This window comes from Ptychodera flava, chromosome 17, assembly GCF_041260155.1.
Source record: "Ptychodera flava strain L36383 chromosome 17, AS_Pfla_20210202, whole genome shotgun sequence".
In the NCBI taxonomy this organism is placed as follows: domain Eukaryota; kingdom Metazoa; phylum Hemichordata; class Enteropneusta; family Ptychoderidae; genus Ptychodera; species Ptychodera flava.
The window spans coordinates 33,665,615-33,809,793 of NC_091944.1; the positions used below are offsets into that span (position 1 = coordinate 33,665,615).

Consider the following 144,179-nt stretch of genomic DNA (forward strand, 5'->3'; position numbering starts at 1 on the left):
GATCAGTGGCATAGTTATCTCGATCATCGATTGGAACTACCTGACTTATTGCACGGGCTCCTAGATCTATGAAACTTTGAGTGATGGTATCACTTATAAGAGAACTGTATTTCGCTTCGTACATTTTGAAGGCTTTAACCACCGTTTCATCTTTCCATTTTTCTACGTCAGCAACTGTAATCTCCTTACCAAAAATAACTTGCTTTGACCACTTGCGATGACACAGAGTATTTTTTCACGTTTTGTCTCTATTATGGATTGATTATTGTCCGAAGGCGCCGAAGGTGCCGAAGCCCCTTCGGAATGCGCTGCCATATTTGCCGCTGCCGATGACTTTATTAAATTCTCCATTGTTTGCAGTATGTTATCTATTCTTAGTAAAAAATAAAAAATTCGTTTAAACCTGAATCCGAAATAAAGTATTAACATAGTCTGGAATGTTAGTACCCCTAACAGAACCGTACCGACAGGGATTCCGACAGGGATTTCGGGAAAATTCTCCTCCATTTAAATCTATATGTATATAGAAACACGAATAATGAGTACAGACTTATTCCCAGTTGCTTTTCAATTGAATAAGACGAGCGTACCGACAGTACAGCATTCTGATATTCCTTCCAAACCGGACGGGGGAATAAAACCTATTCTCATGGACTTAGAAATATATGTAACGCCGACAGATAAATTTACTTTTCATCCACGGGATATATTTAAAGATAACGTAATCACTCATAGAACAGCAAAAGAAAGTAATGTCTGGCTGAGCGGTCCAAACATGAAATACTGGGACCAGCAATTAAATTTCGCCGTATGGTGCAGCACTACTGGTTGTGGTATATCATTCGCCCATCTCTTCGATAAGAAATTTCCGCCGCAAATACGATCATTCTGCCGTTTCCATGTATACTTTACAATACGTCGGATCCTTCACGAAATGGGCGTTGCACTTCCAGACGATACCCCCACCTTCAAAGCGGGCGACAATCCGTACAATCTCGTCCAATATGAACTTCTATGTACAGAATTTGGAAATATAAGTCCAACGAAGTCCGACTTTCGTTATCGAAAAGGTCAAAATAAAGGTCTTGGTTATGGTTATGAATATTACACTAATCGTGGTCCCGTTCGACAGCCAAAAGCGATATACAACGGTCGGGACTTTTTCCTCTCCTCCGACGGAGGCGTTTTCTATACACATACCATTTTTGGAAAGAAAAAACATGTACTGTCCGACAAAGACCGACCGCACTACTATTTCTTCCGAAATGATGGATCGGAGGGACAATATAATAGTTTCATTCCTCTGAAGGGAGACTCGGGACTAACAAAGGCCGGTCTCGCTCGCCTCAATGAAAGCCTTGAAGCCTACGTATATTGCATACTCGGCGCACAAGCAAATATTCGCAGTACCATAGTAGGTGATACTGGCAGCGCAGAGCAAGTAAGAAAAGAATTCGGCGTTCTCCTCGAAGATGAAATTCGTAATACAGACAAAGTAATTAGTTATAGGCGATATCAAGACACAATAATGAATACTGGTGTCAAACTTGATATGGCAGTCTCACCCAATTTACTTCTATTACCGTCTGAGATGGTCATTCTTTCGGGCCCGGCAATCTCGGGTTATAATAATGAATTGCAATACGCAACAGAATCTATGTCCTTCGGGGTGAACGGTGATATAAACACGGAAGTTCGAGAAAGTGCTGTACACGAGATGGAAGGAGGAGGGGAGGAGGGGGGAGATCCTGTGAAGTGGCAAGACGAGCCCGGAGAGTCACCTCACAATGACACGACTCGGGGCCTCCCCTCCCCTCCCCGGAACGGCAGCATCTGCAGACCCTATTCACGAATATGGTAAAATTGGTTTGTTATCTTTAGCAATATTCATTACTATTGTAGGTACTGGAATAAAGTCACTAACTATATAGTTCATTCAGATGCTGTTGATGTGACTGGGTTTCATCTAACTCGAACCAGTAACTTAAAAGAACTAGAAGAGATTCATTAATTTACAGTATATAGATCCAGAGGAAATGTCAATATACGTAACCCCACCATTCAACATGATTATAACTGGACCGACATATTCTGGCAAAACAGAATTTATGTTGGACCTCCTCACCGGTCCGTACTTAAGGAAATTCGAATATGTGATATTCATTTGCCCAACATTCATGAATAATAAAGCGTATAATAGAAGATTCATTTTCACCGATGATAATGTGTTTATATTTCCAGTCGGACTCGATGCAGTGGATGATACATTAACCTACGTGCATAAAGAATGGGCCGGCACGAACACTTTAATAATCCTCGATGACTGCGCCTCGTCCAAAGATATGAAGAAGCGCAGTAACGTTTTAGTCCAACTTGGTTTCAGCGCAAGGCACGACGGATTATCTGTCTGGGTTCTGACTCAACAATATACTAGTATTAGTAAACCATTCAGGGAAAACATACAGATGTTAGTACTATTTTACACACCGAACAAGATAGACAACAAAACTATATAAAAGAATATGGAATGGAGGTGTCAGAACAGGAAGCCGTGGGCCTAATCAAGCAATTGAAAAGTAGACCATTCAGTAAACTAGTATTTCGTTTACGGCAACCGTACGACATAAAATTATTCGTATAATATAACAATTATGGAAGCTGAAGGTACTCTTAGAGAATTATATTACAACCCGAAAACTGGTTTTGGAGGTGTACAAAAATTGTATGACGCAGCACGGGCCAGTGGACTCCACGTCACTAAGAAAGAGGTGAAGGACTGGTTAAAAACTCAGCTAACTTATAATCTACATAAACCGGTACCTCGTTCTCATGGGGGTGGTTCGGGCGGCCGACACGTTTTTGTAACATCGATAGACTCACAGTGGCAAGCAGACCTTGTGGAATTCCCTGCAGCATTCGCAAAAGAGAATCATAACATTCGATACATGCTAACAGTAATCGATGTACTCAGTAAATATGCCTGGGCTAGGCCAATACAGTCAAAAACGGCCGATGACACTCTGAAGGCACTACAAGATGTGATTAAGAAATCTGGAGAAGACCCGACAAACTTCAGACAGATGAGGGACGGGAATTTACAAACCGAAAAATGCAGGGTGGCTCCAGGAGTCAGGCATTCATTGGTTTCACACCTACAGTGATAAAAAAGCTAGCGTTGTTGAACGTTTTAATCGAACCCTCAAGACGATGATGTGGAAATACTTTACATATAAACAGACACGAGAATGGCTTTCTATTCTACCACAACTTCTTGAGAATTACAATAACACCGTACACGGAAGTATCAAAATGAAACCCAGGGACGTAACAGAGGAGAACGATTGGCAGGCATTTTATACACTATTCGGTCCTGAGTTGGCAGCCGGGGAGCCAACCCTGAATTCAAGCCGGGAGAACGTGTCCGAATTACAAAATACAAGACCACTTTTAAGAAAGGATATTTGCCAAATTGGACAGAGGAGATTTTCGTAGTTTCAAAAGTTGTGTACGCAGCTGGCTTGGGAACTCCACCAGTTTACAAAATAAAAGATCTGAATGGAGAGGAAATACTCGGCACTTTCTATTCTGATGAACTTCAGAGCGCCCTTTCGGACGAGCTGTACAGAGTAGAACGAATTTTGAAGACGAAAAAAATTAGAGGAAAGAAATATTATCTGATAAAATGGAAAGGTTATCCAGAAAGTTTCAATAGTTGGGAGCCGGAGGAAAATGTTATTAGTACTACGTAAGTACTTCGTAAGTTCCTGTGCTGGTACTACGTAAGTACTTCGTAAGTTCCTGTCCATGGTACTTGTCAAGTACTACGTAAGTACTAACGTAAGTATTTACGAAAGTTATTCAATAAGTACCATGGAAAAAGTCTTAATTTCTTGAAAGCCGAAAGTGTCAGTTTACCACCCCACTTCCACCCCCCACCTGGCCAAGTATTTATCATGTACTGTCGTAAGTAATGTTCATTACTGCATCTCGTCTGGCCGTATGTGGATGAGGTGGTACCCCCTCAGTTCCTCCGGAGGCACATATTAAGTTTGCAAGATCTTCAAAACGACTTCTCATGTTACCACAGTCCGTTCTTTCGAGTCCCCCTTGTTCAGCTTTATCGATAAGTTCTGGTTGAAGTATAATGTACACAACTGACATAAGCCATAGACAAGTAACTTCAAAGTCCGGTGTTACAGAACCGTAGGGTTTCATAATGTCAAGTGCTCGTAGGTCAAACGAAGCATTATAAGCACACACAGATTCACAAGCGTTAAGAAGTTTGTGTAGGTTCTTTAGTGAGACTCGAGGTTGTTCTAGTTGTTCTTGACCAGGTGGGAAGTACGCTTTTTCAAGTTCCTCCTCCTTGAAACCGTCTATTAAAAATCCCTGGCTGCCGCTATCGCGTGAGCTGCCCCATGCAATTCCAAAGTCAAAAGCTCGTGGATATTCTACTGGTCCGACTGTCTCGGTATCAATTGTTGGATTAAGTATATTCTTGAGAACGAGGGGGGTAAGAGCGTTCCGAATTACCAAACATGGAAGTCTGTAGTCGTGGCAAATTTCTAAGAAAGTCTGTTTGAACTTATTGTGAATCTCTTCTAGTTCTTCTAAGCGGCTATTTCGTACGACCTGGCTCGAGTCAACACATTCCGCCTGCAATAATCCCAAGGCATATCTTTGAATATGATAATGAAACTGGGTAAATGGTCAAATGCTCTAGAAACAATCTTTTTTTCTTCCGTTGCCACGCCCCGGATTCGAGAAAAAGTCAGATGTTGAATTATGGAAGAGTCACAAATAATGTATTGTTCTGAAGGGAGGGGGGTTTCCTCCCTCCTCCTCCCAGCCTGACATTGTAAACTAAGAGTATGTTCTATAAACTGATTCTGAAAATCGGCAATCGAAACGTGGCGCCCATTATAAAAGTCGGCAATGTTGCTGGAAAAACTAGTGTCAAATTCTGGTACGTGATACGGATCCAAATTTACTGCATCGTAACTCTTACCACTTCCAGTTGGTCCATTTATGAATATGTATGACATTTTAGGATACTATATCATAGAAAAATTTTTTAAATTATTTTTTATTAAGATATATACGATAAGACAATGACAATCCTTTCTATTTCAACTGCAATAAAAATACTTGAAACCGGAGAAGAGAATATTCAAATCAGTGACGGCAAACTCATATTTGGTGAATCATTGGTAGATCCTTTCATATACGTAGACAGTGAGCTAGAAGTGGTTTTCCCCATCGGACCTAAGTACGGTTCTAGAGATCCTGCTACATGCGATGGGGTGTGTGTCCGTTGGCAACCGAGTCTTCAAAAGTTTACCGATTTAATAATATTCCGTACCCTAGGTGAAAGTTTCGATGCATCTACTGCTAAAAGTTATGCTCTAAGCCTGGCCGCTCACTCCAAGAATACTATCGGAACCGAAGGGAATCCTATCGGAACGACCTGCAGATTTTACAATCCATCTAAAGTGTATCAGAAGCGAGGGAGCGGGGCGCAGCCAGTTGCGTATTTTAAATTTCAGTTTAAAAGAGGGAGAGGGAGAGGGGCTCACGATTTCGCTACATGTATTGATATGGTTCAAGAAATTGACTGCGGTTTTAAAACAGTGAGTCCGTTACTACCAGTCCGAGAAAATCCTGCTATTGTACCTCGTAATATCCGAAAAGGTAGTAAGATAGAATTCTTAGCATTTAAACCGCGCTTAAGTAAGCGTGCTCTTTCTTTCACTGTTGAGAGATTAATATTTTGTGCTGCGCCTAATAAACCAGAAATTCAAGATGTGGAAGAACTAGTCGACTTAGAAAGATTAGGCGAGATATATAAACAAATAAATGCTGCCAAAAATATTATAGTGGATTTTGATGACCTATCATAGAATAATTATTTTTTCATTTTAAAAAATTTTTAGGATAGTATATATCATAAAGATTATTATGGCCCGTCGATTACATACAGCATTCAAGGGAGCAGTTTTACGAAAAGAATTTCCTGAAGTCAAGCGAGTCAAGGATATCGGGGAGCTGGTGGATATTGAAGGTATGGTCAAAGGGGGAAAGATGTACTCTGTTTATACTGAAATGGAAGTCAAATTATCGGATCCGAAAACTGGTAATACACAAAATCGTCACATTGCCTGTTAAATTAAAAGATACATACACAAAAGATGTAAGAGGATCGGGATTGGATGTGGGGCAACAATTAATAGATCGCTACGATCGTATGCTTGATACAATTGAAAATGTTGAGGGTTCTGGTCTCGTTCTCGAGGAGATACTTAATTTTGAAGTAATTCTAGTAGAAGTTTTACTCGGGGCTGCCCGGGGCTGGCAGTCAACTTCCCAGATGGTTAAAAAATAAGCATTGTGTTAGCGATCTGGTGCTACCTTCGGGCAGCGAGAACTGTTTTCATACGCCATCGTAGCAAGTTTAAAGTTGGCCGACCCCGAGTTTCGTGAAAAGAAATGTGGTCAGGTAAGGAGAAAATGGAATACGTACGCCCCATTTATGGCTGACTACTGTGGGAGGGAATACCCACGCCCACGCCCGCCGATATGACTGTATTCAGGCGCTTCGAGCAGCAAAATCCAGGGTCAAACTTCAAGTATTTCAGATCTACGAGAATGATCCCGATCCGTCCGGCATAAATGTGTTATATAGTAGCTGTAGCGGAGCCCCTGACGGAACGGAAGGCGGAGCCCGTTCCGAAGGTGATAGGAATCAAATAGCAAATATCTTACTGATAGTTGGCGAAGCCCGAAGGTGCCACTTCATACCAATTACTGCGTTAAATCGCCTTCGTAATTCTCGTACTAATCGAAAGAATGAGCGCAGAAGGAAGTGTATTTGCCTGGTTTGTAAAAGAGGTTTTAAGTCAACAGAAGAATTAGAAATACATCAGGTGTACTGTGGAACAGACGACGCCCAGCCAGTTTTTCCTAAGGAAGTGTGTCAATTCGAAGGACATCGGAAGAAGGTCCCCGCCCCCTACGTCGTCTATGCAGATACTGAGGCAATTATTGAGAAGGGGACCGGCCGGCACATTCCAATTTGTCTTTCGTATGTTATGGTGGAACGGGGGTGGGGACCTTCGGAACGAGGCCCGGGCCGACCCACTGTTTATGGTAAAAGAACATTCACAGGTCTCTCCTGTGTTACAGACTTTCTAAAGGATATGAAAGAACGGGCCGAGTATTATTCTAAATCGTATTATTGGAAAATAATACCGATGAGGGATCCTTCTAATTACCGGCGCGACGGATGTGATCCAGTCTGTATTGCATGTGGAGAGCCGGCAGGATACCGAGTAGTGAAGGAGGGGCGACTTTTTATTGCGAGGGATGTCGCCCGTCGAGAACCATTCCTATCTACTTTCACAACCTCAAGGGATACGATGGTTCTTTTATTTTGAAAAAGTTACATGAAATAGATGATGGTCCCGGACAAGAGCCAAATTTAATAGCTAAGACGAGCAATGGTGGATTATGGGTCTCTCGAAAACATTTATTTTTAGTGGCTCAATTGTTGTTGATGGGAAGAGGGAGATAAAGAGACGTTTATTTTCTATAAAGTTTATGGACAGTGCTCAGTTGATGATGGGGTCATTGGCGAAGTTGGCAAAAACTGTGCCGGAGACCCACGGGTGGACGGCGGCGCCACTTTCATACCCGGACATTCAAAGGGCGAAAGGTTTCTTCCCCTACGAATATTTAGACTCGGTTGACAGATTAGAAGAGTGAGCTCCCGGAGAGGGGGGAATTTTATAGCGAATTGACGGAAGAGGGGATTTCAGAGTCTGATTACGAACATGCATTAAGAGTATGGGACGAAGTTGGATGTAAGACGATTCGTGATTATATGGAATTCTATTGTGAGACTGACGTTCTACTTCTTGCAAATATATTCGAAAATTTCCGTGACACATGTTTAGAAGCATATAGTTAGATCCAGCCCACTATATGTCAGCGCCCGGCTTGACATGGGATGCTATGTTACTTTACACAGGTAATAAGTTTGGGCTCATTCAAGATGCTGAGCAGATGAATTTCGTACAGAGGGGGATTCGAGGCGGTATCAGCCAGTGTAATATTCATTATTTACAGACAAATCATCCTGCTTACGCTGGCCCCGCCGGCGCGAATTACGATCCAGAGAACCGGTGACCGAAATAAAATATCTCGATGCAAACAATCTCTACGGCTGGGCAATGAGTCAGGCAATGCCTACGGGCGGACTTCATTGGATGACGATGGAAGAGTGGGAGGAATGGTATGCCCGAGACGGTGGAGCTGGCGGAGCGTGGGGACCTGGCGCCACCTTTCCACCAAGTTTTCTAGAAGTAGATCTAGAATATCCAGCCGAATTACATGAAGAACACAGCGATTTGCCATTAGCACCGCATCACTATGAATTTCCGAGGCAGGGCGGTCGACTGATTACAAGTGTGATGGATAGAGAGTCCTATGTCTTACACTACAAGTTGCTGGAATTCTATCTTCGGATGGGAATGAGATTGAAAAAGATTTATCGGGTGCTTGCTTTCGATGAAGCTCCATGTCTCGCGAAATATATTGACTTTAACACTAAAATGAGGGCAAAGGGGAGGACAGATTTTGAAAAGAATTTCTATAAGCTGATGAATAATGCAATGTTCGGTAAGACAATAGAAGATGTTCGAAAGTACAGAGACTTTAAATTTGTTTCGGACTGGAACGGCACGGATAGTGGACGTAAAAAGATTCAGAAGTATAATCCAAAGATGAAACATATAACTTTCATAACTTCCGAAGAGGATGGCGATTCCTGCGACAGTGCCCTACTGGAACTGAAAACGGATGAGCATAGATATGTAAAACCAGTTTTCATCGGCGCCGCAGTACTGGAACTTTCTAAGCTGCTTATGTATGAGACGCATTACAATTACTTTCGGGCCCAGTTCCCTGGAATACGATTAGCCTACATGGATACTGACAGTTTTGTTTACAGTGTACCGATACCGGACCGGACGTAACTTTCAATGATATAGTCCGAGAAGATGTTGAAAAGAATGGTGAGAAGTCTATATTGATACTAGTGGGATGAGCTCCGGCCCCAACTTTCCGAAGATTAATAAAAAAGTGATAGGTAAATTTAAAGATGAGTTGAATGGTGAACCTATTCTTGATTTTGTCGGCATACGCTCGAAAGTGTATGCTTTTCGAACTCCCACTTCCGAGACGAAAAAAATAAAGGGTGAAAGATGTTTGTGTTAGAAACATTTGAACTTTGAAGATTATAAAGATCTGTTTGAAACTGGGAAGAAGCCGGAGCCGGCACAGTTTGTACAGTTTGTACGGAAAAGGCTGGAGAAATCCGTAGTGAAAAGCGCAGTAAAATCATGATGGCGCCAAATGATATCAAACGTGTGCAGTTATACAATCCAGACACGGGCGAATGGCTGGCAGAAACATGGCCGATAGGACGGACGACGGGTCATGGTTAATATTGTAAAGACATTAATCTACTATTTTCAATAGAGACCAGGGCATCACTGATAACATAAATGTGGGCAAATATATTGACATCGCGAGTGTCATCGCCAACCTTAATTGAGGTGTCTTTCTTCAGAATTTCAAGTTGAATTCCGTCCTTTGTGTTCATTACTTTTAAACCATTTCCATGAAACTCAATATCTTTAAAACTACGCAGATCGATAAACAGACAGAATTTATTCTTCAAATAATCGACCTCATCTATATCAATTTCACACCAATCTTTATCTTCAGCAAAATACCGTCGCACCTCTCGCCAAAATTGTCTTGGTATCATCTTCTGAGCGTACACTTTATTTGCAATGCCTTCGATTGATACAGACACAGATTCAATGGATGGGTTAAAGAAAAGTTCACTGTTCAGTTCTGTCTGATTCTGATTTTTAGTGAAGAGTATAGCGATACCTCTAATGCTACGTCGTGGTACATTTATATTTTCATTGATAACCGTGTCCGATTCTTTGAATGGGATTGTTCTAAAATAATGTATATGCTCGTAAAGGTAACTTTTTCCACCGTTGTAATAACCAGCAGTTGACCTCGCGAGATCGAGGTCAGAAATTGTCTCGTATTCCATTTGAATGTTTTTTAATTTATAATTGGTTGTAACAACCTGATTACTGACAAGTAATTGGGGGGCGGGTGCCAACGTAATTTCCCATTCGATATGACTCCCTAACGCTTTTGGATATGCAACTCCATGGCCTGTCACGAGGGGATGAGTGAGACGAATAGCATATTTTGTTTTATATGTGTCGAAAAGTAACTTATCGCCCACGACGTTTTGATCTCCATCGGTCGAACCGCTTCTTAATTTTCTTAGATTTTCGTTCTGAATTCCGTACAGTGTCATGTTCGTTCTCTCCTTTTTATGTTTGAATAGATCGCGATAACATTCAATAAGGTTATATTTATTCAAATCGAAAAGTGTCTGACCCTCAAATGTGAGTTTCATACGCTCCACCAAATTTTTTGCAACATTTTGTACTACTCGGTTATATTCATCTCCCATTACTTCGAGATCAAAAACCAGGTCGAAAGTATCTGGAACTAAGAGTACTCCGCTTTCTAACTTCGGACATCGTATGATAAGTGTCTGGCCTGGATCTGCCTCACTTGGATTATGAGCAATCACATGATGAGTTCTTTCTGACTTCGTTCCATTCGGTATTCGGTTGTGAAAGTCGGTGATAATGTTCTATCGTACCCCATTTTCGTGTAATGTATATAGTAGAAGAAAAAAAGAAATTACATGTTAAAAGAAAATTAATCACATCTAAGTTTCACTTCGTGTATATAATAACTTAGAAGAAAAAATCACATCTTTACGTAAATATTTCCGTCTGACTGAAAGATAAATCGATTGCCTGTGTCGCGAATCAATCGAAGAACCCAATATTCTTGGAGATGATGAGCCTCTTGGTCATCCTCAGTATCCTGGAATACAGCTATGAATTCTAGTCGCTTAAAGAAGTTAGTCTTTTGACATTCCTTCACGAAAGCTAAAATGTTATGATATAGATTATCATCTTTGAGTCGGACACCTGGATTTGCTCGAAGGATATGTCGATTTACCCGCCGGAGTTTGCACCATTCCAATTCGACAGAGAAACCAAACAGGTCTTTATTTTTAGAAAGAAACTTTGCAATATTCTTTTCACCAAACATGTTGATGCCGTAGGGAGTGTGATATATAATACATAATTTTATTTATAATGACTAATGTTAATCCAGTTAAAAATATCCATAGCTGTTCTCCAACAAATCCAACCACCGATCCTGCTGTTTTAATAGAAAACTGACAAGGGAGCCGATTAAACCTGGTATTGCAGCAGCACTTTTTGCGGCCAGGTTTTTAACCATTCACCAAATTGCTTTACAATTTCTTTCGCTTTTGTATATACTTTGGGTGGACCTGAACCTCCTGCGTTTGCTCCTCCTCCCCCTGCTCCCGCTCCTCCCCTCCTCCTCCTCTAGTCACAGCCAGGGCAATTGTTGATATTGTCATTCCAAGGGCAGTCAGTATTGCAGCGATTGTTATACCATTTCGTTTAAATAACTCTGTCAGCTTCAGTCTCAGTGATAATTCTGGATCAGAAATTACATCACGAAGAGACCTAGTCGTAGCGAGACTTTCACGTGCCCCGCTAATCTTACCATGTTCGTATTCAATTCGATCAACAATTTTAGCTTCTCTTGTTATGAGTTCAGCTAGTAGTTTTTCAGCTTTTACTTTTGCTTGGGTGTGTTCTACAGGAATTTCCTCTAACTGTTTTTCAACTTCTCTTTTCTCTAGCCTTATTTTAACTTTTTCATTGTTAAGCTCGCCAAGACGCATATTCGCAATCCTTAATTCATCATTAATAGCTCTATATTCGGGGTTTAGATCGTTCCATTGTTCGATTTTATTTTCAAAAGCTTGTATTTTATCTGCATTACCAGAAGCATCTTGTCGTAAGAATGTCAGTTTATCTTTGTATATACCCATGTCTTTTGGTGTCATCTTTTCAGCCGGTATTTTATCGTTTTCCACATCTAAAGAATGCAATTCACGACTCACATTTTCGGGCTCACTATAATTATATACTTTCCTTACAAATTCAGATCCTCCTTCTACTCTTTTTACTGTCTCGAGTGATCTAAATCCACGTCCTGTAGTTTTGATAGCCTGAGGTTTTTATAATACAGCTTTCCATACCTAATCTTTGCATTCAAAAATAATTCGTTTCGTGCTGCTTCATCAGTAATATTATTCTCATTTAAGAATTTTTCAGCCACTTGTATTTCGATTGTTACTCTCTGTCTAGTCGAAGGATCTACCTGCGGACTCTTCGCGCTTGAGCTATCCCGGTAAGGATCGACTTCTGCAAGGGCATTATCATCGTCTATAAAGAATGTTTCAGCAGTAGCGTCATCATCATCATTTACATTTGCATCATCTAAACCCTGGAGTGGTATATCTTCTCCTCCTTCTGCCATATTGTATTTCTATATTACTACAATTATTTTTTATCATCCCTTACATATACAGTAAAAAAAAATGCACATCTCAGTTGTTGAAAGCGTTGAACAATTGGCCGACTATATCGAAAGAACAAGTGCTGCATATCGACGAAGTTATAAATTAATGGGTCGAATTGATATGGCTCTCAATATTACTAAGGGAATTCTTGTAAGCTCTGCTGTCATAGCAGCAATTCCAACAGTTCCGGTACTGTTAGCCTTAACTCCTATACCAGGTGTTGTTATTGATGTGATACAAGGGAAAACTGGTGTAGCAAAGAGACGAGAGAAGTATAAACATTATTACGTTCAATATAAACAGCTGCTTACACAAATACAAGAAAAAGGTGCAACAACAGAGGCCCCGGGATCAGAACTTATTCAGGACATATTTCATCAGGCGCTAGAAATTCAAAAACAAGAAGGATTTAGTCCCCTCTGGAAAGATACTTAAGACATTATGGATTGAATGGATATGAAATTAGTTCGTACCGATAGGAACTTCGTGTTCAACATCAGCTAGACTCCGCGACTGACTGACAACGTGGGGTAAAAAAAGCTCCTTTATATAGGCTAGTTTGATGGTGATGACTCACACGGAATTTCCCGTACATGTATAAACATGTTGTGTGTGACTCAGCAGGGAATTTCCCCGCTTAGTTCAGGACAATGCACTGTTGCGCGTGCGTGAGTTCGTATATAGGTCAGGGTCATACTTTAGTTACATGGATGGTTAATTTTTCCTTCGCTTCATGTAGATAAATGAATAAAATGGGTGTAAAATTCTTACTTAATCCCAGTTGTCCACGTTTACTTTACTACTGTTATCTTCATCAGTCGCTTGATTTAGTCACAGTCCCTAAACCACGGAGCAACTGTGATTTAGTATATTATCGATCTCTGTTTTTAATGATATTGTTCTTCTGGAGAAGATGGTTCGATGTAATTATGTTTGCTCTCGCGATTTTCCTGTATAATAAGTGAACTGACTTTTAAATGTGTTGAGTTAGTTTTCAGTGATTATTTCGTTTTTCTTAATCAGTGATTATTTCGTTTTTCTTAATCCTGTTTTTGAGTCTATAATGACTCTTTCGTTGTGTTCATTTTGTCGTCAAATCCATGTCGACACGGGGTTCTTGGAAGATATTGGGATATGTCTGTTGTCTTTGTTCTTGTATTCTTTCATTCTGTTACCTTTGACAACTAACAAGAACGAGGTCCTATGTAAACTGACAGTCCGCATTTGCCTGTTTAATGGTTTTATCTGTCGTGTTAAACGTTACAGTTCCCCGTCATTCTTTGCCGAAAGTTTAATTATGATCTCATGTCAGGTTTGGTTGGATGGCTTCTAGTTTCGTTCTCAGAAATTAAATTTCAGAGTCAGCCTGTAGATTGTTGGTTGTTGAATTCCAGTGTGTTTTTGCTTTGAATGGATACGATTGTTGTGGTGTTTCCGTGTCTTCCATGATCGAGTTTATAGGGCAACTCTGCTTCAAGCCTTTGTGTAGTGCTATTATTTCGGGGATCGATCGTGTGTGTTTTGAGAGATTACTGATCAACTTTAAATAACAGATCTTGTGTTTCTGAGGTTTAGTTTTATTGATTTACTATCGACTCATTTTGTGTTTTTCGCTTCTTTTGTTTGTGTAGCGTTTACCATCGTGGATAGCACCCTTCTATAGTTGACACATCAAACTTTCAAGGCCAGAAAATCATGACCTGTTCAGACAAAAATGTCCCGATCACAGACGTTGAACCGCAATATCACCGGTTTGCAAGATGGTACAGGTAAAAGTAATAGCCCAAAGTAGATCGGCAATGTCACATTACCAGTGCCTGTCACTACCGCGGGGTCACTACACTTTTTGATTGATCGATCGGTTGTAAAAAGGTCGTGATTTTCTTGCCTTGAAAGTTTGATGTGTGAACTGGAAGGGTGCCAGGCATATGACCCTTGATACCTGTAACAGGAATGTAGGAATGTAACGGTCGACCAGTGTACTCTGTAGGCCTACTTATTGGGTACTTACAAACCATAGGCGTTATGTGGACTGGGTAGTTTGTAAAAGTGTAGTTTATGCTATGAGTTTATGCTACAATCCGGCGTTCTGAATGTTGGAATGTAACATAAACCTCATAGGATAAAATACCCTTACACAAACTACCCGGTCCACGTAACGCCTGTGTTACAAACATTGTATACACAGCACGTCTCCGGTACTCACGGCAATAGAATCTTCTTGATTATCACGGTGTTCCCTTACATGTTTTGCAACGATATCAATGTGATTGAGACGTATGTGACAGAAACTTATTTTTCTTTTATTTTATGACCAAATAACATAAATTAGACGAACAACAACAACAACAACAACAACAACAACGACGACGACGACGACGACAACAACAACAACAAGATTGTAAGTTCCCTGTACTTCAGGTCAACATGTACTGTATGGTGTATTAGCATATAAAAATGGATTCAATTAACTGAACAGTTAGTTTAGAGTTCAACTAGAAACAGATGTGACATTATCTCGCGACGATGCATATACTGCTAGTCCCGTCTCACAAGCATCACGTCAAATCGATTCAACTTGAAATCCACAGCGAATCCTTGTAGGCTAAACCCAGAGACAAGTTTTAAGTGACGTCACCAATTTTTTCCTACCTTATGCGTAAATAATAACGGCTACCTGTTTAATCCCCTAAAGAAAGAGCTGAAGGTGTAACCGTTTATCTCACTGAGCTTGAAAATTCGTCGCTCAGGTAGATCATCAACTTTGTTTTTATATTAATTATGACTGAAACTTCAATTATTTATCGCAGTGGCGAAGTGACTGTTTTTTATCCCTCCGTTTGCATTACACAGGATTGAAGGTTGACCTTGATCTCACTGAGAACAACTTTTGGTCTAATTTGTAAAATTGCATGTTTCCCCACACCGTATGATCTCCCAAGTGCGCCGCAGTCGACGGAACAGTGAACTTCTGGGCGCAGGCATATGTATATATACTGCATGTACTGTCATCTCAGTAGGTCAGCAGCTACGTCATCACTCGACCTGCAGCAGACAGCCGGCCGTATCCGACCTACACGCTGATTTGGGTTGAATCGGATCGAGTTGTTTGGATTTGCGTGCACGAATGATCCCTGTTCTCACGACATCGGCCTGTTTGTGAATCCAAGATGCCCGTAGAAGTTGTAGTCGAAAACTTCATAGATGGAAAGTATGTCTCCTGCGATGCACACATCGACAGTTACGACCCATCCACCGGGGAGGTGTGGGCAAAAATTCCGGACAGCGGGGAACGAGAGGTCGAAATCGCTGTTGGCGTCGCAAAGAGAGCTTTCGCATCGTGAGTATTTGTGTTTGAATTTCGTTCTGTAGTGGAGTGTAGTGTAGTACCTAAACTCTGTCATGTGCAACGAGTGAAGCAACGGTAAATACGATGTTACATTATCTCAAAGCAGGCTATCGTTGGTTGGCTGTCTGCACCCTCCTCGGTTCGCTGAGCAGCACATACACATCTCAGCGAGAAGGCGATCGAGCAGACCCAGCTACATGTCGCCCCATTCGCATGTGGTTATGTACACGGTAAAGGCCACAGGCGTGCTGTTTTCTGGGTAGTTTCTATAAGTGTAGTTTATTCTACGTTTCGACGTTCTCTTCCGTAGCCTACGGAAGAGAACGTCGAAACGTAGAATAAACTACACTTATAGAAACTACCCAGAAAACAGCACGCCTGTGGTAAAGGCCCCCGTGACTTGTAACGAGGGGCATTCGCCATCCATGCCATGTGACCGCAAGCGACTCTGTACCCACTTTCTTGCTACCTCTATGGTACTCATAATCATTGCACAAACCGATGAGCGCCTGTGATTTGTCTTGGGCAGTAGGAAGAAACATTGGACCAATGATCTGCCAAAATCGATGAAAACTTTACCTTATATGCGACCCGGACCACCCACAGGTACAGGCGCTCGCAGTGTTGCTTTGTCTATTTTTTACATCCATGCTTTGTCGATCGAAGGCCAGCCAAAACTGTGAGGCATGGCTTCAAAAATTCGACCTTCGATGAACTATCCAACCGAACCACACTTGTGAGCACCAGCTGTGGTGGCGACCAGATAGCCCTCGATTTATAATGAGTTTTTCACGGCTCATAGTTAGCTTAATATTATTTCTAATCTCTACCCGGTACAGATATGCAGGGGGGGGGGGGGGGGGGGCTGTTATGGCGAAACACCCATTTATAGCAACACATCATTACATAAAGGTGGCTTTGCATAGTGAATCCCACGGTTCTAAAGCCTAAGGTGAAACCAGCAAAATGAAATTCAAAGTGACAATAAAAGCTCATGCTATAACCAGTATCCAACCATATAGTATTGTTTAATTTGGATGGGTATCATGGTTTTCACTAGGATATCTGACTGGGCAGAATTTGAAAGTACATAGGGGCGAACACAGACAAGAGGCTGAGGAGGAAAGTGTTAGAGGGGGTGTCTCCTATCTTGTGTGGAAAATTTTAAGAAATTGATGTGTGCAATGGTGTAGTCTGGTGCAATCTGAGACTGTGAGAGGTGTTTCAATTTATTTTGCCCTCGGTAAAATTGTTTGAAAATGACATTGAACACTGATATTTTTATTGTCAGTTTGGTTGTTGAATATTGTTACTGAGTAAAAAACAGTTCTCAGTTTGCCAGAGATTGAAGACCAAAGAATATGCAGGAATGGATAATCTGTGACCTCCTTGTGTCATTTCTCTAGCTGCCAGCTTCTAATGAAAAGCCTGAATACAGTATGGAGTCAATTAAAGTATATGTTTCTGTGATAATAAAGGATGAATTTTACAACAGTTCACTTTTATCCTAGATCCCGTGAAAAATTTGAGAAATGGATGAGTGCAATGGTGCAATCTGGTGCAACCTGAGAGGTGTTTTCAATTTACTAGTAAAACTTACAACGCCCTAAGGGGGGTGGATAGCACGACAGGGGGTGTGCCCCTCTCGCATCGAAAATTTTGAGAAATTGATGGTGCAATATTGCAATCTGAGAGGTGTTTCAATTTATTTTGCACCAAACATTGAGTAATCCCCCTTTTCCTCTACACATTTTGAGCAACCCCCCCTGAAGTTTTCAATGTTTCGAGTGACCCCCCCCCCCCCAACGCCGTAAATAATGATGGCTCCCTAAAGTGGTTGGAGGGGACTGGCGGTAGACTATGGCATGTTTAAGCCATAAATCCCACCCAGGGACGGTATACCACAGATTTTGACCAGTTCACGACATATATGCATGAGCCATAGTGATTGCATACTGGTATATGAAGAAAATCTTTCTAATTGTAGAAAGTGGTACATCCCTGAGTTTTTCATGGCCCATGGTTAGTTTAATCGCTACCCAGTACAGATAAGCACTCAACAATGTGGTTAGGTAGTACCTGGCAAAAGAAAATGTTAAGCACCTGCAATATTGGTGCATGGCAAATAGCCAGCTAACTGAATGGGAGGGGGTGGGGTTGTTGCACCAGGGGGACGGGCAGGAGAGGTCCATTGTGCTTAATTAGTCAATGATGGGCTTTGAGAGAAGCGAAATGTACATTGCTACCCTAAGAGTCAGTACAGTTCAACCTGCATTGTTTAAATGGAGGAACAGGGGGTACTGTAACAGATTAATTGCTGTAGGCATAATTATAAAATCAAAGTAATGATTTACCGTGGCACATTTATCTGGAAGAGACCGGCTTTCCTTACACATTTCAATTTTCAAACTACAAAGTACCTGATACCTGCAAAGGAATGATTGTGTAACTCGGAGCATAGCTCCATTCATATTCTTTACAGAGAGACACTCAAGGTAATTGTTGAAAGAAGTAATTACTTTAGAGTCTTACGTAATGTCTTGATTGTGTCTCTTACAGTCCTAGATAAACCATGGACATGGTACGTCCATGGATAAACTAGTACAATGGACACATTCTCAATAGGCAATGCTACAATACCATTGTGAGTGATATCCCCTGTAATAACCACTGCAAACCAGTGAGTAAGCAGTGATTTATCAAGGATGAAGCATTTTGTTTCCAAGGAGTTCTGATGATTTCATAGTGTGATGTTAAGTGATACAAATTAAGTATTAAGCTTAACAATATTAATATAATATTTCTAATCAACTGTCTCTTTCCTTGAAATTGCGGCAAAGATTTAGCAAGATTTTGCCAAGTGATTTTATACCCCATTATATAACAGTTACTGCAGTTCTTGTACATCAAAAATTCATTAAATTCTTGATTGGAGTCAAACTCACCGTGAGTTATTTGCCAGTTGAGCATATAGCTCCAGTAAGTTGTGACAACTTACTGTACGTGAGCTATGCTCACCTGGCAAATAAGTCTGCACTCAAAATTACTCAACTGCATCCCCAGTGAAGGATTTATTTCATGATAAAAACAAACTTATCAGAACAGTTTGATAATTCTGTACAGTAGGTCTATGACAGACAATGACGGATTGAAATATGTACCAAGGACATTTATCACCTTACCGGGTATGAAAATGTACACAAGATATGTTTGTATGATAAAATTGTATTGCTTTGATGCTGTTTTAAGGCTTTTTCTACCACCTCTATTACTGTCCCTTCTGCCAAGCAGGGTCCATACACTCCACGAAAAGTCCTTGAATTTTAAAACGTCCCGATAAGTCCTGGAAAGGCCCTTGAAAATGAAATTGAGTCTTGGAAGATCCTGGAAAATTGATAATCCATCCCGATTTTCAAAAATAAGATAATCAGTCATGGCATTGTGGTAACGACATGTAAAATGATATAAATAATGATATATATTAAAATAGATATTTTGAAAATGGTATTTTGTACCTAAGAATTCAAAGGTCCTTGAAAATTCTTGAAAAGTCATAGTCCTCAAACTTTATGTGAGTTTGAGTGTATAGACCCTGGCCAAACCAATAAAAATCATTAATTATTAAGCCCAAAACTTTGTATTTTCACCCTTTTGGCATGGACATGTTATGGAGGGTTAAGGCAGAAAAACTTGTGTTTATACAGAATCTCTGTTTTCAGGGGCATTCAAATGTTGAAGTCTTTTTTAAAATGCCATACATGGGACATGTTGTGCCTCACCGATGTTAGCCAAGGTGACCTGATTGGATGTAAGAGTTGGCAATATGATATTAGGTTAATACACAGTCCCTCCACAAAAGGAACTAATGGTTGAAACCACACTATAGTTCATGACCAAAGAACTCTCACAGTCGAGAAGCGCCAGTTAGTGCAGTTCAGTTCACAGAAACCCATTCCACAGTGTCATAATTCATAATAAACCAAGACAGATGGACAAGCAAAGCCCAGGGCCAGTGTTTGACTGTGAACATATAACATGTGAGGTTGTTGTTCTCTATTGCTTATCTAACACATGATTTGTGAATGACCAGATGACGAAAAACAGATAAGCATGTCTTTTGTTTACTTGTTTAGGTGCTGCTGATACCCTATGCATAATATAATAGTAAGGTCATTCCCAGGTCATTGACCATACATTACAGTGGCACTGCTTTCTGTCAATGTGAATTTTTGAACTGATAACATTGTCATGTCCTCCAATGTACATTCACACATATCATGGACATAATTTGTTGATATATTTTCCTGTGTACAGACGCATTTGATCATTTTGCATGATATGGCATTAAAGGAGGTCAATCAAAAGTTCATCTTAGGTCATTCACTGTGAGTTTGTAAGTGTAGGGTGTCATACAATTCCGATAGTATGAATGGTGTATTTCACTAAAAACACCATGAGTGAACACCCGCTTCAAGTTCACTGAATGTGTGAGTTGGAAAAATGAATGTTTTAGGAGTTTTATTTTGAGTGGGTCATCGCTGTTGTAGGTTTCCAGGCCTTCCCTTATTTACAAGGAAAAAGAGGTCAGTGTGGATGGTATTAAATGTAGTTTACATGATATTGTGTACAAGTCTATATGTTGCATTAGCTAGAAAGATGTCATAGAAAGTAAGAATAAAATTCATAATTCCAGATACTTGTACTGCTATCCTAACTATGATAATGGTGAAATTGCTCCCATTATCCTCCCTCTTACTCAAATGGTTGAACCCTTAACCCCTATGATGATGATGCTGGTATATTATGCTGGTATCTAGATACATCTATACCTGTATAGATATGCAAAATATTGCTGCCATGTCAACTCCCCCTCTTTATGGAATAACTGTGACTCTAACCCTTTCACCAAGTCCACTTTCTCCCATAGAAGACACGGTCCACTTCCAATTCTTTTTCAGAGATAGACCTTATGAAACTTTACAAACAAATATGTCACTGACAATGACAGGCCTGGACACTGTAAGGAGTTGGTACAAAAAAGTAATAAGATATGGTAATTCTAGAAAACTGTAAATCATGATATTTTGTCATCTGAGTCTGAAAACAATTCTTTGATAAGATTGTGTACATGTACATCATGCTGTTGATATATTGATGTCATATTTCATTGATAAGTGATAACCTAGGCTATGGTGGTCTATAGCCAACAGAGAACAGCATTTATAAATGCAAAATTATCATGCGTACATGTTTGGAATATTATACATCTTCTTTTTTGATGTCATTAATGTGTGTAGTGGTGTGTGAGGCAGGTATGATGTGCCATTGATGTACACTTCTGTATCAAAAGTTTTCTAATTTTAAATGTGTTGATGTGAAGCTAATAAATTAAAATGATCTAAAGTTGAATGTGCCTCGGGGATAGATATTCAGATTATCAAACTTTTGCAATACTATTTTGATATATGTAAATCTTTTCTCTTTGAATTTTATGTATCATATTATACAGGAGTAGAAATTTTTATGTTATTCATACACAATTATTTATTTATTTAAAGGCCTGTGCCAAGAGTTAGATTATCTCGCCAGGAAATTTACTAGACTGAAAGATCTGTTGCTTGAGGGCGCTCTATACGCTTCCGAGTGACAGAGCTTTCAGTCTAGAAATTTACTTACTAGATGACAATTTCAATGGAAAACAAAATGCTATGACACCTCCATAATCTTCTTACAGGCTTGAACAAATGCAAAAAAGTACAGAAAAATTCACAAAAACTGGTAAAATATTGCATCAAAATTTTAGTGGGAAAATTACAGCAGTCAAAGGGTTAATGATAGTGAACCTCATGATCTTCTTACAGGCTAGAACAAACTTGATGCTTTGGATCGAGTCGCCAGCATTTAAAGGTCTGGTGAAATGGTCCCGTTCGTGTGACTGAATATCTTCCAGGGGGTCAATACTATTACACTCGCAACAGAATTGCAACCTAAAAGTACGCGCAAGTGTTAATTTTTTTGATATTTCTATGCGCGGCTTTCATGGGGTCATTTTGCGACACTCAGGTCACGCCCATAGCGGGGATATAGTTGGCCCTCTGTGACGTCACAGGTGTGTTCATTTACATCGAATAGCGGTCCAACGCCGCCTTATCTCTGCCCGGTATCCGCTAACAAAACAGGCTCCAGTCTTCGCGCTGCCCATTTGCCACGTTCGCCAATGCGAATCGAAATCCGAAGTGGCGAAAAAAAATCGATCGTAATTCGCCACAGCGGCGAAACTGATTTTGTTTAAAAAATATGGTAAAATAAAGAAAAAACGTTGGTTTTTTAGTCTTTTGTTTAATCTGCGCTTCTCTCTCGGCGATTCGCAAAAACTGTGTCTACTTCCGTATTATTGCGTTCTTTCCGTCGTACGTATTTGCAATCGAGCCAAGTCTCGCGAGAGATTTGACGTCATTTAGTCTAGTGTGCAGCATGCATAAATGGCTCTCGCGAGAATTGAAACTTAGACACACGCAATCGAGCCCTCGCGATAAATTTGACGTCATTTTGTCTAGTGTACAGCGGGCATAGGAACGCTCGCTCGCGAGAATTGAAACTTTTGCTATACATAGCAGACATACGCATTTTAATCGAGGCAACAAGGATCGGTGTTGCAGTTGATTTACATTGCGGTCTCGATGTTCTGTGTTGTGCATTTTAATCACAGTCTTCAACATTCCATGTTGCGGCCGATTTGCATCGCGGTCCTCGTGGCCCGGTATTCCCCGTTGTTCTTCAATTGCCGTCCTACGACGCGTTCCGTGTTGCTGTCGATTTGTATCATGAAGGACTCTACCTCCATGATTTGTATCGCGATCTCTACGTACGTATTTGTGTTCGTTTTAATGGTAGTCTATTCAGTGTTGCTGTTCATGCAGCTGATTTGTAGTTATAGTGCATTTTAATCACGGTCCCATTTACGTTTTAAGTTACTGTCGATTTGCATTGCGTTCCCGACGTTCCGTGTTGAAGACAAGTGCATTTTAATGGCAGTCACAACGTTCAGTGTTGGTGTTCATGCTGTTGATTTGCATTGCGGTCCCAACCTTCTGTGTAGCGAGTAGCGAGGCAGGCTCAGCCGAGGGACCGTGGCCGATCGTACGAACCAGCAGAGACAAGCACATTATGGTTCAAACACTCAACACTTGACGGGAACTTGAAAAAGTTTACAGTTGAGCCGTTCATGTTCTTGCCGCTGTCACAGGCACCAAAAGAACAACGTTCTCCCATAGTGAAGGAGGACACTGTCCTGATCATGTAAGCGGAACCCTAGAAGTTACCCCCCGTAGGGAGCTTACGGAGGTGTGAAATACTTAATTCCCGTTATGAGATACGGCGTCGGGCAAACTTCGGAAAGCCGAAAAAAAGTCGACTGGAGAGGCTCGGGGACACGCCCACATTGCATTTTTCTTTTGCCATATTTCATAATCACGCGCGCTAAACGAAAAAAGAAACGAATGTAACTGTTTTATAGACCATCAACTGTATTTCTGTGATTTGCAACATGGGCATTTCACCAGACCTTTAAGGCCATTGGAAAAAGACTACTTCTGTTGAACTAGATTTCATAGACCCCAACACTGTGTATATAAATTGTTCTGTAAAATGTATATTATTTAATGTGGTGAACTTAAACTTTGTAAAACAATCCAAGGAGGGTTCACTATCATTAACCCTTTGACTGCTGTAATTTTCCCACCAAAATTTTAATGCAATATTTTACCAATTTTTGTGAACTTTTCTGTACTTTTTTTCATAATTTTGGACCAAATGGATATCACATTTCATCGGCTACAGTTTTTTACCAAAATTTTGGCAAAAATCAGAAAAAAGTTGACTCTGGTATATCTTATAAAGGTGACAAAAATTGACTTTGGCGCTCAAAGGGTTAAGCAATGGAGAATGCTTGCTTTTATGAAACTGCAGCTGCCACAAATTTTCTACACTTATGGAGTATACTAGCTAACTGACAAACTATCTCTTAATTCACTTGTCAAGATGGTCAACTACACCAGCTCCAGAGAGGTCAAGAATCTTGAATAAAATAGCAGACGTATTGGAATCCCGTCTTGAGGAGTTTGCCAAGATGGAGTCTAAAGATCAAGGAAAACCTGTCTCACTGGCCAGAAGTGTGGATATTCCAAGAGCTGTCTACAACTTCCGCATGTTTGCCTCAACCATTCTGCATGTCACAAATCTGTAAGTGAATAACACTTTACTGGTGGTGTTTTACTGTTTAGCTTTCAATCCTAGTACAACTGGGATTTGGGCCAATCAAAGTCTTGTCTACAGTTAGTTTGGACCTCTGCACAGTGAAATGTTGGTGAAATTGTTAAAACATGTTTAAATTCATTATATGATGTAGAATTTTGAAGTTTGTGCAATATTCATGTATCGTACCAGAACTTCAGTGAATATCACTGTGTGTACCATGCTTGTTATTAATACCTGTTTCATACTTTACAAGCCATGTACTGGTATAATGACTCAAGCATCAATGCACAGACTGTACATGTGCTCATCTCACGACCACTTTTGATTTGACCTATCATTAAATACGCAGGTAGTAAAATTTGACATTACAATACGGAAAATGGGGTGAGCAGGTAAGAAGAGCATGTACCTAGAAACAGCGCCCTCTGCCAAATGAATACAGCTTCTTTCTTTGTCATCACTGATACTTTTAGGTCAACTGTCATGGAGGACCGAGGGCTATCAATTACACAACTCGTTCTCCGGTTGGCGTTGCTGGCTTGATCAGTCCGTGGAATTTACCTCTGTATTTGTTAACCTTCAAGATAGCACCGTGCATAGCTACAGGGAATACGTGTGTCTGTAAGCCCAGTGAAATGACATCAGTGACAGCGTGGATGCTGGGTAAAGTCTTCAATGATGCTGGTAAGTCAAAGTCAAAGTCAACCAGCACGTAGATTAAAGGTATACTGTCACCTGTTCCAATTTTGCCGCAGTTACCATGGAAAGAGAAAATCTAACCAATCACAGATTTTAAGCGGGTGGCCGCTTTTTAAAAACAGCGCCCTCACATGGGCATTTGATTACCAAGGAACGCCGCTGTGACCATATATGGGTATATTTAGATTAGATGTGACTGTATACCTTTAAGGTAGAATATTGCTCCTTGGGGACAGATATTCTGACTGTCAAACTTTACAATTCTTTTCTAATCTGCCACTTGTGGGGGCTCATTTTAAAGCTCTTGGTGTAAGAAAAATTTTCACCGTCATAGTTTTTTTTGAAAATCGATCCTCCATACAAGTTTACACAGGGATGAGGGCCATTTTGAATTCAAATATTGTTAAATCTTGGGTAATTTGTTTCACTAGTACAATCTGATCTGAGGAGCAATAATTTTTTTTATCAGGCTTTATGTGCAGCAAATACCCTTAGGTTGATGACCTTGATAATGTAAGAAAAAGGTATTGATATCATGGCTGATGTCTTGATAAATTGGTCCTACATTAAATGTACCGTTACCTTGGTATACACTAAATCACCTAGCACTAAAATCAGAATCCAGTGCATACATGTAAGATATAATATAAGGACAAACTATTTTGACATTGTGGAGAATTTCCGTCATGATATACCCGGTACAAGTGAGTTTAGATGACTATAGCATGTATTGGTATTACTGTACAGGATTGCCAGCTGGTGTTGTCAACATAGTGTTTGGAACTGGACCAAAAGCTGGCAGTGCCCTGGTCAAACATCCGGACGTCTCCTTTGTCTCCTTCACTGGGAGTACTGCCACGGCTGAAAAGATACGACAAGACAGCGCGCCATACTGTAAGAAGTTATCTTTAGAGGTGGGTCAGCTGGCAGCTCCCAAAACACGGAAATATATTCAGAGCATTATTTGGAGTGTCTAGTTACTTTTGTTCAGGCCAGGTTCATCTGATGATATCAGGTCAGGTTGGTGAAAACCAGGAAAAGATAACTTGACCTTCATAACATATTTCATGTATGATATTGACTGCAGACTTAAATCATGCAAAGACATACAGTACATGTACATGAGCAAATGTATTTTACTGACTTGATGCAATGCATGTCTTGATCAGTGGTCTGTGTCACAGAGATCTTCCGGGAATATTAATGTTCATTTTGGAAGACTGTGACTTGAAAATGAAAAGGGTTAGCTTCTACAAGATATTATCACAATATGTCATGTTGCTGTTGTAAAATTCCACTGCTTTGCATCTGTGTTGTGGTTAAAAAGTATATTGTGATTGTTTGACGAGACTAGTTGTAAATCATAGAAACCTTTCCATATCAGTTTACACTTGTGTACGCAGACATTCAAACACGAGATGATAATTCATTGACATTTTATACGACATTTGTCGTCATACAGCTTGGTGGAAAGAACCCTAGTATAGTGTTTGATGATGTTAATTTAGAAGAGTGTATTCCTACCAGTGTCAAGTCAAGTTTTGCCAACCAGGGTGAGATCTGTCTCTGCATGAGTAGAATATTTGTACAGAAGGGCATCTACCAGACCTTCCTGGAGAAATTCGTAGAAGCAGCAAGGTGGGTTGTATCAACAGTCCTTTGGCTAATATGGGCTAGAGTGAAGATTGGTACAGAAATTGCTTTAATCACTAGTAAGCTAGGGGAGCCATTAGTGTTAAAGATTACAGTAAATACATGTACGTGTATCTAAAAATGTCTACATGTAGGCCAGGAAGACATGATCAGCATCCCTATGTGTGTGTATGCATTAATCCTCACATACCTTATGGCCTCTTCATTTATTAGTTTGTGTAAGTATGATATCCACCTAGAAAGTCCAAATTGGTTTCCAGAATATCAGAGATATCGACAAATGTATGACAAGAACATTGCTGTTTTATGGGCAAGTGATCCATGCCTAAAATCATAGATTGCAGCTTCTATCGTCTATACTAAAATGTTGTCTGACCAGTTGACACTCATGCTTATGAATTCTAAAATATTAGTAAATTTTTGAAATGAGGAATTGACTACAATAAGTCAATGTTTCCACGTGAAAAACAAGAGATATTATTCTTTGACTTATTTTCAGGGCATACAGTAGTCGACTTTCAGTATCTGTGACAAGAATTTTGTCTTTCTTTCAGAAAAATCAAAGTTGGTGTGCCTTATGAAGATACAACAAATATGGGAGCATTGGTCAGTAAAGAACACTTAGCCAAGGTCAAGGGTTATGTTGCCCTTGCCAGGAAAGATGGTGGAATGATCCACTGTGGAGATGGGGTAGATCAAGAACCAGACTTACCAGAAAAACATAAACAGGTATTCATTGTCAGAAGTCATGACATCGGTGATTAAGTCAGCTGTTCCAAATGTAAGATATCAAGGTGCATCAGATCAAAACCATTACAATTGTAGTGTTAGTCTGATGCTTAATGTCAAACAGGTACATATACGTGCAACTGAAATTAAACTATACCTCAAATTTATATGTTGTTGAGCTCTGAGATTAAGTTGTCTTATGCAATCATTTTTATATATTTCTCTCTCCCTGCTAGGGTTATTTTATGAAACCAACAATTGTGACGATACTTTAAATTTTTATTTTGTTGAGCTCTGTGATCAAGTTGTCTTATGCAATTGTTTTGTTATTATTCTCTGTTCCTGCTAGGGTTATTATATGAAACCAACAGTTGTAACTGGACTGACTGACAACTCTCAGTGTATGCAGGAAGAAATCTTTGGACCAGTTGTCTGCATCACACCCTTTGAAACTGAAGAAGAAGTGAGTCTTTCCATTCTAATGTGATATCCATGAAAGGATATTGTAAATACCATATTCATTTCTTCGCAATGTAATGTTGTCGGGGAAAGCGCCCTCATACTTGTACAGAATTTTTCCTTATCACACACTGGCCAAGTAGCTGATGAGCCAATGAGCTCACAAGTGGAGATCTGTTTGCATATTGCATAGTGTATGTGTTGTGCATGTTCTACTGTACTTTTGTATGCTGGTGAACAATATCTATTTACGCAGAAGGTTTCATGTCTTGAAGCAGCTTGCAATGTCAGCAATAAGATGGATACAATTTTGAAGTGATGGTTAGTGAAGCCTTGTTGTAAGTGTGTGAAGTGTGACATGCAGAATGTGCAAATGACGTCATAGAATTATCAGTCTGTAAGGACATGTGTTCAGCTGCATGGCTAGAGATCATATCCTAATGGCAAAAGAAATTATTATGTCAGTGTCGGATCCTGAAATCTGTCCAAGATTGTGCCATTCAGTTTTAGTTATGCAGATGGTAAAACCATAGAGGTACATGTACTGTTATGCCCTTGGTCATATGGAGGATGGTCCCTCCATGGTTCAGGCACTAGTTTCTCGGTCACATCAATGTGTATCAGGGGCCAGATAGATTATCATTACATCTTTTTTAGCTCCCATAGCCATATGTATATATGGCAATGGAAGCTATTCTTATAGGCTAGGGAAATGTCTGTATGTATGTATGTCTGTATGTCTGTATGTCTGTATGTCTGTACGTCTGTATGTCTGTATGTCTGTATGTCTGTCCGTCAACATCAAAAACTCCAAAACCGCTGTACATTTCATCTTGATATTTGGTGTGTACATGGATGATGGGCTGTAGATGGAGATGGGCTGTAGATGAGATTTTGTTCAAATGAAGTTGTCATTGCCAAAAATATGCAAATTAAGTGAAAAAATGTAAAAACAGTCAAAATTGAAAAAACTCAATAACCACTGAGCAGATTACATGAAAAATTAGCATGTAAGTACTTTGGGCTGACATGAAATGATTGTGCACATCTTGGGTCAGTATCTTGGACTTGCTATTTTTCATGAATTTTTTTGTAATTTTCTCCCATTTTTGGTCAAAAAATCTCCTGCTCTGAAACCACAAGTCCGATGATTTGAAACTTGGTATGGAAGTGCATAGGAGTGACCTTTGCCAAATTTGGGCAAATCGAGGTGAAATTTGCATATTTTTAGTTTACACGTCCATAGACTCCCATGTATAAGGCAGATCTCCATAGACTCCCATGTATAAGGCCACGAAAAATAAAAATTTAGTTTCTCATCGTATTCATATTGCAAAAAGGATGCAGTGACACAATTTTTAGTCCCCACAGATGAAGTCCAGTGAGCTTATAGATTGGGTCATGTCCGTCTGTTCGTCCATCCATAAGTCCATCCGTTCACGCATATATCTCGGATATTTTGACAAAATGTCATGTGACCTTGATGACCTTTGATCTCAAATATACATATTTGTCCATAACTCAGTAACCACAAGTGCTACAGCCTTCATGTATGGTATGATGGGACACCTTATGACGCAACATATTGTACCTCATTAATTATGTGCATATCTAATTTTGAGCGAGCCAATAGAGCTAGAGGTCTGATTTTTGGTATATAGGGATAACTTAGCAAAACAATTTTTTTGACAAAATGTCACGTGACCTCGGTGACCTTTGACCTCAAATATACCTATTTGTCCATAACTCAGTAACCACAAGTGCTACAGCCTTCATGTATGGTATGATGGGACACCTTATGACGCCACATATTGTACCTCATTAATTATGCGCATATCTAATTTTGAGCGAGCCAATAGAGCTAGAGGTCTGATTTTTGGTATATACCGTACTCGTCCGAGTATAAGCCCCTGCTCGTGTATAAACCCCCCTACTGATTTTAGAGGATTTTAGAAAATGCATTACATCCGTGTATAAGCCCCTACCCTAGTGTAACTCAAATACAGAAAGGTTAGGAGAGTATATTTGGTCATTTAACGTGGTAAAATTAATTTTAGATAATAAAGAAACTATTAAAAGATGTTAAAACAATGGGAAACTGGAGTTCCCTTGACAATATCGTAAGGAAAATGACACGTTTTTCCAGTACTATCTCGATTCTTTGACCCTACTCACCCCGTCGCCTAAATAGAATAGTCTCACTCACGTCCGCCATTGTTTATTTTCATTCACGGCCACGATGTTTTCAAGCTTGAAACATGCAGTTTCTTTTGTTTGAAGCAATTATCCTTTCATTTGTGAAGACTTTTCCTGGTGACTATTACAATTTTCACTGCTATGTTGTTGTTTTCACAAGATGTAGACAGTTTGATATTGGAATATTGAGTTGCCTTTCGATGTGGGCAATGCATGCCTGTTCACATTACTACTGTTGATCAGCAGCATACATGACGTCTTTGTTTCAAGTTTGGGGTTTTTTCGACGCTGAAATTTCACCAAAATGTCACTTCTGTATTCAGAGATTGTACAATCAATTTCTTTGGATGTGTAAGTCGATTTTGAAAGCGATAGAAAGATCGAGTGGTGTTGAAAAAATCGTGCATAAATTAGCATAAATTAAGCGTCCATGCCAGATAACATGGGGTTGCTCGAGTATAAGCCCCTCCCCTAGTTTTACCGCTGTTTAGTGTTGCCGAACCGGGGGCTTATACTCGGACGAGTACGGTAGGGATAACTTAGCAATACAATTTTTTGACAAAATGTCACGTGACCTTGGTGACCTTTGACCTCAAATATACATATTTGTCCATAACTCAGTAACCACAAGTGCTACACCCTTCATGTATGGTATGATGGGACAGCTTATGACGCCACATATTGTACCTCATTAATTATGCACATATCTAATTTTGAGCGAGCCAATAGAGCTAGAGGTCTGATTTTGGTATATAGGGATAACTTAGCAAAACAATTTTTTGACAAAATGTCACGTGACCTCGGTGACCTTTGACCTCAAATATACATATTTTTCCATAACTCGGTAACCACAAGTGCTACACCCTTCATGTTTGGTATTTGGACACCTTATGACGCAACATACTGTACCTTAATAATTATGCGCATATCTCATTCTGAGCGAGCCAATAGAGCTGGATGTCTGATTTTTGGTATATAGGGATAACTATAGAGAGAAATTTTTGACCAAATGTCATGTGACCTCGATGACCTTTTACCTAAAATATATGTTTATGTCAATAAATAAGTAACCACAAGTGCTATGTCCTTTGTATTTAGTAGGATGGGAGACCTTATGACAACACACGCTTTACCTCATTAATTATGTACACATCTAATTCTGGGCAAGCGAATAGAGCTAGAGATCTGATTTTTTGGCATATAGGGATTAATTAGCATATAATTTTTTTTTTTCAAAATGTCATATGACCTCGATGACCTTTGACCTTGATTATACATATATATGCATATTTCAGTAACCACAAGTTCTATACCCTCCAATTTTGATAGGATATTAGACCTTAAGATGTCACATCTTGTACCTCATTTATAATGCGCATATGTATTTCTTGGCTGGCCAATACTGCTAGAGGTCTGATCTTTTTTCCCGATTTAGAACCATAACTTAGACATGCCTCATGTGTTTCAAATTGGGAACAACGACATAGACCTATGTGCCCATAGATCTCAACATATACACTCCAGTGATACTTCTTAATGACCATATTTTCCTGCCCCATCAAGACTTATACTCCTATTACAAGTGGGGACTATGTCATTGTAAATGACTTGTTGAGTTAATGGTTGTATCACAGTATTCGATATATCTAATTCTGTATTTTTCCATTTTATATTCTGAATAATTACATTAAACATATTTCACTGTCTCCAGTACATTTCATTTAAGTATTTTCACTTCATGCACTTTATCCCTTTCACACATGTTCAATATCTGACCAGAGAACAAACACTAAATAGTCCAGGATGGGAGCTACAGTGTCATTGACGCTATTTTTGTAGTAGTAGCTAGTCACATTGTAAACTCTTCAAGAACATGTTTGGGTGCCAGAAATGATTTAGGTCAGTTAGCATGTGCTGATCATGTATTTTATATGTGGTTGTTCTGATCTTTTGACCTCATCACCTCGTTTGACGTTTTGCCCAGGTGATTCAAAGGGCCAATGGTGTCAAGTATGGTCTGTCAGCTTGTGTTTGGACAAAGGACGTCGGCAAAACTCACAGAGTGGCACAAAAACTACATGTAAGTTTATCTAATGGTAATTGATTCTCATTACCTTGTCACCCCTAATTTTGTGTGCAAAAGTCTGGTTATCTCACAGGAAACAAAGAGATTTGACCAATATGTGGAGTGACTGGGTTTAATGAAGGGATAATTGCTGTATTTTATAATAATATTTCCTTAATTATTGTTCTATACAATGAGTTTGTTTCTTTATTCCTCTCTCCTGAGTATACATAAAATTACAAGGCATTAGTGGCCCGTACCGGCTACAGTACAATTTGACACCATCCTAAGGGGTATGTTTGCATTTATCCATCACAAAGGGCCCCTCAGGCAAAGCAATGATTAACACCATGAGGAGGATGAGCCCTGCATCCTTCAGATGTGCTGTATCAGCTTTTCCAAAGCAATACATTGTGTACAGTATGGAATCTTATTGTTGACAGATGAATTCAAGTCTGGCCTAGAATTCAGTCGTCAACAATAATTGTTTACTGTACACATATACAGGATTTGTCAACACTATGAATTTGGAAATGATTAAGGAAATAGAACAGGACACTCTGCGTTGGAGAAACTATAACAATATTTGAAATACATCAAAAGTTACATCTTATGGAGCTTTAAGGTTCCAAGACAAGAAATTTGACCTTTTTAATCTAACAATTCTCTAACGGTTAATAAGCTCAGAACCCCTGTAAAGTATACATTTTCTGAAAGCCTAGATATACGGGAACATTTTGGTAACCACAGTGTCTCCATTGTTTACATAACTATCACGTGACACGGTAATTTGCATAACCTTTCAAAAAACGGTTTTCCCTATGTTTTGTCTCAATACTTCAAAATATCTGACTCAAACTTGCTGGAATGCAAGCTGTCACAACGCTCTTCCAAATTGTGTCTCAGATTTTTTATATCTTGCTTAGTTTTTTTGGAGCACAATTTTAAAGAAATCAACTACGCTTAAATTCACTGCTCTGGAAGTTTTTCTAGCAGAAAAACTGTTGTAGAAGGCTTAAAAAAATTCTAAGACATACTTTTGAAGACCCTTTGGACAGCTTGCACTCACACAAACTTCAGCCACATATCTCAAAGCATTGAAACAAAACATAGGGAAAACCGATTTTTGAAAGGTTATGCAAATTACCTGTCACATGATAGTTATGTAAACAATGGTGACACTATGGTAACCAAACTGTTCCCCTATATCTAGGCTTTCCGAAAATATACAATTTACGGGGGTTCTGAGCTTCTTAAACACTAGAGAATTGTTGGTTTTAAAATGGTCAATTTCTTGTCTTGGAACCTTAAAACAATTATTCATCAAATATCCTCTAATTACTTTTGTTATATTCATAATTAGCTTGTATCAACTATCGCAGTTTTTCTGTATGCATAGTTGGCAGTCTTGAGGGATTAGGTCGGTAGAGATGTAACTCACAGGGGACACTCTATCAAGAAACAAGATTTGGTATTTTTCACTTTAACATTGTTTTTGCAACAAGTATAGGCATTTAATGCTATAAAATTATTGGGAAAGAATTTAAAAAAAAAATTAGCTCTGTTTTTCCGCTGTCATGCCAAAATATATAAGGATTAAGTTTTATCGTTAGCAGTAAGCAGTAATGCTTGGTTTATTCAGAATTTGAGACCTCAGAACTTTATACAATACATGAAAAGAAACATTGATACAGACACAATAAAGCATTATTGGACACTATGAGAGGTTTGCTTTCTTAATCTAGAAGCATACAAAATACGAATTTAGCTAAGTTTTATCTTTAACTCACTGATGCATTAAGACCATTCAAGATTTTGTTGCTGTATTTGAAGTTAACCCTCAGCCGCAGTATTAACAAATTACTTACTCTGCAGGGTGCTGACACACAGTCAGGTATTTTTCAAAATTTCAGAAACGTCCCTCTCCTTAAACTTCATATTTATGTACAATTGGTGTAGTATCATGTTGAAAGGATGCAAGAATTAGGTGTTAGAGAACACATGCAGGTTATTTAATCAACTAATTAGTGTTTGTACACCCTCTATAATAGGCTGTCAAACATATTTATTTGATGAATTTTTTATGAGTCTCATTGTGACAGTTATATTGAGAAAAATAAATACAAGAAAATGATTATTTAATTTATTTCACATGTATATTGCTAGAAGCCTGACAACGGTGCATACTTAGCTGTCTGTGTTATCATTTTAGAGTTAAACATTTTTGTGTGATATCTTATTTATCATTGGTCAGTATTGTGTCAGAGTAAATTGTTAATTTCAGTTCATGTATTAGCCAAGATGTTTTCTCTCCAATGAAGGTTGGAATGGTGTGGGCTAACTGCTGGTTTGTCCGGGATCTCAATATGCCATTTGGTGGAATGAAGTCATCCGGTCTTGGAAGGGAAGGCTGCAAAGATTCCATAGAGTTCTACACGGAAGAGAAGGTTGTCTGCATTAAGACATAATGGAAAAATACTGACACAGAAAATGAGAACACAAAATCATGGAAATATTATATATATTGTTGAATTTGGATGTGTATTTTAATCTGTATATTCTAAATATCTTCAAGCAAGTAATGTGGTGTATCTTCATTTCTGAGAAGACAATTCTGCCTTGGTGTGCCTCACTGAAATGAGCATGCTTTGTTTGCTAGAGGGCGCTATTTCATGACAACAATTATGAATAATATTTTATCACATCTCAAGGCCTCTGATCATACTAAGGGGCCTTAAAACTAAAAATATGATCATCATGAGCAGACTTTCTTTCACATTGCTGATAGAGGGCGCTGTCAGTGAAATATTACCTCGATAAGTTCAAGTGAAAAACAACTCATGCATACTTGATATGAAAAAATAATATGATAACACAAATTGAAAGTTATGATATATGTCATTTTTCTGTCTTTAAACTCATATTTGTGGAATCATGTAAGTACAATATGTTAAAAACATTGTTTGTGAAATGTTGCAATCTGCTCTGTTGAAAAATTAAGGAAATTATTCCGCAGTTTTAAAAAGATAAACTTTTAAGAATTTGAAAACCATCAAATGGTTGATTTTTCATTGAAAGACTTTTTAATATGCTTCATGATGGTGCTCTTGTGCATAGCTTGACCAGCATTTGGTGAGGCACGCCTGATTTTTTAAACATGACCCGACCTGTCATGACCTGGCATATGGACACTGTAACACACCTGCAGTTTTTGTTGAGAGTAAACATCGTCAGCTTTTAACCTGTTCACCCCCAATTCCCTGTAGACAGGTCCACAATTGCCATTGATAACAATGGGTTTGGGCCAAACCATGGTGGTGAAAGGGTTAAGCCATAGACAGTGGCCACTGTCTATGTTTGAGCAAACAACAGTGCAATACAGAAATGTTATAGAGCATAACAGAGATGGAACTGTGCATCTAATAGCAGTGTTAGCAATCATTCCTGTTGTTGACATTTTTGAAGTTCAGTTTCCTCAAACCTTCAGACATCCTTTTCATCTAAAACTTTGACGTCTTTCAACTCACAACATGGTGGTTTTGATGACCCCTTTAGAGCACTAGTATGAGAAGTATTGCAAACAACTTAATGCATAATCCCAAGAAACAAATGACTTGTCTGCACTTGTTCAGTCTACTCAGGAATTAATTTATTTACTGTAAGTAAAAGTATGCTAGGTTGTATGCTAGTGTGCATAAATTAACTCCCCTGCAGACTGAAAAGGTGCAAATAATTCTCATTTTACAATAAATCAACAAGCCCTACAGTTTGGAATAAGTTTTCAAACATGTCATATGAGAATGTTGTGACATTGTCATTTTAACTTCACTGTACTTGAACTTTGCAACATCAACCCTGCATACTATGCAGCATGAAGAGAACTTGCTAACTTGTTATTTTGGATGCAATGTTATGATGTGGAGTTTTGGTAAACCCCAGCCTTACAGACACAATGATTGCTGCTCAAAGCCACTCTTCTGTGATCTAAGACTACCATGGTTTTGTATTCATAAATGGATATCTCATTCCTCTGATTAATAATTCTCAAGAAATTCTGAACTCAGTAAATCTATGCTAATAAAGAAGGCTTTATTGAGATGACACAAATTATCTTGACATTTCATTTCCGAAACAGAACAACAGTAACTGTAACTTCTAAAGATTTTATTTTTTCAGTATTTTTGATCGATGCACCAACTATAATTTCTCGATCTTCTTCCTACAATATGTTGAAACAACCCAGTATTGGTCTTCTCAGTGCAGCAAGTGTGAGTGATTTGCTGTGTTCCTCGTGAAAATTCAATTCAATGATCTGTCCTGACCTTTATATTATCAATAACTGCACTGTAAGTCACATGTATACAATCCATGTGTATAAGCTTAGTACTAGGTATTTCAACATGTTGTGGGAAGTAGACCTAGAATAGTATATGATACATTAACCCTTTGAGTGCTGTAATTTGTCGCACAATAATTTCAGTGTAACATTTTACCAATTGTTATGAATTTTCTGTACTTTTTTGATAATTTTGGAACAAATGGACATAATCTTTCAATGACAACAATTTTTGACCAAAATTTCAGGAAATATCTGAAAAAAATTGTCTAGATCTGAAAAAAATTTGCTGGCTATGTTTTATTCTTTAAAGGCAACAAAAGTTGACTTTGGCACTTAACGGGTAAAAAATACTCCTGAAAGGACTTTGTCAGAGGGTGCTTATCTTTTAACACAGTGCTATCCAAATTTTACACAACTCTTGCTTTTTAGCAGTTTTAAAAAAATAGTTGTAGAAATCCTGTCATATTTTAACAAATAAAATACATAAATGAATATATTTTTATAAAATGTGTGATATGATGAATGTTAAAGGGATACAGTCATGGGAACTGTGCTCAAATGTTGTATGGGACCCATACGACGAATGTAAACACTGTATCCAAGGTATGGTTGATGAAAGTTGAAACATGTCTGTCGTAATGTACCGGTACATTGTATAATTTAAATGTTGCAGCTATGTTTATGAGATGCATCTAGATACCGTGCATGAAATGCATTGTTTGTAAACAAGAAACTCGCAGTTCCGACAATGGTTTCCCTTTAACCATGAAAAGAACTTAGTCAGCCAAACTCCCTGGAAAAAGTTTTTGTCAAAATTGGTCAAAGTTACTGTTTTAGTGGCAAATGTGAGTGACCGCTGCAAAAATATGAAATCATAAACAATATTCCTTTTTTTGACTACTGACTGTAAAATGTGATTTTTCTGATTTTAGCAGTATTGTCAAATTCTATAACTTTCCACATGTCAAATCAATAGAAATGATTCGAAAGATTGACAAAGAGGCTGACAGGTTTCGCACTGTGACAATGATTAGCAAGTATGACATCATCAAGTTGTTATGCAAAATAGGAGAGATGACATCAAGAGCTGTTGATGATTGACATCGTGTCATTATGGTTATAATTGGCAGTGCACTTCAAAATGGTTGTACACAGCATGTTGTTGGACAATCTGATGTCATCATAGCCAATGCTGTCAGTACACTTCATGTCTTCTGTTATGCTATTTTGCCATATTTTTGTCAAACTTTTGAATAGTATTGCAGAAACAGGAAAAATGGGAAATCACTGTGGTTTTGTCAGTCTTCCATTTCAACACCAAAGTGCTTTATCGGGTACGTAGTGGTGCCAATACCACCATTAGGATATGTATGTCCGGGTCTGTGTCTTTGAGAATGCACAGACCATAGGTCTGCATACAGTGTACAATTTGATATGTGTGTTGGTGGGAAGTCCGTAATATGCTTAAAGAAGTTTGCACCTTGAAAGTAAAAGACTTAAACGTTTGCTGAAACTTTCCTTAACGAAACTTCCAACCATTCTCTTACCAAATCAAGAACAAAAATCAGGTGCCACGGAACAAATGTTTGATCCAGAAATATGACCTAACATTTACTGAGATTTGGAATTCAATAAGGCAGCCATACTTGTGTTAACTTTTGTTGGGAAAAAAAAAATTAATTTTCGATTTCATACTCAAAGCACTTCCAACTGAACCCCACATGTGATAGACCAGAAAAGTATTGTAAATATTTTAGAATTTGACAAGCTGTCCCCAAGACACATTCGACTTTAATGGATTTGTCACAACTTTGCGTGCACAGTTTTTCTTTTGGGGGGCAGAGCTGAGGGTGTCCTTGAATATTGCTTTACCCAAGGAGCAGCCTCACAGAAAGGAAAAGAAAACGAAGACACATGGATATGCACTTCAAACAAATTGGTAGTGAACATGTTTATTCCCAATGTATTATGGACGTCCATGTAATATCTGGTCATGTGACCGAAAATGTCGGAGCTTTAAGCGAATCAGAATGCTTCCTCGGTTGGAATGGCGGAATTTATAAAGAAGACATTGTATCAAGTGGCTACCTGTTGCCGTTCATCTATTTGGACACTTGGTTTGAATGCTTTCCAGCCTGGTTTTGGTGTCGTACGGATTTCAGAAAGTTTTCACAATAATCATCAAATATGGCTTTACTGGTGATTTTAACTGTGCTATCATAAAGGATTAACTTAACACCGTTAGAGGAACATTATCTGTAACCGAGTATGAGTTTTTTTTATGTGTTCATGGCGATGCTTGTTTTTGTGTTTAATCAGACTGTTTACAATCAGTATAAAAATACCTGAAAATACAAGAAATTTCAATAAGTCAGATAAAAGAACAAAGATTTGCAATTGTGTTGTGAGTTTTCCATTTCAAAGAAGTGACATATTTCTAATGCAACGTTGCTGGAATCAGAAAGCTGAGAACATGATGGCTTTTGCTGCTTGTGATGGCGATATCTTATGTTACTAGAGAATACGATACAGATACGTATTAAGATCTGTAAATATGTGTTCGTTATATGCAAAGAAATGGTAGTGTCAAGCTGAGGGGAGGGTTGTAGGCAGCCTGCGTTATTGGGGAGACGGTTAAGACATCATGGGGGAGGGGGAAATGGTAAGGTTGGTGCAGATTCTTTGCAAAGCGCAGTTAGGGAACCTTAATTTACGAATAACTTTCTCTTTCGCCCAATGTTTACATTGTACACAAAATATCTTGTAATCACGTATTTATGTGTATAAAACTCAGGTGAATCTCTGAACACGAGCTTGCTGACAGCCTCCTGCTGGTTGCATGATCACTATCTTCAGTATGAGGTTTCTTAAAATCAGTCGCTGTATGATTTAAAGGTAGAATGCGCCTTGAGGACAGTCATTTGGACTCTCAAACTTTTCCAGTTCTTTTCTGATTTACCACTTGTGGGGGCTCATTTAGGAAGCGTTTGGAGTAATAAAGACTTTAACTGTTTTTTTTTTTTTTAATTGTAAAATTTTACTTTTCTCCATAGAGTTAGCACAGGGATGGCGGCCATTTTGAATTTCAAATATCGGTAAATCTTGGGTAATTTGTTTCTTTGGTACCAAAATTTGCACGGTGAGCCCCGATTTTATTCTTGGTTTTGAAAGAGCATGGCTGAAAGATTCCTCGAGGAAAGTTTGAGCAAAAGTAAGCGTTTCATTTTCAAGGCGTATACTACCTTAACGAGGTCCAGGTGTTAATCAAGGCGTGTGTCATACAAAGCATGCTGGGTGAGAATCTCACTCCACCCCTAAAATCGTTGGTGTCTTCGAGCATTAATTAAAAGAAGTATTAAGAAAATGGAAATATTTTATTAATATGCTTGACACATCCCGACATATCAAAACCAGCTGTGAAAGTTTACAGCTCGTTGTTTACTATTAAAGGCAACAGGTGTTAACAGTCTGCCATTATGGCAGCTGTTACCCTGGGAATATAATTTGTATTATATGATGAAGTACCGTATAAATTTAGAATCTTGAGTCCAGGGTTTAAATTGCCATTTTTCCAGCAGGGCGTTGCAAAACCAAACCATACATATATTAATAGCCCTCTTTATTTGAATTCAAAATGGCCGCCATCCCTGTAATAACGCTGTCAAGAAAAATGAAATTACACACAACTGAGACAGTGAAAACCTTGAGGCGTTAGGCACCGCCCCCGTCAGATTCTGCCTGTCCGTTTCTTTAAGATTGCATGACTAACTTACAGTACTAATACAAGAATTTGATTTACAGGTAACTAATTCTAGTTTGGTCATTCAAACATTCAAGTAATTATATGTGCTTGGTGATCAATCAGTATTTTCTAAACTTGACAGATGCGCAACGATTCAAAACAGAAACTATAGTTTATCGTCGATGTTATTTTACATTTTTACCCCTAGCTGTTGAGAAAGAATAATCGGGCGTTTTATAACAATAATTTGTAAAAATTGCTTTAAAATCACAGGGTTAATTCAATAAAATCTGAAACATTTTCATAGTGACATTGACTTGTAACGATTAGAGTTCGGAATTGAATTTTATTTGTAAATATGGATACAGGATTTACAATGTGATTGATATGACTTTTCCTTGGAGCTTCCACTGGTTTTGCTGTGTTATTACAGAGATATAATAAACCTGGTGAAACACCAGAGACCCAAGTGACTAACTTGTACATCTTTGCAAGGATTTTGGTGGTTTTATTCCTGTACAAACCACAGTTTCTTGGTCTACTCGCAAGAGAATGGTTCATGCCCGATGGTTGATTTGTGAGTACAGTACGTGCAAAATAGGCTAGAATGCGCCTCTGGGACAGATATTCACTCCCAAACAATTTACAGCATTCTTTCTGGTGTACCACTTGTGGAGATTCATCTTGAAGCTCGCGCCGAGAATAAACTTTCACCGAGAAAATTTTAAATTGTCCCCATAGAGTTAATACAGGGATGGCGGCCATCTTGATTTTCAAATGTCAGTTAATTTTTGTATAATCAATTTGTTTCTCTAGTACTAAACTTTGCACGGTGACCGCCGATCTTAATTCTTGATTTCTAACGGGAATTGTTTAAACTTTTCTGACGGAGAGTTGATCAATAGCGTACGACATAAGCTTAATTTCGTTAACTACATTTAGGTCTTAATATGTCGCCCATAAGAGTGTCACCCTTTTCTCTGTTGTCTTTATTGAATCGTTAGACGGGCATGCTATTACCGAATCAAATGTACTTAGTTGTTTGGCGATACAACCTTATATAACCCTCTATGTGACTACTTTTTGTATTAAATAATTTTATTGGGTTTTCTTAAAAGTGTATAACATGTTTTGATAAAGCAATGTCTTTGATCCACATAATTTTAAAGCTCCATTAGCCGCAACCTTCGGCCAGTTCAACAGCCAAAAGTCACAGCCAATGTCCCTTTAAGGTAGTATACGCCTAGAAAGTAGAAGAATTAACTTTCGCTGGAATCATTCAATCAGTCACTTTCAAAATCAAGAATAAAAATCGGGGGTGGCCTCGCAAATTTTGGTGCTAGAGAAACAAATTACCCAAGATTTACCAATATGTGAAATTCAAAATGGCCGCCATCCCCGTGTTAGCTCTATTGAGAAAAATAACATTTTCGATTTTTGAAAAACTAAGCTGGTAAAGAGTTTTCTTACACTAAGAGCTTTAAAAATGAACCTCAACAAGTGGTCGATAACAAAAGAATTATAAAAGTTTTAGAGTCGAAATATCTGTTCCCCAGGCACGTTCCACCTCAGTCATGGTGTAACAGGTAAGGATCTGAGTTTCAAGCACAGTCAGTGTTAAAAAGTTGTCAAGTTACAAGCTTCAAAACCTGTCCCCATTTTCTGGTATATAAATTCAGCTTACTTTTTCTTACAGCTATGTGAAATTCATTTTTTTTAATATTTTCAAGAATTTTTTTGTAAAGCAACAGATCTGGGTTTTGTTTCCTACAACGTGATATGTCGTTTTGCCACAAGTATAACAAAGTTTAACAGTACTGAAAAGTGTCCAGCACCAAGAAGAATTTGTCTTGCATATGGAATATTTGATAATCCTAATTTTCTCCCGCATAGCATGTATAATCCATCCCAAAATTCCAATACAGTTTCACAATCATGGTAAAGATGAGTTAAAGTTTCATCAGTTTTCTCACAGAATGTACATTTCTCAGAATCAACTCTTGGTGGTGTTGTTTTTGACAGGATAACATTAGTTGGTAGAATATCATGCATTATTTTAAACTGGGAGGCTCTCATCTTATTATCTATTATTATTTTGTAAGGTAACTGGTATAAAGTATCTAAATTATCGATAAACTCATTTAATATTACTGTGAAAAACAATTCTGACCTTGGGGGATGAAGAAAAGATTTACAATGTCTTTATACACATTCCTAGTGAAGCAACTGTTTATATCCCTTGATACATTACCACACTTCAAAGTAATGTCTCTTTCAGGAACAGTAAAATTGGTAATTTTTGCAGTATCTATGTTGTTTTTAAATCATTTAGAAGTGATTTGATGAGACCAAACAAGCGTAAGATAATGACTGTGGTACTCCCATTTCACATATCTCACTCCATGATAGTATTTGACCGTTTTCTCTAACTGTCCAATGTACATTATGTCAACTGTTATTAATTCTTTGAAAATTATTGATTTCCCTGCAAGCAAAATGTTTTGATTATTCCAAATATTTGTTCTAATAAGTCTTTCTTATTGTCAACTGATTATTTAATTTCTGACCAAACTTGTAACATGTTTCTGAAGAAACTAGAAAATTTAATCGAAAGCTCATTGACTATAAAATTACAGTTTTGTAATATCTCTATGCCACCTACTCTTTCCAATTCGAAAAAAAACCGAACAATTTCCAAGGGTGTTTGATGGTGATGCCAAAATATTATTTTCTGGTCCAATTTTTACTTTTGGCTTTATATATGGAGCTGATACCTGGCATTGAAATTCCACCTTGTCGTATGTCACCTATCATAGTCTTTCTATAGCTATTTTGTCAGGACCTTTACACAGAAATTTCTATAACAATCTATTAATTTCTGTCAATCTATTAAGTGATATATCAACCACATTCATAACATACTGGATTCTGGAAATAGCTAAACTCTTAATAATTTGAATTTTACCCAACACGGTCAGATCTCTGCATTCCATTTCTGCATTGAATTTTTCTATTGTGTTATGTAGGTCATTTACCCCACACTCATCATGACCTGAGTTCAATTAGTCTAGAACATTCTCAAGGTCACTGCCCTTGATGACCTCACAACCTTGAATTCAATTAGTCATGTTTGGAATGTTCTGGAAAGTTGATTAGTTGTGTAAGGGAGATAATTTTAGAACAGTAATTAGCATGTCATAAAAGTTCTAGATTGTTCTTATATGCCTTTATAAAAGGACGTGCACAGCTTCCAGTCAGACTTTTGGGATCGTGTCTCTTGTGTGTTACTAAACTCCAGCAGTAGTCATTCTCAAGACTTTTCAAGACCTTCACTGTCAACGCTGGATTTATACTGTGGACTTTGTGCAGCTTCAAGCCTGCAAGCCAAAGGACTGTTCATTCATCCGACTGACTGTTACAACTCTGAGACTGGAGCTTTGCCGTCCCAGCTGAGATAAGTAGTCTGTACACTTTTAAAGCTTGTACTCTATCCCTGACTTAGCAATTAGTTTTATTTTCGTAATAAATTTTGTTTAAACGTTAACTGCTGAGTTCACCCTTTTGTTCGTCTTCTCTGCACGTAACAATTGGCTCTGCAAGTTCATGTTCAGTGTCTTCTTTTATCACATGATATGTAAATACCAGCTATTTCAATTGGGTCATCTGGCCACCTTAGACCCAATGGTGTTTCTTTCCTCCAATTGTTCTTTCCAAGCCACATTGCGTCACTTTGTTTACGTTTTACTTTGAGCCCTGATATATCTTTAAAATCATATGGTAAATTAAATAGATTTTCTGCAGATTCTATATCTTGTACGAAACATGTGATGTGACTACTTTTACTAGTACGGAGCCACTTTACTGTATGATAAAGCGAATGTTATTCAAACCTGCACTTAGTTTTGCAGTTCGATCCAATGTAGTCGCCTGTTGGTAATTTTACCCTGAAATATTCTATCCTGAATCAATACTCAGACGTATCCAGCCGATTAACCTAAGGCTTGTCACAAGATCGATGTATATCTTGCTATTATCGCACCTCTTATTTGCTTAGAATTGTGTGACAATTCATTACCATGTTGCAACAAGAACAACGTTTCTCTTTCTCACCAGTCAATATACACTCAAGAAAAGTTTGATAAGGATAATTTATTTATTTTTATAGACATTCAAAAGCAGTTTCTTAAGAAACAAAGAATGTACATTTCCATTGATATTCGTAAATTCAACATTCTTAGCCATTATTGTTGGAAACTATTCATCGGTAAATGTCATCATTTCACATCGGTAAACTAAATAGTAGCTATGATGTCGAAGCAATATAACATCTAAATTTATGCTTTGTTTGGTCGTTTTCCTTTTGATGTTCAAATAATCGTTAACAGTAACTAAAATCATCTGTATTCACGCTTGAATGGATTTTAATAGTGGCCTGCGGTTGTATCGAAGGATCGACAGAAACCTTGTAGCATACAAATTGACAGCCCATGAGTCAAAACAGCATACATTTGTTTGCCCGATGGCTTACAACTATACAGTCGCCCAAAATTGCGTGTTTCACAAGCCGATGGAAACAGACTGTTGTGGGCGACTCTCAGGCCCGAGGGAAAGCAAACTATGCTGCTTACTGAATAAGACCAAGCAGTATGTCCATTACAACACACTTCATCCAATTTTCTCACTGAAAATTTGAAAATTTCTGCTGTCATTGATCTCAGTCGAAGTGAGACGCCGTAACCATCTTCCTTTAGGTGTTCTAGAATGTGAGCATGCGTAGACGGCACTTTCTATTTCACCCAGTCAACAGTTGTTCGAACTGTTAAACGGTTAACAGTTTTCAAAACGGTCAACCTTTTCGGCAATCAACTATTTACATGTATCAGCACCAACATGATACATACCAAGATATTAAAAACAAACTAAAGAATCACGACAGAGATTGGTTGAGGTGTATTGTAATGAAAAAGTCACAGATGCCATTGTACCATTCTTCGTCCAAACTTTGTTGTGATTCGTTAATTAACTGACAAGTAGAATGCATCATTTTCACGCTGATATATGCAAAGAGCATGTTACCCGATAACAGTTTCCAAAACTGTTAACCATTAAACAGTTCGGAACTGACTAGGGAAATTTGACTGTGACATCAACGCATGCGCACATTCTAACGTGTGAAGATCTGTGTCGTCTGCGGCCTTGACGAGCGAATTCGAAGAATATTGAGGAACTTCTCGACTTTTCGGCGAGAACATTGGATGAGGTGTGTTAAATAACACGTATTGACTAGTCATATTCGAGTAATGACATACGTTTGTGTTCCTCTGGCATGCATGGTTGCCCAAAATAGTTAGTTTCCCCGACCTACGGCCTCATGAAACAAACTGTTATGGACGTTTCTCAGGTAAACAAACGTAAGCTGTTACCCTCATGGCAGGTCAATATGTGTATAATGTTTTTTGTCTAAAATTGCACAGCACTTAGTCATATCATACAAATAATTCATCTGCCAGCAAATACTAACGAATTCATCTGCCAGCAAATACTAACGAATTTGAAAAACAATATCTCTTGAAACATAGCAAGGCGTCAAAGTGAGCGATATAAGCGAGTGCCGAAGTTGAAGCATAATTTCGGCTAATCTTTGAACATAATTATACTAAAAGTTAAAATTAAGTGTTGTTCAATCACAAAATTTGTACTCTTTGTTCGTATTTCATACATTTCTAAGTGCATTCTGAACTCGACATCTGCAGAAGGTCATGCAGTCGGGCTAAAACTTTTTGTCATGGCAAAGTTCGCTGTAAACCCAATCTACGTGGCAGGAACGCCTTCCTTCCTAAGTTATCATAGCATGGGATCCATCAATCAGATCTGCCTGGTGAGGTAGTCCAGGAATTCATAAAATCGCGCGTGGATAACATCTTTGTAAAGAAAGTATGACTGCTATAAGGGCCCTGAACTGATGATGTTGAATAACACAAAAGCTTCTATCAGTCTAAGCTTTAGTAAGCCCTCACCATTGACTTTTCTTGTGTTGATAAGCACTCAGCCAAGTGTAAGGTTAGCGCGTTTAAAACCTTAATTTTTTGAAGTATTTTCCTGTAACTTTACTGTTTATAAAGATGTTTTTACGGCGTAATCCCAAAATCATCTCAAATACCTGTTGTTCAATTTATCAACACAGCATGTATGGTTTCAACGTCCAATCTTATAGTTGAAAACGGATAATTAGCACAGGTCAGAGTTCATTTTCAACAGTAACGTTGTATTATATTGCACGCAATGTATTTTGTTTTCAAGGCAAATACTTAGTATTTTAACATGCGTAAGGCATAAAAATAAAAATATAACATTTGTTTTCTAGAATCAAAACAGAAAATATTGTCAAAAGTTTATTGACACTTTTGAGATACCATGGCAAGTTTCCCTCGCTCTTCAAACCATAGACAAGGTTGGCCATATTGCCACATTGCTGGGGGTGGGGGCAAACTTTCAAACTTTCGACAACATTTAAAGTAAGTATAAATGTTTCACACGTAAATAAATGTTGTTAATGTATTATATATTCTTGAAGATAAAAAAGCCTCTTTGTCATGTATTTAACTGCAATTATTTTTATTCCAGGGCATGACCAGACCCCTGTTTCCGTCCCAATATGCGAAGGTCAATAGTAATACATCATATTAAAATGGCATTGTATTCTTTTTATCAAGACGCTGTTTTTCAACTAAGGTAGAATGTGACTCGGGGACAAATATTCGGATTCTTGAACTCTCACATTACTTTTATCCCCCACTCGTGGGGCTCATTTTGAAGCTTTTGGAGTAATTAAATTTTTACCGACTTTTTTCTTTGGGGGGGGGGAGGGGAGGGGAGAATCGAAAATGTTATTTTTCTTTCGATATAGTTTATTCAAGGTTGGCGGCCATTTTGTATTTAAAGTTTCCGTAAATATTGGGCATTTTTTCTCTCTTTTAAACGGCAACACCCCCACTTTTTATTCCTGATTTCGAAAAAGAACGGTTTTTGAGGCAAGTATGTCTTAGATTTCGATGCGCAAACTAACATAATTCTATAGGGTATTACAATGGAAGTAACAGCAAGAAGTGTGCAAGTCGGGATTAATTTTGCTTCTTTGAGAAATAATTTCGTACATTTAAATATTAGGACATCAGCTTAGATATTGCACTTTCAACTGTGTTACATACCTTCGCACAATAGCTGACCGAATACAACGAAAGAGCAAAACGAATATTACTGTATGTAATCTGTTGATAAGGCGCTTAAATAAAATTATTTGTTTGCCGTCAGCGTGCTGGTAGGTTTTCAGAAAAAATAAGAAAGCAAATACAATGTTAACACTATTACAAATAAAAATATCATTTAAAAAAAAAAACAAGTAAATAATGAGCTTATGTTAATACACTTGTGTTTTTTGTCTGTGTTTGTTTTCCTGGCTGGCTGGTAGGTTTCAAAAATCAAGGAACGGCAAACAAAGAATTTTCTTTAAATGGCCTAAAAACGAAACATTTGGAAAAGATATACATTACAAATAGTTCATACAGATCCGGAAGAAAGGATTTCTATTAAATGTGATGAAATCTTCAGGCAGATTATGAGATGAAGCCATAAAACATATACTTTTAGTCATATACACATTTACATATTACACAGGCATGTATTGCCATTGCTAGTTATATCATACAGTACGTGAGCCTATGAGAAAATTGATTCGGAGGTTTAAAAAGCTACTGTTGTTGTGTGTATACATATTAATGATGACATCATAATGCAAGTGATGACATCATACGTGTGACAAACCGTTTTTAATACCTGATCCAAAAGATGTTCAACCTGGCAGAATGTTGATCCGGTTGTCTGAGTTGATATTTCCTGTACATGCAGGAGAGTTTGGTGAACTGAAATGTATTCTTCTCATTTTGAATAATTATACATATTTTTCGCTTCACATTTCCTATTCTCATCGTCAAGTTCAACTTGAAACCAAAGAGGGACTATTGGAGACGGGCAAGGCGCAATGTAATTTGCGTAACTGCTAAAGGCATACGTAATATAAATTTCTGTGATATTCTAGAAATGTGAATATAATTTCATATTAAGATTTTTTAGAACATCACTAACTCAAAAGGAACTCTCTTCGTGAATAAAGCAAACTCCCTTACTTGAAACTCACAGAGGGTGTCATATTTTGACATGTTTTAATCATTCGAGAGATATTATGCACAAGACAAATACGATGATTATACATATGAGCTTCTGGAAACCTTTTAGGTTCTACGTTGCTCCCCTTCACTTCAATTGTGGTTCCAACACACATGTGACGCTTGGCAAAATAACACATTTTAGTAAATTTTGACATTACACTATGACATAGATCGTTCGTTCGTTCTCCCCTGTAAATGTGCCGAGAGGTTTAACATAAATCGACATTTCGTATTTCAGAACATCCATATTTACATCGTTGCTTTGGATTCTCAGTGATATGTAAACAGATTTATCTTCAAAAGTCAAAACATATTTCTTGTATATACATGTGCATGCGGATATGTAAATACAATTATAGACAAGTATTGAGTTACAAGTATCCCACTATTTACAATTAAATATAGTCAACACCATGCAAACTGCATAGATAGATACTTTAATCAGAAGCTACGATAGAATTTCCATTTAATTTTGGAATTTATTCACCAGCTGGCTAAAGATTCACAGTCCGAATAGTTGCTGCAGATCGTGGGATCGGCCATGTTCGTGGAAGCTCGCGTATATAGAACATAAATATTTGATTATGATATCAGTGCTCCCCTCCAACGATAACACGCACTCCCTGAAGATATACTGGCGTTAAACGCGACGTGGTTCATCAAGAAATCACAAAATATGTAACAATAAACAAGAATTGACAATTTTTCTACAGTATTGCCCTCCCTTCAGTATGTTCCTTTTGAGGACTCATATCAAAACATATTAAATAAATGAAGTTTTGCTTTTTTACTTTTGCTGAAATAAAGGCAGATTTTCCCTCCTAGCGTTAACGCGTATGTAGCGATCATTACTTAAATTTCAGACGTTGATGAATTGAAGGTATTTTGGTTCTCTGACCCTAAATTTGCATAGCGACGCGTTATTTTTATTCTCGATTGTGACAGCCAATGGTTAAAAATATTACAAATTGAGCAAAAACTTGACTATGGAGACGTGTATTACCTTTAGGGCAAATAAGGAGAGAAACAATCAAATATGTCGACAGCTGCCGTACAGTTGTATTGAGTCCGTACCGAAATCTAATATACAATTGATACATCTGACAACAAAACACTGATTTGTATTCATTGACTTTCCACAGGGGCCTTCACGTGTTTAATCCAGCCAGCTGTTTGGTAATAAACTATTCGAAATATTTGAAAAGAAGCCTGAATGACTAACGCAACACTACTTTGTATTTATTCATCAAGCGTACATTCTGGAACTTCAATTCTTAAGTTCATGCAATTTTACTGACAGAGTCAAAACACTTTTCCTGCAAACAAACCTTTGCATAATTTGGTATGCCACATGGCCATATGTTGTATATGTATGCAAACAATTTTTAAAAAAATGAAAATGAAAAATATCGTTTTTCATAGCGATTGGGTCACTTGTTTCGCTCAATAAAGGACGTAGATCGTCATCACTCGCGCATGCTCTCCGCATTTTTCTGTGTCACTAACTAATGCTGATACTTTTTAAGAAGCAGTTTCTACTGATCAGTCTGCTGAATTAAAGTTACCACCTTCATTTTAATGAACGTATTTAACAGCCCAGGTCTTCGCAACCGCACGGCAGTTTGTGCGCGAAAACAGACACACTGTACGGTACGTCTCGCTGTGCCGCTCTTTTCTTATGACAATGTTGGAACAAAATAAATAGCTTAAATAGTTATTTGTATTTGTTCGGACCAAACATTCACGTGCGCGTATTCTGTTCACATCACAAATGAAATAATGCAAACATGCGTACATTTTTACTAAATTGAATCCCTTGTAAAATACAGTGTTGTGAGCTATGCCACGGTATATACCAAGCGTTGCGTAGGTGTCACATTTCGCGAATGCTCAAGAGACGATCCACGCCCTTTAAAGTGACACTGCATTTTTATGATAGGAGTCACGGTGGAATCAATAGCGGCTTATGCACGGAATGTAATGTGACGTTAACCCACGAAGAAGACCGGTTCCACTGAATTTGTCCGTTGTAATTGTAATAATCATGTGTAAATATTTGAATATTATCAATTTGTCAATCGTCAGTACCCGCTGCTACTTATAATAAACTGTCCTTCGGGTCATTTTCAATCATGGACTATGTGGCTTTGTGTAATCCGTTGAAAGAAAGATTTATCTACGGCAACTAAGCTTCGTTTTCAACACATATATTGCATTTTACTCTGTTAACACATTAACATATGCTTTAAGTCACCCCCCCCCCCAAAAAAAAAACCCCAATCCGCACGTTGATAGTATGATGACATACGGTAGGATAAACACGAATATTGACAATAACATAGCCAGCTGGCTAAAAGAGATCATAAATCTATTCTATAAATTTACAAAAGTACATCTTTTCTCTTATTATTTGCTAGCTGTCGTCTAATCCAGGGGTGCTCTACACTGAGAACATGTCTCCATGCCTTCGCTATAGTTTTCTATCTGTATAGTTGTGTCGTGAAGGTTGTACCGTGCTTCAAGTATCCTGGCAGCTTCTGATAACACGCTTTGTGGGTCCACCTCTTTGCCCTCTGTCGGTGATTCTATGATGGCAGAAAACAAGATTAAATCAGTCACAGTGCTTTCCCGGTCTTTGTTAATCACCTCTGTGTCGTCTTCGCTCGGAGGTTTTACAGTTTGGGCTGATTATAAAAATAAGTTTTGGTCGATCTTATTGGTGAGTTGCTGGTCTCGATCCACGTTATGTCTTCCCGCTAAACATAAATTCCGAACAAATATCGCTCGTAAAGATTGTAATTTTCAATTATAGCGGAATTCCAACATGCAACAGTTCATTTAAGTCATATAAATATTAAACTGTATTGTTTTTCGAACAGTCGTCTTGGTCAACAACTGATGAATATTTTTATATTAACAAGCCGAGTAAGAAGCATCATTGCCTACTTACAAATGGAGACTATTGAGTCTGCAATATGTGCAGCGAACAGATAGAAAGAAATCAATATGTTGTGAACTCAACTCAATACCAGAGACCAAAATCGATGAATGACTCACCTATGGCTAAATGTACTGCTAGTGCGTTCCTACCCATTGTCAATGACCATATATGTAATGAATGGATAGATTTCACACCATCTATTTCACTTAATGTACTCTGCACTTCAGTAAAATCGAACCCCTTTGGTGTGGCTGAAAGTGGAAGCAAAAAAGCAAATCATATTTATAGGTCATGACAACGGCGCAGATTTTGTGAACTGTAGATCTACAGTGTGTCGCATTAAGGTTGAGGTCCATTTATCAATTCACTGTAGTACTCTTCACGCATGCAGACTACTTACGTTGGCCGTCTGAGGTTGCATCGGTTTTCGTTCGGGTTTCTTTCGAATTAATGTACTACGACATATTCAAAAATCGGAAGATTATGAACTCCGTGAATGTGTCACAAACAGAACTTTCCTGTGCCTTCCTTTTCCTTTCGAAAGTAAAATCTCGACACCGAGTCAACGCATTTTATAACTTTTTCCAGTGATGTGATTTCTTAGTTTTTATTTAGCAATAAAGCACACTCAGCGACGATATACCACGAGATTTTTATCAGTTCACGACCTATATTCACGAGCGATAGCGAGTGCATATATGTCGTGAACTGGTCAAACGGAGTGATATACCGTCACTGGGTATGATTTATTGTTATTATACCTCACTCATTCAGGGTGCACTGCCATTGGTTAACACGACTCACGTGACATGTAAAGAACGTGGTGATGCCCTCTGCGAACTTGATGATGCCCTCTGCATTTGATATTACATGGATGACGTCATTTTACTTACTGCGCATCCTTTCTGCGCACAACAAATTGTCGTTCGCTTGTACTTGCTACTATCGCTGCGAAACGTCATGCAGAGCTGTCACCGGCACAGTTAGACGATATTTTGATGCAAGTAAACAGCAAACGAACGAAAATGGCAACAAGGAATGCAATTTCTGTGTTCAGCGACTATGCAAGCAACAAATTTGGATACGCGACCGAGGAGATCGGCAAACTTTCAGCGGCAACCGTAGACTTGGCACTGACAACATTTTACGCTGAGGTCCGGACTCATGCAGAAAGGCGAACTGTACTCGAAGAAGTTTGTTCGGTGTAATAAAAATAATAACACATGAGAGCTAGGGCAAGATCACGATTTTTTGCCTGCCCTCGGGCTGGTGGTCATGATCGAAATATTGATGATGCCCGAGCCGTAGGCGAGGGCATCATCAATATTTCGATCATGACCACCATCCCTTGGGCAGGCAATAAATCGTGATCTTGCCCTCGCTCTCATGTGTTATTATTTAACTATTATATCATAACAGTATATTGTAATTCTGGAATGGAACGTCAAAAGCGGATTTTGCTTAAGCCGAGAGCTTGCGCGTGTGTCAGCCATGGTATGTATACCACGAATATACGCCGGTTCCTTTCATGTCTCGACCAATCAGATCGCTGTATTTGCTTGATGGTGCAAATACAGCGATCTGACTGGTCGAGACGCGAAAAGAACAGTGGTATATTGGCGATATACCATGGCTGCATATTCGCGAGCTCTCAGCTTGAGCAAAAATCCGTTTTTCACGTTCCGCGCCAGAATTTCAATATACTGTTATGATATAATAGCAATAAATCACACCCAGCGACGGTATACACTCGATTTTGACCAGTTCACTTCATATATGCACTCGCTATCGCTGGTGCCTCGTGCTGTATGTCGTGAATGGTCAAAATCTCGAGGTATACCGTCGCTGGGTGTGCTTTCTTTGTAAATAAAATCGGTACCTATACCAACACCAAAAAAATAGATGTTTGCACTAATTTAACCCATGGTATTTTAAAATAAATCGCTACAGTCATTTCCTGCGGCTGAGAAAATGAAGTTAAACATAACTTTGCTGACTTTTGTCGTTTTCGCTGGGTCATCGTATCAATGGACGAGAGTAAATGAAAACTCAAAATTAATCGAAAGTCACATAAAGCTCCTAACAACCCTACCCAATATTCCTGAGGCAGGTTGGAGAAACAATATCGTTCCTGAATTCACTGCTTAAAGTATAATTATTTACTCACTTTTTGTCTGAATATAGAACTCACCTTCCATAAGTACGACAATTGCATCTTTGAGTATACTGACTGTTGTTGACAACACTATCGCGGAAAATATAAATGTACATATCGGATCTGCTATGGCGTACTCTGGCTGTATATGGAATAAAAATAAAATTATTTGCGCTAGTTACAATTCTTTCTTCATAATTATGATACCATTTACTTGTGAATCACACTGATGATTGTCTGTTAGTGACCTCAAGATGTATACTTTTTGGATCGTCTTAAACCTTTTTGCAATTATGTTGCAGATATGCCATGCTTGGAGGCAAAAATACTTTTGCTTTCTCATTATGCGTAGCCAGTCAGTGCAAACAAACTGTAACTTCTAATTTTGCGCTCCCGTCACTATTTTTGGTGCTGTTCAAATGCTGTCACTGAGGTACCGTGACCCACTTTTACTTTTCTGATAACTAGTCAAAAAGAGGATTATCAAAGATTTTTGCAAATCTACGCATGCGTAGAAGCTTCGCTGGCGCAGGCTTTCGATTATGGCAATTCTCTACCCACCTTGAAATAAATAATCACGGCTGCCGTGAGGACACCCACACTCTGTAAAATGTCACCGAGAACATGAATGAGCGCCGCCCTGACATTGACGTTTTGTTCCCGATGTCCAGACCCGTCTTCATGGCTGTGAGAGTGCGCAGTAAAGGTACTGCCGTGTGTATGTCCATGCCCACAGTCGTGAAGCGTTATACCAATGCTGAAACATAGGGTGTACAATTTCAACGATTGTAGCAGGCAGTATGCTCTACAAACACTAATCACTTATTCCAGTTATATTGTTACAAGAACAGGAGCTGTGAGTTTTGATGATATTATAAAACAATTACAGACGACACAATACATTGTTTACTACATGCGATTAATTCCGGTCTAAAATTCTACTTCAACAATAAAATTGGATGTCCCCCTTTTATAGGCTCTATCAACAAGTTGTCTTTGAAGACAACAAATTGACATGGTTTTGTCGATAGAACATGAAACGCTGTCTGACAAACTGAAGAGAAATAATAGAAAACATACATTCTTAGTAAATTACATCGTAAAGTATCAGTGTGTTTAATGTACATGCCTGCACACATACTTTGAAGACACGTTAAAGGACCGTTTACTGTTAGGCCTATAAAAACAATATGTATGATTTCCAGTAACCTGAAATACTCAATGTGAAGCTCTCCAACCCTAAACTTTTTTCTCATTTTCAAAAATTACGCATAACTTGCCGTTTTTTGATGAGTCCCACCGTCAATAAAAAAAAAAAAACAAGTTTCCGACCAACCTACTACAATTTCCCATGAGCTTGTTAACGGAAACACATTTTTCCTTTACGCCCAATTATAGGCATTGTGAAACAACCTTCGCATGAAATGTTAAATAAAGACTGACAATTAAATGGCAAAATGACAACTTGTCCGTAAAATATTATTGTAAGTTCGATTCAATATTTGTTTTTAATGTTTCCGAGAATAGGTAGGTTTTCGTGACAGTCCCTGTGTGGATAGAGGAACTGCGGTAGGAGCAAGGTGTAACGACTCAATGTTCCATAAAGCTAAGAAAATACGTTTCCGATAAAGAAATGTATTAAGGTAAGTCAGTTGAAAATGACATGCAAGCACCCGATCAATATCCTTGACTATATTTCCTTATTGAGACAGATTTTCCATATTTTAGTCTCATATTGTCACTTTGTTTATAAAAGTGTATAATAATTCTAATGTGTGATATAACGCGTTATTCACAAAAAAAACGGCGTACTAATTATCCATTCCTGGCACAGACCTTCGCACTTTTGGTACACCAAACAACAATTCTTTCGTGATGATAAGTCAATACTTAGTCGAGAAAGCATGTTTTTGCCCGATATCAATATTCACGTAGCCTTTAATATCACGTTAGTGTATCTTGCTTGGCATATACAAATCAAATAGAATTGGTATCTGAGTCCAGGTACGACGTCCGATGTGATAGATATTTTGACTTTGAGGAGATGGGCTGATTTATTGATCACGTGATTCGTATCTTGACTTCACATGATAATACAGAGTAACAAACACTAGGCCCCCAAAGCAGAGCAACGTGAAATCTTTCGTGTGAATGACGCTTCTGCTGGTAATAGGGCTTGCAATCATACTTAATAGACAACACAAGTGTTTGTACTGAGTTCATGACGGAGAAAAAGAGCGATTTCTTGATGAAATAATTACGATGTGGATATCAGGTGTGAAAGCAATTTAGGTAGGCCTATTATATGTAAATTTCACATCGTGACATGAAGTGCCGGAAATATCGATGGTATATTACATTAAACTGTCCGAATACTATGATCAATTCTGAATTTGCTATCATATTTAGATCTGACGTAAATGTGCATTTGTTGGTCATCGGCAGATGACGTCATGAATGGCTGGATTACCGCCTCATTGTGGCTTAATCGCCCCCACCGCGTGAAGATTTTTCACTGGCGAGTATTTTTTACGCCAATGTAAATAGTTTTGATAAAAGCATTGGAATACATTTATTGCAAGGCCGCGTATTGTAACATTTGAAAAAAGAGAAAATCTGACAAATCCCCTTGAATACTTGTGTCGTGGCAATTCTATTTTCTATGACTCTACTCACATTAAATTGACCGCTACACCACAGCCAGCTGTTATCAGCATTATGTCAGCACCAATTTCATAATCCTTGGCGATGACTCGGTGAATGGCTAGGTACACTAACACACCGGTCACAAGCCATATTAGTATGACCGATACTAGAGCACCGAGGATTTCTGAAAAAGGAGAGATGGAACGGTACATTGTCAAAAATCCTAAAATGTGTCAAAACAACGAAACTTACAGTGTGACATCATCATGGTGCAAGGACTGAGGTATATTCCGCTCTGCTTCTAATATTGCTATTTTGTAATTTATACTATGAAAAGATCTTGAAGACAGTTAGAGACCTTTTTCTATCTCATCGTCACAAATATATTGAATACGTGTGCATATGATACTTTGCGTGTATTCATGTTCTCTTATTAGTCACTTTATTACTCAACAACACACTCAGGGAGTGTGGTAAGGCAAAAATTTCAAAACTCAAAAATGCAAACTTCAACAAACACTTGATGAAGCTGCTGCTGGGGGAGGAACTAAAGTACAAGAAATAAATTTCACAAGAGGTAGTTTATCTTTGTGAGTAAAGATATAAATGAACTTTTCTCTGTCATTCAAATCAAGAAAACCAGGATTATACAAACTTATGGATGAAAATAATATGTCTCGATAAGTGCTGTATTTTGGGCATTCTATGACAAAGTGAAATTCATCCTCAACTTAAGACTATTTGCAGGAAATTGGACCTTTGGATCAAAACCTAGACAATGGGTTACGTCAGTTAAATTATGGTCAACTTCATAGTGCTTCCTTGCAATGGGGTAATAGAATTAATAATCCACTGGGTTGGCCTACTCAAAACACAATGTTGTCAATATTCTGACAACTTTTGATGACTTTACTTCTTGGATGTGTCTTTTCGCTCGATGTTTTTTTTTTCAAACTTGACCAACATAGCGTCGATTTCGGACAAATAAGGCAAATGTATTTTACGATCGCTGTGAATAAAGAGACATTTCAATTCATTAACGCGATATTGTATAAAAGTGCAAAAGTGACCATGTTCGTAAATTTAGCTCCTAATGAGATGCACGATTTTACCAGGACATTGCGACACACGTATTGAGAAAACTGCGTCACAGTCTCCTTAGGGTAGAAAAAATTGCTTGTTATAGAGGGACTCTCAGATGATATATGGCCCCTTAGGATAATGGTAAATGTACTGCAGAATGGCATTAACCCACGTATTTTCCAGTCTTTTCATATGCAATGGATAAGGTGATGCTGGTGCTGTCATATAGGAAAAGTTAGTTGAACAACTTGTCCTTTGATATCGCTTGTCCACCATTGTTTGTTTTATCATGAACCATAGTTATGTGATTGAGGGACCGGCTATAGTTGATCATAAAGGCAGGGTGTGGGGATAAGAAAAATGACCTTTTTGGTTACTGAATACTTAAAAGCAACAGGTAAGGTCTAGCTCTTGAGATCGTCAAGTTTGTCAAATAATCATTTTGTTTTGCCGACTGACTGTCAGATTTTACTACACGGGCATTTGCAGCTGTGTAGGTTCGAAACTCAAGGGCATACCGTCGCAGCTGACAGTAAATTCTTTTTGGTCGGTTTTGTCCTTCGACGTCATCCGCTTCGTGACTTGATTAATCATCACTGCATGAATGTATATGAGGGCTGTTCTATCGATGATATTTTCATTATTTAGGGATGGACCATTAGGTTTAGGGAGGGGGTAGCAAATAATGAATAGAAAACCGAGCAAACAACGCGAACTCCACATTTCTGCAGACATGCTTAATTTGACAAAAATATTCAAGGTCGACAGAAAAAAGTGTGTAAATTTGCAAGCTGTGCAAAATCCTAAAATGTCTGTTTTCTTATATTTTGGAATACTGAACACAATGACATGTCCATATCCCCATCCCCTTCCAATGATCTAATCGTTTATCCCTTATTAAAGCAAAGAATGTCTGGTATATACATCAATCAAGCTAAAGAGAAAGACAGCTATAATTTGTTGTTCTGATTAATCCCTTGCGATTTAATCAGAAAAGCTGCACTAGAATGTATTTGTATAGAGTATTAGAATTTTGATTGGGAAAGGCAGGCGGTAGATTGCCAGCCGTAAACGTTTTGTTTATGTACACAGAGACACATACAGACTAGGAACGTCTAAAATAGAAACCATACACTGCTGCAGATACCCGTATTTTCTGTATCACTTGTACTGATGATACTTTTAAGCCGCTAAATTCCATTACCTTGTTTTAAAAATCAAATTGAACCATTTTATTTTACGATTGTGTTGTTGTACGAACCGAAATATTGCCCAGGTGCTTACAGTGCTCATTAACGCGATGACTATCCCTGCAAATAGCGTGATTAAGCTAATACGACAGGAAACAAGTCTTATTTACGGAGGTTATTTTTCGCAAAACAGACGGCAATTCACTGACGATCTATTAGTCAGTCCATACAGGCACTTATCTACCGTGCTAAACAATTTAAAATTAAGTACTGGGCAAGATTCATCAGAAAGAATGTGTATACTGTGTAGGAGTTTAGTAGACGATGATTATTCCCAGAATAGGCAGTCATGTTACCACGGTATCCATATCATTATTAATTAGGTAATTTTAAACATTTAACTGCCTGTAATTTCTGACTGCTAGTTCATGTATGTGGGTGAGGGCTTTCTATGTTATCATTAACCACAGTCCCTCCTCCTCGGGGGGAGAGGGTGTTCACAAAGACGCTACTTTTCTGGCATTTCTCGTGTTTACACATGAAATACCGTCTGAAGACTGACCACGAGTTTCAATAACATCGATATATCATGTGACGACTGCCGGGTAGAGTCTTGCTGTACTTCAGTACAAGGTTTGTGATTCGCTAGATAAGTGTTGGCTCATTTGCATAAGGTTTTGGTAAACGCCACCATTGACGTCAACACGTTCTCTATCCGCTGTGTTTGTAAACGCTGTTGAAGGTGCAATTCACCGATAACTCTTTTGTGTGGTGTTCAAAAATGCCGATGTGAATGATTGAAATTGTCAGAAATAGTTTGGCGCTCTAAAATTGAAATGGGGACCATTTTGAGTATGTGGTATCATGGTACCATGCAGCCACGGACAAGGACACGTTCAAAAAATCCGAAACAAGATGTTTTGCAGTCTACCTCGATCAAATAGAATGTGTTACGGTATTACGTTTCGAAATTGTTTGGTAAAAATTATCCACAGTTTATAATTCAATGGTCAGGAGACCACATGGTTTCGGTTTCTTAATCTGAAATTTCATGGGAGGATTTTGACAAAACGGATAGAACGCCTTCAGAATCTATAATTTTACACCTGGTACTACCGAAAACGCACGTGATAAATGCACATGAAAACAAAAGTGCAGCGAAAGATATCATATCATATACTAGTATTATTCGATGTAACGTAATATATAATTACTTGACATACCCAGCTCTAATTTTATCCAAAATGTAACAAAAACAAAATAAAAGGACAAAAACTGGTTTACCTTTGGGAAATGACAAATAAGCATGTTACCTTGCGGGAATTTGTGAACTCTGTGTCAGAAAATTTGCTTGAAATAATGACTGCAGAATATTGTGGAAAAAATAATTGACTTTTATCTTTAGTTATGCTTGACTAACCATTTTAATTATGAAAAGTACTTTGTAGTAATATTGTATATTTTCCGCCGGTGTTCAGGGAAGATTGTCAATTTACGATCTGTTTTGTAATTAATGGGGTACATCAAATGTTTTTTTTTGTTTCTGTGTCCATGAAGACACGACTCTGTGAATCCTCTGTAAGTGACAGTCAATAAAATATACATGGATAAGCGGTATCTCTTAAAAAAGACACAACTCTCCGATCTAATCTCGCTTGTCTTTTGTGACGGAACACCGAAATTTTAATTGGCAGAAGCTATAGCACTGCGTGGACAGACAAAAGCCTGCACCGAATTAAGGTAGAACGCGCCTCGGGGACAGATATTCGGACTGTGACAGTTTTCCATTTGTTTTCTGGTTTTCTGATCTGCCAATTGTGGGGCTCATTTCAAAGCTCTTGGTGTAAGATAAAACTTTTCGCCGTCTTAGTTTTTCGAATATCGAAAATTTTTTTTTTCCCATAGAGTTAACTCAGGGATGGCAGCCATTTTGAATTTCAAATATCGGGAAATCTCAGGTAATGTGTCTCTCTAGTACCAGGTTTTGAACGATGACCCCTGACTTTTATTTATGATCTGGTAAGAGAATTGTTGAAAGCTTCATTGAGGAAAGTTTGAGCAAAGTTTGAGTTTTTATCTTTCATTTTCGAGGTGCATACTACCTTACTTTAATATTTATGTGAAAATGAATAGCTCTTCTAAAACTGAAGTATCCGTGTCATTTGATCAGTCAATTATGCATTTCCTTCCTCTCAGCGGATTGTGAAGATATCGATCTGGGACTGTTGCATTGATATATGTTACCTGGCACTATGTAATTTCATTAAACTTTAATGCGAACAGTCTCCGAGAAATGGTGAATTTTTTAACGAGAATATAGTAAACTGTTAATCGAGGGGCGTATGAACTGACCAGAACATTGACTGCAAATTGCTAGTGCTATAGAAAAACACAGGGATACTTTTAATTACTCAACATGACTCTACAGAGTTATGTATTTTACACAGAAGTCATAAAATCTTTATGAGAGCGTCGCTTCGTCTTGAGACGCTATATCTCTAATGGGATATTTATCACATTGCGACGCTTTTAAGGGCCAGTAGCTTTCGAAGATTTTCCCCTGTTTTGTTTTAATATAAACTAAATTTTCTTGTTCTACTCATATGTTGAAATACACAGTATTCAGCTTGTCAACTAAGCTTGTACATGTTAGACTACATTGTTATTGTTGATAAGTGAATTCCCGCCGGACCCGAATTCAAATGTAAACAATAATAATGCATTTTACACGTGTGGACATTGTGTTGACAAGCTATACAGAGGGTGTTCCGACATGTTTTGGCAGTATAACAAGAATTATACAATTTACATTTTGTAATATAAAAACAGTGAAAAAAGTGGCAATTCTACCGCTGTCTCGTCACCATGAACATTTTATCGGTACGAAGCAAATCGAGTTTATCGTTACTTTCATAACACTCAAATACAATGAAGTGGTCAGGCTCCACTCAAAGCTTTAAAGTTCCTGAGAAAGCATTTCCCTCAAAAAAAGCTCTATTTATGTCTTGTCATTTCCATTTTATATCAACAAGGATGACGAAAGCAAAGATATGACCAACAACGATGGAAATGTCACTTGAAATTCAAATACGGATGTTTTTTCGCGTTTTGTGTGTGTAAGAAGATCAACAGAAAATATGCCGTTTTAGCCCAGCTCGTTTATCGCTCTGCTTTCTGTTGTCAACACTTATAGTTACTGAAAATGCGAATTAATATACTTGCTTATGTCTATATGCATAGAAAGACAATCGCTATTTTGATCTATTTTTCAATTTACGAATTCACATCCACGGTCCGTTAAACCTTTGTTGTCAACAATATGGAGATATAACTTTAAATTCAACTGTCTCGTTCTTAAACAATACTTTGAAGGATTTGCAGGCAACATCACTCTGCACTATAACGGGGATCTTTTTCTCACCGCAGCGTTGCCGTCAACGTTCCGTGCCGTGTTCATCCGGGACTCCTAAGGAGACTATCAACTACAGGGACTACGTCGTTGGGTGTTTTGAAATATATATCTTGGAAAAAATTCGAGTACAACAACAGTTGGAACATTTTGTTCGGGCTTTTACCGTCTAGCAGACTTAAAATTTAGTCAAAATGAAGAAAAAACCGCGATTGGGGTATGAAATGAAAAGGAACTGCTATAGTTAAATGTATGTCAACTGAATTCTAGAACATTTCTGTTTACATTTAACTTCATGGTTGGTGACCAGCGACTGAGAAATCTTTATTTTTAGTTCTGGAGCGTTATCTGTATGGCCTGTTCTAATCCTTTTTCGTACTTCAGTAAAGTATTTCAGCCTTTTTTGCCTCCATGCAGCGATTTTGAAAATCTTTGTTTTTGCTGATGTTATTTCAGACTTCTGCGTTTTAAGACGCCGTTTCAAAACTGTCTTTGACAGGTGACGAAAGATTCTAGATGAAATATGACTTGAATCTATTTGTATTCATGATCATAGGTATGCTTTTCCCCCTGTACTATTTTCATCTGATAAGTTATCTTGAAAACAACGAGAGTCGTCGAAATGCACTATGGGATTTTTTACGACTTATCCGGCGAGTCAGTAGCATAAACCACGTGACCCAAATCGAAGATGAGCTCTACTTACCTGCCCTGTGCCATCCGAAGTTCATCCGTTTCGTCGGGGTCTAGAAGCTACCCACAAGGAGAAAAGGCTTATGAGAAAACTGGCGAAGTCGGTTAACATGTGGGCTGCGTCAGTCATAATAGCCAGACTCCCTGAGAAATAGCCACCTGCAAGAATATAAGATGCAAATAAAACAATGTCAAGGACGTTCCAGACAGTTATAATGGACTGAATGTTCGTCTGACATAATACAAATGTCAGTTTCAAAATCGAGTAGAACTTTTAAGTATCTAGCATTGTATATTTAAGCAATAAACAGCTGAATAAACCACAACCAGCGACGGTATACATATAAACCACGAGGTTGTGACCAGTTCATGACATAATGTTCGTCGAGCGATTGTAAGTGAACCAGTCAAAACAGAGTTGTAGACCCATTGCTGAAAAAAAATTATGGTTTATTGCTATCATAACATTAAATTGAAATTATAGCATGAAACGTCAAAAAGGAACTTTTTTTCCAAGTTGAGAGCTGGTGCCTGTTCCAGCCGTACTATATTGCTAATACAGCATGGTTATTTCATGTCTCGACCAATCAGATTGCAGTATTTGCGCCATCAATATACTGGCATGATACAATTCTGATTTTGTACTTCGGTGTTGAGATTCCCTTTCTCTATAAGAGAAGTACAACAGCATCAATGCCAGTAAATGTGAGGGTCTAGAAAGTGCAGAGATCATAAAACTCAATGTCGACCATAATCATAACATAAATTTACCACAGATCATATCTTCGCTTTTCTTTATGAATATCGGTAGTATGTATTGAGGGCTGTCCTGGAAGTTATAATTCATCTTGCAAATCAGGCTACCCTCGTCAAATAATAAATAAATAAATAAATAAATAAATAAATAATAATAATAATAATAATAATAATAATAATAATATAATAATAATAATAATAACAAGGCAGTATTGCTGAAGGCAATGAGTACTTGGGCCGAGATAGAGTAATTTTGAGGAAATATATACTACTATTCAAATATGGTCTTGAATTTCCTCCTGTCAATTAGGCATTTGATTAACTGGTTATTAAACGAAGCAATGGCATGACAACGGCAAAATATGTCTAGCAACTTTTGTGGAGTTTGAGGCAGGGGTTCTTTATTTATAGTGAAATTGCTTAAACTCCTTAAATATTCAAATTACAGCAAATTTCTTTTGTTCTCGATGGTAGATGTCTAATATTTAGATGGGCATATTTAGATTTCTACCCTATAGTTATCCCTATATACCAAAAATCGGACATCCAGCTCTATTGGCTTGCTCAGAATTAGATATGCGAATAATTAATGAGGTACAATATGTGGTGTCATAAGGTGTCCATCACCATCACAAATATGAAGGGTGTAGCACTTGTGGTTACTGAGTTGTGGACAAATATATATATTTGATGTCAAAGGTCATTGAGGTCACGTGACATTTTGTCAAAATAATTGTATTGCTAAGTTATTCCTATATACCAAAAATCAGACCTCTAGCTCTATTGGCTCGCTCAAAATAAGATATGCGCATAATTAATGAGGTACATATGTGGTGTCGTTAGGTGTCTTATCATACCAAATATGAAGGATGTAGCACTTGTGGTTACTGAGTTGTGGACAAATATATATATTTGAGGTCAAAGGTCATTGAGGTCACGTCACATTTTGTCATAATAATTGTATGCTAAGTTATTCCTATATACCAAAAATCAGACCTCTAGCTCTATTGGCTCGCTCAAAATAAGATATGCGCATAATTAATGAGGTACAATATATGGTGTCATAAGGTGTCCTATCATACCAAATATGAAGGTTTAGCACTTGTGGTTACTGAGTTGTGGACAAATATGTATATTTGATGTCAAAGGTCATTGAGGTCACGTGACGTTTTGTCAAACAAATTATATTGTTAACTTATCCCTATATACCAAAAATCAGACCTCTAGCTCTATTGGCTCGCTCAAAATTAGATATGCGCATAATTAATGAGGTACAATATGTGGCGTCATAAGGTGTCCCATCATACCAAATATGAAAGGTTTAGCACTTGTGGTTACTGAGTTATGGACAATAATGTATATTTGAGGTCAAAGGTCACCAAGGTCACATGATATTTTGTCAAAATGTCTGAGATATCTGCGTGAACCGATGGACTCACTGATGGACTCACGGACGGATATGACCCAATCTATAAGCCCCCTGGACTTTATCCGTGGGGACAAAAAACTGTGTCACTGCATCCTTTAGGCAATATGAATACGATGAGAAACTAAATTTTTATTTTTCTTGGCCTTATACATGAAAGTCTAAGGAGAACTGCCTTATACATGGGAGTCTATGGAGGTGTAAACTAAAAAGTCCTCTAACACGGCCAAATTCGATCGCATTGTGAAACAAATCGACGTGCATCTGTATGGGGTTGGGTACTATTCTTGTGCAAAGTTTGAAAGAAATTGACCAGGGCATGTCTGAGATATCTGCGTGAACGGACGGACGGACGGACTGACATGACCAAACCTATAACTCCCCCAGGACTTCGTCCGTGGGCACTAAAAACAACGCAACAGTTATTACAGCTACACCGGCGGTAGGTTCATATCCAGAGCCCCGTACGGTCTGCCGCCGTCGCTTGAAAACAATCTCATAAACCTGGCCATATGGGCAACTGTGTATGAGCAGCTGGATACTTGACTTCCCGGAGAAGGCGAGCTGTCACGTTCAAGCTCAGGATTATTTGTCGATCAAATTTCAGTAAATTTACTTACCTAGATGAAATTTTGTCTATATGCTGAAATTTCGCCGAAGTTTGACAAAATTGCATCGATTTTTCAGGTTCATATCCGACATTTTGAGTTTTGAGTGCAGACAGAAATAAGTTTTGAGGCAACATGGCTGCGACCCCATGTTGACCCCTAGCCCTGCGTACGATGCTATGTGCTACAGCTAACACACAGCATCGTACGCAGGGCTAGCGAGAGAGTTGCCGACATCGACGGTTATTTACGAGAAGTGAATAAAAGACTGTCATTTTTGGAAGCGATCGAGTAGCTGAGGTAGGCTGGGATACGACTTGGGCCCAAAACGCTGAATTTCGGCAGTAATTTGGCTTTTTACGTCAAGTCCCAAAATGGATTTGAAGTCACCGACCCTACGTACGCGTACGGGTCTTTGCAGGGCTGTGGTGAGCGGGGCGATTAGCTGTAGCGGAACACACAGCATCGTACGCAGAGCTAGTTGACCCCAAGTGAAAATGTGTTCGCGATCAAATCTTCCTATATTTTTTTCAGAATTTTCGACAAAATCATTGCTTCTTACATCTTTTGTAAAATATAAAATACTAAAATAAAAATGCGATGTGCCATGTCTCCAGATTTCTAAAATATCGTTCGTTGACCGTTCGACGGAATACTCATTTCGCAAACTTGTGACGCAGTTGAAATTCAATACTGACCGCCAAATAATCTTAATGAGACGAGATCATTCTAGACATCCTCCAAATTATCCAACCATTCGCGTTAGAGTTCAGCTCGCTTAGAGGATCATAACATTCTTCGGCCTTCGTTTAGATCGACCCTAATCTCTCCCATTTAGGAAATAAATACACAAGCTACCTTGACAAAACTTCGTGCACCATCCAGGACCAAACACACTACAAATCTGTCTTGACGTCATCATCTCCTTACATGGTAATCGGCATACCGTATTTTTAGCAAAGGAGACACAGAATACGTCGGAGTATTCAGTTTCAAAACGTATTACATTGTGTGATGTTGTCAAAAAAAGGTAATGTTACTGCAGTGGTATATTACAGAACACAAAAGTTCAAATCAGTTTATTTTGGACTGGCTTTACCCAACATTTCATATTGTTTCTTATGCCAGATTTGACCACGTGCTTACTGGCGACCCCTTTACATGCAAATTTTGTGTCAAATGGTGTGTTCTCCTGGAAAACAAACGTACGATTTCTATATGAAGGAGGCGAAATTTGCCCTAAAACTAAAAACTCATTTGCCCTCAAAACTCGAAACCACCCCTTTGGGGTGTACCTAGCTATTTTGAACGAGCTTCTCGAATCTGCAGCTCTATTTCGAAATGATGGTCTGGTTTTCTCAGCTCAAGGATAAGTGTTCTCCATCGCTGTGGGCATTACTATTCTCAACTGGGGGTACAGTTTCCAGTCGTAATGTTTTTCATTGTGTCCGGGATATAAAACTTTCCTTTTCACAATTTTACTTCGGTTAACACTAGTCCACATCTTGTCAGCGATTAAACATGTTTCAAGTTTAAATGTTAAATTCTGGTCTCGAGCCCTCTTGTTCGACCAAACTGAAATTACCCCTCCCACTTTGGCTCGTCCAGTGGGTGTAGCAAGGGTCGTGCCATCGCCTAGGAAACGGAGGGTGCATTAATTGTTGCATTTCGATGCACATTTTGATTATATTCAGAAGATTTTGTGGCAAAAACTCAGATAGAGAAGCATTAATATTCACATCTCACTTATTCAAGACTGGCTGAGAGCAGCACTTCCATTCAGTTAACATCATTACGCCATTTATTATGCCAAGAAAGATGAAGCCAAGACATTTTGCCCTCCCTGGTCTCAGCCAGAAATGGTTATACCTTACAGAGTTTTTTCCCACGGAATGAAAACAAATGTACTTGGGCTGAGGCCCAAGTTACATAATATAATAATAATAATAATATTTATTATTATTTTGCCTGTCAATATACTTGCTGCTTTTTAAGGACGACTTATGAGATCTGTAGGCGTACGAGAGACAACCAAATCAATGGGCAGATGAAGTAATCGCTATTTGTTTATAATTCACTGGTTCACACCAAATCCCTGTCATCTAGTATTCATATATCATTAGCTGAGAAGCACAAAGTTTATCAGTTAAGATGCAATTGACAATGACACATTCGGTAGGGACATACGAAATGTTTTACACACTGCCTGGGGCTGTTAATTCTGGCCGATTTGACTGTTTTATGTCACGACAAATGAACAATCTTGCATGTATAAGGCTGTAAATTTTAACATTTCCCTCTGTTCTCTAAAGTATATACAGAACTACAAAAAATATCAGCCTTACAAACATCAAATATCGGTTCAAATGCTGCAATATGGAATGTTATCATTGTCAAATGAGTTTTGGTCCGGAATAGAATTCTGTCGTCAACGATAACATATGACATTGTACAGATACGTAGACTTTGTTAAAAGGTTAAACACTTGATTTCCACAGATTTAAGAGAGCAATAAACTGTATTTAACATAGAGACAACAGCCATGAAGGTGTAAGTATGGAGATGCATCGGAAAGCGTCGTCACAGTGACTGTAACCGGACTTGATAGTCACTTTTCAGCTACCAGCAATCTAACTGCTTTATCAAATTATTCAAAATTCATGAAGTTGACGTCAAAATTCAGCGACTGTGCCCGTTGAACCGAATGCTGATAAAAGTCGGTAAGTTGAACCTGGGATAAGTCGGAGGAATTCCGTTTTCGCCTTACTGCCCCTTATCTCTTGTTGTATAACGCCAGGTACGCCATGGTACGCTTTGCTGATATCAATACCATGTGCATGCATGCATAGACCCTCGAGGGTCTATGATGCATGTATGTGTTTTAGGGAGTCTCAGTAATTACATAGGGTGGGGCCGGGGAAATTCCGTGTGCACCCGGACTGTAAAATGGGACCCTCCCCATCCTTGTGTCTAAAGTGTGACCCTCCCCCTGTCCAACATTCTAAAACGTGACCCTCCCCAGCCACTGCAGTATTGTCCAGCGGAATTTCTGAAACAGTATCTGCTAATTTATATAAATCGGTGTAATTGTTATGTAAATGAGGGATGGAAATTACAAGGGGGATTGCTTGCGTTTCGGCAGGAAGGGTCGCAATTTATCAAGCCAGCATTTTTGGAGCGACATGGTATTTCATGCATTTGTGGGAGGGTCACCGTATTTTGTGCAACTGTAAGAAGGCAAGATGTGGCTGATATAGTGCTTTACCCAAAAATATCAAATCATAATACATGGAAGTCTATCAGGCAAACAATTGACAATTTCCCCCACAAAATAAGGTATATCTGAACATTTACATGTCTGATAATATATGTAAATGAACTTTGCATGACATGGGAAGTAAAACATGAATGTGTGTATAGAAATTGGCTTTTTGGATTTTATAGAAATGTTGATTCACTCTACATGGTAGTCTATGAGAGAACTATGAACAATTTTTGTCCAATATAAAACTAACAATATCTGTGCATTTATAGACATTTCATAATTGATATACACTTTGCCACGTGTCTCATATGTTTTTGTCTCTTGTCTTTCATCAGTTTTAACGATTCAAGGTGTTTAATGTTGGATACCACGGCATCTCCTTTGCTTGTGAAGCTTGTGGATAATGTTTATGTATTTCATCGGTGATTTCCTATTCAGGAAATTGAAGGTTAGGCTGTAAAACCCTCCCCAAGATAGGCTTATAGGTTTATAAAAAGTGACCTCCCTGGACAGTTTTCTAAAAAGTGACCCTTCCCCAAATTCCCCCTGTACATGTATGCATGCATGAATGAATGGATTGATTGATGGATGCGATGAGTGTCTGTATTGATGATATATGCATACATATATGGTTATGTACATGCGTACGTATGTTTGTATATGTGCTGTGTAAACAGGCATGTACGTTTCTTCCTGGTAGGTAATGACGTCACAACATGCATGTAGTTTCACATTGCCCTTGAGCTAGACACGGCGCGGGCCCGGGCACCATTGCACACATTTCGTTCTATGTCCGACATATTTATTGTGCAAATTTGCCTATTTCCCGCTCATTTCAGAGTTAAAACAGAAAAGTATTTATCTGTATCTGACACGACGCCAAATGACAAAACATGTAATGAAGTCTTATAGAAAGCCATTAATATCCAACCTATATACTAGTAAACCATTTAATTTCCCTGTAATGGAGTTCAACAATAACATCAATTATATTCAGTTCATCCGTTTGCCAAGACCTAGTTAATTAGCACTCAATTTGCATAGAACAGGTGACAGAAAGGGCAGAAGATGTTAGAATTCTATATTTAATCCATCTTATTAATCGAAGTAATGTTTTCGTTTAATATATATTCTCCTTTTATGAACACGCGACATTTTGCTTTGGGTCAACTAGTTTGTATAGCGACAGTACTTTCAATTGCTCATAAAATGGGTTCTGCGACGACTGTCAATACGGCAACAGACAACCTGAGACACTTTTGCCGTAACACAATTTTTGCTAAAGTCCGACATAAATCTATATGAGAATTTATGAGAAAACATGGCATTAATAAAATATTGACAAACGACGTGTGACATTAGTATTATAATTATCCTGGGAAGAAGAAAAGGGCCACTGGCAAAAAGTATGCATGTGCCAAACCGAAGATAGCTTCTTCGTTATTTCCCCGATGGTTTTTGCATATTAAGTTAATTCACCTTGATAGAGATTAGACTCTAGTTATGGCCACCTCGGATTATAAATCATATTATCTATGTAGCCTTTCTGTGGCAGTATAAAGTTCAAGTTGACCACGTCGAAGGTATTATCTAGAATATTGGTATCGGTATCTTGGCCTTTGGAGTATATGTACGTCTTTATGATGGAAAGCTATAAGGAGAGAGAGAGAGAGAGAGAGAGAGAGAGAGAGAGAGAGAGAGAGAGAGAGAGAGAGAGAGAGAGAGAGAGAGAGAGAGAGAGAGAGAGAGAGAGAGAGAGAGAGATTGGTACGATAGTCGACTCGGGTTTGAAGAGACGGAACAGGCAGGTGGAATGAGAGACGGACAGGCAGAAAGGGGTCAAGAAATCGAGATAGGCACATACAGACGAGGGAGGGAGGGCTTCACGTTCGCGTTATTACGATGTAGTGTGTTTGTTGATCGTAGCCAATGAAGCATTGCATTCAAGTTCGTTTCATTATATTTATCTGTAATGGAAGACCGACTTAACATGCGTGCACCGTACATGTACATAAAAGAGCACATGTTCAACACAGACAATACCTTAAACACAAGCGTCTATGTGTAATTTACACTAAATTTAACAGGTAAATGCTGGGAATTGAGCCCTTCGCCCACAGTTATTTACTTATGTCCTCACAATATCACTTGATAATAATTCACCCGTTAATTCTTTTCAGATGTGAATAGTATAAGTTGCGTCTGAGCAAATAAGAAAAAATCATCTTTAATGACACGAATGTCAAAATTCAAACACCAGAAATGCAGACAACAGCTGCGAGAGTAAATTTAACAAATATTAACAAATATTTAACAAATATTTGCTCTGCCTGCAAGGCAAGTAGATGATTTCCCTGATGACAAAGTCGATATTTTATGACGTACATCTGTCTAGTTTTGCATGTAAAATTCACAGACACAACTGATGTTGCAGCATGTCGTATATTTAGCCATAACTGCATCAAACTGATTGGTGACAATAAAAAAACAGTTGCCTTTTCGCTTTGATATTAACGATAACGGTTGTAAGCGACTCGAATCTGGAAGACTTAAACTTTTGATCATAGTGCCTCAGGCAAACTTTCAGCAATTCTGATTCAACATCAAACCAGTGAGGTAAATTTTGGTGCTAGAGGAACAAGTTACCCAAGATTTACCTATGTTTGAAATAAAAAATGCCTGTAATCCCTGTGTTCGCTCTATGAGAAAAAAAAATCGATTTTTACTAACATAAAACGGTATTATAAAAAATTGAAAGTCCGAATATATGTCCCCGAGGCGCAGTTTGGTTGGTCGCGAGAAACGATTACTTCTAAATTGGCCGAGAGTACAACGTTGAAAAATTTAAAAATAGTTCACTGTTGGCGCATCTTGTGGAACAGCCCTGTGACCTGAGTGTTCATTTAATCTCGATTAGTAAATGAAGCAGCATATGGTACAACAAACAGAGAGTGTTCACAGAGGGATCTCTCAGAGCCCAGAGACTTTGTTCTAGAGACTTCAAACTATTCATTACATATCCCGAGAATTAAAGCGTCAAATATTTACCCAGGCTTTAGACGAGAGCACATTGAAAAAAAAATGTTAGAATGTTGGGTCTGGACGGTAATCAAGGGATTGTGTCGCTTTGCAAATAACCTATTAATACAGCTGATATTCAAAGTAACCGCCATTTTCTGTGTTAACTCAAAGGCAAAAAATCGGTCTTACAGGATAGCACTGGCAAAACACAGTTTTCTTCATAAGTTTAAACACGGTCCCGCTACTTCGTGGTCTATGGTTTAAATAGTATGAGAGCCCCCACCCCAGTGTCACGTGATCATTGAGGAACACCTTGCATTGAATTCTGTTGGAAACCTGCAATATACATTGTATATTCACTCCTCCCCGGGGCCGATGGATCGTTCCCTAAAATAATCTGCATGACTAATGGCAATGATAAACGGGCGCTAGTCTCCAATGATAAGGGATCATTAAAAGGACAACATTGTATATAATAAAGCTAATGGGGCAAGCATCCACATAGCAATTGTCTCTCCAAAAGGTCACGTCACGAAGTTACATCTGTGAAACTTTCATTTTCCTTTGTTACGATGAACTTACTGCAGCAATGTTCAAGTGCAGCCAAAGGAGCTATTCATCGAAAAAGCTATTCCAGGAGCAATATTTGAGGGCAGGGGAAATTATAATATAGCTTGGGCAGGGGACATATATTTAGGTGGCAGGGGAGCAAATTTTAGTTTTTTTTGTCGGGCAGGCAGATATCGGTTGGTTGTCCCGGGGACAGAGCTTTGCGAACAACGAGGAGAGGGGGAGCTTCTTTTAAAACGGTTCGGGGGAAGTTGAGCTATGGTGTTTTCAAGGGAATTTTTTTTCACAGGGCAGGAAAAAATCGACAGGTTTTGTCATCACAGGGTAGGGTAGCTCCATGTCTGCAGGGGAAATGGAATGACAAATTTTGGGGGGAATTTTTTCCAGGGCAGGGGAAATCGGCAAGATTTTTTTTTCGCCACAGGGCAGGGGAGCTTCAAAAATTGACAGCGGGAAGGGGAAACAGGCGAAAATAAGTGGGGAGAGGGTAAAAATGAAGTTTGAGTGCGGGAGAGTAAGTCGAAAAATTTTCAGTGGGAGGGCAAATTATGAACAGCAAATTAATTACCCTCTTGACTTAAAATTGATCAGTTCACATTACTTGTCATGCATGATATATGTTGTCATAGTAAAGACCCCTTTAAAAGTGCATTGTTCGTTGGCTGCACCTGAATGTTAATCGATGCTACCATGAACATCTTCTGAATAATTTGTCAAGTTTTGTTCTGCAAAAATAATGAAAATTACACTTCCCATTGGCTTATTAATGGTAAAACATCTGGCCTGTGGTGATCTTTAGCGATTTCAAGCTTTTGTCATCATCAAGCTGTGCGAACAAAACACAAAGGGAGAATTTATTTAAGCTAAACTCCGCCGCAGGCAGGAACAGACACAATATTTGTATATAGAGTACTCGGCCACGGCATATACAGCGGGAGAGATTTACACCAAAGTCGAGTATATACCCGCCTTCTGGTGACGTTATTTTATTGTATTTTATCAACATCTATTTCTGGTGCTTTTAGCTGTTTTATCAGTACTTTGAGTTTCTGAAATGGAGAGCATAGATTTATAAATTTGGCAAACGTCGATTAACGGAAAGTCAAACTGGAACCAAGCGTGCAAACATGAGGCACATACATCGCGCGTTTACCCGGCCATGAAGGCGTCAGAGAGAGAGAGAGAGAGAGAGAGAGAGAGAGAGAGAGAGAGAGAGAGAGGAGAGAGAGAGAGAGAGAGAGAGAGAGAGAGAGAGAGGGAGAGAGAGAGAGAGAGAGAGGACATAGCTTGGGCGTGGATTAGGTCAGGCAATCAGAATGTTTGCACTATCATAATATCAGACGTCAACTATTATTCTGAGTAAATAAAACTCAAAAATAATCAGCGATATGCCTTAGAGAAAACCGAAAATTCAGCCGGTAGTGTGTTGTGAACAAACAGAATAGAATACAAACGGTTGTCAGACCGCGATTCCTATATTCTCCTAGCAAACGAAGTAATTGTATAATGCATATGTTACATTGCATGTTTCCCCGAGAGACACTAACTTTGTCATGCCTCGCCAACATCTATGATTTTCCATTCATGTAAATGAATGAATGAATGAATGAATGAATGAATGAACGAACGAACGAACGAATGAATGAATGAATGAATGAATGAATGAATGAATGAATGAACGAACGAACGAACGAACGAACGAACGAACGAACGAACGAACGAATGAATGAATGAATGAATGAATGAATGAATGAATGAATGAATGAATGAATGAATGAATGAATGAATGAATGAATGAAGTACAAAGTTTTCCACTCACCGATAACTTCTCCTACCATGAATGCTAGACACAGTACACTAGCCATAATAAGTTTCCTGCGGGCTTTCTTATCAACTTTAAATACGCCATTTTTCCGGTGGCAGTGATCGTCGCTCCCTGGCTCGTCGTCAATCGTTCCGTAAGACATTTCATCTCCCCGTAGGAGCTCAGGTGAGCTAAAACGCCGCGTTTTCCATTTGCTGTAGCTCTTACCGCCGAAGGATACAACTCTGGAAGTGATAATGAGAGATAAGACTTAGTTATCAAGACATGGACATTTGTAGATCTACTGATGTACAAACTAAAAAAGTTGCCCAAATTAAGCCATGACCCCCCTGCATAAAATGGTACAATCCTGAGCTGCAGCTTTCGCTTTCTGAGACTTTGTTAATTGCTCTCCGAGCATTCTTAATTTGTCATCTCCCAAATGTCCCTACTGGACTGATAGTCTCAAGGAGTTTCCTTCTTCTGATAAGTGTATACAGGCTGTTATTTATCTTCATGGCATATTTTTGAATAAATGATGCTTGTCTCCCGGAGGAGACAGCACCACTGTCAAAGTTTCAAGAACTTTTGTGCAAACAGGACAGCGATTTAGATAATAGTTCGAACGAAACTAAGGATAACGATTACCCTTTTTATCATGTGCAAAACTATAAATATTATGGAATGAACATAATTTAAATTTAGGAAAATTGTTAATCTACGTAGTAGCCCCTTTAGAGTATGGCTTATCAAGTTGTTCATCGTGAACTTTCAACATCAAAATTTTCTCACTGTCATTGAACACCCTCTGATCAAAAGTTATTAATGACGTCAAACAACGATATGACTCTATAAGGTCTAGTCGGAAAGGTGGAACGGAAGTGTCAATTGGTACACATCAAGGAGACTTGTGGGTAATTTATAACACCGTGAGGCATGTGGGACATCCTTCCCGCCCTCTTGTCTACAATGTCTAAAATTGGGTCCGAGTTTGCGCACGCCGACGACGGCAACGATGGGTTTACTTCAGGGGAGGAAAAGATAACGTGTGCTTTACGTTAAATATTTAATGACAGGAGGTCTCTATAATGCTTTAAGTCTCCCGTGTCGATGTAAATCGTACTTTATCGTACTTTATACCCGAAGTTCCCGCGGGCACAGTTTCAGTATTTCGTCGTGTTGCATCGGATTGCCCGATGTCAGCGTTTTCGCATGTATGCCAGTCATTTGTATTGCAAGAAGGTAAACACAGCTTCTTAGAGATGAAGAAATATTTCATCGATTTTTCAAGAAGGCTGAGAGGTGATTTGTGAAACACTCTCTGTTGTAGATATTCTATTTCACAGAAATATTCAACTCTTTACCATGATTGGAACTAATTTGGGATAATTGGATCTTACTATTCTTTTTTCAAATTTTCAAAAGTGTTCGCTGCCCTACAGCTGAATGTTGCAATATTACAAATTACTCATAAAAACAAGTGTATAACTCAAAAGAAAAGCAGATGAGCTTACATTTGCAGATTAAACCGACATTACACCACAATCTAATTATCCTAAATTAGTTCCAATCGTGTTCTTTGCTTTTTTCAACAATGATATACACGTACGTCTGTGATACCATCGATAACAAAGACACACACATTTCATTGTCCTCTGTCACAAAAATTGTAATCAATGTCAATTAAAATGCTAAACTGTAAAATATTTTGATAAAAGTCCTATGATCTTAAAATGAAAATAGAGTACAAAGCTATTATCCGAAACAAAAGCGAATAAATGATGATTCGAGTAATGAGGTAGAGTCTGTGTTGACAATGTTTTATGAGTTAATGGCAATGTAAAATGATAAATGAATACTAGAACAAATTGGACAAAAACATTTGAAGATACAGCCTATCCCATTATAGGCGATACGGATTATTCTTTTCATCATGTCTGTCAGCTTTGGCTCACTGTCATCCCAGCTATTGCACTTGATCGGCCTGTGGTCTACTTCAAGATTTACAATTGTCGCGGCATCCGCTGTATGTATTCATAAAGCGGTATTTTACTCGCTTGCAGGAAGATAGGTCCAACTTCATTGCTACGAGTAGACTGCCAATGTCAATGAAAAACTCTCGCAACAAAGGAAAACAGTGTAGGCTTGTCGCTAGTTTTATCCAGGGAAACATTTATTTTCTCACAGTAACATGTAATTAAGTTGTTAATAAAACCACCTTCTATTTGAACCAAACACCTGACATCATCTGTCGTGGAAAAGTTTACACTACAGAATGGACTTGATATCAAAAGTCAAACGTTAAAAGTACATAAAATCTGTTCACTTCGTCTTTTGAATATAAACAATAGAATAAAGCTATCAATTCGCAGAAACATATAGCATGCACAGATTGCGTGGTAAGAATAGTTCTTCTGAAACTGCGCCAAAATTGTACACGATTGATTTCAAGTAACAAAGCGATAATGTGTTACAACAATGCTATCAGTGTTAAAAATAGGAAAAGAAAAACAAACTATTTTTTCCACCGAAAGAACAATTCAGAAAATAATATGTGTTATATTTCTATTGTTACTTTGTTTGCTTTGTAACAAAGCATAGGTCGTCACTCTAGTTTATTTCATGAAGATGCATGACATGTAATGTTTACATAGGGATAAACTATGTATGTATGTATGTATGTATGTATGTATGTATGTATGTATGTATGTATGTATGTATGTATGTATGTATGTATGTATGTATGTGTATGTATGTGTGTGTGTGTGTATGTATGTATGTATGTATGTATGTATGTATGTATGTATGTATGTATGTATGTATGTATGTATGTATGTATGTATGTATGTATGTATGTATGTATGTATGTTTGTTTGTTTGTTTGTTTTTACGGCCAGACATAGCCCTAATGTTGGTAAGCTGTACGTATGGCATTCGCAGTTGTATAAAATACCAACATTTTCAGGACTTCATTTCAAAAACCATCACCTTAAAACATTTTCTGCTCATCACCATAATCCCGAAGTGACCATATTTTTCGCCTGTAGGAGCAGAGACCGCCCAATAACAAACTTGACTTATGAGGCACTATCGGACCAGACTTTGACAACAGAAAACCGATAATGTCCAGCTCGTAATCAACGAAGCTAGTCAAGCATGTCGTAAGGACATATGACCATACAAGACGAAGGTAGGGAAACGACACCGCCGTGTACCAGATCTTCACTTGAAATAGTCATTGCTTCAACTATAGTATATTGCCATTTACTGCCAAATACAACGAACGAAGAAATGCCCACCACTCCCATTAACAAAATACCGCAGATGCAGTGATCTCCGTGACATTCTCGACCACAAATAAAGAGAAACTTCAAGCACTTCAAGCTTTGGCTTTCTCATTCGATGCCACATCACAGTTATAGTGTTATAGTGGCCACATATTGTGTTATTGGCACTTTTGTGCAATTTATGCATACAACAGGAGTTGTTTGTGGCGGTAACAGTCACACGATCGTTTCTACCACTTGCTCACAGAGCTCTGACCACTCCGTTTTTGATCCACGTTAAGAACAGCACACTTGGTCCCCCAGACGATGTTTGCAGTCTACAAGAATAAAACTCACCTTGACAAATACACTGTCCTTGAGTTTGGATAATTTTCGCCCATCTCACATCTACCGATTTCCAACAGCTACTATGTTTATCTCGAAGCCAAACGCACATAGAATTATGTACACTGAGCTAAAATTGGACCGAGTGCCACGAATGATATATACAGTGTGTTGTGCACAACACTTCTAAAATAGCGACAGCGAAAAGCACGCTCTATGCCTTCCAGTGAATAATGGATTGCCAGCAGATTCGTAACAATTCTGTTCAATTCGCACACTTTGCACACTTTGCGTTTTCGCAATTGTAAATATCGATCATTAGCCGAGAAAAATACAGCAAATATCCAGCATTTAAAAGCGATAATAATTTTGCCAATGACAGTCCTACATTGTTAGTCCTGGGCTTGCGACAGATGGGATACAGTCACTGCCCGGAAAATGTGTGAGTCAGGGAGTGTTTAAGCTCAATTATTGTAGGGAAGGTGGGCAGGCATATTCTTCTTGCGCCTTTGTTAAATTCTAGAACCCTACACCCACTCAAAATAGATGATGACTCTAAGGGGATAAACATTTGATGACCCCGCCGCACGCTTTTGTGATATTTTGATATTTCAATATTTCATTCTTTGTGTAAAAGCTACAGTACCTGTAATTTTTTGACAATTCTTTTGGAGTTTTTGTTCAATGCATCAATTTTAGTTTCTCAATACCTACTTCTTAAAGTACTCAACTACCCAGTATTTTATTCGGCAATTCAATTCTTCAGTGTGTAACATTCGTTGTTAAGTCTTGATATCGATTTAATTCAAGTCCGGATCTGAATTTGGTTATCGACACCAACAATGCAGAAGACAAAAGACAGATATACAGTCAATGATAACAATACAAGCTGAGTACTCTGTATTTCAACACGTTGCTGGAAGTACACCATAAACTGTTGATGACACTGCAACAAACCCTGAAAAGCAATTGTCAGAGCTATTGTCGCTGGGTCTTTATTGCCATAATGGACACAGAGGTTAAATTTAGCAGTATTCTGTTTGGCATCACAGACTGTATACATATTCATTTATGCTTTTGCATCATATGAGACAACGGTGTAAAAATAAACTGTGTGGAGTATCAGACTGTTAAATGGACGCATATAAACGTAACAGAATACACCACATATATCAGTACTTGTGGTTTGCCTAACCTCAGCTGAGTGAGATTCGTCGTCCCAGTCTGGCACTTCACACCAATGGGTCTGTAAGACCGCTGACCCTAACCTCGAAGTTTACATAAATATAATATATCTAAATAACTATGCGTTTTCGATGAAATTTGATTGAGAGTGCTATGTTGTCGTGGTTTGTCTTTGAGAAGCACGGGTATACTCCAACGACCGCAAGTCTAACTTTTTGTTCACGGAATAGACCGGCAGTAAGAAAGGAGAGTATTTGTGGAAGCGTCAGAAAACGCTAAACTTTTTGTGTTCCTTAGCTAGCTAGTTTGCGGGTTGGTCTCCGTTCGATATTGTATGTGTGTTGGTACCTTTATCATACATTGTCACTACATGATGGCGCCCAGGGGAAAAATGCACAATATGACACGATGCAAATGTACAATGTTCGTAAAAATGTCAGCTACTTTCTCTCATGTACTTGCTCTCCCTTATACTTGTTCCAAGTGTGCGGGCATAGAACTAACAAATATCAGAAGTCCACACAGTAAAATGAACGAATAAACTGCAGCAGACTGTCGTGTTAGTGGTAGGCTGTTCAGTGGATCGTGGGCTGACGCAATGACTCACACTCGGCCAGCAATGCAGTACCTACTGCCAAGAAAAACCAAGGACGAGGACCAGTCCAACTCCCATTATTACCAAAACAAACATATCGCATTGCTTGTTAGTGTTCCGCGCAAACTCCGATGGCTCAAATGGCGAACCAAATTCTCAGATCGATATTTTCTTAAGAAAGGAAATTAAAACATTATTTACTTTTTCAAAACCCTTTCACATAAACATTTACATTTCAGTAATGGAATAATATCAGTAATGAAAGTTTATAAAAGACCTTGATTGCATACCTACAGTCCGGTGAAAATAATCAACATAAATTTGATAAATTTGACTGAATGTTTCCATCACAGAGTACAACCAGAAATCGCTTATTTTGAATTCAAATAATCCCGATAGAAATCTGTCTTTAATTGGTTTAGAGTTCAGCACAGTTAAATGAGCTATGCGCCTCGAAACTAAAAGACTTAAACTTTCGCTTAAATTTTCCTCATTTCAACCTATACACTTTGAAAATCAATAATAACATCGGGGCCACCTTGCAAATTATAATACAAGAGAAACAAATTACCCAAGATTTACCGATATTTGAAATTCAAAATGGCCGACATCCCTGTGTTAACTCTACGGAGTAAAAATAAACTTTTCGATTTTCAAAAAACTAAGACAGTAAAAGTTTTCTAACTCAAAGGGCTTCAAAATGAACGCCCACATGTGGTAGATCAGAAAAGAATTGACAAAGTTTGAGAGTCTCACTATCTCTCCCCAAGGTGCATGCATTCAGTTCTACCATAAAGGGACAGTACCTCTAACTAATAATATTTTTTTCATTATTATACAATGGGCGGAGGGACGTTTTTGCAATCTTTTCCCTAAAGTATTTTGAAGTAAAAATGGACTATCCTTGCTGATACAATATTTAGTGTACAGCATACAATGTTAATGTCGACACATGAATTCTGGACAAGACTAATATTCACGTGTTAACAAAACCAGTAACAATAATTATACGCACATACAGACTGTGTTGAAAGTTTTAATAATGAGCATTTCAACACGATTTTAGGAGTAGTACAATAAATTTGTATTTCACAAACAGGATAAAATACTGGCAAATACTATAAAATCTATTTTTAGCTAGAATCCTTTTCTGCAAATTTGGCTGAGTCTGTCAATTCACTATTTTAAGGTGCCACTAAGTTTAAATTGTACCTATATTTATTAAAGTTATGATTTCTTTATAGCTAAATTAAAAAACCCGCTGATTGCAATGAAAATCCAAAACCCTGAAAAAGCATGCAGCTAATTCAAAGTGCGTTCCAGTACGTCAAAATTCACTGCTAAAGTTAATTGTATGTTTTAAGCGTACAGCAGCGTTTAACATTTTCAACAAATCAATTATCCATACAGTGAAGAATTTAGTTTTCAAGTCGCCTCGCTTATGCAACAGTTAACACGCTATATATGTCATAAAAATAGCATTTACATCGATATTATAAGTATATGTCATAGATATATTTAAGAGTGCTTTTTGTTTGTAACCCGAATCATTCATTTGAAAAAGGTCCATTCTCCTCTTGCAAATCATCATTTCATTTAGGATGTAATTATCTTCAAGTGTACGACTCTGCCAAAACATAATTTGACATTTGAGCTTGTATTCGGCTCTCTAAGTTAACACCTTTATACATCCCGGATGTCAAACACGTCAGATATTAAAGACGGACAGAGATTTACGATCAGATTGAATTACCTGTCTAAATCTTTTATACTCTCCCGAGTCCCGACGATTGCGCCGCGTTGTCTCACATTCCGTTCGTGTGTGAATAGCGGAGACAAGCTGTCCAGCGGTCAGTTATGACAGATTGGAAGTCGTGATGGTGAGAGCTATCGACTTGTGAGCTTTGGGAAGCTCTGAAAAAATGCCATCTCAACAAGAAAAAATTACCGGCAATTATCCAAGCAAGGCTGTCGCTCTTTAGAATGTCACTTGGTCCAGAAAATTGTTCAAGACGCCTCTTATCCAAGCGGTTTTTTTTGAAAAATTTGAAAAAAGTGTGACACAAAGTTTCCTAGGTAGAGCCTGTGAAATGATATTCTATGACAGAATTAGTGATGTAATTAGGATTGTCAAAAGGGTCAGTAAGAACACTACATTGCATACAGCTGTTGCTGAGCAATGTGTTATGTTAACAAATGATTTGATTCAAAAAATAGACTCTTTCAATCATAAAAATATAAATATAACTTAAGAGGTCATTAGTGGAACAAATTAGGCACAGATTATTTTAATACGGAAAATGTCCATTTATTTGGTAAAATTCAATTTATTTGATTTAGAATAACCTTGACGACATCAACGTGGACAGATTTGAAACACTATTAAGGAAAACTTACGACTACATTTGCTAATTTCGAGTAATTTTTATGTCCGAAAATCGTTAATAATTAAAGCAGAAAAGAGAATTTCAGGAAGACTATTTCCAATTCGTTGTTGCCTCAGCGAATAATGTAACACATGCAAATAAATTAAACCACGACACCAGAAGGAAGATCGAACACCACTATATATTATATATATATATATATATATATATATATATATATATATATATATATATATATATATATATATATATATATATATATATATATATATATATATATATTATAGTCTGAGAGCGTCGAAAGATCGTATGGTCAATCGATACACTCGTTGTACTAACACTGCAGTTACGTGGTAACATTAAGAGAATACGATAATCATTGTGTATTTGTAGGTCATTTTCACACACTCATCATGACCTGAGTTTAATTAGTCTAGAACATTCTCAAGGTCACTGCCCTTTATAATGACCTCACAACCTTGAATTCAATTAGTCATGTTTGGAATGGTCTGGAAATTTACTGAGTTGTGCAAGAGAGATAATTTTAGAACAGCAATTAGCATGTCAATAAAAGTTCTAGATTGTTCTTATGCTCTTATGTAAGTACATGTGTATAAATAGGGACGTGCACAGCTTGCAGGCAGACATTTTGGGATCGTGTCTCTTGTGTGTTACTTCAAGTCTCGAAAGACTTGAAGTAACTCCGGCAGTATTAATTTTCAAGACTTTTCAAGACCTTCGATGCCAACACTGGATTTAATACTGTAGACTTTGTGCAACTTCAAGCCTGCAAGCCAAAGGACTGTTCATTCATCCGACTGACTGTTAAAACTTTGAGATTTGAGCTTTGCCGTCCCAGCTGAGATAAGTAGTCTGTATTAATCTTTTACAGTTTGCATTCTATCCCTGACTTAGCAATTATTTTCGTAATAAATTTCGTTTTACACGTAAACTGCTGAGTTCACCCTTTTGTTCGTTTTCTCTGCAATTGTTAACTAAAGTGGCCCTGAACAATGCGGGATCTTACTAAGTATATATATATATATATATATATATATATATATATATATATATATATATATATATATATATATATATATATATATATATATATATATATATATATATATCAGAAAATGAATATCTGTTAATCTAATAGTTGTGCATCTGTTTCGCTTTACTGCAGAATAGATCTATGAATATGAAAGAAGGTTATGCAAAGATGACCGTATAGATCGGCTTGATGAGGTGTAATATTTGAAAATGACAGAAACGATGAAGGATTTGAGAAAGACGAGTAATTCTCGCGAGACTTGGCATGTAAAAGCGTTCCAAGTGATACTACACATCTGAATTGGCAGGCCACTGGGAGAAAACACTCAATAAATTGCAAAAATTGCGGTCGTTCGCCAGCTGGTATCAATTATGAATGATTCAGTGTAGACATTAGGGTTTTGTTTTTTGTTTACCAAGTTATTATTAAGTACTTTATATCACCATGAAACGAATTTATGATGAGGCATATTGCAACGCTTGATGAGTCTTTCCTGCGTGCGTTATGTTCAGTAACTCCAAGGAGGATAAGGGTTGTTGTTTGTTCTAAATGAAAAGCAATACATTATATAATGAACAATTCTCGGTGGAAATGTTCAGCCAGAATTGACCAATATAAGTAAAGTAAAATCAGAACTGGACAGGAAACAAAGTCATCTTACTCATTCATTCCGAGTCGTCCTCAAATATTCTACACCGGACGGAGGATAGAAATTTGCATATATATATATATATACTCCTCTTTGATCTTGTGTATGTTTCAGTAAGGGTATGTCACGTGTTATTAATGATCTGATTTCATCATTACCTGCTGGCTAAAATTGTGCCAGAAACAGATCATAAGGGCATCCTGGATCAAGAACAAATGATCGACGCCTGATAATAGTTGCGTCGTGTATATGTATATGGTGTTGATACTTGTTCACATTCGACGGGCACTCAATTATTGTTTCTCTCGTAGAGGCACAATATGATAAATAATTTTTTCTGTTGTATTTAATTTGACGCGAGCTAATTCCACCCAAGGTGCCAAAACGAAATAACTGTGACAATTTCGTACTACATCAACTACTGGGACGATTGTTCATCTGATCACTCAAGCAAACTTATCGAATTAAACGTTTTCTGAATTGTTAGTTACATCTGTATATCCGGATATTACAATGGACTGTGTAACAGTTTGTTGAGTGTAATATTTTGGTTGAAGACAAAAAGCTTCCTGCCTTTTTGAGGGCCATATCTTTAATTTTACGTAAAATTTCATTGAGCGGAACACTCTTCTGACTTCTTCTTTACCTTTCGATGTTTTCTCTGCAAAACGTGTTCTAGTAAGTACATCATCATTCAATCGTTCACCTGAAACTTTTCTGAGACTTTTGGGAATGAGTTCCACGACCCTTTCTGATTAGTATGTGAGATGGACGTCGATGTGGTTTTAGATGATAGAGGACAATACGACAAGTATGGTACGAAAGAGAAAATCTTGACCGTGATGAACGCATACTATTATGGTTACAGAATACTATTTGAAGACTTGAACATGAAGATTTGAAAGGGGTGTAGATTTTTAACGTAGAGGGTCATTTTGAATATGGATCTGTTTCATCAGAAAAAAGATAAACAGATGAATAATTCCAGTGAAACTGTTCAATAGAAAGATAATTAAGAAGTGCCTTATGAATGCTAGAAATTCGATCTGCTAATTTAGCTGAGCACAGCAGAAGCGGTTCAAGTTTTTGTTCATTGTTAATGTTGTTACGCGTCAATTGAGATGATAGAATCTTGAGTGAAACGAGCAAGCGGAGGCCAATAATGATTGCATCATAGTTGAAAACAAATACTGTATGTGAAAAAGTGACAAAGGTTTCAGCAATGTTGATATGCAATGCGTCATTTGACTCGAACCTCACAAGTCACATGTATTCCATTTCAAATTTTGTGCAACAGCGTAACAGGTACAATGTTTACAATCATTCATCTACACAAATGATGTTTTCTCTGTGAAACAAAAATGTCGCCCACGAGTCTGTAACTCTACATCAGAACTCCCTAACCAGGCACGCAATCAACAGTCATTTTTTTCTGTATGTTCCCCATCCTGCCACGAGATACTATCGATTTCAGAAGACGCGCTGGAACGCATTTCAGTTTGATCGGTTTCCACCTCGACGACAGTGAATCTATTTTACCATAAATCTACAAACACACATTGCGTCGATTCGTTCCACGGTATATCTTCGAGCTCGCTTCATAAGTCAAACACCGTGTATACGCACCATTGTAATGTTTCTCCTGTCTCCTGTCATCACTATGGAGACCCATTCGAGCTCCGATCCGCTTGGGCTGTGCGTTACATATGCAATGATCTGTCAATTGCCTTCTAGGGGAAGGAAAATGCTCGCTGAAAAGCTGTGTACCATAGTCCGTGACTCAAATGTTCCGAATGGCAGCCACAATAAGATCATCCGCTATCTCATGTGTTCCCTGTCTACATTCGAATTGATATTTATGATTCCTTTGATATTGAACTCTTAAGCATCTTCAAGACAAATGATAACATCTTTTGATGATAAAACAGATGCCACAGCAAGCTACTAAGAAATGCAAACAAATCACGGTTTATAATCGTGTAGCCTAATTTACAATTGCAAGAAAGGTTTCTTATTTCAATTCACATATGACAATAATTTTACTCGTAATGAATAACTTGAAACACACGTACACAGCCTGTTTAAGAGTTACATTTCCTGCTCAACATGTTTGATGAGATGTTGAAGTAAACTTCCACACTTTTAAAATTGGCAATTGCATTCTTCATTCGACATCCACTGATCAGGCACACTCTACGACGCCGTGCATGTATATTTAGTTTGCAGATAAGGAAGTACAGATAATTTAAAGCCTAAATATCTGCGACTTTTTTACGACAATTGCATGATAATTCAAACTTTATTTTATGTCATGTTATTTACTTATCGAGAGATGCGTCTCTGCTGTTTACTACACTAATGTCCTGTAAAAGTAATGTATTGCCAAATTTGAATGAATAAATAATACTCTACGGCGCATCCCGTGCAGAGTGATGGCTAACACTATATGTCTACTCTGGGAAATAACACAAAAGCAATATAATACTCTGGCTTTTCTACATTCACCGACTACAGCGATTCAGTGTATAGTTTTAGGCAGCTATTACGTATTTATATTATACCAGTGTGTTGATGGCGCAATTACTGCGATCTGATTGGTCGAGAATTGGACGTGAAAATAACAGTGCGACATTCACAATATAGCGCGGTTGGAGCAAGCACTAGCTCTCAGCCTACGAAAAAAATCCCTTTTTGACGTTTCACGCCAAGATTTCAATTTAATATTATGATATAATAGCAAGAAACCACTCCAGCAACGGGTATGCCACTCGATTTTGACCAGTTCACTCCATATATGCACTGACTGTCTCTCGAGCATGCAGATATACCGTGAAGTGATCAAAATCTCGTAGTATACTGGACATGGATTATTTCTAATAATATGCAGTAGTTCTGATTGGAGCAACGTAAAATGTTCCCTTGAATTTGAAGTTGGCAAATGTGATCATGTTACACCTGTAGGTTGGCATGGGCTGATATGTCAACACTTACGCAGCTTACAATGCTTAAAGAGAGGGTCATCGGTACTGTGCTCAAAGGTCCTATGGGACCCACACTACCGATGTAAACACTGTATCCAAGGTACGTTGGCGATTGATGAAAGTTTTAGCATGTATTTCGTGTACATCGTTAAATTGAAATGTGACAGCTATGTTGACATGATGCATCGAGACAAAGCATGAAAATACATTGTTTGTAAACGATAAAATATCGCACGGCGACACCCTTCCTTTCAGAACCAGTAAAAGTAAAATTGATATGGTGTGACGCTAAACATGATAAAGACACAGAAACGGGAGTTTCGATTTGTATTAATTTGAAGAAAATAGCGTCTCTCACATTTGATGCGTCACCACGTGTTACATTTGATGCGTCACTGAAGTAAGATTATCTGTAAGCATTCGATGAGATGATGTAATTATGTAACAATTCCACTGAGCTATATCGGGGAAACAATTCTACAACAATACTAAAGATATGCATGGGCGGATGCAATTATTATTTTAGACATTGTATTAATAGCCATACCGATTACTTGTAATTTGAAACTTTTTATGATGACAGAAAAGAGATTAATACATATGAGAAGTTTTGAACTTGAAGAAGACGATCTAGATGAAGAAAAATTGTCTTCCCGCGGTTGTTTCAGTGAAATGATAAACAAATTTGTTTCATTCAATTATTGATTTAACAGAGGGAATAATATAGCTTGCAAGATCAACGAGTATTTGAACACACTTCTTTCGTTAACTATGCAAAGTATACCCAATAGTTCATTTAATAATTATTTTACAAAAGCCCTCATCACCAGTCATATATACAAAGCTGCTTTTGAATATATAACTTAAGGTCATATACGAGACAATCAATCGCGATTTGACCAAGAGGGACATATTTCTCCAATCGGGTGATCCATTACAATAAAGTATGCGACATGTTGAGGAGACTTAAAAATTGACTTGATATACCTCATGGCTTTTAATGCATGTTTTGTCACCCACTCGTGCCACGTGTGCTGTCACTCCAGGCAATGTCATTTAATCTTGTGTCATTTGAATTCGACACCGTTCAAAGTGCGACAGACACGGTACAAGGTACGATTTCTATTCTTGAGTGTCCGTATTTGGGGGCGTGATCGTTCACGGAAATGATGAAAAACGACCATCTTTCTACAATCGGTGAATCACACTGTGAGTGGTCAGTCCAATAAATGCAGCTACTCACTTCATCAATGTACACTTTCTTCATCCCTGAGTGGGTGGTGGGACTACGAACCATATAGTTTTGCATCACACTGCGCAAAATACCATGGAGTACACGCACTGCATTCAAAGCGAACGCCATCTGTATATGATTTTAAATAAATGACATATTTCTCGGCCAAACATTGTAAGGATTATTTCAAATTAGTTGCAGTGGTTTCAGACACGCAAATCCCTTATCGGACGCTATATGAAGTCATTCAGTGCATGTCTGACTGGCAGGCGGTAACCTCAATTATTGACACACCAAATATCATTGTACATGTACCTATAATATTGACAATATTGTTGAGCAAATAATGGATCGGCGTTATATTACATCCATCCTGATTGTCTATACATCTATATACTTTCACGTCGTGATAAGTGAGTCATCCTTCATGACAGATATTTTGATAAATCGAGGGAGTATGCTCAATTCGACCGGCGAGCGTCTTGTTTTATTGATAGCCTGTCTTCCATTCTTTTTACTTATCGCTATACACCTTTTAATTCAGACTCTGTTCAATGACTATTTGCCATTGTTCGGAATGACACATATCAGCCAGTTACCTGACTAATGTACCGTTATAGCTCACACGGGAACACAACGCATTTTATGCTTTCCCTCCCGCGAGTGTTGACGAAGTCATTAACTCAGTTTTGAGTGCTTTCTGGATGTTAGGTTAGTGGTCCCAGAGAAGCAATGCTGTAATGCTGAGCTGACAGATATTGAAGTGGTAACTTGGCCACGTAATCATAATGACTAAACCATGCTGCAGATTCTTGCCAAGAACTGTCACAATAATGAACGCAGTTAGGAATTACGAAAAACGTAAACTGTATGAGCTTCCGGCTTCACATTACTAGACCAACCTAGGCCTATTTCAAACACGCTCATCTTCAAAATGTTTGTGCACTTTGAAACCAATGGGTGGACTAAACAAATTTGCCGTTTTTACAGAGAGAACCCTAACCCCAAAACCAACCACAAAACCCAAACACGTTTCCCGCAAATGTACATTATTCCCGGAGGTATTTTGGTCACAAGAAACTAATTTTTCATCTTAGCCTAGAGACTTAATTGTAGTTGCTGCGTGTTGCTTGAACTGCGACCCTTAGTGGATATTGACCTAGTTTGTTTCCTATACTCCAACATGTGACAAAATACAACTTTCACAGCAAAGTCCTTCTCCATGCATGCCTATCACTATCTATTCAAGATGAGACGACTTCGATCAATAGAGAGATTTTGATTTACAATGTCAACTTCGCATATTTAACTTTTCGGGGTTCTCTTCACAAGTGATGGAAGTAGCAGCCGGTTTGCTACACACGACACTGTATTTTGAATGAAAATTCATGGGGGAGGGGTTCAGGGAATAACGGTAGACGTTCAGCTACAGTTCTTGTGAGAGAGGGGACAGTAAGGTCTGCAACCATCTGCAAACATTTAAATAATTAAGCCGAAAGAAATGTTCCCCATTGCAATTATTTCAGTATTCGTTTTGCCAAGGGTAAACGACGTATGTGTCATCATCACGGTGATGCGAAAACTGATGATCTTTTGATAAGTTTTTTTTAAGTTATTTGAAGCATTGATGGGTAAATATGTTTCGGCAAAATACAGTGTACAATAGTCAGACAGAGAGAGCTAATCATCGGTAGTCATGGTGGGGCTACATAAAGAGATTGTAACTCTCAAGTTTTGTGCCGATGCAAACTGTTATGTAAAATCTGACAAGTTCGATTTTGTGAGATCCGGGAAGTTAATTTATCAAGAAAAGAAGAAAGTGACAGACGAGAAATTAGAGAAAAACTGAAGGCCATTAAATGTATTGGACTTATGATGTCAACGAATGACGTCAGTGATGACGTAAACTGTCGCACTGTCCTATTTGTTCAAGTAGGAATGGAATAAGTCACCTTAAAAAGACAATTGTAGAATCTGGCAAAATGTTGAAGCCGTGGGCATCGACCTTCACACGCTGTGTAAAGCTAAGTTTGCTTTTGCAACAGACAAAAACAACAATGTCTAGGTCTTTTTTTTATCGATGACGAAAAATCCATCTGCTGCAATATAAATCCATGGAAAATCAAAGGCCAGCAATCAGGAGACCTAACCCTTATCTCCTGGTAAATATTTTCGAAGCTCGTCGGATGACAAGATTTATCACAGAGTGGTGAGCATATCCCAACGGCAGGAAATGTACCTTGACTTAGTTGTCAAGAGAAGCTGAAGATAAAAATTTAATTGTGACGATTTATCAAGACCAATAAAGATTTGGAGTTGCTTGATTTACGAGAGACGAAAAACAAACAGTAAGAAACCCAAGGGGTCATTAAGAGGTTTAATAATCAGTTACACAGTATACACAACCTCAAAGGATATTTTAGTATTAGTTTTCCTATACCAAGCTAATGATCCGCCTTTCCCACTGAGAATGTGTCGCGTATTGTACTTACCGCGCAGGTTGTAGATTGGTTGAAAACCCATGCATTGAAACGTGTGTCTTCTAACGCAATATTCCTGTGCTTTGCAAGTACACATGTATTGGGCCATTGCAATAGTGATTATTATCGATGCTTGTCTGAGGGTCCCTTTGATGGTGGATGAATGCAAACATACCCCTTAAGATAATGTTGAATTGTACCACAGATTGGCGTGCACCAGTGTTATTCAGTCTTGCAATCAATAGTACCTGCCGAGTGGAAAAGTTGCCTGTTCGAGCCATCAATAAGAAACTGTACCCCAATCATAAGTTATCATTGGCATCTCATTTTAGAAACGCAAAGCGCTACTCAAGTAACCATTGACACCATGGTCATGATATGATATGCAAAGTCGACATGCCAATCGATCACGATGGACAAGAATAGTCGTCCTTTGCAGACACGTCTCTTCAACCTTACTGGTTCTGTTTCGTTAGATAATGAAAATATATTAAGTTTATGGTTAATAATCTTATAGATGTCCGCTGTATTGTTTACTTCATTGATGGAAAAAAAATATTTTTTTTACCAATTTTCTTTTATACTAGTTGCAGCCTAGCTAAATCCCAGTTCCCATTTTGGCATATGCCAATATGAACATTTGGCATGATCATCGCTACTCAAGCAATCATTCATCTCTGTCAAATGACAGATGTTTGGAAGTTTTCTATTTCCGTTTTCGGCATATTCGAAGTGGTCTTGTCGACTACATGTTGTCACAACTATTTGCGGGGGAGTGAATGCCTATACTGAAACGAATTAGAGCTAAGTTTTTTTCCTCAACTGTCCCTTGCGGGGCGGAGAGAGAGAGAGAGAGAGAGAGAGAGAGAGAGAGAGAGAGAGAGAGAGAGAGAGAGAGAGAGAGAGAGAGAGAGAGAGAGAGAGAGAGAGAGAGAGAGAGAGAGAGAGAGAGAGAGAGAGAGAGAGAGAAAAGTTAGATAGATAGATAGACAGATGTTCGTATATAATTTAATAGAAACAGCTAAAGACACTTTTGGACAAACTAAGGCCAAAAATAAAAGATTTGTTTCTGGTCCTTGACATTCCGCAAAAGTGATGTGGCGACGCCATTTTCTTGTTTCCCTTTTTTCCAGTAACAATGCTGACCATGGTTTGGTACTATTGATGCAGCAGTTATTGTCGTTATCATTTGCTGCAAAATACTTCCGTTTTCTTTTTAGCATTTTAGACATGCAAAACAGGGATATCAAGGATAGCTGTATTCATGATCATGTAAAAAAAAGACATGACGCATAGGTCCTGAAATGACGCTCGCGCTGACCAGAAACAAATCTTTTTTGGCCTAAAAGAGTGGGAGATATAACAAGTGTTAACATTTCATGCAATTTTATCTTCGACGTTAAACGTTATTAATTATCTATAAATACATATATATTATCTATGTATTCATACATTACTTATATATTAAAGCAAGCACCCCTGCGTAATGGGCATCTATTAGGAAAAATTGCAAAATTAATGAAAGTAAGACGATATTAAATTGACTGAATTACTGTAATTGAAAATTAATAACAAAAGTAGGGAATAGCTCGGAATAAAAGTTAATAACGGTATTACTATCTTCACTGATCACACATTCACCTATGGACAGACTCTAGCTGACACGTACGTACACAAAGTCTTGGCTTATGCCATTCCATTCTTTCATCGTTGACAAGTTTGGTGTGGCTGAGAGTCAAGAAGTCAACTTGCAACACGTACACTGGTCGTTCAAACTCGTGCCAGCATCCAAATTCAAGGAGTGTTTATTGCTTTCGGTAATTGAAGCTGCATAAATATATTTCCATTGGAAATTTATAACCGGGTATAGGTATGGTGAAAAATAGATAATTTGTTGAATTCAGCGAAGAATATTATGAACAAGCGTTAGCGAAAGACAAAGGACGTTGCTATGAGTAACATGAGTCCAAGAGTCCCGACAGTGTGTCCGTATATCATCGTGATAATTGACAAACGTGTACTACACATAAACCAGGTGTCTCGTTTGACAAAAACGTCCCATAAATACGTGCTAAAGTTTTTAAACTGCTCATCTGATCCTCCCATAAACAATTTTTGCACCAAAATAACTTCTTTCTGGTCAAACATCTGGTGCGACAATTATAGCACATGGAAGAAATTACGGTTGAGGGCGTTCCGATCCATTCACCCTTCTGCAAACATTCATGGCGCACGTCTTCAAATATGTTTATAAGATCAAATCACTGAGCGATCACGGTCAGAGATGGAACACGTTGTAGATCAAGTTTAATAGTTTAATGGTACTACCCTGTAGTCATCGAGTAAATTACCTGATAGTTTGCGATGCAAATTCGAATAACAGCCGTAGGTGAGCAGTACTTTAAGATGAAGTCTCAAAATCACAAATAAATACCCGTAAAACTTGTATAAAATGAACGCACATGATACATGAAACCCTTTGTACACATCACTTATCACCCACAGTATGTATTTACATTGTAGATATATCACATCTTCAGTGCAAAAGGAGCACACTTACACGCTCTGACTTTACAACCTTGATGAATTGCCTCCAAGGAAAGGACACTTAAAAATATCGACAAACTAGCCTTACATAATATGCAGAGCTTACCTACAGATATGGGTGATGGGTTTGACCACCGAGTCGTGTTCAGCGCGATATGGTTGTAATAATAAAAGTTGTATGTCTTGCTCTTACCATGTCTACCTGTCTACTTGGAATCAGATCTTGTAATAAGACTTCTCATTGGCCTATAGCTCATCATTTGTGACTTTTAAACAACCAGCGCTACTTGCAGTGGTCGTTTGCCACGTACAGATTAATGCTGTACATTAAACTGCACCTTAGCATATGGCTGTATCACCGAAACGAAAGATGCCGAAGCGAGGGCGAATGACCCGATTGCCACGTAAAATTCTAATGATTTGGGGATACAAATGAATAATCTGCATTTGAATATTTCGGGCTTAAAGCTTTCCAAACATTAATTTATAGATTATAATCTGACATAACTTTCATATGTTGCAACAGTTGCATTTGCTAAGTCGGTGATGTCAGGTAAAGGTTAAAGATATATCGAAGTCCATAGATTACCAGTATTTTTATTGAAAAAACCTTGATATATCTGTTCAGAATCGGTGTCCCTATTTACATATTTGAAATCATGTACGTTAGCCCAATTTGTGTCTCACAGTGGCAAAGAATGCTTTGCAATGAACTGTTGTCTAAAGTTCATTAAAATGTCCGTACATACCCCGTCAAGTTAGGTGACGTCATGCTACACGACGTCATATCTGATCAGATCAGATCATACCTCATCATATTATTAAATCATATCATATCATATCATATCATATCATATCATATCATATCATATCATATCATATCATATCATATCATATCATATCATGACATGCCCTTCGAAAAGACGACTTTGGCATGTATTGGGTGCAGCATTTGTTCTTGAACATTTAAATTGATTATTGAAGGGAAGCAGTCGTCAGAAGTCTGCTCAAAGGTTGCCAGGGACCCCTACGACCGATATTATGCATGAAACACATTGTTTGTAAACAAGAAAGTCGCATACGCGCAGTTCCGACGACCGCACCCTTTAAGTAAACTACGTTTGACGGTCAGTGTCATGTAGTCTAATATTCAACCATGGACGATATGAACTGAATATGCTCACGTGTTTTACAACAGGTTCATCAATAGTAGTACGCTTCACAGAACAATGAGATATATGTTATCACTATATGTAGCAGGTTTTTTTTCAACTTCGCACAGTACTCTCAGAGTTTAATCACTAATTACAAAACTTTATTTAATATGCAAATGAGCTTTTAATTAACTTGACACTGCTCAATGCTTTATGGGACAATTAGATATCCATCAGATCAACATTTGTAGCACGTTTTATTTAATTTAATGCTGTAATTTTAGAGTAATGTCACTAATTACAAAGTTCATTAAATATGCAAATAAACCCTAAATTAACTTGACACTGTTCAATGATTCATAGCACAATTAAATATTTATCAAATCAATATCTGTAGCACGTTTCACAAATTTTGGTGCCGAAATTTCAGAGTTATATATCTAATTACAAAGTTTGTTAAATATGCAAATGAACCCTTAATTAACTTTACACTACTAAATGCTTTACAACACAGTTAGATATCTGTCGTATCAGTTTGTGCAGCAGTTTTCATCACATTTGATGCAGTTATTTCGGAGTTATATGACTAATTATAAGACTTCATGAAATATGCAAATGAGCTAATTATTAACTTGACACTGCTCAATGCTTCTCAGTACAATTGGATATTTATCAGATCAACATCTGTAGCAAGTTTCATGAAATTTAACTCTGTAATTTTGGAGTAATATCACTAATTACAAAGTTCATTAAATATGGAAATGAAACCTTAATTAACTTCACACAACTAAATGCTCTACACCACAATTAGATATCTGTCGGACCAGTCTCTGCAGCAAATTTTATCACATTTGGTGCAGTTATTTTGGAGTTATATCACTAATTACAAAACTTCATAAAATATGCAAATTACCGATTTGTTAACTTGACACTGCCAAATGCTTCTCAGTACAATTAGATATTTATCAAATCAATATCTGTAACTAATTTCACTGACTTGGGTGCCGTAATTTCAAAGTTATATACATAATTACAAAGTTCATTAAATATGTAAATGAACCCTTAATTAATTTCACACTACTAAGTGCTTTGCACTACAGTTAGATATTAGTTGGATCATTATCTGCAGCAGATTTCATCACATTTGGTGAAGTTATAACGGAGTTATATGACTAATTACAGAACTTCATTAAATATGCAAATGAGAAGATAATTGACATGACACTCACAGTATCATCATAATGTTCTGAGATTGTCATCTGTGAAAAGTTTCATGAAATTTTGTGCAGTATGTCTTGATATATGTCTACACTGTCATTACCGTCTTCATAGGGAAACCATTGTACGGAAAAAACGATATTGCATAACTTCATTAATATGCAAGCCACACTAACCAAAATCTAATCAGTTCTTGCAAGTAGCATATGGTACCTGTGTACCAAATCTGATTTGAATCCGTTCAGGCGTTTTTGAGTTATCGTGTAAACAGACAGACAGACAGACAGACAGACACACACACACACACACACCACACACACACACACACACACACACACACACACCACTAACACACACACACACACACGGACAGACAGACAGACATCGCTATGACAATAGCCCACGTGTTTACACACGTGAGCTAAAAATGGACGCTTTGTGCGTGGCTAGTATAATACACGGAAATGTTGATTATTACAAATCACTTATCCGATCTAGATATCATCAAAATAAACGTTTCTTATTATGCAAGATATTTTAATATTGAGTGGCAATGTTTCACATCCTTTCCCGAACGGATCCTCTGGCCGACTGGCTATCTAGTGGCAGAAGAACTGCTACGCATCTTCACAGGTCGATGACCTTTTGCCACCAGATGACCAGCTGGCCATGAAGATGCATTCAGGGGAGGACGTTTATATTACCGAGTCTATTACTCCAGATTTGTAAATCCTACTATATAGTTACGACCCAGATGAGAGACAATCTTCAAAACTATGTCCGAGTCTGACGTTATCGTTTGACTTTTTATTAACGAGAATTCATTTGTCAACAATAACATTGCTTATCGTGTACGATACACTGTGCTTGCAAGGCTAGTTTCAACACAGTACAGGAAGATATTCTTTAACAACAATAGTGAAAATATTTTGAAAGTTTTACACACCTACTGTCCCCGAAAATGCAAGTCAGCATTATAGGGGATCATATTTTCCAAGACGGCCGATTATAAATGCTGCTCATAGCTTTTGTATGTGCGTAAAGAAGCAACAGATAATCTGTACATAATAACAGAACTAGTTGTCGTCTGCAATTTTTAGTAAGTAATCTGTGAACAATGATTTTGTTGCATCGCTATGGGTAATAAACCACTTGTCATTCACTTGTCAACTCTAGTAGTGTTCTGTAAGCTTCGGTACCTCAAATATCCGTGTTATCGGGACAAGGAATACTTAAGGGCTTCAGAGATTAAACATCAATCAAGCTGATTTGAAGCTGAAATTTCAAATATTTAAATTCATGAAAATGAGTACATTAAGGCACCATATTGTATCAGGATTTTCCTATTTAAAAAATGAAACAGCTGCACTTGTTCATTATTACACTAACATCGTTCGAACAAACATATGCACGCCTTGTGCAATCGCGGTATTTTATGATTAACAATATGAAAATGTATAATTATTTAATCACTAAAAATGGAACAATGTACATTAATAAATGAACTATTTCATCAGTCCTTGATTATATATTCAAGGGTATCATAAAAATAAGATAAAACACAACCTGGGTAATTACGGGAATATAATTCATTCGATTAAAATGAATATTATGCATTCATTTTGTCAATCAGAAGTACAATATTTTGAGGTATATCAACGGTCTGAAGGTTCTAAAAGACATAAATTTCGAGTTTGAGAATTTTGACTCGTCCCATGGAATGGATGACACGAACGAGTATTAAGATTCACTGTAACGATAGAGTGCGAACTGCAGTTGTCTGTTGTGGTGTCGAAATGTGTCAAAACATAGACCCTCGAGAGTTTTTCTCGAGGGTCTATGGTCAAACACACTTGTAACTTCATAAAAGCACATCCCGCCAAGTTAAGCCGACATTCTCGATCAAAGAATTCATACTTTTCCATCGTAGTCTTGTGAACGAGTGTCGCACTTACCTTTTCAGCTCACAATTTTCAGATTTACATTTCAGCGATGGTGTCGAGATGCTGCGATGATATTTAGTCAGTTTTCTCATGCCAGCATCGGAAAGCGGTGTTTCAGGGCTGATATAAAACTCATCTAGCAGACGATAAAACTACGCACAACGTAGGTGAAAAATTAAAAACTGTACTTGTATTATTTTATCGTATGTCTAATAAAACTCTCCTGACAATTAAATGGTTTGAAGCGTCGTGTGCTTATCCTGTCTTTACGGGCCACTAAGCAATCCAATTTACCTCAGAAACACTTCAGCAAACAAACATTTCTATTGAAAGCTGTATGTAAATGATATTCAGTGTCCTGGGATCCTTGCGTGACGAGGCCAATGGGCTTCCAATCATTTTGATATCAACGTCGGCAGAAATTCTTCCCCCTGAAGTAGGACACGCAATTTGGATTAGGGTAACGAACTTAGCAGGAATAGTGCAGGCAGAATTTGAGTCCTATAGATCGTTCACATTTCTTCGGTTCTATCCAATCGGCTTCACTCGTTGCTTCTCGTGTTGTTCCCTCGGCACGATCGACACCCCTGCCCCTCCTATGTATACACCCACATTGTACCTGCGGCAGCGAACAAATAGTTGCATCGCTGGGGGTTCTGACGTAGAACTATGAGTATTTAGCCGGGGGAGTGCTACCTCCATACAACCACATGCTGTGAAAAAGGATCGTTTGACACCCCGAACCACATTTTAGTATTCACGGAGAACGTCGCCGTAAATTTGAATAATAGCGTGTTCCTATATCTCAACGGGACTTCGTACACTTTCATCCAGTCTCTCCTCGTTGACAGAGCAATATTTCAAAGTTAATGTTTGATTCACTGGTCTATAATATCAACTATACGTCGCGAATGTCTCCCTGGATTCATATAATCATAGTTATTTTTATGGATTACCCTTGTCAAGCTACTCCAACAAAATGGTACGATTATGACAGAATTATTACCCGAAAAATTGAAGATATTTTACGTATAATGATTACATTATAAATAATTATTTATTGGTTGTATTATCCATGATAATACAACCAATTACCATATCATACCAAGAGGTGGCGCTTTCGTTGCCTCTCATAGGATGTATCCATCCGTTCATTCCCTTTCCTCTATCCACAAATGTACCTTGAATTCGGATGCTTATTATCCTTGGCTAAGCAATATAAGACAATGTTTCTCCTAGTCTGGTATTTTTGCTTACATGAGGGATAATTAATTATACATAGTTAGCTCGGAATGGCAGCTTACGTTTTAACTGTTATAGTTTCTACGGATGGCGTAGACTTAGAAATATTTATGTGACTTTCTATTCAAGATGGGCACTCCATGCTTTCATTTCAGTTGATATCCCAGATTTACACGGCCGCCTGTTTTGCTCCCCGCCCCCACATGAGTTTTCCCAACTTGTCAATTCCGACTTGCCATAATTATCAGGGATGTAGTACGAACGTCTACTGTTTAAAAAGTCCGGCTGATTGCGAAGGAGGTGTAATGAATGGATAGGTGCACCTGACGGCACGTATTGAAGATACTAACTGTCATGTTGTCCCCGATCTTCTCACTGGAGACACGGTAACATCCACAACCTTTGAGAGATAGAGTCGGCGCGCTAGATACAAACACATTCTACCGATAATCAACGTGCAATGTTACTTCTTCATATCATTAATCATTTCAGGGAGGAGTGAAAAATCTTGAATGTGAGTTTGTCAGTGAAAAAGAGCTTGTCTCTTCAATGTAGTTACCGGGCAGATAAGGATATCCATGTACTCATTTGTCTATGCAAATTTAATATGATATGCAATAGATACAGCGTGTATGTTCATAATGTCGAAACGATTTATCTTAATAGATAAAGGTGTAAATTGTATATTCAAACTCCAACCCAAAACTGTTTAGACATTTGTACATTATCACTGACAGAGGAAAAGTAGATTAAACAACCATGACAATCATATCATCACATTACAACTCTATGAAGATGTGTGGGACGTTTTAATGCTTCCTCGGCTAATTTGTGTATCAGCGCGTGCGCAGGAGCTCTGACGTGAGCTTGGTGTTTGGTCGTATGTACCCACATCACTCGATTACACAAAGCTTACATTTTCCAATTGAATTTAATCTAAAAAAGCAGTGAAGATACCTTCCGACCATTGTAATTCAAGTAGTACTATAGTACCGAAGAGCAATAGCAATGAATGCGTCTCTTTGTATATTGAAGGTTTTTGGAATACACACTTATATCAAACGGATGATGTTCACAGAGAAATTATTGACAATATATGAAGTATTTTGATATTTTTCATGGCATCTTTCAACATTGGCTGGTTGTCAAATATTGTCCGCCCACATTTTGCACTTCTCACACTGAAAGATGCGCTTTCATTTGTTCATACTTATAATTTATGAATGAAATATCAACGCTATACATTTTCACGAAGCTTTCTGATTCCGCGTGAAAAGCGCATGCGTTGTTCAGAAGTCACCATCTGTACTTTACAAGGACACGGAAGCGTCGTAGATGTGGAATATGCAGCTTATGTACAAGTGGGTGGAAAGACCTTGCGACGTCGGCATATATCCAGTGTATCTATCTATCCTACAGAGGATTGTCTACAGCGTTACAATGGATGTAAACTGTGTTTACCCCGAGTACACCAAGTCTTGGTTCAGTTAATTAAAAGACATACGACATTGATTCGCTGGAAAGCAAGTAGAGTATCTTGTTAAGAAAAACTGTTCTTAAAGTGATATGCGCCTCGAAAGTGAAAGCCTTAAACTTTTGCTCGGAGTTTCCTCAATGAATCTTTCAACCCATTCTCTGTCAAAATCAAGAATAAAAATCGGGGCCCACCATGCAAATTTTGTACTAGGGAAACAAATTACCCAAGATTTACAGATATTTGAAATTCGAATGGCCACCATCCCCGTGTTAACTCTGTGGAGAAAAATACAGTTTTCTATTTTCGAAAAACTAAGATGGTGAAAAGTTTTCTTTCACCAAGAGATTCAAAATGAACCCTCACAAGTGGTAGATCGAAATAGAATTGATAAAGTTTGAAAGCCCGCATGTCTGTCCCCGAGACGTGTTCTACCTTAAGCGGAAATAACGGCTAATAAACGACTGTGTAATTTGAATAACGGACAAAGTTCCAGGACCCAAATAACGAACAAATAGTCACTTCATGTTGTCCTTGTTTAACCAGCATACAATGCTATGGTTCGTTTGTTGTGATCGTTCAATGCTATGGTTCGTTTGTTGTGATCTCTAATATTTGATTATTCTGATATGTCAGAATTCAAAAATCCATGGTAATTGTTAAGTTTCCTAGTCTTCTATGTGTTGCTCTCTGGCTGGATCTTGTGTACAAGTACATGCATGTTTCATTGTCATTGAGCCAACTCTTCTTAAACTACATCAGACATCAGAGCTATCACTGTTACTGCCGGTATGCAGTGACAGTGACACTGCCCGTAGGCAGTAGCAGGGCAGTAGCTGTATTAACTTTCTACTTTGACAATATTTTTGTTCAGTTTATACAACTGCGTTCTTGTTCTACTCCCTACAGCATGTTGAATTGTCCAGTAGTCAGCTTGCCAACAGAGGCTACGTGTACCGTACATTTGTATCATCGACAAACGGGCTTTCTTGACCAACTGAATATTGTGTTTTTAGCATGCTGTACAGAGACACCAAGAAACTGTATTTGATACATTGCACAGAAATATTGAAAATAATTATCAACAGTTACAGCTCCTGACCCATTACAAGGCCAACTTGTTTTTACGAAAATTTAATGGCATTCATACATTTTGAGATTTTTTTGAGATTAAAGTTATAAAATGCGACAAAACGGTTCTAGATTTTGTTTAATTATTACTAACATTAGAACCATTGGACGACATCAAAATGTTGGGAGCCAAAATATTTTCGGGCCCCAATAGGCAGAGCAAAACTTTCAAGTCCCCTCCTCGACTACCCTCAGAATTTTCGAATCCTCCCTAATTCCTCCAGCCCCCACCACTTTTGTGAACGCAGCCTAACTTATACAAGAAATGATGTGATTCTGAATGATTTTAATACTTTTGCAGATTCCATCAGTTTAATCATGTAGAAATGAACATCACCAGACATTTCTCGATGATATCAAAATATCACATTAAATATTTCTGGGCTAAAATGTTATCATAATCATTAAAACAATGATTGCTCTCAAACAGTGGGAAATGAAATGAAAGTATATCATTGTGTCTTGTTTTGCAGGATTTTGCCCAACCCTTTTTTGTTTCAAGAACGATTCTTATACTCAAGATGCTATTGAGCCTGCTTGATCACAACTATGACACAACACCAGGGCCTTAAACCATCAAAATAGGCCTAATCATGGTATCTACACTGCCTCTATGCTTCTAAATGCTTTCTTCTGCACTAATTTTTTTTTTATTTAGTCATGACTTACAGACTGCATAAATTTGCCACCTGTGGAGCTTCAAGCTTATGACAAGCTGTCATACTGTGAACATTGACTTAATGCCGCAGAAATATTCTGTATCCGTGGTAATGCACACTTCACATTGCCGACATATTTTTTAGAATTGCCACCTAATTTTATTTCTGGTGGAAATAGTTTACCACAAGAAACGAAAGTAGCGAGGTTAAATAGGAGAGAGAGAGAGAGAGAGAGAGAGAGAGAGAGAGAGAGAGAGAGAGAGAGAGAGAGAGAGAGAGAGAGAGAGAGAGAGAGAGAGAGAGAGAGAGAGAGAGAGAGATAACAAAAAGACAGAGCAGAAATGTCTGTCACCCTTTGTATTATATCAACTTATCCAACTTATCACCAGAGAATTATGGGAAATAACAAGTTGACGCACGAGGGAACAGTCTACTCACGAACGTGAGTGTTCATCATGTTTTGTTTAGTTGTCAGACAGTAAGTTAAAACTTTTAAGATGATTTTTTTTCAATATCTATTAAGCACCGCGAAATTGGATACCATGACTGTATCACTGAGTCTATTAATCATCTACATACGATGAATGATGGAAATATTGATATATTTGTGATGTCTGACAAAGTTTTCAACCTAGTAGCTTTCATCAAGGTGACCGACGAATTTTGACTACGATTCCGTTGTGCTTGCAGTTTCTAACCTTGCCGATAATCTGAATCGAATGAGTGATTTTCATATCGGAGGTAGATTATCGTGCGTTTTCCATAGAGCGTAGCTTGACATCATCTGACTAAGCAATTCTGTCTGTTATCTGATTGGCTGATCGAGTGACTTATCAGTGGGAGAATGAGGTACATAAAAATCTTTCAAACTTGTATTAATCTATTTGCCGAGAAAATTGACGCGTGATGATTAAATACACTTTACGGAACAGAAATCTCTTTCAACTCACGCAAACTTATTTCATGATTTCAAATAAGATTGGAGCTTCGTTAGTCGTTAAAAGACCAATAAAAATTGAATATGAATTCCGATATGCAAATGTCATTCCACCGACAGATAGCGCTAATTAACTTAATTAAACGTTAATTATTTTGGGAATGAGCTTTGATAGTGTATTGAAACACTTGATGACACTAATCTCATGATGGTATGATGACATACGAATCATGAATGGATTTTAATCGAGTCATTGTTTTACAACACAAAGAATGTTCTCCTAGTAAAATTTGACCCAAGAAGTCAGATGAAAGGTGTCAGTCATTAACTTCAACAAGTTGACGTATTTGTATGCCTATTTATGACTCTGTGACTATGCGGTTTAACGCATTCGATGTCAGTTTGTACAGCTCATTTTCACATTTCACTTATCTGTCCTATGTAGTGTAAAGTAATAGGAACACTTTACACTTGCTGTCATGGTGTATGTGACATTGTGGATTTACAATTGCGCATGTAACTTGTTTTCAGCATTTACGACATTGACGAGGAGGAGGGGAGGGCAAGGGAGGGGAGAGAGGAGGGAGACATAGGGAGACATACGGACAGACAGAGAATGAAAGACAGTAGAAAGAAGAATCGATGTGGCAGATTAAGAGACGAGAAAACAAAAACCACAAGCAGACGGAATGAGAGATAATGCTGCTGCAGAGAAATGGCAAAAGCAGATGTTTTGTTCTGCAAATCGTAAAACATACATGGTTTATTCTCATTATTTGCTCATTATTACGGAATGCAGGTAATTTGCTACAGTTTATTGAGGACTAGTTAACGAACGACACACCAGTTTTGACAATTAACGATTCAAAGGACACAATGCATACAATACTTTTATTATACTGCTATTTAGACAACAATGCGGCACGGATGGGTCAACTAATTAGAGTTGCTGACGCATTTCAAAGGATATTAAAACAATGTTATACTACGAGTTTATCATCTATAATCCGACAAGCTGCTGATCAACCAGATATTGTGCAAAGATGACATTGCTGATAGAAGTTCGAGACTTGATGGAGTTTCCTTGTTTACAGAGTTTTCATTGAGAAAAAAATTCGAGGGCCCTGAAATATTTCACCTATTGATTTACTGTATTTGAACGGTCTCTTTAAACCTGATGAAAAACTACATATATCACATTTTCAATCATCCACGCCTCTTCCAGATTTGGCACTAACCAAAATAAAGCCATGGAGGTGCAGAAAGACCTCCATGCTGAAACCGAGCTGAAAACCTAAAGTATTATCATTTCCTATTACAGCCTGAATTGATCTAGTCTCGATTATGAAGGAAAGATCTTGAAGTTGTGAGTCACAAATTACGTCATATGTAAAGCCTCATTGTGTGAGGGGATGGAACTAGTTACCATGTTGAACGATTATGCTGTGTAGAAATTCTGCAGAAAAACTTTGAACCAGCAAAGAATTGAAGAGGATACTTTGAGAGAATAATTTGATTTAAAGCTTATTTTATAGTAATTTCTACACTCAGTTAAACGATATATTAGTGTTTGCAGCTGTAGTGTTACGTTATGTCACATAACAATATATAGCGAGTATTTTGCAATCATGAAACGGTAATGCGGTCCTTCTTTTGAGCTTTGCAGAAAAACATGCGCTCATCGCGGGTTCTCGAGGGGGAGAAACGATGAAGTGAACAGATAATATGAATCGGATGTTAATGTCCTTATTAAAAAATATTACAAGATCATAAATGGAGAAGAAATGAACAAATGAGTAAGCAATTAAATTGGAAATTCTGATGAATGGATCATTGCATGGATAAATAAGACGAAGAGTATCTCCTTGTGCTTGAGTGTAAACCACGACCGCTTATGTTATAAATCTTTTGCCTGCTTTTAGGGTTTGTCCATTTTTTTATCGGACGCGACAATATAGAAGGCATCTACAAAGTTACTCTCTTCAAATAACTGCTTTAACAAGCTGATCACGTAGCTCTCAAACTTTACAGCAACTACTTCAGTCTTCTCAGACGGGACAAATGTGAAAAATAATACCTTTTCACTATTGCAGCGTCAGTCGTTACTCATAGAAAAGAACGCTATCTGTTGTATACATTATTAAGTAGGAATATCTATGATATAAATGAGCTTTTATCCTGACGCTTCTCAAAGGACATTGTTTGATCTTTGAATATCGTTAAAGAGCCTTTAAGGCTTGTCAATTATGAATAGATCGGTGGATGACGTATGTATATTTAAACATTGTGTTTTGTCTATTTAACTCAGGTGTCAAAATTAATATTCTTCAAATTTCACTCATTCCCTTTGCTTGCCTTTGGCTGATTTCATCGCTTCAACGCTTCAGCCTTTCGAGGTTAAATGCTCTGAATTCGACCTTTCGCCTGATGATTGGACAAGGGTTTTTAGACTTTGACGCAATCAACTAATCCTACATTGTCACTGTTGTTGCATACGGCAATATGAATTATAAAATGTAACTATTGCGCCTATTTTGCTATGAATAGGTGTTTTACGGTAATAGGCAAACTATTCTCAGTCAAAGTATCGAATCCTTGAAACGAGATGTGTATCGCTGTAACGGAGTTTAATGGGATTTAGTTTGACCCATGGACGATACCGCCTTGCGCTGCGTCGTCATGAGATTAACGATGAAGTCTTTTTCTTGCACTGTCCATACACAGAGCAGAACACACTTGACGCCCGTGTGTCTGATTCTAGAACATCCGAAATGAGTCGAGGCTGATACGTAGAAAGCAATGTAAAAGAGAACCATTTTTATTGAAGTGAATTCAGTTCACTTTCAATCATTGCATATCCATACAGACATTGGGTTACTAGTATGCGGGCATTTACCTACTACACCGTAGCTGAAGACTGAAAGGCCATTATATTTACTACGTATTTTACACCCAACTGTCGAATGCTACTCTGTGTCGTACTTTTCCCATCTGGACCTATAGGACAGGAAAACCCACTCACAACCACAAACCTCGCAGGGTTGCCTATCGGCAGGAAGACCAAGTATATATAATACCTGATGCCTGAAGTGCTCTACTTTGGTATCGGAGATGCGTGTCCCGTGAGTGTAGCTAGATTATCCATGGAGTGAATCTGACAAAGAATTCATGAAAAATTAATTCGTAAGTGTGAACTTAGCTTTTCGCATTTCTGTGGGTACTTTATTATCTTGTTCACATTCGCCACCCAACTGAAATTTGGGCCGACGCAAAATAATTGTCCTTTTGGGATTAAATTTGGTCCGTGTCCACACCTACCGGTACCAGAATTAGGGCCGACGTAACTTTACCTTCCTTTGTGACCTCTGACCTGTCAAAGTTCAAAATGGCACATTTGAATATGGCACGCTGTTTCTACTGTTCATGATTTTCCTGTGTTTTTACGCACAAGAAGGGCAAATATGACTACCACTCACCCTTTTAATCATCGGAGAGATCTTCACCATTTATTGGATGAGCATATGGTATATATAAGACCGCGGTGGAGAAATAACCAGTGCGCGGCATATTTGACATGCCTCTCTAGTCTATTACGTGCACCGTGGAATCAAATGACATGGTCTCGTTTGCGGAACAAAGGTTGGTGGGAAGTTCAGCGTACATGGGATGATATTAAAATGTAAAGACTGGATTGAAAACTTTCGATAGGTGTAAACTTTAGTTTCAAACGTCGTTTGTTTTGTGCGAATAGGGTGACTAGTTCAACTTCGATCCATAGCGGAGGCCTGGTCAACTGGGACCAGGGCCGACGTAACGTGTCCACACTGGCGATTTGCGTCGGACCAAATTTTGCGTCGGCCCTGAGTCGGCCCTGAACCCCCCCTTCTAACCGGGACCAAACTGAGTCGGCCCAGGGCCGACTCAGCGTGTCCACATTAGTTTTTTACGTCGGCCCCGGCCCTGGTCGGGACCTGGGCCGACGCAAAGTCGTCAATCTGAACGTACCATATAAGAGCGATAAGCAGCCAATAACCTCATAAATAAAAGCATCACAATGTGTGATCGTCGTATGTTATATATTTTCATAATACACTTAATCCGCGTCTGCCATTCTACGTGTACAACGGTCCCCGAGGTTGTTTCTGATTTTTTAATGGTGCCTCTCGGTCTCCATGAAACACATTTCCGTGAAATTTTCTCAAATCACTGAAATATTTAAGACTAATTTCATTCATAGTAATCAACATTCCTTCACATGAGATGATCACTGCATACGAGCATTCTACCTACCTACCTACCTACCTACCTACCTACCTACCTACCTACATACATACATTGTACCTACCTACTTACCTACCTATATTGAACCTATCTACCTAGCCACAAACCTACCTACCTAATTATCTGTCTATCGTTTGAGAGAGAGAGAGAGAGAGAGAGAGAGAGAGAGAGAGAGAGAGAGAGAGAGAGAGAGAGAGAGAGAGAGAGAGATGAGGTTTTAAGTGTATTTGTCATTTGTAAACTTGTCGATATTCTTTATTATTCTAGCTCTTCAATAGATGTACTTAGACGCTTTCTTGATTTTACAGTCTAAGAAAAATGCGAGGCGATTCCGATATTATGGTGGTCTTAAAATATTATTTCTCTCCGGAATTTTAATTACACAGGTGTAGATGGTGATTTCAGATGGCCTGATAAACAAGTCGGTGTTTTTCTGACCGATGTCAAAAGTAAATAGATAAAATCAACTTCGGAGCTCGCTGTTTCAGTTGTAGATTACACTCCCTGTATTCTATTAGTCACAATAATGACTTATGCCAATCTGCGTGAATTAACTGGGATTATCGTTCGATTCACATCAATAATGTCACGTTTTAATGCTTTCATACATAATTGAATTTTAGGAATAAACAGAGGACTTCTTTCATGTGTTCCTTTTTCAAGGAGAATGTGTCTAATACTCCTTTTAGTATAGTTGGTACTTTTGCGCTGAAGTATATTCCCGGATGTATCATAAATTTGAAAAATCGAACGTTTGGGTGGTGCATTCAGTAAATCTTAACTCATACCACGTTGAGGTGGTGATGTCGTGAGTCAAACGCAACCATTTAAATATATTCCGTCTTTCCGTTGAGAATTCGACCATGATGAAACGGAAAAAAAGAGATTTAAATGTACTAATGTGGGATTCCCTGATGGCAAAACCTGTAGTAAACAGTATTAGTGAATCATGAAATAGAATCACATTCATAATTAATAAGTTTTAGATCTCGATACAAATGACAATTTACCTCCTACTGCAAAGTCGCACGATCTCATTTATTTTTAATTTTCTGTAATTTGAGTGTGGTAATTTTGTCATTTGGATAACGAAGACATGGTACTTGTAATGGCCAGACGATGAATGGTGTTTTGTTTAGAATGTCGTGTTATTTGTCAAATATCCTGCTGTTAATGGGTGTACCAATGAGTATTTTAAGAGGTTAAGATAAGAAATTCCGTCAAAAGGTACTGATATAGAAAAATATAATTCGACTATTCTGTGCATCAAAGACAGAGGCATGTTACAGCATCATGACTTGGATCGTTTAAATTCTAATTTGATGCAGTATGCATCCTTTAGACCATTTGCCCAATGCAACGAGCATCATCAGGGATAGTTTTTAAATCGTAGTGTGTTGTGACTGTTGGTAATGTTAAGGGGCAGTGGTTCGAAGTTAAGGTAGAATGTGCCTCGGGGACAGATATCTGGACTCTCAAACTTTTACCATTCCTTTCTGATCTACCACTTGTGGGAGCTCATTGTGAAGCTCTTGGTGTAAACTTAGATTTCACCATCTCAAATTTATGAAAATCAACAATGTGATTTTCTCCCATAGAGCTAACACAGGAATGGCGGCCATTTTGAATTTCAAACATCGGTAAATGTGTCAGGTATTTTGTTTCATTAGCACCAAACTTTGCATTGTGGCGCCTGATTTTTACTCTTGATTTGTCGAGGGCATTGTCGAAAGTTTCGAACGTTTGGACAAAAGTTTCAGTCTTTAAATTTCGAGACTCGCACTACCTCAAATCCGAACACCCATTGATCGATCTTCAGTAACATTACGTTACGTATACGACGCGTTATAGCCAATGTTTTGTTTTTCAACACTCGTTAGGGAGACAAATATGATACCATGCTTCAAAATAAAATTGAATTTTTGATGTTCTAGAAAACATATCTCTCCTAAAAGTTGAAGTACAAATTATAAGCTTTTCAAACGTACTACATTGATTATGATATGAAATATTACTGTTGACGAATGAATTCCAGTCCGGACTTAAACTCAACTGTCAACGATAGTATTGGACATTGCACTCTTATAGGATTATGTATAAGATTAATGCTGAGCATTTCGAGTTGACTAGGATACTGTAGTTTACAAAACGAAGAAAATGATGGAAAATACATCCCATAATGTAGCTATGCCATTAACACCGAAGGAACGGGGTCATGACCTTTCGCTGAATATTATAGCGTACACAAAGTTCGAACATCAGTCGGTACCTTTCTCTGCCTTGTAATATTACTATTTGTCTTTCATTTCTGCCGCAGTAATCACCCTTATGCTACTACAGCGTTTGTCACCATGGTTACATAAAACACGCAAGGAGAATGCCGCAGAATGAAAGCTAACAATGCCAGGTGGTCACCAGGCAACCGTGACGCCAGGCAACCGCGACCGATGTGTTTCTGATAGATTCTCCGACCAAAAGAAGAGTCGATCGGACGAACGAATTAGTGAAGAAGCAAACCAACCAACCAACCAACCAACCAACCAACAAACAAACATATCATAACTAAAAAAGGAGGCAGTGAAAACCGCGCCTGGGCAAAAAAGAAGAAGTCAATCCGTTAGTCATTAATTGCGATTATTAAGAGGAAACTATTCGCCGACAAATCTATGCGAATATTGTTAAAGTATATAGACCAGACGACAGTCGTTCCTTTATTTCAAACAACACCGATTCCGACTCGAAGAACGTTAAAGTGAAATAAACTCTTTCAATAAATAACTGTTGATTGATTAATCTTAGCTTTTGAAGTAAATTCCTGGACAAAAAGGTGAACTTCCTGAGTAGATTATAGTTCTGATAACCTGCTGGTGTCAGCTTTTTGTGTTGATTTATTGATGTAAAATGATTTCCTTCAATCATTATACTATGTGTTCTTCTCTTTATATGTATTGACTGTTATTTAAAACATTATTATTATTATTACTAATATATTGTTGTTGTTATCATTGTCGTTGTTATCATGGACAATTACAACTTATTCGTCGACGTAATGACTACAAATCGCCTCCAACTATCCTGGTTTGAAATATCATTTCGTGTGTTTACCAATTTTAAAAGGTTTGTACACTATACTTCTTTCGGTGATCATTTTCCCTCTGTATTCTCAAAAGATTTCTGTGGAGAAATGTAAATGCCTGGAGTGAAACTGTTATATCATGGACAAGAGAGACCTCAATCCGCAATCATGGATAAATAACTAATGAACACAGCTTACATCATGCTTATACGGTCTCTGGAGAGTTGCAAGGTGGATTATTGCTAGCATCTCAGAATCCCACCGAGATTTGTCTGTTTGTATTTTCAAGTCATTTATACCGATACATACAGAAAGATTTCCTTTTTCCTGGCACGTCCTTTATCCTTTCATTGCACGACTACCATTCCACTCACTGGTTGCTGAAATTTCTGATCCATCCAGAATTAGAACATTGAACAAAGTGGGCGTGATCATGGCAAGTTTTAAATTTTGAAATATCTCCTGAGACGCGCAATGCGTCTCATCTAGGATACTGGTATGTTTAAATCCTGTTACGTTTTACTGTAGATTGCGATGGTTATCGCTATCAGTAATAAATGTTATAACGAAATGATGTTAAAGTTTTTAAAAAAGTATTTTAGACTCTGAAGGTGTTGCTGTTGACTTCTGTTTGTACAGATTCTGTGAGGCAGAACTGACTTTTTTGAACTATCAGATCAGATTGTTCTATGAATAAATTTATATCAGAAAATTACACACTGTAGGTGTTTTTTAGAGTCGGAGTAAATTTGTTTAGATCTATATATATCTTTAACATTTCATTTCATTTTTCTTCGAGTTCAAGTATGCGTGGGCCTTTCAATAATGGATTATTTTACTCTTTAATGTAGTGATGTTATCTTGATTTTATATTTGTAATATGTCAGTGTTACTTGATTCTTTGATATTCATCTACTTTTAATGCGAGACGATGATGTGACACAGGGTCTTGGACGTGGCCAAACTCTTTCATGGAGATTTTAGCCTCGAAAGTATACCGGCTGGTCTTAGAAAAGCAACAGAAAACTGTCGACACGAATGAATTTTGATTCAAGATTCACGAAATGACAGTATATTTATCGAGTAGTGAGGTTGTTAGGTGGTGACGAAGTATACGGCTTTCAATTATCGTCCCATGATTTCCGGTATGCTCGTCATGTGTAAAAACTTGACAGATTAATTTGTGTAGTCAAAACACGTGAAGGGGATAGACGGGCAGGCATCCATTCATGGACGGTATTTTATGATCCGATCGATAACATTCGCGATTGAAATAGTCTTTTGATGAGGTGATTCAGTCTCATCGCAAAACGGGTCGCCGTACATGAGAGACAACAGGTCACTCAGAAGTAAAAACAGGAAAAAGAAACAAAAATATGACCCTGTGTTTGTGTGCGTATCTTGCTAATTTAACGTTGTTATTTTCGGTGTACATTTCCCAATCTTTGTGACTTACGTTTGTCGTCATCGCCGTCGGTCACGTGACCGTACTACATATGGGGAATAACAGTCACTTTATAATACTTCTAGAAAACCAGACGACGGGACAATGTATCACATAATATAAATGGGTTCCAAGACTCTCATATTATTAAAACGTAAGCGAGTTGAGAACCAAAGTTTCAATGACGTACAACCTGTCTTGGTGGCCGCCTTTGAGTGAGGTCACCTCTCTATATTCGTCACAATCAGGCAATCCCTTGAGATTTCACATGTTACAGAGTGACACTTTACAGAGCAGAAACCTCTGTTATCTGGACATTAGTTACCTGTAAATGCTCTCCTGCTAATATGGTATACGCACTGTACTGCGGATCAGACAGCATTTCATACGAAATTACGAAATATTTGGACGCTGGAACCAACAAAAATGGACCTTGTTTTCGAGTCTTTTTTCATAAATGTTGTGTCAGAAGTGAAATATCATAGAATAAAAATAACACGATTTATCACAATCATGATACTTCATGTTGTGATGTTTTGCAGAATTAGTGTTGAAGTTTACCTTATATCGGTCGGCTGTTGTTATTTTTAATTTCAATGTTCCCTTTATCAACGACGAAAAAATTATACCTTACCCGCCCCGTTACAAAAAAGTGTCCACATGTAACTTCTGTTCCAGTGACTTAGAAGATTATTATGTATAGATTTAGTGAACTACCTTAGTCTAATAATATTTAATCCGTAACTCTTTGAATGCAAAACTCATATAGGTGCCATTTTAAATAATATTTCCATTGCAAATGTGAATTATTTTATTTTCTACATTGAAGGGCATACATAATCACACGATGCGGGCAAATAATAAACGCCAGCAACTTTGCATTTCTGCAAATGTCTAAATACGGATCGCGTCGAACGTTTATTTAGCTGAGGAGCTACAATAAGCTACAATATTTTGTTGGAGTTGTAATACATTAATTATCCATCTGCATTTACGACAATTAATGTAAAATAAATATAATGGAAGGTGTTTTATTTTTGAAATCGCTTATGATCATTGAAATTTATCGTTATTTTTGAGGAGTGTTGTAATTTACCGTATTTCGCATTTTAGATACATGTTCCGGTAACAAAGTAACCCAAAACACTCTGACGGACAGGGAAGTACTAGCTAATGACACTATCTTCGTCCTTGCGAACCAAGTTAAAAAAAATTATATGAATACAAAACCCTGTCACTATAGGTTGATTAATTAGAAAGACTCATTTACAGTCAGCACGCTTTGTATAGATATGCTTCATAGATTAAGTCTGACCCGACTTCATACGTCACTGTCCTCTTTCAGAGTCGATATTTGAGAAAGCAATGGTAACTCTTGACTTTGGCCGCTAAGGCAAAACGGGAGTTACATTATAACTTATATTTTCTCGTCCCAACTAACGTGTTTAAGCTGAGAACGGAAGCTTTCCCCAGTGTCGTTCCATTTCATTATACGAGGATAAATGTATCTGTATTACCTGTTGTATTTATCCCTGAAGAACATTTTCAGAGAGAATTCCTGTTTTCCCTGGTTGCTCTCAACGCTGGTGGGATCTTGAAGGGGGTTGTTAGTACCGTAGATCCGGCCATCCTGTCCCGGCAACATCTTCCTCCTAGTTTCGCCGCTGTCTGTCGGCAAACTCAGGCAGCAACACGAGCCTTGAGCTGGCGAGTGTAGTTGGCGTGATGGAATGATCGTACTCGACTCAATGGAGTGGAGTCAATCTAAATAATTAAGTTGTATAGTATCTCAAGGGGTCCACTGTCCTATATAATTGATAAAACAACACTTAAGAGGAAAACGAGCGTCAGCGATATTCGGGGTTGTCACTCCTATACGACGAGGTCACGTGATTACAAACTAATCTTCAAATAAGGGTGGTTGTCATTACTATGAGTGGATTTGTCGTTTGAAATTCATCTTTATCCATTTTCGTTGTAAATTGAATTCAAATGAAATTACTCTATAACCGGAACACAAATGAAACAAACACGATAAATGAAAGGTGATTAAGTGGCTTTACACGTCATCACTCCAGCAAACAGTGGGAGGCACACGTCTGTTGTATTCAACGCGAACTCACTGAACAAAAATCTAAACCGAGGCTTCGGTTGCTACAACTTACTAATAATAGTAATATTGGTATTGTACTTAACGATAGAACAACCAGTTTATAACCTGAGTCTACCATTATGCCAAAAATGCTTGACTGGTGTCATGAAATTTATAAATTTATTAAAGACAGATATAAGACGATACAAATAGGAATTGGTTTATGATCATGCTGTATGAGAATTTAAAGAACTTGATGTCGAAATAAATGGCTTGGAAATAAGTTGAACACCAAATATTTTGATCAGATATATAAATTATAATATTCAGTCCATTATATTCAGTGCTTTTTCTGATTCATTCGTTTATTTTATTATATATCCTGATGAAGTACGATGAAACAAACGAAAAGCCGTAATAAAACAATTTAGTTTGAAGTGAAGGATATAGTGTCATACAGTTTGTGTGCTGCCTGACAACTAATTTCAAATTATATATATATATATATATATATATATATATATATATATATATATATATATATATATACATATATTTAAAGACACCTATAAGACGATATCAAGAGAAATTGTTTAAAAATTAGTTTAAAATTTATGAGTTGTTCTATCCTTTGATGGGAGAGTTATCGACATATTAAAAAAATATTTTTTGAAAACGTATCTGGTCACACAAGTAGTTTTAATGTCAGATATTCATCTTTATGTCAGAGAATAATAGCAACACTGATGTTGGCGAATACAGTGATTCAATCACAAGTAAAGCATCGGCAAGTAGCTTTTCAATTATTTTTTATCTCAATATTTTCACAAAAAATAGTAACTCCTGTACCACAACGTTATTTTCAGTATATTGAATTTCAAATTCAGTTCTATGAATTATTACAAGCTCTTTTATACAAGCCACGTGGTAATGATCTGTGTGATATGATAGTATTTCCTCTGACTTATTGCGTCACAGCACATTTGACCTTGGCATTTCGGATTTGACGATATTGTTTGCCCATGTAACAGACTTGTCGTAATTCTGATATCAAGTAGGCACGGGTGATGCATTCTTGTGTAAATCGGCAACAGCTGTATAATCTATGCAGATATCAAATTTCTAAACATGAATTTTACATGGAAATTTAGGCGCTTTAGAGTATGAATATCCGCGATTAGAGACATTAACGTTAAATTTATAGTTATTATAGCGTTTTACTACACCTTCGCAATCGTTCAAAAATAACGCTGCCAGTAAAACCTAAAGAAATTTCGAAATTCGAAATATCCTTTATATCTCATATCTTTGTTTGAATTATTGTTAAAAGTTACTTCAATGAAGTCACCCTCTTCCATTTTCGCACGAAGTACTATGTCCATAACGTTATTCTATAAAGGACTATAGAGGAGCTCTCCGGTGCAAATGCAGTCATTGTTTTCATATTGAAGTCGTTATAGATTCATTCCGGAAACTATTAAGGAAGACTGCGCCTTTTGGGGACAGATATTCGGACTCTCAAATGTTTTCATACGTTTTTGGTCTACCGCTTGTAGGGGCTCATTTTAAAGCTCTTGGAGTAAGAAAAATCTTCACCGTCTTAGTTTTTCAAAAATTTATTTTTCTCCATAGAGTTAACACGGGGGTGGCCGCCATTTTAAATGTCAAGTATCGGTATACGATGGGTAATTTATTTCTCCATTGCAAACTTCGTGACCCTGACTTTTATCCTTGATTCGTGAGAGAATAATGATTAAAAAGTGACATTGAGGAAAGTTTGGGCAAAGGTTTTTATGTCTTTTTACTTTGTAGAGGCGCATACTACCTTGATGGGAAGTTCCCATCACTCGCAGAATCCACTTGTTAGCGGATACTAATTGATTTATATATCTAGAAATTTCGTTTTTAATATAGAAATTTTGATCTTATTTGATAGCTGCACAACGATGCTAAATCTCCATTTCAATGAAGGTCTAAGTGTGTGTAGTTTTAAAAAGTCAGAAAAAGAAACCTTCGCAACTCTTTTATCAAAGAACACCATAGCACAACAAAAGAGTTTTCGCTGTTTCCAAAATACAAATACATTCGTCAACCTGTATATTTCATGATTCAGCCATTTTCGAACAGAGAACATCGTTAACTATTATTTCTAATATCAAGTTATAGATAATTTGTCGATCGCACAATATTACAAATATGCAATATTAAACATTTTTACTTTACGATAACATCTCATTAATATTACATTTACATGATGACATCGCTTTTTAATTTACTTTGCATTTACATATAAATTAATAACTTTGAGATAATTAAAATCATGGGACAATAGTGACTAAAATATCGCAAATATTTGAGTCACTAATTGGTCAGTATTGACTTTGTTGTATATCAGGTGGTCGTGAAAAATAATTTGTGATAGTATTTGTACTGAGGGAATATAGGCTAAATTTGGATTTTCATTAAAATAATTGGACAGGGGGATAGGGTATTTTCAGGACGGGTTGATAAAACAAACAAAATGTCAACACGTTGATTATCTTTCTGGTCCCTTGCGTCTCTTAGAATGCAGTATATTGGTTAAAATATACTCTTTTCCAGGAGGAAAAAATTATAATATCAGAGTTTAAAGTCAATTATCAGCGGATTATTAGCTGATTTCAAAAATGTTAGTCACGTGATCAGGCGAGAGTAGGAATTTTCAAAGCAACCATTAAGATAACGACTCACTCGCGCCCTCCCAGCAACAAAACACTACGTGAGGGAGTAAATTTGATCGTTAGTGTCAACAGAGTCACATACTAAGAGTTAATAACCTGGAATCTCAGCAGATAATTGGAACAGTAACTATTCGGTAATTCTGTAGACTATTACATGCCAAGTAATTTTGCCTTCACAATGTTTGCTGTCCGTATTTATTCTTGAACACAACATTAAGTGACAGATATCATGAACAATACTTTAATCTCAACAACTGCTGTGAGAAGTCTCAAAGCCAGTAATCTCAAGATTGTTTATTCTCTCTTTTCATTGCAATCCTTTTTTGTAGACCCCTAAATCTCTATCGTTACAATAGGGTGGCCTGACCTGTATAAAAGACCATGGGGTTAAATTGATGGTTAGACCTGTCTACAGGACTATGGGGTTAAATTGATGGTTAGATAGATCTGTATACAGGACTGTGGGGTCAAATTGTGAGAGTTTACGGGACTGGTTCATTCATCGACACGTTTGGATGCGAGAGCTGATTTACCAGCCAATCTACAGTCACCTGTCCGAACGATAGTATGCTGTGAAGTGATAGACCCATGGGAAGCATGGGTAATTCTTCATACTGCCAACACTTGATGACGAATCTGCGAAAAAGCTTATCAATAAAGCGACGAAACGGAAGCTTCATTACGTTTATAAAGTATCTAGTCTATAATAATGCTCAGTTTCCAGCTTTTAGACTATTCCCTGTTGAAAACGAAGAATTCGCCGTGAACCGTCTATTTCTAAAGTACCATTCATGTGTCAAACTTTCAATTTCCCTTTGACATTAACTTTTCATTCGCTTATACACTAGGACTTGACAAAAGCCACTCTATTGGAGCATAAGAATGTCGATGACAAATGGTGACATCACTATAGTACATATATATCCCAGCACACTTTGCATCGACAGCCAACTTTTTCAATCATCGGCTCCCAAATAAATAATGCGATTTATTGTACCGAGATCACGCGAACCTTTGAACAACATTAAATGCCAGCAGAGGTGTGATAAAGTTGCAGTCTCCGGTTAAAAGCCGTAGAGGCGATATCGCTAAAATAGTAAAGGTTGTGTTCATTCGTTTATCAGCGCCAGATAGATATAGATTTGATATCGATGTACTCAAGGATCGAACTCGTCAGAAGAAACAAAAATAAAACTTTGAGAGAAAAAAATGGAAGAGAGATGGGAAAGATATATGGAAATAAAGTAAGAGAAAAGAAAGACAACGAACTAAAAAACGAATGAAGGATGATTGATCGAGCAATGAAATAATTGAAGCGTTTTCTGTGAAACTACAATAGAATCGACAATTTATATCGGACATAGAAGACGGTACAGTGTTGATGGAACAGCATGCAAGGCTTTGTAAGTTATGCACAAAGAGGGCAATAGAAGACGAATACTGCTGTGTTTTAGAGTATCCAGTATCTGCTAAAGAAGGAAAACAATACTGAGCTGATGACTTTACGTTGAGTCAAATTTCTATAATTTTGTGAACTTAGTGGCACATCAAGTATTTTTATTTTCATGTAAGACGTTTCAAAGCATCGAACGATATCACGAAGTTGGCAAACCTGAAATCTTATTGTATGGATCCGATGGATATATTAATATGTGTTTTGAAATATGTCTTTATTCTTTTTCCTGTTTATGAATATATATTCTCGAAAACATCCATGTTTTTGTCACAACTTACTTTATGTAAACTCCGCTTGCATATGCTGGAGACCGTAAAACAAATTGGATTGAAACTGATATTAAACTGAGAAAATAATAAATTCAAATGATAACTCTAGATTGTACCATTACTGTTTACTTTTTGATTAGACAATACACTAGCAAAACCAGCTCTATTTTTAGGTGTTGCACATGTAAGTTTTGCCCAGCAAGCATGGTCAAACTTTGACTGAATAAAGGGAGCATCTACAGTGCCGAATAGAGCGAATGTACCCTTAAAACGTTATTTCAGACTATAAGTCATTTTCTTTTTAACCTAACAATAACGAAATTTTTTCAGCAAATATAAGTTGCGAAAATCTTTATATCGACGAGCCGATGTCAAGCAAGCCGAGATTTCACAGTCTTTTTTTGATCAATTAAGCCTAAACATAGAAATTCCTTTCACTATTTATAATTGTAAAAAGCTTCTAATAGGTGATCTTGTATATAACGTTGAGAGGTTGGCTACGAATGCTCAAACGATATCAGGATGAAACGTAAGAACATGGAATACAATTTTTACTTCATGAAGTTCCAATTAGTAAAGTGTTACTATCCTGGCATCACTTTTGCAACATTGGCACTCACACTTCTCAAGTTCCTCTGAGAAACCTTACAGTGTGCATGCAATACACCGAATGATATGTTCTATGTTTTGACGCGTACGTTGATAGAGGCACCCTGACAGTCAGTGAACTTAAAAGACTAATGCTTGTGTGTCTGATGTATAGATATTGTTACATAAAAGCCATGGTGCAATATGAAAAATTAGTGCGCTAGTGACAGTAATTTTGATATTTTTTCACTATTTTTTGTATGTCAACGAATGTTTCCTGTTCTACTCCTCAAAGCATGTTGAGATACACGGTATTCAGCTTGTCAACATAGCCTATTCATGTGTTGATTTGCCTCGTGAATTTCGGTTTTGATTAGAATTCAACAATGACAGTGCATTTTACACGTATGAACGTTGTAGTAGAAGTTTCAACATGCTTTTGGGAGAAGAAAAAGAACTTGCAATTGACAACCAAATTAAAAATCCTGACAAATCATCAAAGTTAGAAATACTGGCCCTTTAGCAATTATAAGCGTTTTTACTAGATTTTAGTGTAACTTTACGTAAAGATTTGAATTAGCATAGCAATGCTGATACCTGGAGTATAATGACAACGAAAACACTGAATGACAAGGTGAATTACATGTGCATCAGTCAAAGTAAACAAAGTTTAGTGCGGAGGGACTTGTCGAAGACCCAGGAGATCAAACTCAAATTACAGGTGTGTTTTAATCGATTCATGAACTAAGGATTGTTTATGAAACTCGGTTCTTACAAGCGATTCCCTGTTACTATCAGGGTTGACAACTGTTATGAAGATGCTTACAAAAGACAAACCAACCAACATTCTGGTTGTCAATTTTAGATAACCTTTGACCTGTATGACGGAGTGCTCGCGGGTTATTCCTATAAACATGCACAAAAAATAAATTGAAATACTTACTAAGTATAACGAATTAACACGTCTCAATAAATAAATAAATAAACGAGCTAATTAATAAACAAACAAACAAATAAATGAATGAATTTCAGGAGAAAAACAGGGAATTTAACTATAAACGCGTCTGATGGGTCATTGGTATTCACCGAGGATTTCACACATTTGCTAGCAATAATTTAATCTCATTTCTGCTCTGATGGGCAAGCAATTTTAGATATCACCAACAGAGCGATACTCGGATCCCTCAACACAATCTTTTCTCATGTGACGTTCACTGATTAGGTGTACACTTATAATTGATTAATGATTCAAGTGCTAATCTTCTTTAGTAACATTGTTTACTTCTTGATGGACGGGAGACTTCAGGGAGTGATCGCCTCGTTTTCAGTGTCATCTGTCACTTCAACGCAATGCATCCTTTGCAGCTCATAGTCATGCGACGCAAAGAGTCGTAAATTCCTGGCTTTTTACTTGTATCTCTTTAAGGTCACACATGTCTAAAACAGCTCCATTATTGATCACTTTTGGTGCGGGAGCGAGCCTGCATGAGTTCGATAACCTTTTAACTCATTCCTGCCTTTCCATACGCTATGACGCCTACACCCGAGGCTGAACCAATGAGATGCGACCGGAAAAATGTCTGTCACAGAGGAAACTCTTTCACATCAGCTTTGCTGACATTCAAGCTTGCACACATAAACTATTTCATTAGTCGAAGTAAAGAACACACCTTGACTGATTTGTTGACCCTTTCCTCGTGGTTGTCGCGCCTTTTCCCCCACATTCAACTTATCAAAAGCAAAAGCAAAAGTTGCCTGACACAGTTAAAACTTAAAACCTGCAGTAACACGTTAGGTTCTCAGCCTTTTGGGTCGTCTTCGTACCGTTGAGGGCATGCAAACATACGTTTCTAGTGCCCATCATATTGACTGTTCGCAGCTATTGCGTTCATTCTTGGGGTGTTCAGTAGTAATTTTATTTTGAAAATAAGTCGATATTCAATCATCTGTTTAAGAATTAGCATACACTTTTCCAAACTTGTAGACTTCTTCTGATTATATTTTGATTTTAAAGTGACGTGAGAGACTGGTGTCGCCAATTTCACATCAGGAATTAAAAAGTGAAGACTTACATCTCCACGACACTGCACTTTTGATGTCGAGAAAACTTTCAGTTTCAAAACCAAGGCAATGTCATCTGTAGCTTTTACAACGTAATTTTTTAATATGACATCATGTATAATAAAATAATTGTCTAAAATGTATATAGTTATTTTATCTGTTAAATGACGCAAGCATAACCTCTCCATCAAATTATGACAATCATAGCAACAAAATATTAATACTATTTTCTTTGAAATATTTATGACAACCATAGCAACAAAATATTAATAACCATCAAGATAGTGTGTTCATTAATGTTATCTCATTACTAATATGAATATACTATGAATACTAAAAATAGAGTAAATTTAAAGTGAGTGCTATTCTTTTAGTGACACATTATAAATATGGTGATATTTCCCTTCCATGGAATCATTAATCACTGCCCTCAATTAAATTGATATGATTACTATTCTAGGAAGACCATCTCCTGAGTAACGTGTTAAAGTGGTCTGGAAAAGACGCAGTGTGATAACTTATCAAAATATTCTTTATTGTGAAAACGTCTCAATATGTACGATATTTGTGGCTTTACTATGATTTAAAACCTTTTATTGAGGTTGAGCTGAGGGTTTTGATCTCGATATATCTCATTGTATCTGCCATATCGACTCCGAGACTTGCACAGATCAAACCAGCTACACTGACGTTCCCGCCCTCCGATTAACATTATTCGGCCGTTGACTGTCCCACATCCGTGCTATGGATGGAAACTACGTAATTGCTGACCGGTCGGGGCAGAAATAAAGCTAACTGCCAGTGCGTACTATAAGCAGAGGTGTGTTTGCAAGCTAACGTACTTTTCTCAGCTAATTTCAGTTAAATGTAGAAAGGTAGTTGAACCTCTAACAACCATTCTCCCAATACTATTAGCAAAGTAACACCTCCCGCCTACTTCCCCGCCCGATTGCTCGCCAAAACAGCTTTCAGTAATTTCTGTCATGTAATAATGCAGTGTCAACTACTTGCCCGCGAAACTCACCATGTTGCCCATGCTTACAACAGGTAAAACAAACAAATTAATAAATAAACAACCGACCAACCAGCCAACAAACCAACTAACCAACAATACATAAATAAATCAATAATAAATCAATAAATAAATCGATAAATCAATAATTGAATTTCCATTCATGCAGATAGTATCACGATATATCTACATGTCAAGTGAACATTTATGAACAATTTTTCACGCGTTCAGCTGTGTTGACACCATCTAAGAGTTCAAAACCTTGGGTCGATAAGGAGAAACCGTAAATAAGGTACCAGATAACCTGCGTGTAGTGAAACAACCTGAATAAAATTGACCAGTTCCAAATGCTGCAGAAACAAAAGACATATGCCTCGCTTTCGGTCACGACAGATATTGTTGGTTAGGAATCAACTCAACTGATAAGATGAATGGCAATGCTACTGCTTAGGGCGCTGTCGATGAAGTGACTGTGGGAATGATAATGCCGCCATGGAACCTTTAATTTGTTTTACCATTTCTGTGATCGCAATTTAGGAAGCCGTCATCATTTACGGCCTGGTGGGGGGGTGGGGGTCCGAAGACTTTCATGGGGAACTCTGAAATTTCGAGTACCCCCTCCCTGCCAACCATGATGAATTTGAGTACCCCGTCTCTAACAAAGAAACTTTGACTGATCCCTCCCCCACATAGAAAAGTTAAATACCAATACATGTATTTGTATAATTTACAAAAATTCAGCAATAGTAAAGACCTTTCAAATCCCAGTGCACCCGGCTAGATTATCATCGGCTATCTCAACAAAATAATATTCAAAGTCATAACAAAATATAGATAGCAAAGCTCACGCTATTACCGGTATACAACCACACACAGTATTGTTTTAATTTGAATGGGTATCATGACAGGGTTTTAACTAGGATGGCTGACAGGGCGGAATTTGAAAGTATAGGGTGAAAAACAGACGAAAGACTGGGGGGAGAGTCGATGGGGACGTCCCCTCTCTTGGGTGGACAATTTTGAGAATCGCCGTGCATCTGAGAGGTGTTTCCAGTTTGTTTTTAACTAAAACTGTTAGAACACCCTGAAGAGAGAATTCGAACACTAGAGGAGGGTAGCCCCCTCTCGCATCGAAAATAATGAGAAATTGATGTGTGTAAGTGTGCAATGTGAGAGATGTTTAAAGATATTTTGCATCAAAAATTGAGTAACCCACCTTCTTTCTCTCCACATTTTGAGCAACCTTCCGTGCAGCTTTCAATTTTTTGAGTGACCCCCCTCAGATTCCTCCTACCCCCAGGCCGTAAATAATGACGGCTTTCTTAGTCAGCAACAGTTTTGGTACAGCTATTGTAAATACCCTAACGCAGCCACACGACGTCGTAAAATTAACAATCTAACAGACGAAATCTAGCAATAGGTCTATATAAAAATATGTCAAACAATTATTTACCAATGTTTCCCTACAGAATTTCTTGTGTCGTTGTTTAGATTTACGAATACCTGCTTGAGCGATAAATAAACATGCTTCATGCCTTTGACCTGCCAGTGTTAGTATTGGATTTTCCACTACATCTTCTATTTGTCTTTTCCTTCTCTGACGCTCTCACGATACTTTGATGAAATAACGAGGCTAAATGTCTGTATGTTGTGTTCAGTATATTGCACATATCTTCAACGGTCAGTGTAAATAACGTAAGATTGCGGGGATGAGAGCACGCCGGCGCAACCGAAACCGTGAAATTGTCAATTTTCCAAATAGTTTGCCATGTTATCGAGGTTAGGAATATTAAATATATATTTGTAGAGCTCACACGTAAAGCCATCGTTGCAGAGCGATTTCTTCTTTAGCCTTGAAAGTAAGATTTCCCGTGAGAGTGTATTACTGTAACTTCCTGTCACCTAAACAGTATTTCGCAGTTTCTTAATTGAACAAGCTTATCCCCATGTTATGTAGGTCATTTCCCCCCACACTCATCATGACCTGAGTTCAATTAGTCTAGAACATTCTCAAGGTCACTACCCTCAATGACCTCACAACCTTGAATTCAATTAGTCATGTTTGGAATGTTCTGGAAAGTTGATTAGTTGTGTAAGGAAGATAATTTTAGAACAGTAATTAGCATGTCAATAAAAGTTCTAGATTGTTCTTATATGCCTTTATAAAAGGGACGTGCTCAGCTTCCAGTCAGACTTTTGGGATCGTGTCTCTTGTGTGTTACTAAACTCCAGCAGTAGTCATTCTCTAGACTTTTCAAGACCTTCACTGCCAACGCTGGATTTATACTGTGGACTTTGTGCAGCTTCAAGCCTGCAAGGACTGTTCATTCATCCAACTGACTGTTACAACTCTGAGACTGGAGCTTTGCCGTCCCAGCTGAGATAAGTAGTCTGTACACTTTTAAAGCTTGTACTCTATCCTGACTTAGCAATTAGTTTTATTTTCGTAATAAATTTTGTTTAAACGTTAACTGCTGAGTTCACCCTTTTGTTCGTTTTCTCTGCACGTAACAAATTGGGGGCTTGTCCGGGATACGAACATTTTGAGCCGTTTGACAACATTTTGCCAGCCTTTTTAAAACTACTGTACACTGTGAACTCAGCGAAATTTAATCATGGCGGAATTCAAGCCAGACGAATTTATGGAGGACCTTGATCAGGACACATTTAATTCCCTCAGAAAAGACAACCTCATAGCACTGGCAAATTTCCTTAAAGTAGATGTCAAAAGATCTATGCGCAAGCGAGAGATACAGTTCAAGATTGCAAAACATTTAGTTGATTCAGGCCATTTGAGGAGTCTGCCCTAAAAGATTATGAACCTGAGTCTTCCTTTGAACTCAGAAAATTAGAGTTAGAAATACAGGCAGATTTGGCACGTGAAAAGTTAGCAATGGAAGAAAGACAGAAAGAAAAAGAATTACAAATGAAAGAAAAAGAATTGCAAATGAAAGAAAAAGAAAGGCAGGAAAGATTAGAAATGGAAGAAAGACAGAGAGAAAAAGAATTGCGATTAGAAGAACAGCGATTGCAGGTAGAAATAAAACGTTTAGAGCTTGGACAGTCAGGAAAATTCTTCCCTTCAGACAAGTTTGACATCACTAAGCATTTCAGGTTAGTTCCCCCTTTCCAAGAAAAGGATGTTGATAAATATTTCCTTCATTTTGAGAAAATTGCTCAGAGTCTGAACTGGCCTAAGGAGTCCTGGTCTATGCTTTTGCAGAGTGCTTTGGTGGTAAAGCCAGAGAAATTTACATTCAGTTGTCAGTAGAGCAGGCTTCAGATTATGATTCTGTGAAGGAATTAATTCTCAAGGGTTATGAGTTGGTGCCTGAAGCTTACCGTCAGAAATTTAGGGATTGTGAGAAGGTGAAAGATCAAACTTACGTTGAATTTGCTCGAACAAAAGAACAACTGTTTGATCGTTGGTGTTCTTCTGAAAAGGTCAGTCAGAATTATGACAAATTACGACAGCTCGTTTTGATTGAGGAATTCAAAGGTGCATCCGGAGTGACATCAAGACGTTTATCAATGAACAAAAGGCAGATACATTGGAGGTTGCTGCACGTTTGGCCGATGATTTTCATTGACCCACAAATCTTCATTTCTCAGCAAACCATCCCAGTCCTTTTCATACAGAAACAAGCAGGTAAATTTAACTCCTCCTTTTCATCCAAGAATTTCTCAAAGGAGAGTAGAAAATCAAATGACAACAGTTCACAGAGTTCAAATAACACTCCCACATCATCAGATCCCAAGTCTCAATCTCCTTCTGACAAACAGTTCGGTACACTTTCTTGTAATTATTGCAAGAAAGACGGCCATTTAATGTCAGAGTGTTTCAAATTGAAAAGAAAACGTGAAGGTCAAAGTGGTCAAAGTGGATCTAAGCCCACCGGCTTTATTTCTTCATCAACTCAATTAGAGTCTAATAATGTGTGCAACACATTTTCTGAGGTTAAACCCCTCTTATCCCCAATTAATGAGGTCAAGGTCAATTCTTCTCAAGATAGCATTATGGGTATTTTCGAACCATTTATTCATGATGGTTTTATATCACTTTCTAGTGATTTCTCTTCCGCTACCCCTGTCAAAATTTTAAGAGATACCGGGGCTTCCCAGTCTCTTTTGTTGGCAGATACCCTGCCGTTTTCTGAAAAGTCATTTTCAGGTTCTAAAGTTCTTATTAAGGGGGTAGATTGCAATGACTTTATTCCTGTTCCTCTCCATAATGTCTATTTGTCTTCGGACTTTGTTTCTGGACCTGTGACTTTAGGTATTAGGCCTTTTTTGCCTTTTGAAGGGATTCACCTTCTTCTTGGAAACGACCTTGCTGGGGACAAGGTCATTACTAATCCACTTGTGACTGATAATCCTAGTTTAGATCAGGATCCAGAGCCAATTGAACAAGAGATACCCGATTTATTTCTTCGTGTGCAATTACTCGAGCCATGTCAAAGAAAACTTCCGAGAATCAAAATACTCTCAAAAATAATGTCACAGATGTTGACTTAAATGACACCTTTCTCAGTCAGGTGTTTGACACGGATCATTCCGTTATCCCTCGTGAATTTGAAACTTGCAGTAAAACTTCTGCTGACCAAAGTCAGACATTTTCTAGATCAAATCTCATTGCAGAACAACACAAAGACCCAGATATTTTGTCTTTGTTTGACAGAGTAGATGATGAAGGTAAAACTTCAGATAGCTCTGTTTCCTATTATACAAAATCTGGTATTCTCATGCGTAAATGGAGACCTCCAGACGTTTTGGTTGATGACGATTGGGCTATAAAACATCAAATTGTGGTTCCAAAGCCCTACCGTGCTGAAATATTGCGCCTGGCCCATGAAACCCCCTGGGCTGGTCACTTAGGAGTCAGGAAAACTTATCATAAAATTCTCAGTCACTTTTATTGGCCTAATCTCAGGCAGGATGTAGCACATTTCTGTAAAACTTGTCACACATGTCAAATGGTAGGAAAGCCAAATCAGACCATTCCAAAGGCCCCTTTACAGCCAATTCCTGCATTTCAAGAACCATTTAGTAGGATACTAATAGACTGTGTTGGGCCCCTACCAAAAACAAGATCAGGAAATGAGTACATGCTGACAATAATGTGTACATCAACTCGGTTCCCAGAAGCCATACCACTGAGAATATAAAGACAAAGACTATAGTGAAAGCTTTAGTCAAATTTTTCACTTTTTCACTTAATTTGGCCTCCCTAAATGTGTCCAGTCCGATCAAGGCTCCAACTTTATGTCTGGAATTTTTCAACAAGTAATGGATCAGCTAGGCATTAAACAGTATAGGTCATCCGCCTATCATCCAGAAAGTCAGGGTGCTCTTGAGCGATTTCATCAAACTTTGAAAAACATGATTAGGACCTACTGTTTTGACACAGAGAAGCAGTGGGATGAAGGAATTCATTTTTGCTCTTTGCTGTTAGAGAGTCAATTCAGGAGTCTCTTGGTTTTAGCCCATTTGAGCTTGTATTTGGACATACAGTCCGTGGCCCACTTAAGCTCATTAAAGAGAAATTCCTATCAGACGATGATGATTGTCTGAATATTTTGCAATATGTGTCAGATTTCGTACAAAACTCTCTAAAGCATGTGAATTAGCCAGAGAAAATCTTGAGTCATCTCAGCAGTCAATGAAAACCAAATATGATAAAAACACCTCAAAACGGAAGTTTGAACCAGGTCAAAAAGTACTTGTTCTACTTCCAATTCCTGGCAAACCACTCCATGCTCGTTACTTTGGGCCATACCTAATTGATAAGAAATTAAGTGATTTAAATTACATCATAATAACACCTGACAGGCGAAAACAAAAACAGCTATGTCACATAAATATGCTTAAGCCATATTTGGATAGGGATAATCCTACTATAACTCAGCCTGTCAGTACCGTCAGTTCTGGCCATTATGAAGATAGTGATACTGAAACTGACTTGAGTGAAAATACTCTAACTCAAAGCTGGGCTCGGTCAAGCTTCAGAACTCAGAAATCCTGGAGAAGCTGGAGTCTACAAAGTTGGCACACCTCCAGCCAGAACAACAACAACAGGTGAAAGAACTGCTCCATGAATATAAACACCTGTTTCAAGATGTTCCAACGAGGACGAACGTCATCTATCACGACGTTGATGTTGGGGACAGTAAGCCTGTAAAACAACATCCATACAGACTGAATCCAACAAAAGCGAAATATCTCCAGGAGAAGTCAAATACCTGCTGGACAATGACTTTATTGAACCCAGTAAAAGTAACTGGAGCTCGCCGTGTATACTTGTTCCCAAATCAGATCACAGTTATCGTATGTGCACGGACTTTAGGAAGGTCAACACTTTAACAAAGACAGACACTTTCCCAATCCCGAGGATTGATGACTGCATCGACCGAGTGGGAAAAGCCAAGTATGTGACGAAATTTGACCTACTGAAGGGATTTTGGCAAGTCCCTCTGACGGCTCGTGCTCGTGAAATATCCGCCTTTGTTACACCAGACGGATTGTTCCAGTACAAGGTGATGCCATTCGGAATGAAGAACTCTCCGGCAACGTTTCAACGGATGATCAACGACGTCATATCCGGGCTAGACGGGTGTGCAGCCTACGTTGACGACGTCATCCTGTATAGTGACACCTGGGAGGAACACATCAAGCTCATGCGGAAGTTCTTTGAGAGACTGAGCAAAGCAATGTTGACTGTCAACCTTGCCAAATCTGAGTTTGGTTGGGCAAGGGTAACTTACCTCGGACATACTGTAGGACAGGGTGAGGTAAAACCTGTTGATGCCAAAATCAGTGCCATTTCAAGTTTTCCCATACCAAACTGCAAACGACAACTGATGCGCTTTCTCGGTATGGCTGGTTACTACAGAAAATTCTGTCCAAATTTCTCCACAATTACTGAGCCTTTGACTAACTTACTTAAAAAGAAAGTAAAGTTTGTTTGGTCAGAGCAATGCCAACAGGCATTTGATACACTTAAAGCCATACTGCAAAGTGCCCCAGTGTGTCTGCACCAGATTTCACTTTGCCATTCAAATTAGCTGTAGATGCTAGTGATACGGCTGCTGGTGCTGTTTTATTGCAAGAGGATAGTCATGGTATAGATCATCCTGTTTGCTATTTTTCACGCAAATTTAACAAATCCCAGAGAAACTACTCTACAATCGAAAAAGAGTGTTTATCTTTGATATTAGCTTTACAGCATTTTGAAGTTTATGTTACTTCTTCAAATCAGCCAATAGTGGTTATATTGATCACAACCCTCTTGTTTTTCTGCAGAAATTTAAAGGCAAAAATCAGAGATTGCTAAGATGGAGTTTAATGTTACAGGAGTTTAATCTTGACATTAGACATATCAAAGGCAGAGACAATTTAATTGCAGACTGTCTCTCTCGTATTTAGAGTTTATTGTTGTTCACTTTCAAGAAATTTTATTGTTGTTCACTTTCAAGAAATTTTCCTTTAGAGTAAACAAAATTTGAGTACTTAAATCCTTTTCAAGATTACATTTGTAAAAGAAAGATTTTTCTTTGAAAAATTTTCTTTTTTTTGAAGAGGGGGTGTGTTATGTAGGTCATTTCCCCCCACACTCATCATGACCTGAGTTCAATTAGTCTAGAACATTCTCAAGGTCACTACCCTCAATGACCTCACAACCTTGAATTCAATTAGTCATGTTTGGAATGTTCTGGAAAGTTGATTAGTTGTGTAAGGGAGATAATTTTAGAACAGTAATTAGCATGTCAATAAAAGTTCTAGATTGTTCTTATATGCCTTTATAAAAGGGACGTGCTCAGCTTCCAGTCAGACTTTTGGGATCGTGTCTCTTGTGTGTTACTAAACTCCAGCAGTAGTCATTCTCTAGACTTTTCAAGACCTTCACTGCCAACGCTGGATTTATACTGTGGACTTTGTGCAGCTTCAAGCCTGCAAGGACTGTTCATTCATCCAACTGACTGTTACAACTCTGAGACTGGAGCTTTGCCGTCCCAGCTGAGATAAGTAGTCTGTACACTTTTAAAGCTTGTACTCTATCCCTGACTTAGCAATTAGTTTTATTTTCGTAATAAATTTGTTTAAACGTTAACTGCTGAGTTCACCCTTTTGTTCGTTTTCTCTGCACGTAACACCCAGCACAAACGAATTTCGCTGTGTAAACTTCTGCGACAATCTTGCATGGTTGACAAGAGTTGCTCCACACAGTATGGAAATTTTTAACCAATGTTATTGACTTTAAAACCTAAAAAATGTTGACACTGGCTTGCAGGCGACGGTCGACTCCAAACATGAACATAATATGAAAGATGACAATAGCATCAAGCCTGCCTCGTCTCCATAAAAACTGTCATTAATTTATCTTATCACTTACATTTGCCTCCCAGTCTGTCTGTATCGCTGTGTGTCTGCTTGCCCGTTGCCTGAACAAAAGCCTTATTCAAACTGCGACCATAAAACAAAAGAAACCTAAAAATACAAAAAAAAAACAAAAACAAAAAAAACAAAAACAAAAAACAAAAAAAAACTGGAAAAATGTTAACAAAAAGAAGAAAGATGAATACCTTGCAAAACATCGGAACTGGTGGAAACTACGACGACTTTTCATCTCTCCCCTGGGTCATTATCTCATCAGTTGATCTCTTCGTATATCGTAAAAGCAGATCCAATCGCTGTCAAACGAGAAGGCGCCAGTATTTCCAAAGAACCATTCACCACGAACATTGAATTCAGGAAATTTTCACCGAAGCAGTCGGCTACCGCGCTTCCATATGACTATTTACCCAAACTAAATGATGTAACTATACGAAAATTCAATATTTATTATAATCCTAATTCAAGGGTAGCGACAAAAGATTAATTGACGAGCATATGTGCCTGTTTAATATACATTACATGTAATTAACTACACGAAATGTATCAGATGGTACGGAATATCCACACGGCTGTTAGCTTCTGGCAGTGTCTGGGGGAGATTCAATCCATGATGGGACCCATTAAAACTCTTAGGACTGTTGATTATATGAGATCTCTTAAAGGAACACGATTTAACAGTTACGGTAAAAGGAGGTCATATTTGACACTTGCTAAGTTTTGCACAGAATATGAACTTGTTATCATACAGGCAATGCGTGTGCGTTTATGATTGACACTATGTCTTCTCAATGTGTGTTTTTCTCTTTACGGTAATAGTTTCTAATGTCATTAAAATTGTTGACTGTTTATTATGTAATCTGTAAACAAATCCATCATCATTAGTGCAATGATGTAGGCACACTGCTTTTAAGAATTCTTTGTTAGGATAGAACGCGCCTCGGGGACGGATATTCGAAGTTTTTTCCAGTACTTTTCTGGTCTTCCGATTTTATAGGGGCATCTTGAAGCTCTTAGACAAAAGTAAAGTTTTAATTTCCGAAAGGACTTTACACATTAATGACGGCTTTTTCAATTCAAAATATCTGTAAATGGTTGATAATTTGTTCTCTTGTGCAAAAAATCACCATAGCTCCTTATTTTCATTCTTGATTTTTGTGAGAGAATGCTCTAAAGTTTCCTGGAGGAATGTTTAAGCAAACGTTTAAGTATTTGAGTTTCGAGACGCATATATACTACCTAAAATATGCTGGGTTCTTGTTCAGACGCAGTTGGCAAGTACTTGCATTTAAACGCAAGCGGTTGATGAAAGCGATCGTCGGAACTGTGCATGTGGCAGTGACTGCGTCTTTCTTGTTCACAAACAATGTACTGCATGTACTCATGTACTATGTATAATTGCACCATGTCAACATAGCTGCATCATTCAAATTTTACGATGTACATTAGGACAAATATGTTTTAACTTTCATCAATCGCCAACGTAACTTGGATACAGTGTTTACATTGGTCGTATGGGTCCCTAGCGACCTTTGAGCGCAGTTCCTACAACTGCCTATCTTTAACGTGTACTTTGACAATGTAAACGGAGACAAGTCAATGATGATATTGCTTGTATTGCCGAATGTGAAATAGTAGCTGATATTTCTATGAGGAATAGAGTAATCTGACTGTTTTATGGTGTTTTTGTTGTTTATGCTGTTATTATAGTAATAAAAATTCCTTTATGTTGATTCATTTCTACTGTTAACCTTCTAAATCAATTAATTAATTTGAAATTAACACGGAAATATGGCAAACACAGTGTAGAACAGGTGCAACAGTAGGAACACTTGCAGTTTATTTTGAACAGTCTATGCTGGACATAAACAAATAACAACACTATGCAAAATGTTCATTGTGTCGGGGATATCTCAGAGGGCAAATAAGCAAGTCGGAAAAAACTTAATCAAGATTCTAATATGTATGAATTACTTGCATAATGTTGTACTAATGAACTTTTCACGACTGTGCAATTTTTTTTATAAAGCCCAACAAAATTTTCGGGATACGCTTGGCACAAGTATCAGTAAGTTTACTCTGCCAAAAGAAACAGTATTACAAGGACTTATATTTGGGTACTCTGTTAATTATCTATTACGCTGTAACATCTAAGATCAGTGTAACACCTGTAAACTGTAAAAATAAAGTAATTCCCTGTAATTTGTTCATTTATTGCTCCTTAATCTGTTGCATATTAAATATTCTCTTGACTCCACATCCTGCATGGCGTCGTGTACTTACAAATAAGCTTATGCAGAAAGAGGGCGCCCCTGCACCAGTTTTTCCCAACTACACCTCATTACTACGACATCATCAGTTAACGAAATCTTTCATTACAGGTTAAGTGATTGGTTCATTTGAAATTAGTTTCCCACGGTATCCCTGGAAAACCTTCCCCGCTTGTAAGTTGGCTCGAGACGTAACCGCAAGACCGGTCGAGCTCTGATAAAGTTTGTGTGCGATGTGTGATAATGTCTATGTTAGTGTGAGTGGTTCATGAACTCTACAGCGTGTGGAAGGATCGCAGTCAGAATAACTATAAAAACATAACTCGGTTATTGAACTACTCCCTTTTAGAGTGAGGATTTGACCGAACGATTTATTGTGATGTCCTCACTAGGTGACTGGGCGCCGTATGTTGTGAGTTTAAATCTGATTGAAAATTTACAGAATTTAATATAGCTAATGCCCCTTCTAACTGTTAATAAATAACAATAACAGAACAGCCAGTCTAATAAATGTTTGGCCATATGACAGTGGATAACATTTTTGATCATGTAGAGGAGTGGGATTTCAAATGTCTTTGAGGGATTTAAAATAAAATAGGCTTTCAATCGCAATTCCTCCAGCCCCTACTCAGTCAGATATCCTAGTGAAAACCTTGTCATGATACCCATCCAGATTAAACAATACTAAATGGTTTGATACTTGTTATAGCGTCAGCTTTATCTCTTTATACGTATTTTATTGTCACTTTGTATTTGTTGGTTTCACCTTTTTCAACCGTCATGAGAAAACCGATAATAATCTAATAGGGTACATCAGAATTTGAAAAGTCTTTACTATTGCTGTATTTTTGTAATTTTACAAATACATGTATTGGTATTCAATGTTTTTTGAGGGGTCAGTCAAATTTTCTGAGTTAGAGAGGGGTGTTACTCAAATTCATCATGATTGGCATGGGATGATTACTCGAAATTTCTGAGTTACCGATGAAATTCTTCCGACCCCCAGGCCGTAAATAATGACGGCTCCCTAATACCAGCAAGAAAAATAGAGTTTGAGTACGACTAGAGGTGAAATAAATCCGCAGATTATTTTGCGTCAGTACATGTCAGGGTGCCGACAACGTTCTGTTCTTAAAGAAATACCGACCAACTATAACTGACATATATGATTATGAGATAGTGACACTGATAGACATTTGAGAACATTCAATTGCTCTGATATTGCTCTACATCCATATCATGTGCATCAAAGTTTGCAACCGTGATTCAATTGTAAAAGTTATCCAGCATTAAAACTGATTTACTTACCTTGAGCCCAGGTGAATATCTTGTGTTCAGTGAGAATGTTTCGTTCTATTTAAAGGAAAACAGTCGTCGAAACTGCGCCTGTGCGAGTTTCTTGTCTACAAACAATGTACTTCGTGCACGATATCTAGATGCACCTCATCATCATACTTGCAACATTTAAATTGTACGATGTAGATTATGACAGATATGTTTTAACTGTCGTCAATCACCATCGTACCTTGGATACAGTGTTTATATTGGTCGTGTGGGTCGGTCAAATACGACCTTTGAGCGCAGTTCCGACGACTGTCACCCTTTAAAGTTTATTATTTCTATTCTGTTTATATATTGAAATATAAATTTGCTTGTGTCCAATAAAAACTATGACGGCCCCTAACATTTGAACTTCAAGTTGAAGTCTCGAGATATAATGTCCCCGATTTATAAAAGCTGGCTGCACCACTATCCATAAAGCCCTTACACGGGCAATATATCATGCAAAGCGTACACAACTTCCGATGAATTTTCATGTAGTACATGTAATTTCAGAGATCAATAGTGGCAAATTTTCAATTTTTATTAGGCCTGATCCCCTGGCGCCCGATCGTACCCAAACATCGTGATTTGTCGATATTATGATTTTGTGCTATTCCCATCCATACCGTTGGGGACGCCCGATCCTGCAGAGTCCCATATTTTACACACTGCGGGATGTTTCCGCAAAGTCCCATATTACAGTTTGCGTGTCCCACACTTGGTCCTCAAAGAAGGGAGAAGCTATCATATACCAAAAGTTAGCTGTGGAAACGCAGCTGGCGGGGTTGACCTTTTGATGACCCGCATAGACGCACGCTACCCCGCCAACAGATAGCTGCGTTTCCACAGCTAACCAAAAGTATGCTATGAGCAGCAAAAGTATAATTTTGGTGCACGGTCCCTCCACAAAAGTGCCTGGTGAAAATCTCAATAACTGTGTGTCAGATTTCTACATGTTGATGATGACTTGTACAGAAATAGTACCAAGACCTCCTAGCCAATAATAAGTTTTTTTCATAAATATTGCTGCTTGATGAATACATTTGCACACGACCATTGCCTGGTAATTGCCTAATATAATGCAAATATGAAAATCTTTTAGATGTATGACGATTTTTTTCCCATGTTGAAATTCAACGCAGCCTGAGTATGGTTATGCGGGGTTCATGAACAATTTATAGAGGGGATTTGAAATGTTTTTGAGGTTTTGAAGATTGATTACAAAATTAAAATCTCAATCGCAATTGCTCCAGTTAGTCCATCCCCCAGTATTTGTGAATGCAGCCTTACGGTATGCGATATGAAACACACTGCCTTTGTGCAAAGCGCCTCCAACGGATGTTTCAAAGTTCAACTGAGATGGCCAGAGGCAGAGGCTGGTTGAGAGGTCAAAAGACCGTGTTTGCCATGAAACTAAGTCGTTTCGGCCCAAGTCGTTTCGGCCTTTCAATTTCCGGCCCGAGTCGTTTCAGCACTGCAACCCAAGACGTTTCGGCATCCCTAGCTGTTTCGATTTTTTTTTCAAACTAAGTAATTGACATTTGACTGACCCGTCATATTCGTAAGCGTAACCTCTGCGTTCTGACCAGTACGTTTATGTGCATTTTGTGTGACTTTTGCCGTACCGTTTCGGCACCACTTTCAAACTTTTGCCGTATCGGCGGCTATTGCTATCAATAAACTTGTGTCACAGATTTGAAAATGATATGAAGACTTTTTTTCTTACGATTTCTTACCATGTTCTCACATACAAAGATTAAGGCTGCGTCACAAAAAACGGTTAGGGGGGGGGGGGCTGGAGGAATTCAGGGGGGGATTCGAAAATTTTTTGGGTAGTGGAGGGGGGGACTTGAAAATTTTGGGTCCCTTTTGAGTTTTACATTTTCCAATTCCAAGTTTTTGTAGGTAATTCAATGAAAAATGAATACCATTTTTTATGTCATCAAAATGTTGTAATGTTAGTAATAATTTAACAAAATCTAGAACCATTTTGTCACATATGACTTTTATCTCGAAAAAATCTTAACGTGTTATGTGTCGTAAAAAACAAACTTGAGCCTCGTAACAGGGCAGAAGCTGCAACTGTTAAAAATTTCTGCAATATTTCTATGCAATATAGCAACTACAGTTTCTTGCTATCTCCCTACAGCATGCTCAAACACACAATATTTAGTTTGTCGACAAAGCCTGTATATATAAATATAAATATGTATTTGGTGATAATTTAATTGGAGTCCAGACTGACAGTCAGTTGTCAGTGATACAAATGCATGGTACACATACATAGGCTGTGATAGCAAGCTGAATACTGGACAATTCAACATGCTGTAAGAGTAGAACAAGAACGCAGTTGTAAAACTGAACAAAAATATTGCCAAAATTATCAAAGTTAATACAGCTACTGCCTACGGGTATCAGATATTACCCTGCTACTGCAGTGTCACTGTCACTGCATACCTGAACAGTGACAGAGACAGCTCTGACTCTGATGTACATGGTAGTTGAAAAAGAGTTTTGGTCAAATGACACTCATGACAGTGAAACTGACTTGTACACAAGATCAGGCCAGAGAGCAACACATGGAAGAAAACATAGAAATGTTTGAATTCTGGCATATGAGAATAATCAAATATTAAAGAAAAAAGATGGGGTTATACCATGCTTGATTTTCTAAATTTTCACACTGTTATTATAAATGATACAGAAGTAAAACTTTGAATAGTAAAGACTAAAAGAAAAAATATGTGACCAAATGGAATTATTTATTTTTTAACCAAATTTGCAATTATCACACCCAAATTTCAGAGATTAAAACATTTATTTGATGGAATATTTTAACCTTCCGGTATTGTCAATTTTGAGTAGCATCTAATTCATATAGGTCTTGTAGTTTTGAAACAATTTTTGGTAGGTCACTGTGCAATACGGCAATTAGCCAGAATTCACAATTTTCCTACTCTCTCATGATTGCATTTTGTGTGCTCTTCAACAGGAGCAATTGACCTGGCCAGAGTTGGATTAACTCAAGTTGGCTTTTTGACCAATAAATCTAAAAAATTAACTGCTGCATTTAAAGAACTTGCCTTGGGAATGTGACTATACAAAGTGCTAATACAGGTAGTGTTGAACACCTGTGAACAGAACGGCGCAATACATGTTTATTTTTTCTGCGCTCACATCCTTTACAAATATGCGGGCCTGTGATAGTTGGGGGGGACTTGAAAAAATTGACCATATAGAGGGGGGGGCATTTGAAAAATTTTTAGGGTACTTAGGGGGGGGATCTGAAAAAAATAAGATTGTAATCGAGATTCCTCCAGCCCCCCCCCCCCCAATCGTTATTTGTGAACGCAGCCTAAAGCAGGTACATGAATTAAACCATATGTTGATCCATACTGGTGTCAGACCACATGAATGTACAAAGTGTGGTCAAAAATTCACACAAAAGTGCAGTTTCAATAAGTCAGTTTACTACATCAGAACTGTTTCCGCTCAAAACACATTGCGGCCAAGAACGACATGTTTACCAATATGTTTCACGTCTGTCCAAATCCGATAGAAGAACAGTAAGACAACCAAAACTGTTCTCCATTCGACTTAATATTACGACCGAAAACCCAAAAAATACGTCTACTTCTATTAACATTTTACATGTGAGTCGACACGCCACAAAGTTCCGCACTCAAAATTCTTCAATCCCGCTCCGAATGAAATGAGGGCCGAAAAAACCAACTATAAACCACGATACAATGTCTGACATTCAAAAACTGTTCCAAGAATCCCAACTATGATGCCGAACACCAAATTGTTTTGTCCGTTTCTGATTATATCTTGCATACCTGCTAAAGTCCGACATCCGAAATTGTTCCTGCTCCGAACTAATTGGAGCCGAAAAAAACGAACATCTTTTTCTGATGCAAGTAATTGTGTTTTACACATCGGTCAACCATGGTCAAACTCAGTAAAGTTTGCGTTGTAAGCTTATTATGCACCTTCCTCATAGCACCTGAACGTAATCAGAGTGAATAAAGATTACGTTCACGTACCTCACCAAGGGTTTCAGTGTCGTTTTATTTTGGAAATGGTTGCGATGCGATGTCATACAATTTGACAGTCTATCGGGCGACAATATGCCGACCTCTCCTCGGACCCGATCGACAAACGTTGCCCGCGTAACACACGTCGACTTTTTCTACATTATGTTCGAATGACCTTGTTTTGGTTTGGAATCTCCGCCGACTGACATGAGTTCAGAGCAATTAAAAATCAGATATGAACTGAATGTGCTCACGTGTTTTACAACAGGTTCATTATAGTAGTAGACACCACAGAATGTTGGATATCCAGTAAACCGACTAGAAAATTTTAGCACTTACTCAACACAACAACTTTTCAACTTTGACATGCTAATGTGACCTCTGAATGGAGGAAGAATGACGTATACAGATTTTGGTTTGACAAAATTACAAACTTAGTTATCAAGCATTGAAATTGACTGCTGATGACTTGACATGTATTGACATTTATCAGACACTACTGGACGCATGAAATAATACAGTATGACATGAATTACTGCATACTTTTTGACTGTTATGAAGTTGTGTAAAACAATTGTACCTTTGACCTGTCTCATTTTAAAGTTACAAAACAACGAGCAAGGAGATGTTACGCAACATTTGCAGACCTCAGGATAATCACTAACCAAAACACAAGAACAAAGACAGACATTTTATATTCTGACAGCAGTTCAATTGAGCACACGACGCGGAGTGGTAGACAGACTACTGATAAGACTAGATGTGTATACAGTCTACTTCCAGAGTAACTATCTCTCACGAGGATTTATTGTATTATGTTTTTCAATATTCCCGTCAATAAACCCAATTCATACCAATATAATCGACACCCGTGTGAGGCGTGTAATAAGAATAATCAGATATCTGTTATATCATTATATGTAAGGTTTCATCAACTTTCGCAGAGTACTCTCTGAGTTAAATTACTAATTACAAAACTGTATAGATTATGTTAATGGGCTAATTATTAACTTGACACGCCCAATGCTTCTCAGTACAATTAAATATTTATCATATCAATATCTGTAGCAAGTTTCATCAAATGTCATGCTGTAATTTTGGAGTAATATCACTAATTACAAAGTTCATTAAATATGCAAATGAACCCTTAATTAAATCCACACAACTAAATGCTTTACACCACAATTAGATATCTGTCGGATCAGTATCTGCACCAGATTTCATCACATTTGGTTCAGTTATTTCGGAGTTATATGACTAATTACAAAACTTCATAAAATATGCAAATGAGCTATTTGTTAACTTGACACTACTAAATGCTTCTCAGTACAATTAGATATTTATCAGATCAATATCTGTACCAGATTTCACTGACTTGGGTGCCGTAATTTCAGAGTTATATACCTAATTACAAAGTTCATTAAATATGCAAATGAACCCTTGACACTACTAAGTGCTTTACACCACAGTTAGATATTAGTCAGATCAGTGCCTGCAGCAGAATTCATCAAATTTGGTGCAGTTATATCGGAGTTATATGACTAATTATAAGACCACAAAATATGCAAATGAGCAATTTATTAACTTGACACTGCCAAATGCTTCTAAGTATAATTAATATATATCAGATCAATATTGTTGCACGTATCATTGGTGCAGGAATTTCAGAGTTTTCTCATTTATAACAAAAGTTCATTAAATATGCAAATGATCAGATAATTGACATGACACTCACAGTATCATCATAATGTTCTGAGATTGTCATCTGTGAAAAGTTTCGTGAAATTTTGTGCGGTATTTCATGACATATGTCTACACTGTCATTACCGTCTCCATAGGAAACCATTGTGTGGAAAAAATGATATTGCATAACTTCATTAATATGCAAGCCACATTAACCAAAATCTAATCAGTTCTTGCAAGAAGCATATGGTACCTGTGTACCAAATCTGACTTGAATCTGTTCAGGCGTTTTTTTAATTATCGTAGACAGAAACACACACACACACACTCACACACACACACACACACACACACACACACACACACACACACACACCTACACACACACACACACACACACACACACACACACACACGGACAGACAGACATACATCGTTATGACATTAGCCCACGTGTGGCCACGTGGGCTAAAACCAGACCACGGTCCCTCTTTGAGCAGACATTCGCGGCATATGCATGTAGCACTGATCAGATGATGGGTCAAAGCCCATCTCAATTTTAAAGTATCTATAATTTACAGTCAAAATTCAACACGATTGGAACTTATTTGGCATAATTGGATGGTGAAGTAATGTCGATTTCATCTACAAATGTAATCTCAATTGCTTTTCTTTTTACGTTACACACTTGTTTTTATGAGTAACTTGCAATTTTGCAACATTCAGCTATACGGCACCAAACACTTTTGAGAAATTTGAAAAATATGAAAATCCAATTATCCCAAATAAGTTCCAATCGTGTTATTCGTGTCCATATGATCTTTTAAATATTAAAATTTTGTCAAAATTTTGCCAAATTCCATCATTGCTAGGGGGTCCTGACGTGCGCTTCAGAGCACCATCAGACTGACTGGGCGACGGTTCAGGTAGGAGGAGCTCTCCAAATTTCCATTTAATTTCGCCCAGTAAGTTTGAGAGTATTTTCGAGTATTTTACGTAATCTTATTTTAAGAATAATTGTCTCCGATCAAAATTGACCGTTCATGCAGTAATCCTCTCTAAATAATGAAAATATGACCGAAGAAAATTTGCATTTCCGATGACATTGAATTGCATTATCAGGAGAAAGTTGTCGGTGGTATGACCTGCTTTCTAAAATTAGCATTTCCGTCTCACGGCCTTTTCTTGAACAAGTGTAGTAATTTTCGCAACTGTTATGTCAAGGAATAGATTTTGTGAATATCGCTCCAGGAGGAGGTCATTGTACCGTACGATAGCGTATCAGATTGAAATGCAGAGAACTGAAACCGGATGCGCGTTAACTTTTCAGGCGATATCATTAATCAATGACAACTTTGTTTACAATATTCTCATTTAATATTACGGTCGTTTAATCCAGTTATTGGTAAGTGAAGGATTCAGTTGACAATCTTCAGTTTCTTACTTGAGATATAGTCAAGCAAATGATAGCTAAAACCGTTGCAGTGTTTCTCAAACATTAACGTGCAAGTCATCCTCGAGCCACGGTAATCGTGCTCGAGCTCAATACTTGGATTTGTGCCAGCTGAGCTCGCTTCATGTTCTCTGTGTTTACTGCAAAGAAATCACGCGCAAGTAAAATCATCCAGCTCAGTACTTCAACTCGATTTCTGCTCGTGGTCATGGCGTGAAAAAATAGCTTGCAAGCTAGATTATCATGGTTGAAGATGCATGTGTTTAGATCAGTGTAGTCACAATTATGAGATTGTCTACTCCAGAAGACAACACTATGTACCTGACCATGGCTGAAGACCTGACTGTCCAGTGTTCAGGCATTTAGGCCTGTGTTTAAATCAGTGTAGTAACAATTAGAGGATATGATAGTCTAAAGGGCAATGCTGTCGTTCATTCCAAGCATGGGTCTTTTTGGAGTTCTGATGTGCAGTAAGTTTGTGAGATGAAAGTCCTGTCATGGACAATGAAAGCATGCTGACATTAAGTATGAAGATTCTGTAAAACAGCTTATATGCAAGAATGTTTGGAGATAGAGAACAATTCTTTGCGTTATACAACAGAATACCTGCAACTGACACATTTCTACATATCATACATGTCGGAATTTAGTGAAGAGCCTTTCCAAAGAGTGTAATTCAATATAAAGATACAAGCATAAAAAGATATAGAGTGATAACTTTGTGAATAATCAAACACTTTTAAAACATATCTTTAATCATCTATAGTTAAATTTGCTGCTTTTTAATATGCATGCATATTAACAAGTGCTATGATATTTTTTCTTTTAGAATTACACTACATGTACTGACGGCCAGTGGGAGTGGTGCATTAGAAGACATTTGAATCATTTTACGTTTCATATTGATATGTCATTATAAAAACAAGTTATTGTCATTAAAGCCATTAACAATTATCATCAAAATCTAGTCTTGCTTCAGTTTTATGAATTTTAATTGAAAATTAACTTCACTCATATAGTTCAATTTAAGCAGATACTTATTGCATCAAATTGTGAAAGGCTTTAAAAATTATATTTAAGTTATGTAAATCTGCCTTACCTCATTAATTAGATCTGTACTATTGGCCCAATCAATAATTGTAAAATACTCAAACTCAGAAAAAGGTATAGTCCTTAATCAGTGGTTGTGTTAAATATATATATTTTTTAATTTGTGGCTCAATATGCAAGTTTGCATTTCACGAGTGATTTGTAACAGTCAATAATTGTTAAAAATTCAAACCCAGAAAAAGTTACAGCCCTGAAACAGTGATTGTGATAAACATTTTTGTATTTCTGGTTCATTATATGCAAGTATACACTTCAAAAAGTAATCGAAGACAATCAGTAATAATTCAGTTATATTTAATACATTTGAATTCCTTACTCTAGAGATACAAGGCTTAAGTGAATCACTTCATTTTTTATATTTAATTTTCTGCATTTGTAGAGCAGAGATAACTTTCTCCAGCGCAAAAAGTTCAGGATGAGATTCTTTGAGAAACGCTACAATGAGTATCGTCGCTAGAGGGCAACCTTCACGCATGCGCTTTAGCTGTTATTTCAGGGATTTGCAAGGGCTACCTGTACCCGCCGGTGCTACATTTCCGTCTCACGGCCTTATGGCCAAAACTGAGGGCATAGTGTTTAAGTTTGATGTCAGAGCAAAAGGATAATGACAAAATCAAACTTGGAGAAGCAAAATGTAATGAGCATGACCGGAAAATCAGGAGTGAATGAGTTGTATTTTCTGTCAAAACGCACGAGATAACATTTTGACTTCGCGTTTTTTCTGCAATGTAAACAAGATGCTTCGCTGAACTCTGCTGAATGAAACAGTCCCCGATTATGGTTTGTTTGAGCTTGATGTGCTACCAAAATTATTGAGAAGTGGATATGCCAGAGCACACCCACCCCCAAGGCATTTCTATTGAAATTTCACATCAGAGTTCACGTTTTCCTGTTTTTGTCCGCTTGACCTTTGACCCTCAGGTAACTCGTGACTAGAAGGTTTAGATTTAGATAGGTGAGAATCATGAATTTCAAGGTAAATACATGATGTTGTAGCTGAAGGACAACGTTTGAAGTCGAGTCATTTATAGATCTGAGTATTGCCAATTTTCACCTGGGTCATCAATTTCAAACTGTGGCCCGAAACCACAACCTGGTATTTACAGCTACACTAAATCATACTAAAATGTCACCTCCATTCATTCATTCTGTATTGTGAAAAATACACCAAGCAATAAATGATCGATGTTATTCAATATTTATCTCTAGGCACCCTAAAGATTCAAGTAGATGCCAAACTTATTTCACACTATATTTGTTCACTTGGTATTTCTGGATACACTGGCTTATTTCTGGTATCAATGATTATTGCTATCTACTTATTTTTGCCTGCATTCAGTTGTATTCATTCACGAATGTAGTATTTGAAATTTTATCATAACAAACAACACTCTTTGCTACACCGTTTTCTGGTTCTTGAAGGTGCCATAAATTGTTTTGAGAGAGTGGAGGTGCCACAGCTAAGCTTAAAGAAAAGTGTCAGTGACTTGTGTTGAAGAATGAATTATGCAGAGGATGACAGGAGTCATTGATAAAGGAAAGAGTCAAGTGTTGAATTTATGACCTGAAATGACACAGTGTTGAAAATTATAACTGGAGGCATACAGAAGTCTTGAAAATTATGTGTCAACAAACGACAGTACAAAGGTCTAGCCTGAATAGCTTCGCGATCGTGGAAATGTGTCAGAACTTTCCCTCATTCAATATTTTCTTCATCATCGTTTCTTTTCTTTTCGTTAGTGTGAGTTATATTTATACATGTAAGGCTGAAGCTTATAGGCCTAATACTTGATCAGTTGACAACTGATCAATTCATTAAAACCTAATTTTATGACAATGACTTTCTGTCATTATATTTTTGTTGGCATGTCCTGTCATAAAAACTAATGGTAACAAAATCTTTATGTACACTCAGTAGGTAATCCAACCTACTAATTTTCCAAACCTATCATGAAACTTTCATTCATTTTATATGTTTTGCTTGAAATTCTACATAAAACTCACCATATTAGTACAAAGGTCTATCCTGGATTTCGTGGATATGTGTCAGAGCGAACTTTCCCCCATTCAATCTTTGCTTCATCATCATGTTGTTTTTTGTGAGTTGTAATTTATACAACCTTTAATCAGTTGAAAAAGGATCAATTCATTAAAACCTAACTTATTGACTTATATTTGTCGACTTGTCCTGTCATAAAAACTGATGGTAACAAAATCTACATATAGGCCTACTCGTACTCAGTTGGTGATCCGACCTACCCATTTTCCAAACTCCTTATCCTGAAACTTCACTCGTTTTACAGGTTTTAATTCTACATAAAACTTACGGTTACCGTATGTGAGATTTAGGCATTAAAAAGTAAGACTGTATATTTTAGTTTCCTGACATATCCTGATATACATAAGGTCAGCTGAAAGTAGAGGCAATAAACCGAATGGATTTTATCGAACTTGATAGCCTACAACTCATAAAAGCGTTCTGTTATAAAAAATAGACGCATATTTCTGCTATTGAGATCAAAGTGTCAGTAAAGTGTTGTATCTCAACTATTTGGAACATTTTTGAATAGAAAACATGCAAT

At 37.8% G+C, this 144,179-nt stretch overlaps 2 protein-coding genes across 2 annotated transcripts; one reads left to right on the forward strand and one right to left on the reverse strand.

The window, feature by feature from the left end:
- Nucleotides 1–15,646: 15,646 nt before the first annotated feature.
- On the forward strand, nt 15,647–36,788 carry LOC139116112 (2-aminomuconic semialdehyde dehydrogenase-like). The gene is given in 9 exon segments (XM_070678657.1): nt 15,647–15,914; nt 23,964–24,168; nt 24,653–24,863; nt 25,626–25,792; nt 26,341–26,516; nt 27,086–27,260; nt 27,610–27,723; nt 31,900–31,995; nt 34,302–36,788. Coding segments are annotated over 9 exon segments (1,461 nt in total). The 5' UTR covers nt 15,647–15,744; the 3' UTR covers nt 34,449–36,788.
- A 7,407-nt stretch (nt 36,789–44,195) lies between these two features.
- On the reverse strand, nt 44,196–112,799 carry LOC139116114 (proton-coupled zinc antiporter SLC30A2-like). The gene is given in 9 exon segments (XM_070678659.1): nt 44,196–50,871; nt 51,344–51,478; nt 53,419–53,524; nt 53,944–54,139; nt 56,059–56,212; nt 62,417–62,455; nt 62,458–62,562; nt 73,869–74,098; nt 112,653–112,799. Coding segments are annotated over 9 exon segments (1,254 nt in total). The 5' UTR covers nt 112,781–112,799; the 3' UTR covers nt 44,196–50,710.
- Nucleotides 112,800–144,179: the final 31,380 nt, after the last annotated feature.